Genomic DNA, 144,179 nt, shown 5'->3' on the forward strand with positions numbered 1-144,179 from the left:
GCCTATTGTTTGTTATTTTAGGCCTTTGATAGCCTGTCTGCGGTCCCTACTTTAAATACTCCTCCACTCACCACCAAGCTGCCTGTGTATCCATGTAACCGCTGTAAAACTGCCATGAGCCTATTGTTTGTTATTTTAGGCCTTTGATAGCCTGTCTGCGGTCCCTACTTTAAATACTCCTCCACTCATCACCAGCTGCCTGCCCGTGTATCCATGTAACCGCTGTAAAACTGCCATGAGCCTATTGTTTGTTATTTTAGGCCTTTGATAGCCTGTCTGCGGTCCCTACTTTAAATACTCCTCCACTCACCACCAAGCTGCCTGTGTATCCATGTAACCGCTGTAAAACTGCCATGAGCCTATTGTTTGTTATTTTAGGCCTTTGATAGCCTGTCTGCGGTCCCTACTTTAAATACTCCTCTGTCATGATCTCTGCAGGCAGAGATCATAGCAAGCCTATAGAGGGACAAGCTCTCGGAAGATGGAACTATACTGACCATGAACTAAGCCTGCCGCGCAACTAGAAATAGCCAGGTAGCATTTCCTATTTATCGCTAGATGCCCAGCTCTGGCCTAAGACCTAAATAGCTAGCAGAGGGAAATATAAGACCTGGCTCACCTCTAGAGAAATATTCCAAAGAAGACAGTAGCCCCCCACATATAATGACGGTGAGTTCAGATGAAACAACAAACGCAGCAGGAAAATAGTCTTAGCAAATTTGAGGTCCGCTTACTAGACAGCAGAAGACAGATAGTATACTTTCATGGTCAGCAGAAAAACACTAACAAAACACCACCCAGAGATTACCTTAAACTCTGGCATTAACTCATAACGCCAGAGTAGCAATCCCTGATCAACGAGAGCTTTCCAGACACAGTAACAAAACTTCAGCTGTGAACTGGAACAAATAGGCAAAACAAAACATGGACAAAAGTCCAACTTATCTAGTAGTAGTCTAGAAGCAGGAACAAGCACTGAGAGGCATCAGATAACATTGTTGACCGGCAAGAAACCACCAGAGAAATGAGCTTAAATAGCGACACCCACTACTGATGGAACCAGGTGAAACAGGAAAGAGGATGACAAGTCCAATTCCACAAGCGGCCACCGGGGGAGCCCAGAATCCAAATTCACAACAGTACCCCCCCCTCAAGGAGGGGGCACCGAACCCTCACCAGATCCACCAGGGCGACCAGGATGAGCCCTATGGAAGGCACGAACAAGATTAGAAGCATGAACATCAGATGCATTGACCCAAGAATTATCCTCCTGGCCGTAACCCTTCCAGTTGACCAGATACTGGAGTCTCCGTCTGGAAACACGAGAGTCCAAAATTTTCTCCACAACGTACTCCAACTCACCCTCAACCAACACCGGAGCAGGAGGCTCAACTGAAGGTACCACAGGTAACTCATACCTGCGCAATAACGACCGATGAAAAACGTTATGAATGGAAAAGGACGCAGGGAGGTCCAAACGGAAAGAAACAGGATTAAGAATCTCCAATATTCTATAAGGGCCGATGAACCGAGGTTTAAACTTAGGAGAAGAGACCCTCATAGGGACAAAACGAGAAGACAACCACACCAAATCTCCAACACAAAGCCGAGAACCAACACGACGATGACGGTTGGCAAAACGCTGAGTCTTCTCCTGGGACAACTTCAAATTGTCCATAACCTGCCCCCAGATGTGATGCAATCTCTCCACCACCGCATCCACTCCAGGACAATCCGAGGATTCCACCTGACCGGAGGAAAATCGAGGGTGAAACCCCGAATTACAGAAAAACGGGGACACCAAGGTGGAAGAGCTGGCCCGATTATTGAGGGCGAACTCTGCCAATGGCAAAAAAGCAACCCAATCATCCTGGTCAGCAGAGACAAAACACCTCAGATATGTCTCCAGGGTCTGATTAGTCCGCTCGGTCTGGCCATTAGTCTGAGGGTGAAAAGCAGATGAAAAAGACAAATCTATGCCCATCCTAGCACAGAATGCCCGCCAAAATCTAGACACAAATTGGGTACCTCTGTCAGAAACAATATTCTCAGGAATACCGTGCAATCGGACAACATTCTGAAAAAACAGAGGAACCAACTCAGAGGAAGAAGGCAACTTGGGCAGAGGAACCAAATGGACCATTTTAGAGAAACGGTCACAGACCACCCAGATGACAGACATCTTCTGGGAAACAGGCAGATCTGAAATAAAATCCATCGAGATGTGTGTCCAAGGCCTCTTAGGAATAGGCAAGGGCAACAGCAGTCCGCTAGCCCGAGAACTACAAGACTTGGCCCGAGCACAAACGTCACATGACTGCACAAAGACTCGCACATCTCGTGACAGGGAAGGCCACCAGAAGGATCTTGCCACCAAATCCCTGGTACCAAAAATTCCGGGATGACCTGCCAATGCAGAAGAATGTACCTCAGAGATGACTCTGCTGGTCCAATCATCCGGAACAAACAGTCTATCAGGCGGACAACGATCCGGTCTATCCGCCTGAAACTCTTGCAAGGACCGCCGCAGATCAGGAGAAACGGCCGACAAAATTACTCCCTCCCTAAGGATACCTGTGGGTTCAGAATTACCAGGAGAGTCCGGGTCAAAACTCCTAGAAAGGGCATCTGCCTTAACATTCTTAGAACCCGGTAGGTATGACACCACAAAATTAAAGCGAGAAAAAAATAAAGACCAGCGCGCCTGTCTAGGATTCAGGCGTCTGGCAGTCTCAAGATAAATCAAATTTTTGTGGTCAGTCAATACCACCACCTGATGCCTAGCCCCCTCGAGCCAATGGCGCCACTCCTCAAACGCCCACTTCATGGCCAAAAGCTCCCGATTCCCAACATCATAATTCCGCTCTGCGGGCGAAAATTTGCGAGAAAAGAAGGCACAAGGCCTAATGACGGAGCAGTCGGAACCTTTCTGCGACAACACTGCCCCAGCTCCGATCTCCGAAGCGTCAACCTCAACCTGAAAAGGCAGATTCACATCAGGCTGACGCAACACAGGGGCAGAGGCAAAACGGCGCTTAAGCTCCTGAAAGGCCTCTACAGCATGAGGGGACCAATTAGCAACATCAGCGCCTTGTCTGGTCAAATCAGTCAGTGGTTTAACGACATCCGAAAAACCAGCAATAAATCGGCGGTAAAAGTTGGCAAAGCCCAAAAATCTCTGAAGACCCTTAAGAGAGGAGGGCTGAGTCCAGTCACAAATAGCTTGCACCTTGACGGGATCCATCTCAATGGAAGAGGGAGAAAAAATATACCCCAAAAAGGAAATTTTCTGGACCCCAAAAACGCACTTAGACCCCTTCACACATAAAGAATTAGACCGCAGAACCTGAAAAACTCTCCTGACCTGCTGGACATGAGAGTCCCAGTCATCAGAAAAAATCAGAATATCATCCAGATATATTATCATAAATTTATCCAGAAAATCGCGGAAAATATCATGCATAAAAGACTGGAAAACTGAAGGGGCATTAGAAAGACCGAAAGGCATGACCAAATACTCAAAGTGGCCCTCGGGCGTATTAAATGCGGTCTTCCACTCATCCCCCTGCCTGATCCGCACCAAATTATACGCCCCACGAAGATCAATTTTAGAGAACCACTTAGCACCCTCTATACGAGCAAACAAATCAGTAAGCAATGGCAATGGGTATTGATACTTAACAGTGATCTTATTCAGAAGCCGATAATCAATACATGGTCTCAAAGAGCCGTCTTTTTTTGAGACAAAGAAAAACCCAGCTCCCAAGGGAGAAGAAGATGGACGAATATGTCCCTTTTCCAAAGACTCCTTTATATATTCCCGCATAGCAGCATGTTCCGGCACAGACAGATTAAACAAACGACCCTTGGGATATTTACAACCCGGTATCAAATCTATGGCACAATCGCACTCACGGTGCGGAGGTAACGACCCAAGCTTGGGTTCGTCAAAGACATCTTGATAATCAGAGAGGAACTCAGGGACTTCAGAGGGAATGGACGACGAAATAGAAACCAAAGGTAAGTCCCCATGAATACCCTTACATCCCCAGCTCAACACAGACATTGCTCTCCAGTCCAAGACTGGGTTGTGAGACTGCAACCATGGCAATCCCAGTACCAAATCGTCATGTAAATTATACAGCACCAGGAAACGAATAATCTCCTGGTGATCCGGATTGATACGCATGGTTACTTGTGTCCAGTATTGTGGTTTATTATTAGCCAATGGGGTGGAGTCAATCCCCTTCAGAGGAATAAGAGTCTCCAAAGGCTCTAAATCAAAACCACAACGATTGGCAAAGGACCAATCCATAAGACTCAGAGCGGCGCCAGAGTCAACATAGGCGTCCGTGGCAATGGATGACAAAGAGCAAATCAGGGTTACAGACAAAATAAACTTAGACTGAATGGTGCCAATGGAAACAGACTTATCAAGCTTCTTTGTACGCCTAGAGCATGCTGATATAACATGAGTAGAATCCCCACAATAGAAACACAATCCATTCTTCCGTCTAAAATTCTGTCGCTCGCTCCTGGACAGAATTCTATCACACTGCATACTTTCTGGCGTCTTTTCCATAGACACCGCCAGATGGTGCACCGGTTTGCGCTCCCGCAGACGCCTATCAATCTGAATAGCCATTGTCATGGACTCATTCAGACCTGCAGGCACAGGGAACCCCACCATAACATCCTTAACGGCATCAGAGAGACCTTCTCTGAAAGTTGCCGCCAAGGCGCACTCATTCCACTGAGTAAGCACAGACCATTTACGGAATTTTTGGCAGAAAACTTCAGCTTCGTCTTGCCCCTGAGATAGTGCCATCAAAGTTTTTTCTGCCTGAAGTTCCAAATGAGGTTCCTCATAAAGCAAGCCCAAGGCCAGAAAAAACGCATCCACATCGCGTAACGCAGGATCCCCTGCTGGCAATGAGAAGGCCCAATCTTGAGGGTCACCCCTGAGCAAGGAAATCACAATCCTAACCTGCTGAGCAGGGTCTCCAGCTGAACGAGACTTCAGGGACAAATAAAGCTTACAATTATTTCGGAAATTCTGGAAGCTAGCTCTATTCCCTGTGAAGAACTCCGGCAAAGGAATTCTCGGCTCAGATACCGGAGCATGTACCACAAAATCTTGTAAATTTTGTACTTTCGTGATGAGATTATTCAAACCCGCAGTTACACTCTGGAGATCCATTATTGTCAGGTGCACACAGAGCCATACAGAGATTAGGAGGAGAGAGAGAAAAAAGACTGCAGCAAGGCAGACTGGAGGAAAAAAAAAAAAAAAAAAATTCCAGCAGACTTCTTATAACTCTCCTTTCTCAACCTGGGTCTTTAACACTTTATTGGCCGGTCAAACTGTCATGATCTCTGCAGGCAGAGATCATAGCAAGCCTATAGAGGGACAAGCTCTCGGAAGATGGAACTATACTGACCATGAACTAAGCCTGCCGCGCAACTAGAAATAGCCAGGTAGCATTTCCTATTTATCGCTAGATGCCCAGCTCTGGCCTAAGACCTAAATAGCTAGCAGAGGGAAATATAAGACCTGGCTCACCTCTAGAGAAATATTCCAAAGAAGACAGTAGCCCCCCACATATAATGACGGTGAGTTCAGATGAAACAACAAACGCAGCAGGAAAATAGTCTTAGCAAATTTGAGGTCCGCTTACTAGACAGCAGAAGACAGATAGTATACTTTCATGGTCAGCAGAAAAACACTAACAAAACACCACCCAGAGATTACCTTAAACTCTGGCATTAACTCATAACGCCAGAGTAGCAATCCCTGATCAACGAGAGCTTTCCAGACACAGTAACAAAACTTCAGCTGTGAACTGGAACAAATAGGCAAAACAAAACATGGACAAAAGTCCAACTTATCTAGTAGTAGTCTAGAAGCAGGAACAAGCACTGAGAGGCATCAGATAACATTGTTGACCGGCAAGAAACCACCAGAGAAATGAGCTTAAATAGCGACACCCACTACTGATGGAACCAGGTGAAACAGGAAAGAGGATGACAAGTCCAATTCCACAAGCGGCCACCGGGGGAGCCCAGAATCCAAATTCACAACACTCCTCCACTCATCACCAGCTGCCTGCCCGTGTATCCATGTAACCGCTGTAAAACTGCCATGAGCCTATTGTTTGTTATTTTAGGCCTTTGATAGCCTGTCTGCGGTCCCTACTTTAAATACTCCTCCACTCACCACCAAGCTGCCTGTGTATCCATGTAACCGCTGTAAAACTGCCATGAGCCTATTGTTTGTTATTTTAGGGCTTTGATAGCCTGTCTGCGGTCCCTACTTTAAATACTCCTCCACTCTTCACCAGCTGCCTGCCCGTGTATCCATGTAACCGCTGTAAAACTGCCATGAGCCTATTGTTTGTTATTTTAGGCCTTTGATAGCCTGTCTGCGGTCCCTACTTTAAATACTCCTCCACTCACCACCAAGCTGCCTGTGTATCCATGTAACCGCTGTAAAACTGCCATGAGCCTATTGTTTGTTATTTTAGGCCTTTGATAGCCTGTCTGCGGTCCCTACTTTAAATACTCCTCCACTCATCACCAGCTGCCTGCCCGTGTATCCATGTAACCGCTGTAAAACTGCCATGAGCCTATTGTTTGTTATTTTAGGCCTTTGATAGCCTGTCTGCGGTCCCTACTTTAAATACTCCTCCACTCACCACCAAGCTGCCTGTGTATCCATGTAACCGCTGTAAAACTGCCATGAGCCTATTGTTTGTTATTTTAGGCCTTTGATAGCCTGTCTGCGGTCCCTACTTTAAATACTCCTCCACTCATCACCAGCTGCCTGCCCGTGTATCCATGTAACCGCTGTAAAACTGCCATGAGCCTATTGTTTGTTATTTTAGGCCTTTGATAGCCTGTCTGCGGTCCCTACTTTAAATACTCCTCCACTCATCACCAGCTGCCTGCCCGTGTATCCATGTAACCGCTGTAAAACTGCCATGAGCCTATTGTTTGTTATTTTAGGCCTTTGATAGCCTGTCTGCGGTCCCTACTTTGAATACTCCTCCACTCATCACCAGCTGCCTGTGTATCCATGTAACCGCTGTAAAACTGCCATGAGCCTATTGTTTGTTATTTTAGGCCTTTGATAGCCTGTCTGCGGTCCCTACTTTAAATACTCCTCCACTCATCACCAGCTGCCTGCCCGTGTATCCATGTAACCGCTGTAAAACTGCCATGAGCCTATTGTTTGTTATTTTAGGCCTTTGATAGCCTGTCTGCGGTCCCTACTTTAAATACTCCTCCACTCATCACCAGCTGCCTGCCCGTGTATCCATGTAACCGCTGTAAAACTGCCATGAGCCTATTGTTTGTTTTTTTAGGCCTTTGATAGCCTGTCTGCGGTCCCTACTTTAAATACTCCTCCACTCATCACCAGCTGCCTGCCCGTGTATCCATGTAACCGCTGTAAAACTGCCATGAGCCTATTGTTTGTTATTTTAGGCCTTTGATAGCCTGTCTGCGGTCCCTACTTTAAATACTCCTCCACTCATCACCAGCTGCCTGCCCGTGTATCCATGTAACAGCTGTAAAACTGCCATGAGACTATTGTTTGTTATTTTAGGCCTTTGATAGCCTGTCTGCGGTCCCTACTTTAAATACTCCTCCACTCACCACCAAGCTGCCTGTGTATCCATGTAACCGCTGTAAAACTGCCATGAGCCTATTGTTTGTTATTTTAGGCCTTTGATAGCCTGTCTGCGGTCCCTACTTTAAATACTCCTCCACTCACCACCAAGCTGCCTGCCCGTTTATCCATGTAACCGCTGTAAAACTGCCATGAGCCTATTGTTTGTTATTTTAGGCCTTCGAAGCCTGTCTGCGGTCCCTCCTTCCACTAGGCCTCCACTGACCAGACCACTGCTGCCCGTGTACCCCTGGAACCAATTTTAAAGTGCCTACAGCCAGCCCATTTTATTGTGTTAGGCCTTCGAAGCCTGTCTGCGGTCCCTCCTTCCACTAGGCCTCCACTGACCAGACCAATGCTGCCCGTGTACCCCTGGAACCAATTTTAAAGTGCCTACAGCCAGCCCATTTTATTGTGTTAGGCCTTCGAAGCCTGTCTGCGGTCCCTCCTTCCAATAGGCCTACACTGACAAAGGTACACCTGACAACAGACACATGGACCTGTAGGCATGGCCACGGAAGGTTACGTGTCCTTTGTGGCTCAATGGGATAATGTATTGGATGCATGGTCCACACAGGGGACAGCCTGCTAAGTCTGTATGCAGTCCCTAATTCAAGTTGTCCTCAACTGAATAAAGCTGAGCTTCTACCTTCTGGCTCTCATTAAGTGTTTTTTAAAAAACAAAATGGTGGTTAGGGCCTACTAACGGCTTCTGCCCCTCCCTGGTGTTGCCCTCAACTGAATAAAGCTGAGCTTCAACCTTCTGGCTCTCATTAAGTGTTTTTTAAAAAACAAAATGGTGGTTAGGGCCTACTAACGGCTTCTGCCCCTCCCTGGTGTTGCCCTCAACTGAATAAAGCTGAGCTTCTACCTTCCGGCTCTGATTAACTGCTGTTTTTAAACACATTGCTGGTTCCGGCCTACTAACGGCTTCTGCCCCTCCCTGGTGTTGCCCTCAACTGAATAAAGCTGAGCTTCAACCTTCTGGCTCTCATTAAGTGTTTTTTAAAAAACAAAATGGTGGTTAGGGCCTACTAACGGCTTCTGCCCCTCCCTGGTGTTGCCCTCAACTGAATAAAGCTGAGCTTCTACCTTCCGGCTCTGATTAACTGCTGTTTTTAAACACATTGCTGGTTCCGGCCTACTAACGGTGTCTGCCCCTGCCTGGTGTTGCCCTCAACTGAATAAAGCTAAGCTTCAACCTTCTGGCTCTCATTAAGTGTTTTTTAAAAAACAAAATGGTGGTTAGGGCCTACTAACGGCTTCTGCCCCTCCCTGGTGTTGCCCTCAACTGAATAAAGCTGAGCTTCTACCTTCCGGCTCTGATTAACTGCTGTTTTTAAACACATTGCTGGTTCCGGCCTACTAACGGTGTCTGCCCCTGCCTGGTGTTGCCCTCAACTGAATAAAGCTGAGCTTCAACCTTCTGGCTCTCATTAAGTGTTTTTTAAAAAACAAAATGGTGGTTCCGGCCTACTAACGGTGTCTGCCCCTGCCTGGTGTTGCCCTCAACTGAATAAAGCTGAGCTTCAACCTTCTGGCTCTCATTAAGTGTTTTTTAAAAAACAAAATGGTGGTTAGGGCCTACTAACGGCTTCTGCCCCTCCCTGGTGTTGCCCTCAACAGAATAAAGCTGAGCTTCTACCTTCCGGCTCTGATTAACTGCTGTTTTTAAACACATTGCTGGTTCCGGCCTACTAACGGTGTCTGCCCCTGCCTGGTGTTGCCCTCAACTGAATAAAGCTGAGCTTCAACCTTCTGGCTCTCATTAAGTGTTTTTTAAAAAACAAAATGGTGGTTCCGGCCTACTAACGGTGTCTGCCCCTGCCTGGTGTTGCCCTCAACTGAATAAAGCTGAGCTTCAACCTTCTGGCTCTCATTAAGTGTTTTTTAAAAAACAAAATGGTGGTTCCGGCCTACTAACGGTGTCTGCCCCTGCCTGGTGTTGCCCTCAACTGAATAAAGCTGAGCTTCAACCTTCTGGCTCTCATTAAGTGTTTTTTAAAAAACAAAATGGTGGTTAGGGCCTACTAACGGTGTCTGCCCCTGCCTGGTGTTGCCCTCAACTGAATAAAGCTGAGCTTCAACCTTCTGGCTCTCATTAAGTGTTTTTTAAAAAACAAAATGGTGGTTCCGGCCTACTAACGGTGTCTGCCCCTGCCTGGTGTTGCCCTCAACTGAATAAAGCTGAGCTTCAACCTTCTGGCTCTCATTAAGTGTTTTTTAAAAAACAAAATGGTGGTTAGGGCCTACTAACGGCTTCTGCCCCTCCCTGGTGTTGCCCTCAACTGAATAAAGCTGAGCTTCTACCTTCCGGCTCTGATTAACTGCTGTTTTTAAACACATTGCTGGTTCCGGCCTACTAACGGTGTCTGCCCCTGCCTGGTGTTGCCCTCAACTGAATAAAGCTGAGCTTCAACCTTCTGGCTCTCATTAAGTGTTTTTTAAAAAACAAAATGGTGGTTAGGGCCTACTAACGGCTTCTGCCCCTCCCTGGTGTTGCCCTCAACTGAATAAAGCTGAGCTTCTACCTTCCGGCTCTGATTAACTGCTGTTTTTAAACAAAATGGTGGTTCCGGCCTACTAACGGTGTCTGCCCCTGCCTGGTGTTGCCCTCAACTGAATAAAGCTGAGCTTCAACCTTCTGGCTCTCATTAAGTGTTTTTTAAAAAACAAAATGGTGGTTCCGGCCTACTAACGGTGTCTGCCCCTGCCTGGTGTTGCCCTCAACTGAATAAAGCTGAGCTTCAACCTTCTGGCTCTCATTAAGTGTTTTTTAAAAAACAAAATGGTGGTTCCGGCCTACTAACGGTGTCTGCCCCTGCCTGGTGTTGCCCTCAACTGAATAAAGCTGAGCTTCAACCTTCTGGCTCTCATTAAGTGTTTTTTAAAAAACAAAATGGTGGTTAGGGCCTACTAACGGCTTCTGCCCCTCCCTGGTGTTGCCCTCAACTGAATAAAGCTGAGCTTCTACCTTCCGGCTCTGATTAACTGCTGTTTTTAAACACATTGCTGGTTCCGGCCTACTAACGGTGTCTGCCCCTGCCTGGTGTTGCCCTCAACTGAATAAAGCTGAGCTTCAACCTTCTGGCTCTCATTCAGTGTTTTTTAAAAAACAAAATGGTGGATAGGGCCTACTAACGGCTTCTGCCCCTCCCTGGTGTTGCCCTCAACTGAATAAAGCTGAGCTTCTACCTTACGGCTCTGATTAACTGCTGTTTTTAAACACGTTGCTGGTTCCGGCCTACTAACGGTGTCTGCCCCTGCCTGGTGTTGCCCTCAACTGAATAAAGCTGAGCTTCAACCTTCTGGCTCTCATTAAGTGTTTTTTAAAAAACAAAATGGTGGTTAGGGCCTACTAACGGCTTCTGCCCCTCCCTGGTGTTGCCCTCAACTGAATAAAGCTGAGCTTCTACCTTCCGGCTCTGATTAACTGCTGTTTTTAAACACATTGCTGGTTCCGGCCTACTAACGGTGTCTGCCCCTGCCTGGTGTTGCCCTCAACTGAATAAAGCTGAGCTTCAACCTTCTGGCTCTCATTAAGTGTTTTTTAAAAAACAAAATGGTGGTTAGGGCCTACTAACGGCTTCTGCCCCTCCCTGGTGTTGCCCTCAACTGAATAAAGCTGAGCTTCTACCTTCCGGCTCTGATTAACTGCTGTTTTTAAACAAAATGGTGGTTCCGGCCTACTAACGGTGTCTGCCCCTGCCTGGTGTTGCCCTCAACTGAATAAAGCTGAGCTTCAACCTTCTGGCTCTCATTAAGTGTTTTTTAAAAAACAAAATGGTGGTTCCGGCCTACTAATGGTGTCTGCCCCTGCCTGGTGTTGCCCTCAACTGAATAAAGCTGAGCTTCAACCTTCTGGCTCTCATTAAGTGTTTTTTAAAAAACAAAATGGTGGTTCCGGCCTACTAACGGTGTCTGCCCCTGCCTGGTGTTGCCCTCAACTGAATAAAGCTGAGCTTCAACCTTCTGGCTCTCATTAAGTGTTTTTTAAAAAACAAAATGGTGGTTAGGGCCTACTAACGGCTTCTGCCCCTCCCTGGTGTTGCCCTCAACTGAATAAAGCTGAGCTTCTACCTTCCGGCTCTGATTAACTGCTGTTTTTAAACACATTGCTGGTTCCGGCCTACTAACGGTGTCTGCCCCTGCCTGGTGTTGCCCTCAACTGAATAAAGCTGAGCTTCAACCTTCTGGCTCTCATTAAGTGTTTTTTAAAAAACAAAATGGTGGTTAGGGCCTACTAACGGCTTCTGCCCCTCCCTGGTGTTGCCCTCAACTGAATAAAGCTGAGCTTCTACCTTCCGGCTCTGATTAACTGCTGTTTTTAAACACATTGCTGGTTCCGGCCTACTAACGGTGTCTGCCCCTGCCTGGTGTTGCCCTCAACTGAATAAAGCTGAGCTTCAACCTTCTGGCTCTCATTAAGTGTTTTTTAAAAAACAAAATGGTGGTTAGGGCCTACTAACGGCTTCTGCCCCTCCCTGGTGTTGCCCTCAACTGAATAAAGCTGAGCTTCTACCTTCCGGCTCTGATTAACTGCTGTTTTTAAACACATTGCTGGTTCCGGCCTACTAACGGTGTCTGCCCCTGCCTGGTGTTGCCCTCAACTGAATAAAGCTGAGCTTCAACCTTCTGGCTCTCATTAAGTGTTTTTTAAAAAACAAAATGGTGGTTAGGGCCTACTAACGGCTTCTGCCCCTCCCTGGTGTTGCCCTCAACTGAATAAAGCTGAGCTTCTACCTTCCGGCTCTGATTAACTGCTGTTTTTAAACAAAATGGTGGTTCCGGCCTACTAACGGTGTCTGCCCCTGCCTGGTGTTGCCCTCAACTGAATAAAGCTGAGCTTCAACCTTCTGGCTCTCATTAAGTGTTTTTTAAAAAACAAAATGGTGGTTCCGGCCTACTAACGTTGTCTGCCCCTGCCTGGTGTTGCCCTCAACTGAATAAAGCTGAGCTTCAACCTTCTGGCTCTCATTAAGTGTTTTTTAAAAAACAAAATGGTGGTTAGGGCCTACTAACGGCTTCTGCCCCTCCCTGGTGTTGCCCTCAACTGAATAAAGCTGAGCTTCTACCTTCCGGCTCTGATTAACTGCTGTTTTTAAACACATTGCTGGTTCCGGCCTACTAACGTTGTCTGCCCCTGCCTGGTGTTGCCCTCAACTGAATAAAGCTGAGCTTCAACCTTCTGGCTCTCATTAAGTGTTTTTTAAAAAACAAAATGGTGGTTCCGGCCTACTAACGGTGTCTGCCCCTGCCTGGTGTTGCCCTCAACTGAATAAAGCTGAGCTTCAACCTTCTGGCTCTCATTAAGTGTTTTTTAAAAAACAAAATGGTGGTTAGGGCCTACTAACGGCTTCTGCCCCTCCCTGGTGTTGCCCTCAACTGAATAAAGCTGAGCTTCTACCTTCCGGCTCTGATTAACTGCTGTTTTTAAACACATTGCTGGTTCCGGCCTACTAACGGTGTCTGCCCCTGCCTGGTGTTGCCCTCAACTGAATAAAGCTGAGCTTCAACCTTCTGGCTCTCATTCAGTGTTTTTTAAAAAACAAAATGGTGGATAGGGCCTACTAACGGCTTCTGCCCCTCCCTGGTGTTGCCCTCAACTGAATAAAGCTGAGCTTCTACCTTACGGCTCTGATTAACTGCTGTTTTTAAACACGTTGCTGGTTCCGGCCTACTAACGGTGTCTGCCCCTGCCTGGTGTTGCCCTCAACTGAATAAAGCTGAGCTTCAACCTTCTGGCTCTCATTAAGTGTTTTTTAAAAAACAAAATGGTGGTTAGGGCCTACTAACGGCTTCTGCCCCTCCCTGGTGTTGCCCTCAACTGAATAAAGCTGAGCTTCTACCTTCCGGCTCTGATTAACTGCTGTTTTTAAACACATTGCTGGTTCCGGCCTACTAACGGTGTCTGCCCCTGCCTGGTGTTGCCCTCAACTGAATAAAGCTGAGCTTCAACCTTCTGGCTCTCATTAAGTGTTTTTTAAAAAACAAAATGGTGGTTAGGGCCTACTAACGGCTTCTGCCCCTCCCTGGTGTTGCCCTCAACTGAATAAAGCTGAGCTTCTACCTTCCGGCTCTGATTAACTGCTGTTTTTAAACAAAATGGTGGTTCCGGCCTACTAACGGTGTCTGCCCCTGCCTGGTGTTGCCCTCAACTGAATAAAGCTGAGCTTCAACCTTCTGGCTCTCATTAAGTGTTTTTTAAAAAACAAAATGGTGGTTCCGGCCTACTAATGGTGTCTGCCCCTGCCTGGTGTTGCCCTCAACTGAATAAAGCTGAGCTTCAACCTTCTGGCTCTCATTAAGTGTTTTTTAAAAAACAAAATGGTGGTTCCGGCCTACTAACGGTGTCTGCCCCTGCCTGGTGTTGCCCTCAACTGAATAAAGCTGAGCTTCAACCTTCTGGCTCTCATTAAGTGTTTTTTAAAAAACAAAATGGTGGTTAGGGCCTACTAACGGCTTCTGCCCCTCCCTGGTGTTGCCCTCAACTGAATAAAGCTGAGCTTCTACCTTCCGGCTCTGATTAACTGCTGTTTTTAAACACATTGCTGGTTCCGGCCTACTAACGGTGTCTGCCCCTGCCTGGTGTTGCCCTCAACTGAATAAAGCTGAGCTTCAACCTTCTGGCTCTCATTAAGTGTTTTTTAAAAAACAAAATGGTGGTTAGGGCCTACTAACGGCTTCTGCCCCTCCCTGGTGTTGCCCTCAACTGAATAAAGCTGAGCTTCTACCTTCCGGCTCTGATTAACTGCTGTTTTTAAACACATTGCTGGTTCCGGCCTACTAACGGTGTCTGCCCCTGCCTGGTGTTGCCCTCAACTGAATAAAGCTGAGCTTCAACCTTCTGGCTCTCATTAAGTGTTTTTTAAAAAACAAAATGGTGGTTAGGGCCTACTAACGGCTTCTGCCCCTCCCTGGTGTTGCCCTCAACTGAATAAAGCTGAGCTTCTACCTTCCGGCTCTGATTAACTGCTGTTTTTAAACACATTGCTGGTTCCGGCCTACTAACGGTGTCTGCCCCTGCCTGGTGTTGCCCTCAACTGAATAAAGCTGAGCTTCAACCTTCTGGCTCTCATTAAGTGTTTTTTAAAAAACAAAATGGTGGTTAGGGCCTACTAACGGCTTCTGCCCCTCCCTGGTGTTGCCCTCAACTGAATAAAGCTGAGCTTCTACCTTCCGGCTCTGATTAACTGCTGTTTTTAAACACATTGCTGGTTCCGGCCTACTAACGGTGTCTGCCCCTGCCTGGTGTTGCCCTCAACTGAATAAAGCTGAGCTTCAACCTTCTGGCTCTCATTAAGTGTTTTTTAAAAAACAAAATGGTGGTTAGGGCCTACTAACGGCTTCTGCCCCTCCCTGGTGTTGCCCTCAACTGAATAAAGCTGAGCTTCTACCTTCCGGCTCTGATTAACTGCTGTTTTTAAACACATTGCTGGTTCCGGCCTACTAACGGTGTCTGCCCCTGCCTGGTGTTGCCCTCAACTGAATAAAGCTGAGCTTCAACCTTCTGGCTCTCATTAAGTGTTTTTTAAAAAACAAAATGGTGGTTAGGGCCTACTAACGGCTTCTGCCCCTCCCTGGTGTTGCCCTCAACTGAATAAAGCTGAGCTTCTACCTTCCGGCTCTGATTAACTGCTGTTTTTAAACAAAATGGTGGTTCCGGCCTACTAACGGTGTCTGCCCCTGCCTGGTGTTGCCCTCAACTGAATAAAGCTGAGCTTCAACCTTCTGGCTCTCATTAAGTGTTTTTTAAAAAACAAAATGGTGGTTCCGGCCTACTAACGTTGTCTGCCCCTGCCTGGTGTTGCCCTCAACTGAATAAAGCTGAGCTTCAACCTTCTGGCTCTCATTAAGTGTTTTTTAAAAAACAAAATGGTGGTTAGGGCCTACTAACGGCTTCTGCCCCTCCCTGGTGTTGCCCTCAACTGAATAAAGCTGAGCTTCTACCTTCCGGCTCTGATTAACTGCTGTTTTTAAACACATTGCTGGTTCCGGCCTACTAACGTTGTCTGCCCCTGCCTGGTGTTGCCCTCAACTGAATAAAGCTGAGCTTCAACCTTCTGGCTCTCATTAAGTGTTTTTTAAAAAACAAAATGGTGGTTCCGGCCTACTAACGGTGTCTGCCCCTGCCTGGTGTTGCCCTCAACTGAATAAAGCTGAGCTTCAACCTTCTGGCTCTCATTAAGTGTTTTTTAAAAAACAAAATGGTGGTTAGGGCCTACTAACGGTGTCTGCCCTTCCCTGGTGTTGTCCTCAACTGAACAAAGCTGAGCTTCCACATTCTGGCTTTCGACCTATACTATCAGATGTTAAACTGCATTTGGCCTACTAGTGTGGTTAGGCCCTTGAAACAGTGTCTGCTGCTCTTGGGTTTGCTACTCCACTGAACAAAGCAATGCCGCCTGTTTAGTCCTGTTACCAATTTTGATCTGCATTTAGCCTACTTTATTCTTTGGCCCTATATCTGTTTCCTCATCATCCTGCCCATTGCCCAGCCACTGCTAGATGAGTCTGCTGGTACATTGACCTAGACCACTACATTCCCCTTGTACTCTACACAGCCAGAATCTGACCCTGCTGAAAGTAAGGTTCCCCTTCCCGCATATTATACCACCTTACACAGGGACAAAGTGGAAGGTGCAGATGAAAGTGCAGGTTCCTTCATCAGGTGGGGGGCATACTCGTTGGCGACGTCACTGGCACAGGGCCACTCAGAGTACGCAAAAGTGTCGCTGCTGGTGGGAGGCGCCCCCGCCATGCAAACACACCGCCGTACTTTGAGGGGCCCTGTGCCAGTGCCAATGCGAACGAGTGGGCCCCCCCTGCTTGCTCAGGATCACAGCACTTGCAACGTTGAAATACTTACCTCTCCCTGCTCCACCGCCATGACGTAGTCCATGTTTCCTGGGCCCACTAAAACCTTTAACCAGCCCTACCCCCACAACTTTTGCCAAATGACCCCCAATTTCCAGTGCCCAACTATTATTATAAAGTTAATTAAGATTGACAAGCTTCAGAAAACAAGAATGGATGTTTTTGGCAGTAAAATGTGCACTGTAGGTGTTTTCCTGGCCTCCACTCACTGCCGGCTATGCTTCCCCATTGACTTGCATTGGGTTTCGTGTTTCGGTCGATCCCCGACTTTTAGCGATAATCGGCCGACTTCACTCGACTCGACTCTGGACTAAATCGGGTTTCACAAAACCAGACTCGATCTTAAAAAAATGAAAGTCGCTCAACCCTAGTTGTTAGTCCTGTCACCATTGGTAATTTGCATCCTAAGTTTATTCTGTCTGTAACTTTGATTTGCTCACTGTCATCTTATCCTGTCATGGCGTTTGTAGATTCAGGTGCTGCCCTGAGTCTTATGGATCTCTCATTTGCTAAGCGCTGTGGTTTTATTCTTGAACCATTAGAAAATCCTATCCCTCTTAGGGGTATTGATGCTACGCCATTGGCAGAAAATAAGCCGCAGTATTGGACACAGGTTACCATGTGCATGACTCCTGAACACCGCGAGGTGATACGTTTTCTCGTTCTACATAAAATGCATGATTTGGTTGTTTTGGGGCTGCCATGGTTACAGACCCATAATCCAGTCCTTGACTGGAAGGCTATGTCAGTGTCTAGTTGGGGCTGTCGTGGTATTCATGAGGATTCCCTGCCTGTGTCTATTGCTTCTTCTACGCCTTCGGAAGTTCCGGAGTACTTGTCTGATTATCAGGATGTCTTTAGCGAGTCCAGGTCCAGTGCATTGCCTCCTCATAGGGAATGTGACTGTGCAATAGATTTGATTCCAGGCAGTAAATTTCCTAAGGGAAGACTGTTTAATCTGTCGATACCTGAACATACCGCTATGCGTTCATATATCAAGGAGTCTCTGGAGAAAGGACACATCCGTCCGTCTTCTTCCCCTCTTGGTGCGGGATTCTTTTTTGTGGCTAAAAAGGACGGATCTTTGAGGCCTTGTATTGACTATCGGCTTTTAAATAAGATCACTGTCAAATTTCAGTATCCTTTGCCGCTGTTGTCTGACTTGTTTGCCCGGATTAAAGGTGCCAAGTGGTTTACCAAGATAGACCTTCGTGGTGCGTACAACCTTGTGCGCATTAAGCAAGAGGATGAATGGAAAACCGCATTCAATACGCCCGAAGGTCATTTTGAGTACTTGGTGATGCCTTTTGGGCTCTCTAATGCCCCTTCAGTTTTTCAGTCCTTTATGCATGACATTTTCCGGAACTATCTGGATAAATTTCTGATCGTTTATCTGGATGATATTCTGTTTTTTTCTGATAATTGGGACTCGCATGTGGAGCAGGTCAGGATGGTCTTTAAAATTTTGCGTGAAAATTCTTTGTTTGTCAAGGGCTCAAAGTGTCTTTTTGGTGTACAGAAGGTTCCCTTTTTGGGGTTCATTTTTTCCCCTTCTGCTGTGGAGATGGACCCAGTCAAGGTCCGAGCTATTCTTGATTGGACTCAGCCCTCGTCAGTTAAGAGTCTTCAGAAGTTCTTGGGTTTCGCTAACTTCTACCGTCGTTTTATCGCTAACTTTTCTAGCATTGTGAAACCTTTGACGGATATGACCAAGAAGGGCTCCGATGTGGTTAATTGGGCTCCTGCTGCCGTGGAGGCTTTCCAGGAGTTGAAACGTCGGTTTACTTCGGCGCCTGTTTTGTGCCAGCCTGATGTCTCGCTTCCCTTTCAACTTGAGGTGGATGCTTCAGAGATTGGAGCAGGGGCCGTTTTGTCGCAGAGAGGCCCTGGTTGCTCTGTTATGAGACCTTGCGCCTTTTTCTCTAGGAAGTTTTCGCCTGCGGAGCGAAATTATGATGTGGGCAATCGGGAGTTGTTGGCCATGAAATGGGCATTTGAGGAGTGGCGTCATTGGCTCGAGGGTGCTAAGCATCGTGTGGTGGTCTTGACTGATCACAAAAATCTGATGTATCTCGAGTCTGCTAAACGCCTGAATCCTAGACAGGCCCGCTGGTCATTGTTTTTCTCCCGTTTTGACTTTGTTGTCTCGTATTTACCAGGTTCAAAGAATGTGAAGGCCGATGCTCTTTCCAGGAGCTTTGTGCCTGATGCTCCTGGAGTCGCTGAACCTGTTGATATTCTTAAGGATGGTATTATCTTGTCAGCTATTTCTCCAGATCTGCGACGTGTGTTGCAGAGATTTCAGGCTGATAGGCCTGATTCTTGTCCACCTGACAGACTGTTTGTGCCTGATAAGTGGACCAGCAGAGTCATTTCCGAGGTTCATTCCTCGGTGTTGGCAGGTCACCCAGGAATTTTTGGCACCAGAGATCTGGTGGCCAGATCCTTTTGGTGGCCTTCCTTGTCTAGGGATGTGCGGTCATTTGTACAGTCCTGTGGGACTTGTGCTCGAGCTAAGCCTTGCTGTTCTCGTGCCAGCGGGTTGCTCTTGCCCTTGCCTGTCCCTAAGAGACCTTGGACACATATCTCCATGGATTTCATTTCTGATCTTCCGGTGTCTCAGGGCATGTCTGTTATCTGGGTAATATGTGATCGCTTCTCCAAGATGGTCCATTTGGTTCCTTTGCCTAAACTGCCTTCCTCTTCCGATCTGGTTCCTGTGTTTTTCCAGAACGTGGTTCGTTTGCACGGCATCCCTGAGAATATTGTGTCAGACAGAGGATCCCAGTTCGTTTCCAGATTCTGGCGATCCTTTTGTAGTAGGATGGGCATTGACTTGTCGTTTTCGTCTGCTTTCCATCCTCAGACTAATGGACAGACGGAGCGAACTAATCAGACTTTGGAGGCTTATTTGAGGTGTTTTGTCTCTGCTGATCAGGAAGATTGGGTGACCTTCTTGCCGTTAGCTGAGTTTGCCCTTAATAATCGGGCTAGTTCCGCCACCTTGGTTTCGCCGTTTTTCTGCAACTCTGGTTTCCACCCTCGTTTTTCTTCGGGTCATGTGGAACCTTCTGACTGCCCTGGGGTGGATTCTGTGGTGGATAGGTTGCAGCGGATCTGGAATCTTGTGGTGGACAACTTGAAGTTGTCACAGGAGAGGGCTCAGCGCTTTGCCAACCGCCGCCGCGGTGTGGGTCCCCGACTACGTGTTGGGGATTTGGTGTGGCTTTCTTCCCGCTTTGTTCCTATGAAGGTTTCCTCTCCCAAATTTAAACCTCGTTTTATTGGTCCTTACAAGATATTGGAAATTCTTAATCCTGTATCCTTTCGCCTGGATCTTCCTGTGTCGTTTGCTATCCACAACGTGTTTCATAGGTCCTTGTTGCGGCGGTACGTTGTGCCTGTGGTTCCTTCTGCTGAGCCTCCTGCTCCGGTGTTGGTTGAGGGCGAGTTGGAGTACGTGGTGGAGAAGATCTTGGATTCTCGTCTCTCCAGGCGGAGGCTTCAGTACCTGGTCAAGTGGAAGGGCTATGGTCAGGAAGATAATTCCTGGGTGGTCGCCTCTGATGTTCATGCGGCCGATTTAGTTTGCGCCTTTCACGCCGCTCATCCTGATCGCCCTGGTGGTCGTGGTGAGGGTTCGGTGACCCCTCACTAAGGGGGGGGTACTGTTGTGATTTTGCTTTTTGCTCCCTCTAGTGGTCATTAGTGATTTGACTCTGGAGCGTCTGTCTTTTCCTATATCCTCACCTGGGCTGTTAGTTCAGGGGCGTTGCTATATAAGCTCCCTGGACCTTCAGTTCAATGTCTGGCATCGTTGAAATCAGAGCTAATCTGTTGTGCTCTTGTCCTCTGATCCTGGTTCCTGTTTTTCAAGCTAAGTCTGCTTCATTGCTTTTTGCTTTTGTTTTGTTTGGTATTTTTGTCCAGCTTGTTCCTATCTGTATCCTGTCCTTGCTGGAAGCTCTAGGGGGCTGGTGTTCTCCCCCCGGACCGTTAGATGGTTCGGGGGTTCTTGAATCTCCAGCGTGGATTTTTATAGGGTTTTTGTTGACCAGATAAGTTATCTTGCTATATTCTGCTATTAGTAAGCTGGCCTCTCTTTGCTGAACCTGGTTCATTTCTGTGTTTGTCATTTCCTCTTACCTCACCGTTATTATTTGTGGGGGGCTTGTATCTTGCTTTGGGGTCCCTTTCTCTGGAGGCAAGAGAGGTCTTTGTTTTCTTCTCCTAGGGGTAGTTAGATTCTCCGGCTGGCGCGAGTCATCTAGCGATCACCGTAGGCATGATCCCCGGCTACTTCTAGTGTTGGCGTTAGGAGTAGCTATTTGGTCAACCCAGTTACCATAGCCCTATGAGCTGGATTTTTGTATCTTGCAGACTTACACGTTCCTCTGAGACCCTGTCCACTGGGGTCATAACACCAGGGTGATGTGAAAGTCACACATTGATGTACTCTAATACCATCTGTATATAATATGTAATGTAAAGTTGAAACTGTTACCTCTTCTACAAATCTATTGCATTAGGTATTTGTCCCATGTATTATCATCTCTGCAATAATGCATATAGTCCACACGTACTTATCCACATGTGTCATGTGCACGATGCAAGCGTCTGTGCGCCTCCCCCTGGGGTCCTGCACTGTGTGTCCTCCTATATTCTCCATCTGGTGCCGGCTGACCCACGTGACTGAGCCAGACTTACGGGTGGATTTGCATTTGCAGGACCTTTCAGGTGCTGGTGCGCATGCGCAAAGTCTTGCATCGTGAATAGTTCAGACCAATCAGCTGATTGGAGGAACCGGTTATATGTAGAGAGACATTTAAAATGTAAAGCCATGCCCCCTGAGGAAGCTACTGCAAAGCAAAATGTGCATTGGGGATAGAGGGCCGGGGTGCTGCTCCAACTATACTAATGGGTAATAGCCGTACTTGACATATGCCCTTATATGTTTGCCGTCCTTTGCTAAAATTCTCAGTCTTTATAACTACATGTCAACCTCTTTCCTTAGTATGGGAGTTGAGTTGGATGTGCAATAATATCTAATTTAATGCTAACATTGGTACCAATATACACTTGCAGTCCACATAACGCCGCAATAAATACCTTACGATATATGCAATATAATCACCATGTGCATTTTCACCCTGACTGCTTATAGGATGGTTACTGTATGTATCATTTACTGATCACTTTGCTGGCATTTACCCAAGGTTTACTCTACATATGCAGTCCCCTTGCTCCATTTACTCTGGTTCTATTGTCATTGTTTCACCTCTAACCTTGCTAAAATTTGTCTGTGTTTGTATGTTTAAAAATTCACTTTTTTTTTAAATTGTTTCAATAAAATGTTAAATTTTTAGTGAATAGCATGGAGTCGAGCTTCTCTTTGTATAAAAAAAAGATTAATACCTATCTGGCTTGATGTGCAATCAACCTCTGGGTGGTCTGCAGGAAGATCAGACTTTTATGGTTAATGTACATTATTATCAGAGAGCTGGCACCCTAATTTAGATGGTGCCATCTTGATACCCTGAAGCTCACGATCCCCAATAATATAATTTCGCTCAGCTGGCGAAAACAGTTTGGGGAGAAAACTGCAAGAGACAGACTTCCCTGAAGAATTTCCTTGCAGGAGCACTGCCCCAGCACTAATAGATGTGGCATCCACCTCCAAGAGAAACTGCTTGTTGAGATCAGGGTGATGCAGCACAGGAGCAATCGCAGAGGCCTCTTTCAAATGCTGGATTGCCAACATGGCCAACTCAGATTAGTCTTTGGCATTGACCCTCTTCTTGGTTAAGGCTTGGATAGTGGCGAGAGGTGCGGGATAAATTGCCTGTAGAAGATTGCAAAACCCCTGAAGCTCTGGATGACACACTGACCTTGAGGATGAAGCCAGGAAAGTGGTCACAGGAAACAATAACTAACTATGGCGGACTAACAAGAATACAGGATGCTAACAAAATATGGATGGGGACCTGGCAACATCCATTTGTATTCACACCAACCACCTACTTGAACTACAGGTGTTGCTCAGGCCCCTCCCAATAGTGGAGGGTGTCTTTTATACAAGATGTCTCCCAGCTATTGACTGGGAGATATCTGGCAGGTGGACACACATTAGCTAAATGCCTCCCAGCAGTTGCTGGGAGCATGTACCATGTGCACGTGCTGCCCCTTTTAGAACAGTGGAACACACACATCCAAGGTATGCTGCTGGAACTCAGTGCAGCGTGCACAGAAGAGGCAGGAGGCAGGAACAGGAGCAAGCCTGGAACCGTGAGTAAGCTAGCAACACTGCATGGTGGGAGAATGAGATACCATGCAGGGGTGCCGGGCAATGCGCTATGCTTGATTAGGCAGTTGGAAGCTCAGTGTGGACCACAATGAAGTACCTGACCTCAGGACCAGTCATTAACTGGTGCAAGCAAATGCAGTCATGGAAGGCCTAGGAAAACAAAATTCATATATCTGAGTAGTACAAAGGAAATCTCAGTTTGCAGGACTCTAATCTACAGTGTGACTGACAGCTTGATGAATCGAACAGGTTCTGCCAGCAGTTGCCCATCAATGGAGATAAAAGTCAAGGGATGATCTAGCTATTGTGTAAGAAGTCAACCAACCAGATCTAGATGAATGAAGTTGCCATCGGGGTCAAACTCTATATGGGCAGCAGCAGAGAGGGGCCTCTCCTACCATGTCAAGGTAACTTCGGTCAGTAGCTTTGGAGATCAATGTCCCTCACCTAGGATCTTCTCTCCAGCCAACCCAAGGTGCTGGAGTTTCCTGTTTTGTCTCACATGGCACTGGAAAACAAAATGTTCCTTGCCTCCACAGTACATACAAACGTTCTCTCTGTACCTTCACCCTTGATTCTGTGCAGAAAGTTTGACTCCCTCAACCTGCATCAGCTCAGTGGTTGGTGGTGCGACTTGGTGGTAGCAAAAGGGAACTGGATGCTTGGAGCCAGTCTGTATGGTCTTCTGGCATGAGGAGAAGCTGAAGCTTGTTCCTGAGCTCGCTCATGTAAGCAGAGATTTATCCTAGTGGTCAGTTGTATAAGGGCATCCAGGATGGTAGGTCTCTGTCAGCCAAGTCATTCTTAATATGACCAGACAGGTCTTGCCAGAAGGTTGCCACCCGGGCTTCTTCATTCCAAGCCATCTGCTTCGTTGAGGTACGGAAGTGTAAGGCATACTGGGCCATGGTATCCGTGCTCTACCTTCAAGACAACAGATGAAGCAGTAGAGGAGGTGCATCCTGAATCCTTCAAAGCTGATTGCAAAATTTCCAGAAACCTCCCAACATCACGGATATCTGGAACTCCACCCTCCAAAATGGGGTTTGCAAAGGCCAAGCCTTGTCCAGACAGCAGGGAGACAATAAATGCTATTTTGGTCTGATTTGAAGGAAAGAGGTAAGCATGTAGCTTGAAAGGAATCTGCCACTGCATTTCTCCTTGCTGTCTTCATAATTGTGAGACCACCAGAAACTGAAGCTTTTGGTGGTTCCCTCAGAGGGACTGACTGCTATTCAAGGGTTGCAGCAGCTGAGCAGAGTGTCAGAGACATGGGTATGAGGTACAGGAAGGTGAGACAAAGGTGTAGTCAGACAGTCTGAGTTTGGGGCAGGAATCATGGCATTACAGTACAGAGCCAGGGTCAGGGATGGAGAAGGTAAACAGGCCGCGTCGATAATGGGAGACTGAATACAGAAATATGCATAAATAAGGTGTTATGAGGCTAGGAACCAAAGTTTGGGAAAATGGTGGTGGGAGGAGCTGCCTAATATAGACCCTATAGGCACCTATAGGCTAGGGAACCTAATCTCTGCAGGACACATCAGGGTAAAATTTCTGCAGACATCAGCTACGCCCCTAAAGCCAAATAGAAACAACGTGAAAATGCAGCAGTGCTGAAGACTGCTGCAAAAGGCATAAAGCCTGACACGAGGAGAAGCCATGCAGTCACCACAGTGAGTAGGGCGGCACCAAGGAAGCATGCAAGTTTCTACAGTGACAACCTGGCTGCAGTCATGAAGCCATGCTGGAATTCATGCTGCCCCAAATTTGAGAAACATAAAGCGCCTGACATTGCCTTCTAGGTGAGAAAAAGCTTTCAAAAAGTTAAGGCTTTTACAAAGTAGTGATCTACCTTTTTATTAAAATCTCATTTATCTGGATTGTAACCTTGAATTAGAGTAGCCACTGCATAGTTCACTTTATTACTTGTTTCTTAACCTCAAAAATCTATTTCCTTCCATTCTATTCTATAAAGGTTGCTTTCAATGTATGTTTTTATTTGCATTTCTTTATTTCCTTTATCTGATTTATGGAATTTACACTTGAAAACATATTTTGGAATTGTATGTATGAAATAAAATTGCTACACCTTTTAAGGAGTTTATGCTACCAATGAATACATTGCTGAGAAGTAGTGCAATGTATATAAGCAAGCAGTTTTTTGACTCCTTGTATGAAATCTACATGATGGTACTATATAATACCCTATCAGGTATTATGATGAGCTTCCTGTTTTCTTAATAGAAGTGGTCTGTGATACTTCTGACTTCTTGATATTGAGAAGTTGATGAAACATGCTTACTGCCATTATCTGCTGACATCAAAACGTCAGTAACAGGGGTGAATGGAATGAATGTAGCAGAAACAATCCAGGAAGTGTGTGGGAAGGAGTATGATAGAAATGTTTTCAGGCTATTTATATAATGCCTTCCAATTTCTTAGAAGTACAACATAAATGGATAAATATCCTCCATGCTGTTGTTCTAGTGACTCATCATTTGATTTAACTCAGCCAAACTTGGTTAACTTAAATGCTTTGTACTTAGTTCACCTGTCAGCTTTTTCATATTAAAAGGAATGGATCACCATAAAAAATGCAGTCCAATCTGCACTCACCATTTTATGAGTGAGGGAGCAAAGCAGATTGATATATTGTTTTGTGAGAAAAGATTCCAAATAACCTGAGTTTTAATCATTTAAACTTTTGCCGGGATTTTTGGCCCAGTGGGCAGTCCTATCAGTAACTGACAGGATGTATGTACACTTATACAAAGACAGCTGTCAGTCACTGATAGGACCACTCACTGGACTGAAAATCACAGAAAGTGCAGAGATTTAAAGGATTAAAGTACATGTTATACTGAATATTTTCACACAAAACTATGTATCAATCAATTCAGCTCATGGCCTGGACAAGGCGTGCCCAGGGTAAGCACCAACCTAGGGTGCTACCTCTTGTTTCCCCGAGAGGGAGTGCAGTTAAAAAATAAATGAAAACTGACATTGTTGAATGCCTGCATCCGCCTGGCACCTTCCACCAGCTGCAGGCATTCAGCATACTGACAGGCAAGGTGCAGGACATAGATAAGCAGTGGCAGAGAGTCACTGACACTGCCCACCAACTTCGTCCCTCCCATCATTACCTCCCCACATCCACTTGCATATACGTCTTTAAGTTGCACATACAATTGATGCCCCGATACAGGAGCAGTGAAGCTCTAATCAGCTACCTACTCTGTCGTTAACTCCATCAAGACAACAAGATTTCAGGCCTGTGTCCTGTTGGAAGCACACTGAGGATGTCAGGAAGCATGATGACATTACTGCATGACATTACTGCATCGCACTGTGCAGCTCTTACTGCTACTCAAGATAGAACTGGCAACTGTGGCCACAGTGTCAGCGATTACTTTTTAATTTTTATTTGCCAACTAAATGGGGGCTGACATCACATGAGAGCACATGAGTGACATCAAATGAGCGGCTGATGGAATATCAAATGAGGGGCTGTAGGGAACATCAAATAAAAGGCCCTTGAGGAAATCAAATGAGGGGCTGTGGGGAACATCATGTGGGGGACATCAAATGAGGCACTGTGAGGTAAATCTTGTGAAAGATTCTGGAAAACATAACGAGGGGCTGTGGGGGACATTATCGTATATGAGGGACTTTGGAGACATCATGCTGTATAGGGAACTGTGGGGACATCATACTTTTCATGGCTGAAAGGGACATTACACTGAAGGCCGTGGAGACATCATATTATTTCAGGAGCTGTTGAGGACCTTATATTGGGGACTATGGTGACTATGCTGTATACAGTGTTGTAGGGGACATTATATTGGGGGCTGTGAGAGCCATACAGGATAGGAGGCTGCGGTGGCTATAATATTGTTTGGGGTCATTATACTGTATAGGTGATGGGGGGGCATTGTACACTATAAGGGATGGTGGGGCCATTATACTGAATGGGGGACTGTGGGGGCCATCATACAATGTGACATAGAAAAAAAACAAAACAAATAAAGATGTACAGTTAAAGTGAGTAAACACTGGTAACAAAGGAGATCAACTTAAATTGAGTGCTCACCTTGAGAAGTATTGCCAAGAGAGAACAACTCCACTAATACTTAAAGGGAATCTGTCACCCCAAAAATCGGGGGTGAGGTAAGCCCACCGTCATCAGGGGCTTATCTACAGCATTCTGGAATGCTGTAGATAAGCCCCCGATGTATCCTAAAAGATGAGAAAAAGACATTTGATTATACTCACCCAGGGGCGGTTCCGCTGCTGGTCCGGGTCCGGCGCCTCCTATCTTCATCAGATGACATCCTCTTCTGGGCTTCACGCTGCGGCTCCTGCACAGGCGTACTTTGTCTGCCCTGTTGAGGGCAGAGCTAAGTACTGCAGTGCGCAGGCGTGGGCCTCTCTGACCTTTCCCGGCGCCAACGCACTGCAGTACTTTGCTCTGCCCTCAACAGGGCAGACAAAGTACACCTGCGCAGGAGCTGCAGCCTGAAGACCAGAAGAGGACGTCATCTGATGAAGATGGGAGGTGCCGGACCCGGACCAGCAGTGGGACCGCCCCTGGGTGAGTATAATCTAACGTCTTTTTCTCATCTTTTAGGATACATCGGGGGCTTATCTACAGCATTCCAGAATGCTGTAGATAAGCCCCTGATGATGGTAGGCTTACCTCACCCCCGATTTTGGGGGTTTCAGGTTCCCTTTAATGCACGATGCAGCCTCTGTCTTGCATCCATGACTGAGGTTACCAAAGAATAAAGTCAAGTGGTAACAATAATGTATCCAAGCATTTGTTGGATAATTTCCAACTAAACTTTAAAACAGCCTGGCACCCTATGATTAAAAACTTCTTTATTAATATCTCAGTGCACAATGCTTTTCTGGGCTCAAAGCCCACTTTTTCAAGTGACAAAGAAGCACTGAAGTTTTTAACCACCTCGTACCAGATCTGTTTTGGTGTTTAGTTAGTAATTACCCAACAAACGCTTGGATAAATAATACTGTATGAGATGCTGTGATGGAGATCATACTATATATTAGGGGGGCTGTTGTGGAAATCATGCTGCATGGGTAGCTTTTTTGACCAACATATTATGTAGGGGGTCAGAGTGAGGAGAAGGTACAGTTTGGGAGGGCAGTATAAAAGGCAGTATTAGTGCATAGAGTGAGGAGGGGGTAGAGAATAGATTTTGAGAGAGAATTGAGCGTGAAATGGGGGCACAATATGGAAAAAGGTTAAAATGGTGGGAGGACAGTGTAAAGGACAAAAAAGCCAGATGCTCTGCATTACCTGTGTGAATTATGCTGCATACGGATTGGAGATTTGTGGGTTGCAAACTTACGTATTGTGGCCATAATATTAACTAATACCATATATTGATATGTTTTTGTGCAATTTACCTATTTTTCAGGGTGCAGTTGCGCCCATGTGTCTCTGTTATTGTGGCCTCTGTTCACACATGATGCATTTGGGAGGCACTGGGCAGCCTGCCTGATCTAACAGTATGGGCATTGGTAATATGTTGTAAGCCAGATGCTCTGCATTACCTGTGTGAATTATGCCACATACAGATTGGAGATTTTTTGTGTGCACTAGTAAACTTAACAATCACCCCCTCCATGGCTTGGTAGGCTGAGCGTTATTGCTCTATTGGTATTTCTGCACCTGTGTTGTTGCTATAATTACTTGGGTTGCATCCTGATGGTGCATTTGTTTTGAGCCATAGGCAGGTAAGCATCTCTGCCTTTTTCGGTGATTTTTGAGGATATATACATATCAAGGAGGCTTATTTAGGACAGTACGAGCAGAGATTTTTATGCACAAGGCATTTTAATGACACTCTTATTTTTATGGGCACTGTGTCAGCATCTGCTGCAAAAGACAGAAGAAGAAGGAAGTCTTTAGAGACTAGCTGTGGCTGTGAAAAGTCATCATTACATCCAAAAAAGATAAAGATAAAAGGGAAGAAACAACTCCAATCAGAGAAGATGTCATCTATAAGGTACCTGGATGTAAATGTTTATTTGTGATCCCTACTATCAGTACTGTGGTTCCTAAATGGTCTGCAGTGTGATAATGACTGATATCAACAACTGCAAGCATCGCCTTACCAATGTTAAAGATATATTGGGAGTTGTAGTTTTATGCAATACAGTTGTACTCAAAAGTTTACATACCCTGGCAGAATTTTTGCTTTCTTGGCCTTTTTTCAGAGAATATAATTAACACCAAAACTTTTTCTCCACTCTTCGTTAGTGGTTGGGTGAAGCCATTTATTGTCAAACTACTTTTCTCCTTTTAAATCATAATGACAACCCAAAACATTCAAATGACCCTGATCAAAAGGTTGCATACCCTGGTGACTTTGGCCTGATAACATGCACAGAAGTTGACAGAAATGGGTTTGAATGGGTACTAAAGGAAACATCCTCACCTGTGACCTGTTTGCTTGTAATCAGTGTGTGTGCATAAAAGCTGAGTGAGTTTCCCTGATCCAGACAGACTCTTGCATCTTTCATCCAGCCACTGACATTTCTGGATTGTGAGTCATGGGGAAAGCAAAAGAATTGTCAACTGATCTAAGGGAAAAGGTAGTTGAACTGTATAACAGGAAAGTGATGCAAAAACATATCCAAGGAATTGATAATGCCAGTCAGCAGCATCCAAACTGTGATTAACAAATGGAAAATCAGGGGCTGTATAAAAACTAAACCACGGTCAGATAGACCAACAAAAATGTCATACACAACTGCCAAGAAAATTGTTCGGGATGCAAAGAAAAACCCACAAATAACATCAGCTGAAATATAGGACTCTCTGAAAACTAGCAGTGTGGCTGCTTCAAGATGCACAATAAAGAGGCACTTGAAGAAAAATGGGCTGCATGTGCGAGTCACCACAAGAAAGCCATAACTGTGCAAATGCCACAAAGTATCTCTCCTACAATACACAAAACAGCACAGAGAAAAGCCTCAAAACTTCTGCAACAAGGTAATTTGGAGTGATGAGACCAAAATTTAACTTTTTGGCTACAACCATAAACGATGCATTTGGAGAGAGGTCAACAAGGCCTATAATGGAAGGAACACCATTCCTACAGTAAAGCACAAAGGTGGATTGCTTATGTTTTGGGTATGTGTGAGCTACAAAGGCACAGGAAACTTGGTCAAAGTTGAAGTAAAGATGAATGCAGCGTGCTATCAGCAAATACTGGAGGCAAATTTGCACTCATCATCCCGGAAGCTGCGCCTGGGATGTAATTGAACGTTCCAAAATGACAACAATCCAAAACACAAGGCCAAGTCGACCTGTTATTGGCTACAGCAGAACAAAGTGAAGGTTCTGGAGTAACCATCTCAGTCTCCTGACCTCAATATTATTGATTCACTCTGGGGAGATCTCAATTGCGCTGTTCTTGCTAGACACCCCAGGAATTTACAGGAACTGGAGGCTTTTTTCCAAGAAGAGTGGGCAGCTTTACCATCTGAGAAAATAAAGAACCTCATCCACAACTACCACAAAAGACTTCAAGCTGTCATTGATGTTAGAGGGGGCAATGCATGGTGTTAAGAAATGGGGTATGTGAACTTTTGATCAGGGACATTTGGATGTTTTGGGTTGTCATTATGATTTAAAAACAGAATACAAAGTAATTTGACAATAAATGGTTTCATCCAACCACTAACCATGAGTGGAGAAACAGTTTTGGTTCTATCATTCATATTCTCTGAAAAAAGGCCAAGAAAAGCTGGTGCATGTAAACTTTTGAGCACAACTGTACAATTGTATAAAGGACTGACTTGATGCTACAATTGATTAGTTTTCCAATCTTGGTAATTGTATTCAAGTGCTTATAGTGGTTATGGTGATATATTCATTCACTTATGGTGGTTCTGGTGTTGCATTCATGTACTGATGGTGGGTCTGTTGATGTAATCATGTACAGATGATGGTTCTGGAAATGTTTTCATGTTATGATGGTGGGCCTGTTGAGGCAATCATGTACTGATAGTGGTTCTGGTGGTGTAGTCATGTACTGATGGTGGTTTTGGTGATGTATTTATGTACTGATGATGATTTTGTTTTCATATTCATGTACTGATGATGGTTATAGTGATGAATACATCACCAGAGTCAACAGAAATACATGAATACATCATCAAAACCACCATCAGTATATGAATAAGGCACCAGAACCACAATTCGTGCTTGAATACATTACCAAATCCACCATGGGATTTGTGAAAAGCTATATGTAACACATGATGGAAACAAAAACCTTCATAAGTATTCCTTTATCCAAATGGGGGTCTGTTTAGTTTCCATTAGGGTGTCTGCCAAATGCTGGAAACCTTGATTGAAACCAAACAACCACTATTATAGTTACTCTACATTAGTTTACATGACAATAGTTAAAACACAGTTATACCATTAATGTAGAAACCACAATAATATATATTCTCCTCAATATTTAAAATTCACCAATACTTGGTATACTGTGCACGTGAGTGACCACCGCCACCTAGTGGATTAGTTTACATGACTATCCTTAGCTTTAACATTTAATAAATAGGATGTCAAGGATGAATTGATTGCTATTTGCCCCTTGTAATGTGCAAATGTCTGCAAAGAATGAATGATTATATATCTAACTTTAATCTCTTTACCCCCGAAGGTGCTTTGCACGTTAATGACCGGGCCAATTTTTATAATTCTGACCACTGTCTCTTTATGAGATAATAACTCTGGAAATCTTCAATGGATCTTGGTGATTCTGAGATAAGTAAAATGTATTCGATATAACTTGCATTTATTTGTGGAAAAAGCGGAAATTTGACAAATTTGGAAAATTTAGCAATTTTCAAAATTTTAATTTTTATGGCCTTAAATCAGAGAATTAGGTCACACAAAATAGTTAATAAATAACATTTCCCACATGTCTACTTTGCATCAGCACAATTTTGGAATCATTTTTTTTTTTCGTTAGGAAGTTATAAGGGTTAAAAGTTGACCAGCGATTTCTAATTTTTACAACAAAATATACAAAACCATTTTTTTAGGGACCACCTCAAATTTGAAGTCACTTTGAGGGGTCTATATGGCAGAAAATACCCAAAAGTGACACTATTCTAAAAACTGCACCCCTCAAGCTGATAAAAACCACATTCAAGAAGTTTATTAACCCTTCAGGTGTTTCACAGGAGCAGAAGCAACTTAGAAAGAAAAAATGAACATTTAACTTTTTAGTCACAAAAATTATCTTTTAGCAACAATTTTTTTATTTTCACAAGGGTAAAAGGAGAAAATGAACAGATAAAGTTGTGCAATTTCTCCTGAGTATGCTGATACCCCATATGTGGGGGGGCACTGTTTGGGTGCATGACAGGGCTCGGAAGGGAAGAAGCGACATTTGACTTTTTCAAACCAAAATTGGCTGGAATTGAGATTGAACGCTATGTCGCGTTTGGAGAGCCCCTGATGTGCCTAAACAGTGGAAACCCCCCACAAGTGACCACATTTTGGAAACTAAACCCCCTAAGGAACTTATATAGATGTGTTGTGAGCACTTTGAACCTCCAAGTGTTTCACTAAAGTTTATAACGCCTGGGCGTGAAAATAAAAAATCATATTTTTTTCCCTCAAAAATTATCTTTTAGTCCCCAAGTTTTAATTTTCCCAAAGGTAACAGGAGAAATTGGACCCCAAAAGTTGTATTGTCCAATTTGTCCTGAGTACGCTGGTTCCCCATATGTGGGAGAAAACTACTGTTTGGGAACATGTCAGGGCTCGGAAGGGAAGTAGTGATGTTTTGGAATGCAGCTTTTGATGGAATGGTCTGCAGGTGTCCCGCTCCGCTTGCAGAGTCGGTGATTTGCCTAAACAGTAAAAAAAACCTGACAAGTGCCATCATTTTGGAAACTAGACCCCAAAGGAGCTTATCTAGATGTGCCCCCTTTTTGGAACTAATCTACTGTTTCCTGTAAATCTAAGTAAATTAGTAGTGCTTGGAGGTGTGGTAGAATTTGAAGCAATTTTTCTTACAGGCTAGGTTTTTGAGGGTGGGTGTTGCATTGATTAATGGTGACCTTGTGTATTCCTTTTTTGTAACACACTCGGCACCTTTTTTGCGCCTTAACTTTTTTCCAGTTTGCGGGACCTCCCCCGGGAAATGCTGATCTGGTACGATACGAGCACCTTCAGTTCCAGAAGTACTGGGATCCGCTCCTTCCTGAGTGCCAAATATCAGGGCCTTAACAACTACCTCCTGGAACTGAAGGTACGAAGTATCGGTGTGGCATGCACATTGTGACAGCAGGAAAGCGTTGAACATTGCCATTTGTACGATGTGCACTGCCAGCTTTTTGTACCACACCCTGGCCTTTTTCAAAGCACTGTACAGTTGGAGGAGTTGGTCGTAGAGATCAACGCCACCCATTTTTTTGTTATACCCCAGTACACAGTCCAGTTAGCAGACCTGAGTAGAGGTACCTCGTACAGTGCTGAGGGTGCTGCCATCACCATGTATGGTTGTGAAGAAAAGGACATCCATCTTGTCCTTGTACTTGACCACCAGCAGGTGGTCGCTACATTGGGCTCTGCTGTCACCCCTTCTGTGCAACTGCTCAAGTAGCATTTTCAGGAGGCATCTCTGATTTTTGCAGACAGTACTGCAGGCTGTGGTACCTCGCATAGAGAGGGATTTGAAGAGTGGGACACTGGTATAAAAGTTATCGGTGTAGAGGTGATAACCTTTATCCAGCAGTGGGTGCACCAAATCCCACACAATGTTCCCACTCACTCTCAGGACAGGAGGACATTCAAGGGGTTCAATCCTGGTGTCCTTTCCTTGTATACTCTAAACCTGTGGATGTACCCTGAGGTACTCTCACACAGCTTATAGAGTTTGATTCAGTACCTGGCCCTCTTGCTGGGCAGGTACTTATGGAACCTGAGCCTCCCCTTAAAAGGAGCTAAGGACTCATCCATGCAGATATCACATTCCGGCATGTACATTTCACCAAACTTTTTGTTGAAGTGTTTGACGACTGACTGAACTTTGAACAGACTGTCAAGGTTGGGGTCATCTTGTGGGGGACACTATGCATTATCGGTATAATAAAACAGGACAAAGGATTGCTCCCAGATAGCAGTGTACGTGTATTCCACAATGAAAACACCAATAGTGCTGTAGATGCAGTGCAATAAGCAAAAAGTGATGTACCTGTTAACTGTGTATATGAATCAAGTGAAAAACGGACAGTCAGAAGATTTACAAACAAGACCAACCGGAAAACCTGAAAATACCGACCACACGTCCCCAATGTCAAATATCAAATAATATAAAGTTTATTAATACATCAGGTAAATTATAACAGAAAAGTCAATGCACAAATATTATGAATTATAAATAGAATATTTCAATTAAAAACAAAAGAGCGCCACATACATCCAGTTATAGAAATAAATGTGAATATGCATTCACATATATCAATCCTTATGTTAACTATCTGAATAAATACAGAACAGACATGTAACACCAAAATTGCAATATAGTGAAACAGAAATAACGCAGGGTGTGCAATCAATATTATTTAACCATAGCATGTCAAGTGTAAATAAAAATTATATATAAAGTGCTAGTGCAAACATCCACCAGTTGGTGTCAATATATACATGTCATGTAAAAAAAGACCAAGGAAAAATGTGCAGAAAATGAAAAATTAAACCAAAGTTTGATATTACTTACTGAAGTGTAAGGTCACCTGGATGGCACCCTCCCCAACGCGCGTTTCGGCACGTTGCGTTCGCTGATGAAGGCAGCTTATCAAAGTTTGGTGGCTACTTCATGTGCGCATGGGGCTGGCGCAAGCGGGATGAAAAAGAAAAATGGAAAACAGCAGGCACGAGCTCTGATAAGTGAACTGTGTCACTTATCAAAGTTCGGTTGCTGCTTGATGTGCACACAAGGGTGGTGCAAAGGTAGGTGAAAAAGAAAAATGGAAAACAGCAGGCACGAGCTCTGATAAGTGAACTGCATCACTAATCAAAGTTTGGTGGCTGCTGGATGTACGCACGGGGCTGGTGAGAAAGAAAAGTGAGCACGTGTGTTGATAGGTCAACTATGTCACCAATCAACGCTTGGCGGCTGCTAAATGTGCACGGAAGTGGCGCAAAGGAGGTGGAGGGGGTAAAAAGAGGGGGAAAGGGGAGGGGGGATGAGGGGGATTGAGGTGGATGAAGAGAAATTGGGCAGTGTAGTCTTTCTTCTTTCTTCTGTCTTCTTTCTTCAGCAGGAATTGTAGTGTCACAGGCTTATGTGGCACCACAAGGCCCAGCACAGCAGGAGATCCAGCAGTGTGACCGCTCTGCAGGAATCCTCAGCTAGTGTGAGGATTCCTGCAGTGCAGTCACAGACAGGTTAGAGACAGGTCACAGAGCAGTCACACCGCTGCTGTGACCTATCATTGGTGGGATCGTTGATCACATCAATCCCACCAATCAGAGCTGGCCCTGGTGACACCAGTGCTGCTAGGCACCGGCCTATGATCGGAGCTCACAGCACCAGCAGGACACAGCGCGGTCACACTGCAGCTGTGCTTTGTGATTGGCGCGATTGATGATTACATCGATCACGCCAATCAGCAGCTGCAGGCCTTGCCTGGCCTTTCCTAGGTACCAGCCTAAGATTGGTGCTCTTACAACAGAGAACAGCACGGTAACACCACTGCTGTGCCCTGCGATTGATGCGATCGATGTGATCATCGATCCCGCCAATCTGAGTGGTTTTGGGTGATGCATGGCTTTGCCAGGCACCGGCCTAGGATCTGGTACATCAGTACTCGATCCTAGCCTGGGACCTCACGGTTTCAGCCAATCTGATTGGCTGAAACAATGAGAAAGGCTGCGATTGGCTGTTCAGAATTGAACAGTCAATCACAGCGATCGGGAGGCAGGGTGGGCGGGAACAGCCACCGGGTTGCCGATACTATCTTCCTACAGGTAAGATGGCATTGGAATTTTAATGCGATCACCATGACTTTAGTCGCAGTGTCGCATTAAATGACATGACGTACTATTCCATCCATTGGAATTAATGCCCAGGTCACATGGACGAAATAGTACGTCTGATGGCAGAAAGGGGTTAAAATTGCATTTCCAGGTAAGACTCATTCATAAAATGCACCAATTATTTTATTAACTATTGCTAGCATTTTGTGGTGAAAAATTTAGCAATTCTAGTGGAAGTGGTTGTCATAGCTTGTTACTTGACCCATTAGAGGGTGGTGCATTAGGGGTCTTGGTACCTTGTTATCTTACCCATTGCTTTCCTTTGGGTGTGAAAGCATCCTTAGCTTCATCTGCATAGGGCACCAAAATATCTTGTCCCAGCATATATTCAACCCTCCCTGCCCTATAACATGATGCCTGCAGATTGGATTGCATTTCCATGGTACAGATTCCCTTTAAATTAAGAATTTAAAAAACTAGCAAATATATTTTGTTTTTGCCATTTATATGTTTTAAGGGGCCAGCAGTTTAACCTCCAATGGAGGCAGACCATTCAGCTGCAAAGGGGCCCATGATTTGGGGGGGCCAAGTGCACATTAAACTCACCCCTATCTAGCATCAGCACAAGCTGTAAACTCGGTCCCGACTCCCAGGCCATGGCATCCTTTAAGGCTACAAATGTCAGAAAATTAAGATAGCCATTAAGCAGTGATAAGTGATAAGTCCTTCTGTGAGATTCTCTACTATTTGCTTGCGAAGACTTCTGACATTTCTATCCGGCTGTGACTGTGACTGATCCAGTGTGTCATGAACTCCTCTTACATTGCCAATGCTCCTGCCGATTGATCTATGTTTTTGTAGAAGCTGACTATTTTAGTTACAATAATTGAAACGAAGGGCAGTTAGACATTTATTATGAAGCCTCAAAATTATTATATACATTCTTGAAAGGATCTGAAAATATTATCTAATTTAATGTTGAGAAAAATGTTGAGAAAAAATCTAACAAGTCTGCTGTCAAGACACAGTACCTTGTCTGATATTGCAGCTCATCCTTGTTTATGTTAATGGGGCAGGACTGAAATAAGATGCATAGCCATTGGACAGATATGGCACTTTATACAGGAAAAAAAATGTCAGCTCCTAGACACTTTACAATTGATTTGCAACTTTTAATTTGCATGGCATGTTAGGTTTCCATCAAACATTGAGACACATGTTTTCGGGACTGGTAGACAGTGTTGCACATGTTTTGGACAACCGAGAGTGGAATTCAACTTCCTAACTTGATATCTATTTTAGGGTGAAAACTAGTGTTGAGCATTCCGATACTGCAAATATCGGGTATCGGCCGATATTCGCTGTATCAGAATTCCGATACCGAGTTCCGATATTTTTGCTTTATCAGAAATCGGAATCGGGATCCATATTCATGCAAAAAATAAAGAATAAAAATAAAAAATATGGATATACTCACCCACCGACGGCCCCTGGCTCTCAGCGGTGTAACCGGCAGCCTCCGTTCCTAAGAATGCAGTGAGTGTAGGACCTGCGATGACGTAGCGGTCTTGTGATTGGTCGCGTGACTGCTCATGTGACCGCTCACGTGACCGCGACGTCTTCGAAGGTCCTTCACTCTGCATTCTTAGGAACGGAGGCAGACGCTTGCAGCGCTGACAGCCAGGGGCCGTCCGAGGGTGAGTATATCCATATTTTTTATTTTTATTCTTTATTTTTTACATGAATATGGATCCCAGGGCCTGAAGGAGAGTTTCCTCTCCTTCAGACCCTGGGAACCATCCAGGATCGCTCCCTATTACGTTCCGATATTTGTGTCCCATTGACTTGTATTGGTATCGGGTATCGGTATCGGCGATATCCGATATTTTTTGGATATCGGCCGATCCAATCCGATACCGATACTTTCAAATATGGGAAGGTATCGCTCAACACTAGTGAAAACTATTTAAAAACTATTTTTTTCCATATATTTGATGCATGTTTAGGCAAAACCTAGAGTAAGAAGTTCTTTGTAAGTTTACAGAATCATTTTCATCTTGTTGTCTATTGACAAATTTACCAACCTGGGGACGCATATACAGAGAGGTTTTTTTTGCATGGTGAGTTTTATTGTTGGGGAAAGAGGCAACATACAATGTTTTTATTTTCCCGGTTGAGGCACCACCATTCATAAATAAATTTTGTTTTCTTTCAGTTTTTATTTGTCTCTGAAGATAAAAATGCAATAATCACTTCATTTGCCATAATTTACAGTGTTTATTATTTAGCCTTAGATATCTAATGAATCAACAAAACAATTATTTCACAGCATTCAGTATAAAAATATGCTCTGTTGAGTCTGGCAGGAAACCATAATTAGTTTCTTCCTTCATGATTACAGCATGCTGCTCAAGGCTAAAACAACGATTCTAGCACATTATGAATAACATAAAAAGAAAAAACAAGAACAAAATATAAATTGCAATTGAGCACCAAATTAAAGGACAATCTATATTGAAATGGGATGATTATTTAGTGATTATTGGAGTGAAAGGTGCAAAGTGTTTTACACAACATGAGGCATGAACACACGGTTGGAAATCGGAGTTTAATACTTACTGTATGTAGATGCAATATATCGGAGACACTAATGAGCTGAACAATCAATCTATTCTGTTATTCCCGATTTTCCATTGCAAAATTCAGTACTGCCCCCATTTTTGCAAAATGTCATCACTCTTTTGTGAAAGTCTAGGCAGAGCAAATTGTTTGAAAATATGGCACTGAAAATATTGCACTGAAAAATTACACGGCTCTTAAATAAAGTTGTTTTTTTTTCATTTAGCCACTACCTTAAAATGTACAACAAAAATATGTTTGCAAGCTAAATATATTTAAAGGACTTGTCACTAGTGTTGAGCATTCCGATACCGCAAGTATCGGGTATCGGCCGATATTTGCTGTATCGGAATTCCGATACCGAGATCCGATACTTTTGTGGTATCGGGTATCGGTATCGAAACAACATTAATGTGTAAAATACAACATTAATGTGTAAAATAAAGAATTAAAATAAAAAATATTGCTATACTCACCTCTCCGACGCAGCCTGGACCTCACCGAGGGAACCGGCAGCATTCTTTGCTTAAAATGCGCGCTTTTCCTTCCTTCCATGACGTCACGGCTTCTGATTGGTCGCGTGCCGCCCATGTGGCCGCGACGCGACCAATCACAGCAAGCCGTGACGTAATTTTCAGGTCCTTCTAGGCATTCAGTATTTTAAAATTGCGTTCCGGCTTTGTGATTGGTCGCGTCGCGGTCACATGGGCGACGCAACCAATCACAAGCCGTGACGTCACGGGAGGCAGGAAGCGCGCGCATTTTTAAAATTACGTCGCGGCTTGTGATTGGTTGCGTGCTGCCCGTGTGACCGCGACGCGACCAATCACAGCAAGCCGTGACGTAATTTCAGGTCCTGAATGCAGAAATAGGCATCAGGACCTGAAATTACGTCACGGCTTGCTGTGATTGGTCGCGTCGCGGTCACATGGGCGGCACGCAACCAATCACAAGCCGTGACATAATTTTAAAAATGCGCGCGTCTCCTGCCTCCCGTGACGTCACTGCTTGTGATTGGTCACGTCGCCCATGTGACCGCGACGCGACCAATCACAAAGCCGGAACGTAATTTTAAAATACTGAATGCCTAGAAGGACCTGAAAATTACGTCACGGCTTGCTGTGATTGGTCGCGTCGCGGCCACATGGGCGGCACGCGACCAATCAGAAGCCGTGACATCATGGAAGGAAGGAAAAGCGCGCATTTTAAGCAAAGAACGCTGCCGGTTCCCTCGGTGAGGTCCAGGCTGCGTCGGAGAGGTGAGTATAGCAATAATTTTTATTTTAATTCTTTATTTTACACATTAATATGGTTCCCAGGGCCTGAAGGAGAGTTTCCTCTCCTTCAGACCCTGGGAACCATCAGGAATACCGTCCGATACATGAGTCCCATTGACTTGTATTGGTATCGGGTATCGGTATCGGATTAGATCCGATACTTTGCCGGTATCGGCCGATACTTTCCGATACCGATACTTTCAAGTATCAGACAGTATCGCTCAACACTACTCGTCACCATAGACTATATTGTTAAGGTAATCCCTTGTCAAAGATATGTCAGATTTGTTGACTGCTGGAGACTACCAGAATTTTTTCTGTAAATCAACCTAGTCCATGTCCCTTTAGTGTCACCACAGTAGAAATTAAATACGTTAACCCATTCAATAAGTGGTTAGCACTGAAGCTTTACAGCGTTGGGGTCCCACCAAGGACAACATCTGCAATGAGTTTGTATGTTCTCTCCATGTTTGGGTTTCCTCTGGGTACTCCGGTTTCCTCCGTCACTCCAAAGACATATTGATAGGGAATCAAGATTGTAAGCCCCAATGGCGACACTGCAGATAATGTAAAGCGCTGCAGAAATAATGGTGCTATATAAGTGAATAACCCCTTTCTGCCATTGGATGTACTATTCCGTCCATGTGGGGTGGGCCCTAATTCCCAAGGACGGAATAGTACGTCCAGCGCTATCGGCCGCGCTCACGGGGGGAGTGTGGCCGATCGCGGCCGGGTGTCAGCTGCCTATCGCAGCTGACATCTGGCACTATGTGTTAGGAGCAGTCACGGACCACCCCCGGCACATTAACCCCCGGCACACTGTGATCAAACATGAACACGGTACAGGGAAGCATCGTGCAGGGAGGGGGGCTCCCTGCGGGCTTCCCTGAGTCCCCCGGAGCAACGCAATGTGATCGCGTTGCTGCGAGGGTCTCTTACCTCCTATCCCTGCAGGCTCCGGATCCAAAATGGCCACGGGGCTGCATCCGGGTCCTGCAGGGATTACTTCCGGGTGCAGACCAGGCTCTGGTAAGCCTGCAGCAATGTAAGTCAGATTGCTGATCTGACAGAGTGCTGTGCAAACTGTCAGATCAGCGATCTGTGATGTCCCCCCCAGGACAAAGTAAAAAAGTTTAAAAAAAATTTCCACATGTGTAAAAAAAAAAATAAAAAAAAAATTCCTAAATAAAGAAAAAAAAATATTATTCCCATAAATACATTTCTCTATCTAAATAAAAAAAAATCAAACAATAAAAGTACACATATTTAGTATCTCCGTGTCCGTAATGACCCCACCTATAAAACTATATCACTAGTTAACCCCTTCAGTGAACACTGTAAAAAAAAAAAACGAGGCAAAAAACAACGCTTTATTCTCATACCGCCAAACAAAAAGTGGAATAACACGTGATCAAAAAGACGATAGATATAAATAACTATGGCACCACTGAAAACGTCATCTTGTCCCGCAAAAAACGAGCTGCCATACAGCATCATCAGAGAAAAAATAAAAAAGTTATAGTCCTCAGAATAAAGTGATGCCAAAATAATTATTTTTTCTATAAAATAGTTTTTATCGTATAAAAGCGCCAAAACATTAAAAAAATGATATAAATGAGGTATCTCTGTAATCGTACTGACCCAAAGAATAAAACTGCTTTATCAATTTTACCAAATGCGGAATGGTATAAACGCCTCCCCCAAAAGAAATTCATGAATATCTGGTTTTTGGTCATTCTGCCTCACAAAAATCAGAATAAAAAGCGATCAAAAAATCTCCCATGCCCGAACATGTTACCAGTAAAAACATCAACTCGTCCCGCAAAAAACAAGACCATACTTGACTCTGTGGACTCAAATATGGAAAAATTATAGCTCTCAAAATGTGGTAACGCAAAAAATATTTTTTGCAATAAAATGTGTCTTTCAGTGTGTGACGGCTGCCAATCATAAAAATCCGCTAAAAAATCCGCTATAAAAGTAAGTCAAACCCCCCTTCATCACCCGCTTAGTTAGGGAAAAATTAAAAAATTTACAAAAAAAGGAATTTATTTCCATTTTCCCATTAGGGTTAGGGCTAGGGTTAGGGCTAGGGTTACGGTTAGGGCTAGGGTTAGGGCTAGGGTTAGGGTTAGGGTTAGGGCTAGGGTTAGGGTTAGGGCTAGGGTTAGGGATAGGGTTAGGGTTGGGGCTAGGGTTGGGGCTAGGGATAAGGCTACAGTTAGGGATTACATTTACGGTTGGGAATAGGGTTGGGATTAGGGTTAGGGGTGTGTGTGGGTTAGAGGTGTGGTTAGGGTTACCGTTGGGATTAGGGTTAGGGGTGTGTTTGGATTAGGGTTTCAGTTATAATTGGGGGGTTTCCACTGTTTAGGCACATCATGGGCTCTCCAAACACGACATGGCATCTGATCTCAATTCCAGCCAATTCTGCGTTGAAAAAGTAAAACAGCGCTCCTCCTTCTCTTCCGAGCTCACCCGTGCGCCCAAACAGGGGTTTACCCCAACATATGGGGAATCAGCGTACTCGGGACACATTGGAGAACAACTTTTGGGGTCCAATTTCTCCTGTTACCATTGGAAAAATACAAAACTGGGGGCTAAAAAATAATTTTTGTGGAAAAAAAAATATTTTTTATTTGCACGGCTCTGCGTTATAAACTGTAGTGAAACACTTGGGGGTTCAAAGCTCTCACAACACATCTAGATGAGTTCATTAGGGGTCTACTTTCCAAAATGGTGTCACTTGTGGGGGGTTTCTACTGTTTAGGTACATTAGGGGCTCTGCAAATGCAATGTGATGCCTGCAGATCATTCCATCTACATCTGCATTCCAAATGGCGCTCCTTCCCTTCCGAGCCCTCCCATGTGCTCAAACAGTGGTTCCCCCCCCACATATCAGTTATCAGCGTACTCAGGACAAATTGGATAACAATATTTAGGGTCCAATTTCTCCTGTTACCCTTGTAAAAATACAAAACTGGGGGCTAAAAAATAATTTTTGTGGAAAAAAATATATTTTTTATTTGCACAGCTCGGCATTGTAAACTGTAGTGAAACACTTGGGGGTTCAAAGCTCTCACAACACATCTATATGAGTTCCTTAGGGTATCTACTTTCCAAAATGGTGTCTCTTGTTGGTTTTTTTTACTGTTTAGGTACATTAGGGGCTCTGCAAATGAAATGTGACGCCTGCAGACCATTCCATCTAAGTCTGCATTCCAAATGGTGCTCCATCCTTTCCAAGCCCTCCTTTAACTGGGGGCTAAAAAATAATTTTTGTGGGAAAAAATTTTTGTTTTATTTTTACGGCTCTGCATTATAAACTTCTGTGAAGCACTTGGTGGGTCAAAGTGCTCACCACACCTCTAGATAAGTTCCTTACGGGGTCTACTTTCCAAAATGGTGTCACTTGTGGGGGGTTTCAATGTTTACGCACATCAGTGGCTCTCCAAATGCAACATGGCGTCCCATCTCAATTCCTGTCAATTTTGCATTGAAAAGTCAAACGGCGCTCCTTCCCTTCCGAGCTCTCCCATGCGCCCAAACAGTAGTTTACCCCCATACATGGGGTATCGGCGTACTCAGGACAAATGGTAAAACATCTTTAGGCATCCATTTTCTCCTGTTACCCTTGGAAAAATAAAACACATTGGAGCTGAAGTAAATTTTGTGTGAAAAAAAGTTAAATGTTCATTTTTATTTAAACATTCCAAAAATTCCTGTGAAACACCTGATGGGTTAATAAACTTCTTGAATGTGGTTTTGAGCACCTTGAGGGATGCAGTTTTTAGAATGGTGTCACACTTGGGTATTTTCTATCATATAGACCCCTCAAAATGACTTCAAATGAGATGTGGTCCCTAAAAAAAAATGGTGTTGTAAAAATGAGAAATTGCTGGTCAACTTTTAACCCTTATAACTCCCTAACAAAAAAAAATGTGGTTCCAAAATTGTGCTGATGTAAAGTAGACATGTGGGAAATGTTACTTATTAAGTATTTTGTGTGACATATCACTGTGATTTAATTGCATAAAAATTCAAAGTTTGAAAATTGCAAAATTTTCTAAATTTTCGCCAAATTTCCATTTTTTTCACAAATAAACGCAGGTAATATCAAAGAAATTTTACCACTATCATGAAGTACAATATGTCACGAGAAAACATTGTCAGAATCACCAGGATCCGTTGAAGCGTTCCAGAGTTATAACCTCATAAAAGGACAGTGGTCAGAATTGTAAAAATTGGCCTGGTCATTAACATGCAAACCACCCTTGGGGGTGAAAGGGTTAAAATGAATAAATTGGTCTGAACGACAAAAGCAATTGTTACTATCCACCTTTCGTGTCTTCCTTATTTCCTCATAGATTGTAAGCCTCCGAGCAGGGCCGTCATTCCTTTTGGTATCTGTTTGAAGTATTTCGTCCAGAAAATTATTGCAATTACACATGTTTTGTTATACACATGTTTACTTCCTTTGTGTGTATCAAAATATTACAAAAACACAATACCCCAAAAATGGGCCTGACAAAATTGTTGGCACCCCCAACTTAATATTTGGTTGCACACCCTTTGGAATAAATGGTGAAAAAGCAAATAGTGCTGTTTCTTTTTTCAATATTGAACAAATTTGGTCTTCAACACATTTTCATGCATCCACATACCTCATCATTATGTGGTATGCTTCATATTAAGGACTGATTCAGACTGCAGTCAACAGTTTGAAAAGACAGAAAAAATGTCACCACTTTTTGCCTTTGGAATAAATAACTGCAATCAATTAATTCCTATAACAATGAAGAAGCTTCTTACACCTCTATCTGGAAATTTGGACCACTCTTCTTTTGTAAAATGCTCAAAGTCTATCATATTTGAAGTGTGCCTTCTTCCAACAACAATTTTAAGATATTTCTACAGATGTTCAATGGAATTTAGATCCAGACTCATTGCTGGTTACTTCTGAACCCTCCAGTGTTATTTTTCCATCCATTTAAGGGTTCTTCTTGAAGCATGGTTGGTGTCATTGTCCTACTGGAAGACTCATGGCATAGGATGCAAGCCCAACTTTCTGACATACTGGGCCCTACATTGCAACCCAAAATCCATGGGTAATCTTCGGATTTTATGATGCCTTGCACACAGTCAAGGAACCCAGTGCCAGAGGCAGCAAAACAACTCCAAAACCCTTTGTTGGACTCCTTGCCATTTTTGGTAAGAAGTATAATGATGTGCTTTACCAAAAAGATCTGACTTGGTCTTCTCTGTCCACAAGACACTTTCCCAGAAAGATTTTTGCATACCTGCATACATTTTAGCAAGCTGCATGGTAGCTTTTTAATGTCTGTATTAGCAGTGGGGTCCTCCTTAGTTTCCTGCCATAACATTTCATTTCAATCAAATGTCACCGGATAGTTTGTGCTGACACTGATACACCCTGATCCTGCAGGACAGCTTGAATTTCTTTGGAACTTGATTAGCATTGCTTATCCACCACCCACAATATCCTGCATTGCAACCTTTCATGAATATTTCTCTGCAGTTTACGTCGATAGAGATTAGCTACAGTTACACGGGTTGTAAAATTCTTGATTACATTGTGCACCGTGTGGAACATCAAGCTCTCTGGAGATAATTTTTTAATCTTGAGATTGCTGATATTTTGGTTCTCAAGTCTTCAGATAGTTGACTTTTCCTACTGTTCTTCATGCTTAGTGTTGCGCACACACACAGGCAAACATTGCAAACATTGAGTCAACTTCTCCGCTTTTTATCTGGTTTCAGGTATGATTTTCATATTGCTCATGCCTATTATTCGCCAAAGGTGAGCTTGAATGAGCATCACATGCTTGAAACAAAGTTGTTTACCCATAATTTTGTGAAGGTGTCAGCAATTTTATCCTGCCCATTTTGGGACACTGTGTGAAATTATGTCCAATTTGCCTTTTCTTCCTCTGTTTTTGTGCTGTTCCAATAAACACAAAGGAAATAAACATGCGTTTAACAAATCATGTGTAATTGCAATAATTTATGGGAGAAATACTTTATCATATGGAATAATTTCAAGGATGCCAAAACTTTCGGCCATGACTGTATATTGCAGACACTATGTTGCATTTTCAGAAGTACAGTGGGGCCAAAATAGCAGAAATTCCCCACAAATAACTCCATTTTAGAAAAAAGATATCTTGCAAGGAATTCATCTTGGGGTGTGTTGAGCATTTTGAATCTACAGGTGAGTCACAGAACTTGAAAATAAAAATGATGTTTTTTTTCAATAAAATTTTAAGCTCCAAATTTGTCATTTTCACAATGATTAGTAGTAAGTTAAAATAAAGACCAAAATTTAATTAGCACTATTTTCCCAATATAATCATAATGCATATGTGAAAAAACAGCTAATTTTTGGGTGCACAGCAGTGCTTAGAAAGAAAAGAGTGCAATTTAATTTGGAACACAAGTTGCTAGATTTTAAATATTAATTATTCATTTTTGACTTATTCTCAATTCTGTACTGAGCACATTGTCTCTCGCTGACATGACATTATTTTACATTTGGTTTATGTATTTCACAAGTTTGTGTCAGAGAAATCCAAAAATGACCGTTTAAAAATAGTATCAGATGATACTAGTGTTGTTCCCAAGATTGACTGTAATGTGGAGAGTGAAAAAGATGTAAGGCATGTGTCTGTAATGGCCACTCAAGGTGACCTTGTGTCTCATGATGTAAAAAAAGATGGAGGAAACATTGGAGGAGACATGAGAACTGACGAAGATGACGTACAAGGAACAGCTGTACAAAGACCACTAAAAATAGAAGACGACTCAGGGGCCCAACTCCTCCAAACTAAAGTTAGGAAAAACTTGTTAAAATTATGCAAAATCATTCCTGCATATGATGACAAAATCCATGTGTGCAGAAATTCAGAGATATTTGAGAGTTTTGCTGATAAGTTTGCTTTGACTAAACAGCAGAACAATCAGTTGTTTAAAATGTGGCTTCCAGTAACTTTTCCAGGCGGTTATTATTGAAAATTCAGAAAGATGATGAGTGCCACAAAGAACTAACCGATATAGAAGATTAAGAATTCTGATATTCTGTGGATTAAAAGAAAATTATCCAGATATTGATATTCTTCTAAAATTAAGGAATGGCCGGAAAGAATGCACTCTTACATTCATGTCCATATTTGAAAGGTTGTTCAAAACTGTCATTACAAATTTTAATACACAATCAATGATAAATTGTTTTGTAAACAAATTTGGATTCCTAAATTCTGTATCTGGTGTTATTGCGTCACAAAAAGATTCTTTATTTGAATGTGCGCAATCACTTGATTTTTCTAGAATCTTGAAAGGAAAATAAATCATACAACATTTTTGAAATCAGACAGAATTAAATCTTATCAGAAGCAAAAATCAAAATCTCCAAAACTGAGTTATCCCCAAAATCAAATCTATGAAGTATGAAGAAAATTACATATTTGTTACAAGCCCTACCAAAAGTTCCAAGAGTCACTTGAAAAAGTTCCACTGAAAGAGTTAAAAACTACTGAAGGTTTGGACCTCTCTGTAAAGCGACAAATGGCAGAAATTGACAGACAGAAACAGAAGCAGGTGTCTTCACAAAGCCACATTATAGGAGTTAAGCTGAAGACTCCATTATCAGAGCTTTTCAAAGCTTTTCATAAGTTTAAAAATTACAATTTTAAATAGAGCTTTTTAAGACATTATCGACAGAGAGATAAGATTTGGTTTAGGAATTGGCCAAAAATGTAATTATATTATATATTGTGTAAATGTGTTATACAATGTATTATTTAGTAATTTGTAATTATTTAAACAGTATAATTCTGTAGTTCTATAGTTTTGAAGATACAGTTATATGAAAAAGTGTGGGCACCCCTATTGATCTTAAGCTTAATGTTTTATAAAAATAGTTTTTTTTGCAACAGCTATTTCAGTTTCATATATCTAATAACTGTTGGACACAGTAATGTTTCTGCCTTGAAATGAGGTTTATTGTACTAACAGAAAATGTGCAATCTGCATTCAAACAAAATTTGACAGGTGCATAAGTATGGGCACCCTTATCATTTTCTTGTTTTAAATACTCCTACCTACTTTTTACTGACTTACTAAAGCACTTTTTTTGGTTTTGTAACCTCATTGATCTTTGAACTTCATAGCCAGGTGTATGCAATCATGAGGAAAGCTACTTAAAGTGGCCACTTGCAAGTTGTTCTCCTGTTTGAATCTCCTCTGAAGAGTGGCATCATGGGCTCCTCAAAACAACTGTCAAATGATCTGAAAACAAAGATTATTCAACATAGTTGTTCAGGGGAAGGATACAAAAAGCTGTCTCAGAGATTTAACCTGTCAATTTCCACTGTGAGGAACATAGTAAGGAAATGGAAGAACACAGGTACAGTTCTTGTTAAGGCCAGAATTGGCAGGCCAAGAAAAACATCAGAAAGGCAGAGAAGAAGAATGGTGAGATCGGTCAAGGACAATCCTCAGACCACCTCCAGAGAGCTGCAGCATCAACTTGCTGCAGATGGTGTCACTGTGCATCGGTCAACTATACAATGCACTTTGCACAAGGAGAAGCTGTATGGGAGAGTGATGCGAAAGAAGCTGTTTCTGCAAGCACGCCACAAACAGAGTCGGCTGAGGTATGCAAAAGCACATTTGGAGAAGCCAATTTCTTTTTGGAAGAAGGTCCTGTGGACTGATGAAACCAAGATTGAGTTGTTAGGTCATACAAAAAGGCATTATGCATGGCGGCCAAAAAACACAGCATTCCAAGAAAAACACTTGCTACCCACAGTAAAATTTGGTGGAGGTTCCATCATGCTTTGGGGCTGTGTGGCCAATGCCGGCACTGGGAATCTTGTTAAAGTTGAGGGACGCATGGATTCCTCTCAGTATCAGCAGATTCTTGACAATAATGTTCATGAATCAGTGACAAAGTTGAAGTTACGCAGGGGATGGATCTTTCAGCAAGACAATGATCCAAAACACCGCTCCAAATCTACTCAGGCATTCATGCAGAGGAACAATTAGACTGTTCTGGAATGGCCATCCCAGTCCCCAGACCTGAATATCATTGAACATCTGTGGGATCATTTGAAGAGAGCTGTCCATGCTCGGCGACCATCAAACTTAACTGAACTGGAATTGTTTTGTAAAGAGGAATGGTCAAAAATGCCTTCATCCAGGATCCAGGAACTCATTAAAAGCTACAGGAAGCGACTAGAGGCTGTTATTTTTGCAAAAAGAGGATCTACTAAATATTAATGTCACTTTTCTGGTGAGGTGCCCATACTTATGCACCTGTCAAATTTTGTTTGAATGCAGATTGCACATTTTCTGTTAGTACAATAAACCTCATTTCAAGGCAGAAACATTACTGTTTCCAACAGTTATTAGATATATGAAACTGAAATAGCTGTTGCAAAAAAAAAACAATTTTTATAGAACATTAAGCTTAAGATTAATAGGGGTGCCCAAACTTTTTCATATAACTGTATATATTCATACAGTATACAGTAAAATGTGTATAAGTAGAGATTGTATAACTGTATTTTTATATGTATAGTGAAAAATTTACATTTACTCCAGTAATAACATTTAGAATTACATTAAATACATATATTAAATATATGCATATGTATAAGATATTTGAATTATTTTGTTTCTGAATGAATATGAAATTAGCCTTTATCTTTTATTTTTCCTTAGAATTTTCATTTCAAAGCAGGAATTGATCAAAAACCTCTTACATGAATTTATGTCTTTATTTGCACAAGAAGTTATAATAATTGCATGATTTTATATATTTAACACTTAAAAGAAATAATATAAGCTAATTTAGTTTTTGTGCCTTTGCATGGTAATAAATATATCTTTACTGCATGGCATGATATGTCACACAGGTGAGATCTGAACTGTGGGCTAATAATAAGGATACCATGCACCCCTGTTTCAGTTTAAAACTGGTAACCTCAGTAAGAAGAATTGAGAAGAGCTCAGCCTTTGCAAGTCAAATACATTTTTTTTAGATCTAAGTTTCAGGGTTCAGTTACAATTGTTTCTTATGGTTGTCTTTCTATCCATAAAATGGTTTACAAAGTGTTAGCTAATGTGTGTTTGGGGAATATTCAAAGAAATATTAAAATATTAAATGTAATAGTTTACAATGCACATTGATAATTAGGATACAATAATTTGGGTTAATACACATGTATTCATATCTTTTTGTATAAGGAATATGTACAGTAGTTTCAACTTATATATGTGTGTCACAGTTTGAGTGACAGATAACAGATGCTTGTATGAGCAGCTGCTAAGAGTGAATATAACGTTTGATGTATGAAAGAGGCCTCATGAGTCATGATATGCTAGAAAAAAGAAAAAGAAACTTGTGTTTATGGGAAATAATGCGATTCAGTTAAATATTAGAATATTAAGATATATTTAAATATTATCTACTCAACATAAACATTATTTCTATATTTCTTTAGTAATTATTATTTCTTGATTTAGTTAATAGTGCAATCACACATCAATATAGTTTATCAAGAAAATCTACATTTAGAACATTTTATAATAATTTATAATTTATAATTTTATAGTATTCAATGTTTTTTTAATAGTTACATAGATGGGTACACATCTTCAGACAAATATATGGTATAAAGCTTATATGACAGTTATAAAATAATTAATTATTTAAAATTTTGTTTTTTACAAATGATTTTTTTTCATAAAATAATATTTTTTGGTATTAAGGGAGAAATGTGTTTTTGATCCTGATTACATCATCACATTTCATCAATACCTCTTCTTCACACATTTTAATAAAGAAGAAATATTAATAAGGTAATATTGGGTATAATAGCATTAAGTATTATAAAATTCATTTTATACTCTAATGAAGGGTATTATATGCAAAGTTGCATATTTTCAATATTTTGGTAATCCAAGTTTATGACAAATATGAAAACATCTATATAATGGAAATATTAAAGGGAATGTGTTATTGAGACATAACCTCTGCATTTATCATCAATATATAAAGGCCTTATTTTTATTTTTATTCTAATATTTATTTTTAATTTTTATTCTTACTTCATTTTTATTCTTAATTTCTATTTTTTTTAATCTCAGGAAGAAAACATCAATATTTAATTAAGTAATGTCTAGTACAAGAATATTGCTTCATTAAATATAGTGATCATATGGTTTCATTATAAGAGAAATGTTTCAATTCTGAGTTAAATACAACAATTATTTCACTCATTCATTCATATATATTTTTAATTTGGTTCATGGCTATACATTCTTACATATTATTGGTCTAATAAATATAATTTATTAATAAAGGTTTAGTAATAAAGATGGGAACACTTGTTACATAAAAAAACACACTGACATCTATGGGTTCAAAAAGGTAATTACACCTATGACATAAGAATGTTCTATCACATGAAGAATATAGTTAATAATGTAGCATCATTTATTATTATTTTATTTTTCTAAATATTAATTCCATATTAATATTCTGGAAATAATTATATGAATATTATTGATTGCTATGGTACGCTGTGATATTATAGTTTAGGATAATTATCAGATTTGGTATAGAATTAGGGAATGAAGACTTCAATCAAGATACTGGAGTTATATTAATAAAGACTTTTCATATTTCTAAATTCATTTGATTCTTAAAAGTTGCAGGAAGAAAAAGTCGCTATTCAGAAGTTCCACAAGGTAACAAAGTTATGATTTCTGAGTAATAATAGACTGTGTCAATTACAATTCATGTCACCACTGGCAACCACAACTGCAGTATCCATCACTGACAACCATGATTGCAGTATATAAACTGACTACCACAATTGGAGAGGACAATGAACCTATGATGCTAAGATGAACTGTGTTATCATGTTTTTATCATGTTCCAGTGGTTTCCTATCACTTATAAAGCTTTGATGAAAGCTGGTGAACAATCAGGTAATTCTCAGGACGCTACAACCTTGACATGTGTTATGGTGCTATGTTTAGCAAGGAATAAAGGAGTCATTTTAACCCTTGCTGTGCTGACCAAAGATGTCACACCTGTTCCAAGACCAGTGCGGATGATATGGAGGATTCCAGATGATTTCCAAGGCGAGCCAATGTAAGTCCAGGTCTCTAAAGGTGACACTGCACAGATATTAAAGCTACATTTCATCTATGGACATTGTTTTCTTATCAACATTTGAATTTATGGACTTTGATTGACACATGACACACGGTTTCTGCAATATCTACATGCCATTACAAAAGAATTATAATAAAGATTGTTTTATAAGAACCAAGAAGAAGACATCAAGATGAAGACCAGATGACATCAGACCTGAGATGCTTCAATTATGTATAGGGAAGAATAATAATATATTTTATATGAATATAAATATAACATTATGTTATTGAGTAAGTATAACAATATTATTATTATTATTATAAGCATAATAACAGATGTGGATTCTTTACTGTAAGAGCAGTGAGACTATGGAACTCTCTGCCATATGATGTTGTAATGAGTGATTCATTACTTAAATTTAAGAGGGGACTGGATGCCTTTCTTGAAAATATAATGATACAGGGTATATATACTAGATTCTTTGTTAGGGTGTTGATCCAGGGAACTAGTCTGATTGCCATATGTGGAGTCGGGAAGGAATTTTTTTCCCCAATGTGGAGCTTACTCTTTGGCACATGGGTTTTTTTTTGCCTTCCTCTGGATCAACATGTTAGGGCATGTAGGTTAGGCTATGGGTTGAACTAGATGGACTTAAAGTCTTCCTTCAACCTTAATAACTATGTTACTATGTTACTATGTATGTAATATGGACATTAAGTTATTTTGCCAAAGAAGAAGAAAAGAATATCTTATTAATAATATATTTACTTTGAGGGTTCCAATCAATGTCTGTCACCCTCAAAAGGGAGAATTGTTAAATATTAATTATTCATTTTTTACTTATTCTTTGTTAGGGCTGGAGAAATGCACCAAGTAAATATAGAGATGTTATTTGGTGCGTTCGCAGCCCGGGGTCCACCGTGCAGGAAAAGAACCTGCTGCTGGCAAACGGCGGCACTATATGGCAGTAGAAGCGAACTCTGTTGCTTCACAGAGTCGATATAAAGAAAGGACTGTGTCCTGTTAAACTTCACAGGAATATACAGTAACTGCTGAGCAGATAGCAGCTTGTGGTCACGCAGTCAAGGAGGCAATCATACAATCTCCTCACCAGAAAAGCCGGTATTTTAAGTGGCTTATTTCAGCCGGGTCCCTGAATACACACAAGAGTGACCACATTGGTGCAAAACTCATGACATGAATTGATACTATAGAAAAAGACCGTGTGCACTACTGTATGGATGGTGCTAAGGTAGGCTCCCACACCTTAAGTCAGATAAAGAAAAAACCTAGCACTCAACTTGATGCGTGTGTGAATTTTTATTTGTAGTACCCAATAAACGTTTCGGTCCCACATACGGACCTTCATCAGTTACGTACCAGGGTGAGGCTTGGGCATAAGAGACAGAAGTGTCTCAGGGCACACATACATGCAGCGTCTTATCAAAGCGCTGAACTGATGTAAATGCTGATAGCGGCCAGACGTGATGTGCCGTGGTCAGACGCGGTATCCGCCGCTGGTCTCTGAGACCAGCGGCGGATACCGTGTCTGACCACGGCACATCACGTCTGGCCGCTATCAGCATTTACATCAGTTCAGCGCTTTGATAAGACGCTGCATGTATGTGTGCCCTGAGACACTTCTGTCTCTTATGCCCAAGCCTCACCCTGGTACGTAACTGATGAAGGTCCGTATGTGGGACCGAAACGTTTATTGGGTACTACAAATAAAAATTCACACACGCATCAAGTTGAGTGCTATGAATTGATACTAGCGCATGGCCGTATGGCCATGCAAACCTTTTATAGCTGCAGCAAGTACAGGGCCTTCCGAGAAGGACCAATGAGAGGCTGCCACAGAGCCTGAGCAACTTTAGGACCTTCCTGGAGAACCAATGGGTTTTGCTGCAGTATCTAAGCATGTGACCCTCGATCTCCAATGAGAGATCTTACCCTGGGCATGCTCAGAAGGGAAAAAGTAGGACTTAGTCCCAAAAGCATCTGCTCGCCCAGCACTGGCTTCAATGGCAGAAGCTGGAAAAGCAGTAGTAACCCTTTGCACCGAGTCAGACTGAGCGAGACGCTGGGACCGACGTCTCCGCTGGGCAGGCTCCACTGCGGCAGGAGAAGAAGGGGAGACCGCAGCAGAGATGGCCCGAGATTCCCCCTGTGCAGAGGTGGGAACTCGACCCCTAACATTACCCCCCTCCTAGGGCCCCCCTCCTTGGACCTCACTACGCTCGAAGGCAGCAATGAGCTGCGGAGCCTGAATGTGCTCAGCAGGCTCCCAGGACCTGTCCTCAGGACCATAACCCTTAGAGTCCACCAAATAAAATGTTTTGCCACGTACCACCTAGCACCCCAAAATAGTGTTCACCTCATAATCGTCTGTAGACGAACCCGATGTCCCAGCAGATGACTCGGAAAACAGGGACATGTATACGGGTTTCAAGAGGGACACATGAAAGGTGTTGGTGATACCCAGGTGTGGCAGAAGGGCTAAACGGTAGACCACGGGGTTAACCTGTTCAAGGACCTTGAAAGGGCCCAAGTAGCGAGGTGCAAACTTAGTGGACTCAACTCGCAGCCTGATGTTACGGGCAGAGAGCCACACCAAGTCGCCTGGAGCAAAGGTCGCGCATCGGCGGAGGATCTCATTCTCTCCTTGGAGGCCCGAATGACATCCTGATTGCGGTCCCAAATATCCCATGCCTCCACACCCCAGTCTGCCATGCTGGAGCCAGCGGAAGACACGGGCATAGGCACAGGTACCCACGGATGCTGACCATAATTAAGGAGGAATGGGGTTTGTCCAGTGGAGTCGGCTATGGCGTTGTTCAGTGCAAACTCCGCCCATGGTAGCAAGGATGCCCAGTCATCCTGCCTGGCTGAGACAGAATGTCGCAGATATGTGACCAAGGTCTGGTTAGCCCTCTCTACCAACCCATTCGTCTCGGGATGATATGCGGAAGAGAGATTCAACTCAATGCTGAGAAGATGACAAAGCTCTCTCCAGAACCGAGGCGCAAACTGGAGACCCCGGTCACTGTCCGGCATACCGTGTAGGTGGAAGATGTCTTTTATAAACAATGCTGCCAAGGCCCGTGCAGAAGGTAGCCGTGGAAGCGGCACTAAATGCACCATTTTAGAAAAATGATCGGTGATAACTCAAATGATGGTACAGGAATACACAGTAACTGCTGAGCAGATAGCAGCTTGTGGTCACGCAGTCAAGGAGGCAATCATACAATCTCCTCACCGGAGGAGCCGGTATTCTAAGTGGCTTATTTCAGCCTGGGCCCTGAAACCATACACACAATCTTCTCATCGGAGGTGCCGGTATTCTAAGTGGCTTATTTCAGCTGGGTCCCTGAATACACACAAGAGTGACCACATTGGCCCAAAACTCATGACATGAATTGATACTAGCGCTTAGCCATGTGGCCATGCTAACATTTTATAGCTGCAGCAAGTACAGGGCCTTCCTAGAAGGACCAATGAGAGGCTGCCACAGAGCCTGAGCAACTTCGGGACCTTCCTGGAGAACCAATGGGTTTTGCTGCAGTATCTAAGCATGTGACCCTCAATCTCCAACGAGAGATCTTACCCTGGGCATGCTCAGAAGGGAAAAAGCAGGACTTAGTCCCAAAAGCATCTGCTCGCCGCTGCCCAGCACTGGCTTCAATGGCAGAAGCTGGAAAAGCAGCAGTAACCCTTTGCACAGATTCAGACTGAGCAAGACGCTGGGACCAACGTCTCCGCTGAGCTGGCTCCACTGTGGCAGGAGAAGAATAGGAGACCACAACGGAGATGGCCCAAGATTCCCCCTGTGCAGAGGCAGGAACTCGACCCCTAACATTCTTATTCTCAATTCTGTACTGAGCACATTGTCTCTCGCTTACATTGCAAAAGCTATTTCTGTATACTTAGCTCAGAGTAAATTAACACCATAGAGAGAGAACACGTGTTCTATAAGATATATATAATCCACGGCTTTTACGAGGGTGGGGCGGTTATGTGGGTCACCTCCTGCCTTCTCTCGTTCATTCTCCATGGACTTCAGACTACTCACAGAAGGAATGAACTGCTGGTAGCCATGATGACTTCTACGCCATGAAAAAGACACCATTTACCATTCAGAATCTCAAATTGACAATCTCTTTGTGACTATTTCACCTATTTTATGTTTTGCTGCAATGTGTTTTTTTGTGGACAATCCACTAAACCACTACATTTTTTATGAAAATATCATGACATTTTTCTTTAAGAGTATTGCATTTGGTAAAGAGTCCTGATTAAATAAATGTGCGATATAAGCATATTTAACACTAGAATAGATTGTGAACGCCATGTTGCAGCAGAAACCCTCACAAACAATCCAACTTTGGAAACTAAACCCCTCAAGGTATTCATCTAAGGCTGCCGTCACACTAGCAGTATTTGGTCAGTATTTTACATCAGTATTTGTAAGCCAAAACCAGGAGTGGAACAAATAGAGGAAAAGTATAATAGAAACATATGCACCACTTCTGCATTTATCACCCACTCCTGGTTTTGGATTACAAATACTGATGTAAAATACTGACCAAATACTGCTAGTGTGACGGCAGCCTAAATGTGTATTCAGCATTTTTAGACTTCAGGTGCTTTACAGAATTTTATAAGAGTTGTGAAAGCAAAAAAATCCATTGTTTTGCTTGTCTGAAAATGTAAACCTAGGTCAAATTTTCAAACAAGGTAATAATGGAAAATAGATCACACAATTTGTTATGATAATTAGGGTTGAGCGACTTTCATTTTTTTAAGATCGAGTCGGGTTTTGCGAAACCCGACTTTGTCCAGAGTCGAGTCGAGTGCAGTCGGCCGATTATCGCTAAAAGTCGGGGATCGACCGAAACACGAAACCCAATGCAAGTCAATGGGGAAGCATAGTCGGCAGTGAGTGGAGGCCAGGAAAACACCTACAGTGCCCATTTTAATGGCAAAAACATCCATTCTTGTTTCTGAAGCTTGTCAATCTTAATTAACTTTATAATAATAGTTGGGCATTGGAAATTGGGGGTCATTTGGCAAAAGTTGTGGGCGGTAGGGCTGGTTCAAGGTTTTAGTGGGCCCAGGAAACGTGGACAACGTCACGGCGGTGGAGCAGTGAGAGCCGAGGTAAGTATGTCAAGTTTGCAAGTGCTGTGACCCTAAGCAAGCAGGGGGGGCCCACTCGTTGGCATTGGCACTGGCACAGGGCCCCTCAAAGTACAGCGGTGTGTTTGCACGGCGGGGGCACCTCCCACCAGCAGCGACACATTTGCGTACTCTGAGGGGCCCTGTGCCAGTGACATCGCCAACGAGTATGCCCCCCCACCTGATGAAGGAACCTGCACTTTCTTCTGCACCTTCCTCTTTGTCCCTGTGTAAGGTGGTATAACATGCGGGAAGGGGAACCTTACTTTCAGCAGGGTCAGATTCTGGATATGTAGAGTGCAAGGGGAATGTAGTGGTCTAGGTCAATGTACCAGCAGACTCATCTAGCAGTGGCTGGGCAATGGGCAGGATGAGGAGGAAACACAGATATAGGGCCAAAGAATAAAGTAGGCTAAATGCAGTTCAAAATTGGTAACAGGACTAAACAGGCGGCATTGCTTTGTTCAGTGGAGTAGCAAACCCAGGAGCAGCAGACACTGTTTTAAGGGCCCGACCACACTAGTAGGCCAAATGCAGTTTAATATCTGCTACTATAGGCCAAAAGCCTAAAGACTGAAGCTCAGCTTTATACAGTGGAGGACAACACCATGGAGCGGCAGACACCGTTAGTAGGCCCTAACCACCAATTTTTTGTTAAAAAAGCACTTAATGAGAGCCAGAAGGTTGAAGCTCAGACAAGGCAACCTGAAGGAGAACACCAAGGAGGAGGAGAACACTCAGGAGGAGGACAACACCAGGGAGCGGCAGACACCGTTAGTAGGCCCCGACCACCAATTTTTTTTTAAAAAGCACTTAATGAGAGCCAGAAGGTTGAAGCTCAGCTTTATACAGTTGAGTGTTATGGTTTCCAATGGCAAGGAAACATCAGAAGCATAGAATAAACGGACAAGCTCTCGGGTGATGGAAACTAGAGCTGACCGCGATGCTAAACCTACACACCACACTAGAAGTAGCCAGGGGGCATTCCTGCGTTGTCTCTAGATGCCGCGCGCCAGCCGGAGAACTAACTACCCCTGGTAGAAGAAAACACAGTCCTGGCTTGCCTCCAGAGAATGTCCCCACAGGAGATAGCAGCCCCCCACATATAATAACGGTGAGAGCAGATGAAAAGACACACGTAGTATGAAAGCAGATTTAGCACAGAGAGGCCCGCTAACTAAATAGCAGAAAGATACAACAGAGGACTTCGCGGTCAGCTGCAAAACCCTTCAAAACACCATCCTGAAATTACCTTGACTCATGTGACAACTCATGCCACTGGAGTGGTAATTTCAGCCCAACAAGAGCTTCCAGCTGCAGAGATTCACATAAGTGCAAACTGGACAAACATACAAAAATAGACTTAAGGACTAAAGTGTCCAACTTAGCTGAGCAGAAAACTGGGAGCAGGAACATGCAACAGAATCACTCTGGATACATTGATGGCCAGCATTAGAATGACTGAGGAGCAAGGTTAAATAGGATACTCCCACATCCTGATAGGAACAGGTGAACTGAAGGCAAAGCTTGCAGGACACCAGTACCACAAGAAACCACCGGGGGAGCCCACGAACCGAATCACAACAGTACCCCCCCCTTAAGGAGGGGGCACCGAACCCTCACAAGAACCACCAGGGCGATCTGGATGAGCCCTATGAAAGGCACGGACCAAATCAGAAGCATGAACATCAGAAGCTGTAACCCAAGAATTATCCTCTTGACCGTAGCCCTTCCATTTCACCAGATATTGAAGTCTCCGTCTGGAAACACGGGAGTCCAAGATTTTCTCCACCACATACTCCAATTCACCCTCAACCAGCACAGGAGCAGGAGGCTCAACAGAAGGCACAAGTGGTACCTCATACCTCCGCAATAATGACCGATGGAAGACATTATGGATAGCAAAGGATGCTGGGAGGTCCAAGCGAAAAGACACAGGGTTAAGAATTTCCAAAATCTTATAAGGACCGATGAACCGAGGCTTAAACTTAGGAGAAGAGACCCTCATAGGGACAAAACGGGAGGACAACCACACCAAGTCCCCAACACGAAGACGAGGACCAACACGACGATGGCGATTAGCAAAACGTTGAGTCTTCTCCTGGGACAACTCCAAATTGTCCACCACCTGCCCCCAAATACGATGCAACCTATCCACCATGGTATCCACTCCAGGACAATCCGAAGACTCCACCTGACCAGATGAAAAACGAGGATGGAACCCTGAATTGCAAAAGAAAGGGGAGACCAAAGTGGCAGAACTGGCCCGATTATTAAGGGCAAACTCAGCCAACGGCAAAAAGGAGACCCAGTCATCCTGATCAGCAGACACGAAACACCTCAAATAAGTCTCCAAGGTCTGATTAGTACGTTCCGTCTGGCCATTTGTCTGGGGATGAAATGCAGACGAAAAAGACAAATCAATGCCCATCCTGGCACAAAAAGCCCGCCAAAATCTGGACACAAACTGGGATCCCCTGTCGGAAACGATATTCTCCGGAATACCATGCAGCCGAACCACATTCTGAAAAAACAGGGGCACCAACTCAGATGAGGAAGGCAGCTTGGGCAAGGGCACCAAATGAACCATCTTAGAAAAGCGGTCACACACCACCCAAATGACGGACATCTTCTGAGAAACAGGGAGATCAGAAATAAAATCCATAGAGATGTGTGTCCAAGGCCTCTTAGGAACAGGCAAGGGCAACAACAACCCACTAGCCCGAGAACAACAAGGCTTGGCCCGAGCACAAACATCGCAAGACTGCACAAAAGTACGCACGTCCCGAGACAGGGAAGGCCACCAGAAGGACCTAGCCACCAAATCTCTGGTACCAAAAATTCCCGGATGACCTGCCAACGCAGAAGAATGAACCTCCGAGATGACTCTATTGGTCCACTCATCCGGCACAAACAATCTACCAGGCGGACAACGATCAGGCCGATCCGCCTGAAACTCTTGTAAAGCACGTCGCAGGTCTGGGAAGACAGCAGACAATATCACCCCATCCTTAAGTATACCCGTAGGTTTAGAATCACCAGGGAAATCAGGTTCAAAACTCCTAGAAAGGGCATCCGCCTTCACATTCTTAGTACCTGGCAGATACGAAACCACAAAATTAAACCGGGAGAAAAACAACGACCAGCGCGCCTGTCTAGGATTCAGACGTCTGGCCGACTCAAGATAAATCAAATTTTTGTGATCCGTCAAGACCACCACCTGATGTTTAGCACCCTCAAGCCAATGACGCCACTCCTCGAATGCCCACTTCAGAGGAAGGAAAAAAAAAAAAAAAAGGTTTCACACAGTTCCTTTTCTCTCCTGCTTCAGCCTATAGATTAAACATTCTGGCTGGCCATACTGTTATGGTTTCCAATGGCAAGGAAACATCAGAAGCATAGAATAAACGGACAAGCTCTCGGGTGATGGAAACTAGAGCTGACCGCGATGCTAAACCTACACACCACACTAGAAGTAGCCAGGGGGCATTCCTGCGTTGTCTCTAGATGCCGCGCGCCAGCCGGAGAACTAACTACCCCTGGTAGAAGAAAACACAGTCCTGGCTTGCCTCCAGAGAATGTCCCCACAGGAGATAGCAGCCCCCCACATATAATAACGGTGAGAGCAGATGAAAAGACACACGTAGTATGAAAGCAGATTTAGCACAGAGAGGCCCGCTAACTAAATAGCAGAAAGATACAACAGAGGACTTCGCGGTCAGCTGCAAAACCCTTCAAAACACTATCCTGAAATTACCTTGACTCATGTGACAACTCATGCCACTGGAGTGGTAATTTCAGCCCAACAAGAGCTTCCAGCTGCAGAGATTCACATAAGTGCAAACTGGACAAACATACAAAAATAGACTTAAGGACTAAAGTGTCCAACTTAGCTGAGCAGAAAACTGGGAGCAGGAACATGCAACAGAATCACTCTGGATACATTGATGGCCAGCATTAGAATGACTGAGGAGCAAGGTTAAATAGGATACTCCCACATCCTGATAGGAACAGGTGAACTGAAGGCAAAGCTTGCAGGACACCAGTACCACAATAAACCACCGGGGGAGCCCACGAACCGAATCACAACAGTTGAGGACAAACACCAGGGAGCGGCAGACACCGTTAGTAGGCCGTAACCAAAGTTGAAGGCCAAATGCAGTTTAATATCTGATACTATAGGCCGAAAGCCAGAAGGTTGAAGCTCAGCTTTATACAGTTGAGGACAAACACCAGGGAGCGGCAGACAGAGTTATTAGGCCCCAACCACCAATTTTTTTTAAAAAAGCTCTTAATGAGAGCCAGAAGGTTGAAGCTCAGATTTATTCAGTTGAGGACAAACACCAGGGAGGGGCAGACACTGTTAGTAGGCCCTAACCAAAGTTGAAGGCCAAATGCAGTTTAATATCTGATACTATAGGCCGAAAGCCAGAAGGTTGAAGCTCAGCTTTATACAGTTGAGGACAAACACCAAGGAGGGGCAGACACCGTTAGTAGGCCCTAACCACCAAATTTTTTAAAAAACAGCACTTAATGAGAGCCAGAAGGTTGAAGCTCAGATTTATTCAGTTGAGGAAAACACCAGGGAGTGTCAGACACCGTTAGTAGGCCGTAACCAAAGTTGAAGGCCAAATGCAGTTTAATATCTGATACTATAGGTCGAAAGCCAGAAGGTTGAAGCTCAGCTTTATTCAGTTGAGGACAGACACCAGGGAGGGGCAGACACCGTTAGTAGGCCCTAACCACCAAATTTTTTAAAAAACAGCACTTAATGAGAGCCAGAAGGTTGAAGCTCAGATTTATTCAGTTGAGGACAAACACCAGGGAGGGGCAGACACCGTTAGTAGGCCGTAACCAAAGTTGAAGGCCAAATGCAGTTTAATATCTGATAATATAGGCCGAAAGCCAGAAGGTTGAAGCTCAGCTTTATACAGTTGAGGACAAACACCAGGGAGCGGCAAACAGAGGTATTAGGCCACAAACACCAATTTTTTTTAAAAAAAAGCACTTAAGGAGAGCCAGAAGGTTGAAGCTCTGATTTAAACAGTGGGGGACAATTTGAATTAGGGACTGCAGACAGACTTATTAGGCTGTCCCCTGTGGACCATGCATCCACCACATTAACCCATTGCGCTGTAATGGACACGTAACCTTCCGTGGCCATGCCTACAGGTCCATGCGTCTGTTGTCAGGTGCACCTTTGTACTCACAGATTGCCAGAGTGCATGGACAATGCGGTCTTTTACATGCTGGTGGAGGGTTTGGATGGCTTTTCTCGCAAAAGAAGTGTCGACTGGTTAGCTTGTAGCGTGGTACAGCGTAGTCCATCATGGCTTTATTAATATTAAATAAAATATATAAATAGGCTCTATGAACTTTTAAATAAGTTCCAGGGGTACACCGGCAGCATTGGTGTGGTCAGCGGAGGAGGATTGCAAGGAGGGACCGCAGACAGGCTAACGAAGGCCTAAAATAACAAAAGATAGGCTCATGGCAGTATTAAATCGGTTACATGGATACACAGGCAGCATTGTGGTCAGTGGAGGAGTATTGCAAGGAGGGACCGCAGACAGGCTAACGAAGGCCTAAAATAACAAAAGATAGGCTCATGGCAGTTTTAAATCGGTTACATGGATACACAGGCAGCATTGTGGTCAGTGGAGGAGTATTGCAAGGAGGGACCGCAGACAGGCTAATGAAGGCCCGCAGACAGGCTAACGAAGGCCTAAAATAACAAAAGATAGGCTCATGGCAGTTTTAAATCGGTTACATGGATACACAGGCAGCATTGTGGTCAGTGGAGGAGTATTGCAAGGAGGGACCGCAGACAGGCTAATGAAGGCCCGCAGACAGGCTAACGAAGGCCTAAAATAACAAAAGATAGGCTCATGGCAGTTTTAAATCGGTTACATGGATACATAGGCAGCATTGTGGTCAGTGGAGGAGTATTGCAAGAAGGGACCGCAGACAGGCTAACAAAGGCCTAAAATAACAAAAAATATGCTCAAGGCAGTTTTAAATCGGTTACATGGATACACAGGCAGCATTGTGGTCAGTGGAGGAGTATTGCAAGGAGGGACCGCAGACAGGCTAACGAAGGCCTAAAATAACAAAAAATAGGCTCAAGGCAGTTTTAAATCGGTTACATGGATACACAGGCAGCATTGTGGTCAGTGGAGGAGTATTGCAAGGAGGGACCGCAGACAGGCTAACGAAGGCCTAAAATAACAAAAAATAGGCTCAAGGCAGTTTTAAATCGGTTACATGGATCCAGAGGCTCATTGTGGTCAGTGGAGGAGGATTGCAAGGAGTGTCTGACACAGTTAGTACTCACAAAAAATAAATAGACGTTAATGTCTCGCAAAACAACAAAAAAAAAAGTGTGGCATACTTAGGTACAGGGGTGGGCTCATCTGCTGAGTTTCTGACAAAGTAATTTGGCAGTAAGTATTTACTGGTGTCAATATAGGACACTGACCCAGACAACTTTAACTAGCATCATAGATGTCAACAAATTGGTATTGTCAGTGCCAGGCATTGAATGATGTCAGCGCATAAACTAAACATTGGTGGAGCTGTGCGAGATAATTTTGCACATGGTAGAGCACAGTTTGAGCTGGGGGGGGAACTCTCTTGTGGCCGGCGGTACCGTCCCAGGGCCCCTCATGTTACAACGGTGTGTCTGACGTTGGGTGCGCACCACCACCGCCAGAGACACTTCATTGTACTATGAGGGACCCAGTGGCAGTGCCGGTGACCAAAAGCGGGCACACCCACCTCTTCAGACAAACAGCACTGTAACGGGTGCTTGCGCCAAGTGGCGAGACCATGGCCCCGTGGGGGGAATTTTCCCATTGAGGGAGGTGTAAACATGTCGTATGCTGGACAAACAGCTGCTGCAAATTAAGAGATTGGAACACTCAGTAAGACCAGTCCACAAGCAAGACCTTTTTAGAGGAAAGCTAGGTGTCAGCCGGGAAAGGTGGGGCAAAATAATTTGAAATCCAGGAGTGGTTCATTTTAATGAAGGTGAGATCATCCACATTTTGGGTAGCCAGACGAGTCCTTTTTTCGGTTAATATTGAACCAGCAGCACTGAATACTCTTTCTGATAGCACACTAGCTGCTGGGCAAGCAAGCTCCTGCAATGCATATTCTGCCAATTCAGGCCAGATGTCTAATTTGGATGCCCAGTAATCAAATGGGAATGACGGTTGAGGGAGAACATCGATAAGGGATGAAAAATAGTTAGTAACCATACTGGACAAATGTTGTCTCCTGTCACTTTGAATAGATGCTGCAGTACCTGTCCTGTCTGCGGTCATTGCGAAATCACTCCACAACCTGGTCAGAAAACCCCTCTGTCCAACGCCACTTCTGATCTGTGCACCTCTAACACCTCTGCCCTGTAGCCCCCTGCAGCTCGTGTGAGAACCATCACCGGCGCTGTGTGCTGGGAATGCCTGAATCAAACGGTCTACAAGAGTTGCTTGTTTGGTTGCTAATATTTGTTCGAGGTTCTCATGTGGCATAATATTTTGCAATTTGCCTTTATAGCGAGGGTCAAGGATGCAGGCCAACCAGTAATCATCATCGGTCATCATTTTAATAATGCGTGGGTCCCTTTTGAGGATACGTATGGCATAATCCACCATGTGGGCCAAAGTTCCAGTTGTCAAATCTGCGGTTGTGCTGGTTTGAGGGGCAGTTACAGGCAAATCTACGTCACTTGTCTCCCTTAAAAAACCAGAGCCCGGCCTTGCAACGCCACTAATTTCTGTTGGCCCAGGAGAAGCTTCCTCATTAAAAAAGTACTCATCCCCATCATCCTCCTCATCCTCCTCCTCCTCTTCGCCCGCTACAGCGTCCTCTACACGGCCCTGACCAGACAATGGCTGACTGTCATCAAGGCTTTCCCCTTCCTCGGCTGCAGACGCCTGCTCCTTTATGTGCGTCAAACTTTGCATCAGCAAACGCATTAGGGGGATGCTCATGCTTATTATGGCGTTGTCTGCACTAACCAGCCGTGTGCATTCCTCAAAACACTGAAGGACTTGACACAGGTCTTGTAGCTTCGACCACTGCACACCTGACAACTCCATGTCTGCCATCCAACTGCCTGCCCGTGTATCCTCCCACAAATACATAACAGCACGCCTCTGTTCGCACACTCTCTGAAGCATGTGCAGTGTGGAGTTCCACCTTGTTGCAACGTCGATGATTAGGCGATGCTGAGGAAGGTTCAAAGAACGCTGATAGTTCTGCATACGGCTGGAGTGTACGGGCGAACGGCGGATATGCGAGCAAAGTCTGCGCACTTTGAGGAGCAGGTCGGGTAACCCCGGATAACTTTTCAGGAAGCACTGCACCACCAGGTTTAAGGTGTGAGCCAGGCAAGGAATGTGTTTCAGTTGGGAAAGGGCTATGGCAGCCATGAAATTCCTTCCGTTATCACTCACTACCTTGCCTGCCTCAAGATGTACAGTGCCCAGCCATGACTGAGTTTCTTTCTGCAAGAACTCGGACAGAACTTCCGCGGTGTGTCTGTTGTCGCCCAAACACTTCATTGCCAATACAGGATGCTGATGCTTGCCACTAGCTGTCCCATAATGGCACACCTGGTGTGCAACAGTGGCAGCTGTGGATGGAGTGGATGTGCGACTGCGGTCTGTGGACGAGCTCTCGCTTTTGCAGGAGGTGGAGGAAGAGGAGGAGGGGGGGTGAACGCCTAGAGCCAACTCTTTCCTTGACCGTGGGCTAGGCAGAACTGTCCCAATATTGCTGTCCCCTGTGGACCCTGCATCCACCACATTCACCCAGTGTGCCGTGATGGACACGTAACGTTCCTGGCCATGCCTACTGGTCCATGCATCTGTTGTCCGGTGCACCTTTGTAGTCACAGACTGCCTGAGTGCATGGACGATGCGGTCTTTAACATGCTGTTGGAGGGCTGGGATGGCTTTTCTAGAAAAGAAGTGTCGACTGGGTAGCTCGTAGCGTGGTACAGCTTAGTCCATCAGCGCTTTGAAAGCTTCGCTTTCAACTGACCGGTAGGGCATCATCTCTAATGAGATTAGTCTAGCAATGTGGGCGTTCAAACCCTGTGTACGCGGAAGCGAGGATGAGTACTTCCTTTTCCTAACAAGAGTCTCATGTAGGGTGAGCTGGACTGGAGAGCTGGAGATCGTGGAACTAGCGGTGGTGCCGGTGGACATGGGTGTCATGAATCCCAATGGCTAGGGATAGCACAGGACAAGCAAAGTACAAATATATTACGGACGAGCTCTAGGGTGATGGAACCTGGGCTGACCGCTGCCCTACGCCTGACAAACGCAACTAGAGATAGCCAGGGAGCGTGCCTACGTTGGTTCTAGACGCCACGCACCAGCCTAAGAGCTAACTAGCACTGCAGAGAAAATAAAGACCTCACTTGCCTCCAGCGGAATGAACCCCAAAAGATATAGTTGCCCCCCACATGTATTGACGGTGAAATGAGAGGAAGGCACACACATAGAGATGATATATATAGTTTTAGCAAATTGAGGCCCGCTGTAAACTAGAAAGCAGAACGATACAAAAGGGGACTGAGCGGTCAGCAAAAAACCCTAATCAAAAAAACCATCCTGAGATTACAAGAACCCATGTGCCAACTCATGGCACATGGGGAGAACCTCAGTCCACTAGAGCTACCAGCTAGCATAGAGACATAATAAGCAAGCTGGACAAAAAACCAAACAACTGAAAATCAGCACTTAGCTTATCCTGAAAGATCTGGGAGCAGGCAGGCAGGAACCAAACAGAGCACATCTGAATACATTGATAGCCGGCAAGGGAAATGACAGAAAGGCCAGGTAAAATAGGAAACACCCAGCCACTGATGGACAGGTGGAAACCAAAGGCCGCAACCCACCAAAGTCACCCAGTACCAGCAGTAACCACCAGAGGGAGCCCACAAACAGAATCCACAACAGTACCCCCCCCTTGAGGAGGGGTCACCGAACCCTCACGAGAACCCCCAGGGCGATCAGGGTGAGCTCTATGGAAGGCGCGGACCAAATCAGTCGCATGAACATCGGAGGCGACCACCCAGGAATTATCCTCCTGACCATAACCCTTCCACTTAACCAAATACTGGAGTTTGCATCTGGAAACACGAGAATCCAAGATCTTCTCAACAACATACTCCAATTCTCCCTCCACCAGCACCGGAGCAGGAGGCTCAACCGAAGGAACAACGGGCACCTCATACCTCCGCAACAACGACCGATGGAACACATTATGAATAGCAAACGATGCTGGGAGATCCAAACGAAAAGATACAGGGTTAAGAATCTCCGAGATCCTATAAGGACCGATGAACCGAGGCTTGAACTTAGGAGAAGAGACCTTCATAGGGACAAAACGAGAAGACAACCACACCAAATCCCCAACAAGAAGTCGGGGACCCACGCGGCGACGGCGATTAGCAAACTGCTGAGTCTTCTCCTGAGATAACTTCAAATTGTCCACCACCTGATTCCAAATCTGATGTAGCCTGTCCACCACCACGTCCACTCCAGGACAATCCGAAGGCTCCACCTGACCAGAGGAAAAATGAGGATGAAACCCCGAATTACAAAAAAAAGGAGAGACCAACGTGGCCGAACTAGCCCGATTATTAAGAGCAAATTCGGCCAGTGGCAAAAAAGCAACCCAGTCATCTTGATCAGCAGAAACAAAACACCTCAAATAAGTTTCCAAGGTCTGATTAGTTTGCTCCATCTGGCCATTCGTCTGAGGATGGAATGCAGACGAGAAAGACAAATCAATGCCCATCTTGGCACAAAACGTCCGCCAAAATCTAGACACAAACTGGGATCCCCTGTCAGAAACGATATTCTCCGGAATCCCATGCAAACGAACCACGTTCTGAAAAAATAAAGGGACCAACTCAGAGGAGGAAGGCAACTTAGGCAAGGGCACCAAATGAACCATCTTAGAAAAGCGGTCACACACAACCCAGATAACGGACATTTTCTGTGAAACCGGGAGATCAGAAATAAAATCCATGGAAATGTGCGTCCAAGGCCTCTTCGGGATGGGCAAGGATAACAACAACCCACTGGCCCGAGAACAGCAAGGCTTAGCTCGAGCACACACTTCACAAGACTGCACAAAGGTACGCACATCCCTAGACAAGGAAGGCCACCAAAAAGACCTGGCCACCAAGTCTCTAGTACCAAATATTCCAGGATGACCAGCCAACACAGAAGATTGGACCTCGGAGATGACTCTACTGGTCCAATCATCCGGAACAAACAGTCTTTCTGGTGGACAACGATCCGGTTTATCCACCTGAAACTCCTGCAATGCACGTCGCAAGTCTGGGGATACGGCGGACAATATTACCCCATCCCTAAGGATACCAGTAGGCCCAGAGTCTCCAGGAGAGTCAGGCACAAAACTCCTGGAAAGAGCATCTGCCTTCACATTCTTTGAACCTGGCAGGTATGAAACCACGAAATTGAAACGAGAAAAAAACAACGACCAACGAGCCTGTCTAGGATTCAAACGCCTGGCAGACTCAAGGTAAATGAGATTCTTGTGATCAGTCAAGACCACCACACGATGTTTAGCACCCTCAAGCCAATGACGCCACTCCTCAAATGCCCACTTCATGGCCAAAAGCTCCCGATTACCCACATCATAATTGCACTCGGCGGGCGAGAATTTTCTAGAGAAGAATGCACATGGCTTCATCACCGAGCCATTAGAACTTCTCTGTGACAAAACTGCCCCCGCTCCAATCTCGGAAGCATCAACCTCAACCTGAAAAGGAAGTGAAACATCTGGTTGACACAACACAGGAGCAGAAGAAAACCGGCGCTTAAGTTCCTGAAAGGCCTCCACGGCCGCAGGAGACCAATCAGCAACATCAGCACCCTTTTTAGTCAAATCAGTCAAAGGTTTAACAATACTGGAAAAATTAGCAATGAACCGACGATAAAAATTAGCAAACCCCAAGAACTTCTGAAGGCTCTTAACAGATGTAGGTTGTGTCCAGTCACAAATCGCCTGAATCTTGACGGGATCCATCTCAATAGTAGAAGGAGAAAAAATGTACCCCAAAAAAGAAATCTTCTGGACTCCGAAGAGACACTTTGAGCCCTTCACAAACAGAGAATTGGCCCGCAGAACCTGAAACACCTTCCTGACCTGTAGAACATGAGACTCCCAGTCATCAGAAAACACCAAAATATCATCCAAATACACAATCATAAACTTATCCAGATATTCACGGAAAATATTGTGCATAAAGGACTGAAAGACTGACGGAGCATTGGAGAGTCCAAAAGGCATTACTGTCATGATTCTCAATGGCGAGAGAACATAGCCCAGCATATATGAGAACTAGCTCTTGGAAGATGGAAACTATACTGACCATGAACTAAACCTGCCGCACAACTAAAAGTGGCCGGGTAGCATGCCTACGTTTTTTATCCCTAGATGCCCAGCGCCAGCCGGAGAACTACCTAATCCTAGCAGAGGAAAAGACAGTCCTGGCTCACCTCTAGAGAAATTTTCCCAAAAGGCAGACAGAGGCCCCCACATATATTGGCGGTGATTTTAGATGAAATGACAAACGTAGTATGAAAATAGGTTTAGCAAAATCGAGGTCCGCTTACTAGATAGCATGAAGACAGAAAGGGCACTTTCATGGTCAGCAGAAAACCCTATCAAAACACCATCCAGAAATTACTTTAAGACTCTAGCATTAACTCATAACACCAGAGTGGCAATTTCCGCTCACAAGAGCTTTCCAGACACAGTAACGAAACAGCAGCTGTGAACAGGAACAAAAGGCAAAAACACACAAGGACAAAAGTCCAACTTAGCTAGGAGTTGTCTAGTAGCAGGAACATGCACAGAAGGCTTCTGATTACATTGTTGACCGGCATGAAACTGACAGAGGAGCAAGGTTATATAGCGACTCCCACATCCTGATAGGAGCAGGTGAACAGAGGGGATGATGCACACAAGTACAATTCCACAAGTGGCCACCGGGGGAGCCCAGAATCCAATTTCACAACAGTACTCCCCCCTCAAGGAGGGGGCACCGAACCCTCACCAGAACCACCAGGGCGATCAGGATGAGCCCTATGAAAGGCACGGACAAGATCGGAGGCATGAACATCAGAGGCAGTGACCCAAGAATTATCCTCCTGACCGTATCCCTTCCATTTGACCAGATACTGGAGTTTCCGTCTGGAAACACGAGAGTCTAAGATCTTTTCCACAACGTACTCCAACTCACCCTCAACCAACACCGGAGCAGGAGGCTCAACGGAAGGCACAGCCGGTACCTCATACCTGCGCAACAATGACCGATGAAAAACATTATGAATCGAAAAGGATGCAGGGAGGTCCAAACGGAAGGACACAGGGTTAAGAATCTCCAATATCTTGTACGGGCCGATGAACCGAGGCTTAAACTTAGGAGAAGAAACCCTCATAGGGACAAAACGAGAAGACAACCACACCAAGTCCCCAACACAAAGCCGAGGACCAACACGACGACGGCGGTTGGCAAAAAGCTGAGTCTTCTCCTGGGACAACTTCAAATTGTCCACCACCTGCCCCCAAATCTGATGCAACCTCTCCACCACAGCATCCACTCCAGGACAATCCGAAGATTCCACTTGACCGGAGGAAAATCGAGGATGAAACCCCGAATTACAGAAAAACGGGGACACCAAGGTGGCAGAGCTGGCCCGATTATTGAGGGCGAACTCCGCCAAAGGCAAAAAAGCAACCCAATCATCCTGATCCGCAGACACAAAACCCCTCAAATATGTCTCCAAGGTCTGATTAGTCCGCTCGGTCTGGCCATTAGTCTGAGGATGGAAAGCAGACGAAAAAGACAAATCTATGCCCATCCTAGCACAGAATGCCCGCCAAAATCTAGACACGAATTGGGTCCCTCTGTCAGAAACGATATTCTCCGGAATACCATGCAAACAAACAACATTTTGAAAAAACAGAGGAACCAACTCGGAAGAAGAAGGCAACTTAGGCAAAGGAACCAGATGGACCATCTTAGAGAAACGGTCACACACCACCCAGATGACAGACATCTTCTGAGAAACAGGCAGATCCGAAATAAAATCCATCGAGATGTGCGTCCAAGGCCTCTTCGGGATAGGCAAGGGTAACAACAATCCACTAGCCCGAGAACAACAAGGCTTGGCCCGAGCACAAACGTCACAAGACTGCACAAAGCCTCGCACATCTCGTGACAGGGAAGGCCACCAGAAGGACCTTGCCAGCAAATCCCTGGTACCAAAGATTCCAGGATGACCTGCCAACGCAGAAGAATGAACCTCAGAGATGACTCTACTGGTCCAATCATCAGGAACAAACAGTCTACCAGGTGGGCAACGATCAGGTCTATCCGCCTGAAACTCCTGCAAGGCCCGCCGCAGGTCTGGAGAAACGGCAGACAATATCACTCCATCTTTAAGGATACCTGTGGGCTCAGAATTACCAGGGGAGTCAGGCTCAAAACTCCTAGAAAGGGCATCCGCCTTAACATTCTTAGAACCCGGTAGGTAAGACACCACAAAATTAAACCGAGAGAAAAACAACGACCAGCGCGCCTGTCTAGGATTCAGGCGCCTGGCAGACTCAAGGTAAATTAAATTTTTGTGGTCAGTCAATACCACCACCTGATGTCTGGCCCCCTCAAGCCAGTGACGCCACTCCTCAAAAGCCCACTTCATGGCCAAAAGCTCCCGATTCCCAATATCATAATTCTGCTCGGCGGGCGAAAATTTACGGGAAAAAAAGGCACAAGGTCTCATCACGGAGCAGTCGGAACTTCTCTGCGACAACACCGCCCCAGCTCCGATTTCAGAAGCGTCGACCTCAACCTGAAAAGGAAGAGCAACATCAGGCTGACGCAACACTGGGGCGGAAGAAAAGCGGCGCTTGAGCTCCCGAAAGGCCTCCACAGCATCAGGGGACCAATCAGCAACATCAGCACCCTTCTTAGTCAAATCAGTCAATGGTTTTACAACATCAGAAAAACCAGCAATAAATCGACGATAAAAGTTAGCAAAGCCCAAAAATTTCTGAAGACTCTTAAGAGAAGAGGGTTGCGTCCAATCACCAATAGCCTGAACCTTGACAGGATCCATCTCGATGGAAGAGGGGGAAAAAATGTATCCCAAGAAGGAAATCTTTTGAACCCCAAAAACACACTTAGAACCCTTCACACACAAGGAATTAGACCGCAAAACCTGAAAAACCCTCCTGACCTGCTGGACATGAGAGTCCCAGTCATCCGAAAAAATCAGAATATCATCCAGATACACAATCATAAATTTATCCAAATAATCGCGGAAAATGTCATGCATAAAGGACTGGAAGACTGAAGGGGCATTTGAAAGACCAAAAGGCATCACCAAATACTCAAAATGGCCCTCGGGCGTATTAAATGCGGTTTTCCACTCATCCCCCTGCTTGATTCGCACCAAATTATACGCCCCACGGAGATCAATCTTAGAGAACCACTTGGCCCCCTTTATACGAGCAAACAAATCAGTAAGCAGTGGTAACGGATATTGATATTTAACCGTGATTTTATTCAAAAGTCGATAATCAATACACGGCCTCAAAGAGCCGTCTTTCTTAGACACAAAGAAAAAACCGGCTCCTAAGGGAGATGACGAAGGACGAATATGTCCCTTTTCCAAGGACTCCTTTATATATTCTCGCATAGCCGCGTGTTCAGGCACAGACAGATTAAATAAACGACCCTTAGGGTATTTACTACCCGGGATCAAGTCTATGGCACAATCGCACTCCCGGTGCGGAGGTAGTGAACCAACCTTGGGTTCTTCAAAAACGTCACGAAAGTCAGACAAGAATTCAGGAATCTCAGAGGGAATAGATGATGAAATGGAAACCAAAGGTACGTCCCCATGAGTTCCTTTACATCCCCAGCTTAACACAGACATAGCTCTCCAGTCGAGGACTGGGTTATGAGATTGCAGCCATGGCAATCCCAGCACCAAAACATCATGTAGATTATACAGCACCAGAAAGCGAATAACCTCCTGGTGATCCGGATTAACACGCATAGTCACTTGTGTCCAGTATTGTGGTTTATTACTAGCCAATGGGGTGGAGTCAATCCCTTTCAGAGGTATCGGAGCCTCCAATGGCTCCAAATCATACCCACAGCGTTTGGCAAAGGACCAATCCATAAGACTCAAAGCAGCGCCAGAGTCGACATAGGCGTCCGCGGTAATAGATGACAAAGAACAAATCAGGGTCACAGATAGAATAAATTTAGACTGTAAAGTGCTAATTGAAACAGACTTGTCAGGCTTCTTAGTACGCTTAAAGCATGCTGATATAACATGAGTTGAATCACCACAATAGAAGCACAACCCATTTTTTCGTCTAAAATTCTGCCGCTCGCTTCTGGACAGAATTCTATCACATTGCATATTTTCTGGCGTTTTCTCAGTAGACACCGCCAAATGGTGCACAGGTTTGCGCTCCCACAGACGCCTATCGATCTGAATAGCCATCGTCATGGACTCATTCAGACTCGCAGGCACAGGGAACCCCACCATAACATCCTTAATGGCATCAGAGAGACCTTCTCTGAAAATCGCCGCCAGGGCGCACTCATTCCACTGAGTAAGCACAGACCATTTGCGGAATTTTTGGCAGTATATTTCAGCTTCATCTTGCCCCTGAGACAAGGACATCAAGGCCTTTTCCGCCTGAAGTTCTAAATGAGGTTCCTCATAAAGCAACCCCAAGGCCAGAAAAAACGCATCCACATTGAGCAACGCAGGATCCCCTGGTGCCAATGCAAAAGCCCAGTCCTGAGGGTCACCCTGGAGCAAGGAAATTACAATCCTGACCTGCTGTGCAGGGTCTCCGGCAGAGCGAGACTTCAGGGACAAAAACAATTTGCAATTATTTTTAAAATTTTGAAAGTGAGATCTATTCCCCGAGAAGAATTCAGGCAAAGGAATTCTAGGCTCAGACATAGGTGCATGAACAACAAAATCTTGCAAATTTTGTACCTTTGTGGCGAGATTATTCAAACCTGTAGCTACACTCTGAAGATCCATTTGAAACAGGTGAACACAGAGCCATTCAAGGATTAGAAGGAGAGAAAGAGAGGAAGGCTGCAGTATAGGCAGACTAGCAAGTGATTCAATTAAGAGCACACTCAGAACTAGAGGGAAAAAAAAAAAAAAAAAAAAATTGTAGCAGACTTCTTTTTTCTCTCCTTTCTCAGCCAGTAATTTAACCCTTTTTTGGGCCGGTCAAACTGTCATGATTCTCAATGGCGAGAGAACATAGCCCAGCATATATGAGAACTAGCTCTTGGAAGATGGAAACTATACTGACCATGAACTAAACCTGCCGCACAACTAGAAGTGGCCGGGTAGCATGCCTACGTTTTTTATCCCTAGATGCCCAGCGCCAGCCGGAGAACTACCTAATCCTAGCAGAGGAAAAGACAGTCCTGGCTCACCTCTAGAGAAATTTTCCCAAAAGGCAGACAGAGGCCCCCACATATATTGGCGGTGATTTTAGATGAAATGACAAACGTAGTATGAAAATAGGTTTAGCAAAATCGAGGTCCGCTTACTAGATAGCATGAAGACAGAAAGGGCACTTTCATGGTCAGCAGAAAACCCTATCAAAACACCATCCAGAAATTACTTTAAGACTCTAGCATTAACTCATAACACCAGAGTGGCAATTTCCGCTCACAAGAGCTTTCCAGACACAGTAACGAAACAGCAGCTGTGAACAGGAACAAAAGGCAAAAACACACAAGGACAAAAGTCCAACTTAGCTAGGAGTTGTCTAGTAGCAGGAACATGCACAGAAGGCTTCTGATTACATTGTTGACCGGCATGAAACTGACAGAGGAGCAAGGTTATATAGCGACTCCCACATCCTGATAGGAGCAGGTGAACAGAGGGGATGATGCACACAAGTACAATTCCACAAGTGGCCACCGGGGGAGCCCAGAATCCAATTTCACAACACATTACCAAATACTCAAAATGGCCCTCAGGCGTATTAAATGCGGTTTTCCACTCATCACCCTGTTTTATCCGCACCAGATTATACGCACCGCGAAGATCTATCTTAGTGAACCACCTAGCCCCCTTAATGCGAGCAAACAAATCAGTCAATAATGGCAATGGATACTGATACTTGACTGTAATCTTATTCAGAAGGCGATAATCTATACAAGGCCTCAGGGAACCATCTTTTTTTGCCACAAAAAAAAAACCTGCTCCCAGAGGGGACGAAGATGGACGAATATGTCCCTTTTCCAAGGACTCCTTAATATAATTCCGCATAGCAGTATGCTCTGGCAGTGACAGATTAAATAAACGACCCTTAGGGAACTTACTGCCAGGAATCAATTCTATAGCACAGTCACAATCTCTATGCGGAGGGAGCGAATTGAGCTTAGGCTCCTCAAAAACATCCCTATAGTCAGACAAAAACGCAGGGATCTCAGAAGGAGTAGATGAAGCGATAGAAATCGGAGGTGCATCATCATGAACCCCCTGACATCCCCAGCTTAACACAGACATTGTTTTCCAGTCCAGGACAGGATTATGAGTTTGTAACCATGGCAGACCAAGCACTAGTACATCATGTAAATTATAAAGTACAAGGAAGCGAATCACCTCCTGATGAACGGGAGTCATGCGCATGGTCACTTGTGTCCAATACTGCGGTTTATTCATAGCCAATGGTGTAGAGTCAATTCCCTTCAGAGGAATAGGAACTTCCAGTGGTTCCAGACTAAAACCGCAGCGTTTAGCAAATGACCAATCCATAAGACTCAGGGCAGCGCCCGAATCCACATAGGCATCGACGGAAATGGAAGACAGTGAAAAAATCAGAGTCACAGACAAAATGAACTTAGGCTGCAGAGTACCAATGGCAAAAGATTTATCAACCCTCTTTGTGCGTTTAGAGCATGCTGATATAACATGAGCTGAATCACCACAATAGAAACACAATCCATTTTTCCGCCTATAATTTTGCCGTTCACTTCTGGACTGAATTCTATCACATTGCATAGTCTCAGGTGCCTGTTCAGAAGACACCGCCAACTGGTGCACGGGTTTGCGCTCCCGTAAACACCGATCAATCTGAATGGCCATAGCCATAGACTCATTCAGACCTGTAGGCGTAGGGAACCCCACCATAATATCCTTAATGGCCTCAGAAAGACCATTTCTGAAGTTTGCAGCCAGGGCGCACTCATTCCACTGAGTAAGCACCGACCATTTCCGAAACTTCTGACAATGTATCTCCGCTTCATCATGCCCCTGAGAGAGGGCTAATAAAGCCTTTTCAGCCTGAATCTCCAGGTTAGGTTCCTCATAGAGCAATCCCAATGCCAGAAAAAACGCATCCACACTGAGCAATGCAGGATCCCCTGGTGCCAATGCAAATGCCCAATTCTGAGGGTCGCCCCGCAGGAAAGATATTACAATCTTGACCTGTTGAGCAGGGTCTCCAGAGGAGCGAGATTTTAAAGAAAGAAACAATTTACAATTGTTCCTGAAATTCAGAAAGGTAGATCTATCTCCAGAAAAGAACTCTGGAATAGGAATTCTAGGTTCAGACATGGGAGTGTGAACAACAAAATCCTGTATGTTTTGAACTTTTGCCGCGAGATTACTCAGGCTGGAAGCCAAACTCTGGACATCCTTGTTAAACAGCTAAGATCAGAGCCATTCAAGGGTTAAGAGGAGGTAAGAAGCAGCTAGACAGCAATTAAGGGCTAGGCAGCAAAACTCTGAAGGGAAAAAAAAAATAAAAAAAAAAATTTCCTTTAAACACTTCTCTTTCTCCTGCTTCAGCCCAAACAATTAACACTTTGTGGGCCGGCTATACTGTCATAAATCCCAATGGCTAGGGATAGCACAGGACAAGCAAAGTACAAATATATTACGGACGAGCTCTAGGGTGATGGAACCTGGGCTGACCGCTGCCCTACGCCTGACAAACGCAACTAGAGATAGCCAGGGAGCGTGCCTACGTTGGTTCTAGACGCCACGCACCAGCCTAAGAGCTAACTAGCACCGCAGAGAAAATAAAGACCTCACTTGCCTCCAGCGGAATGAACCCCAAAAGATATAGTTGCCCCCCACATGTATTGACGGTGAAATGAGAGGAAGGCACACACATAGAGATGATATATATAGTTTTAGCAAATTGAGGCCCGCTGTAAACTAGAAAGCAGAACGATACAAAAGGTGACTGAGCGGTCAGCAAAAAACCCTAATCAAAAAAACCATCCTGTGATTACAAGAACCCATGTGCCAACTCATGGCACATGGGGAGAACCTCAGTCCACTAGAGCTACCAGCTAGCATAGAGACATAATAAGCAAGCTGGACAAAAAACCAAACAACTGAAAATCAGCACTTAGCTTATCCTGAAAGATCTGGGAGCAGGCAGGCAGGAACCAAACAGAGCACATCTGAATACATTGATAGCCAGCAAGGGAAATGACAGAAAGGCCAGGTAAAATAGGAAACACCCAGCCACTGATGGACAGGTGGAAACCAAAGGCCGCAACCCACCAAAGTCACCCAGTACCAGCAGTAACCACCAGAGGGAGCCCACAAACAGAATCCACAACACATGGGTGACTGAGAGAGGGTTGGAGATGGTATTCTTGCCGGTGCCCTACATGCAGTGTTTCCTACTGCAAACCTGGTGATTCCCTGACTGCTTTGGCCTGGCGACGAAAGCTGCACAGATACTGCAGGTGGTGCGGGAAATGGTGGGTTTACAGTGAGGGAAGGGATGTAGTGTTGCTGACTAGCTTCATTGGCCGAGGGTGCTGCAACCTTTAGGGACGTTTGGTAGTTAGTCCAGGCTTGCAAATGCATGGTGGATAAGTGTCTATGCATGCAACTTGTATTTAGACTTTTAAGATTCTGACCTCTGCTTAAGGTAGTTGAACATTTTTGACAGATGACTTTGCGCTGATCATTTCGATATTGTTTAAAAAAATGCCAGACTGCACTCTTTCTACTATCGGATACCTTTTCAGGCATTGCAGACTGAGCTTCTTTAACCGGATGGCCACGCTGTCCTCCAACTGGTTTTGGTTTTGCCACGCGTTTTTGGCCAGATACGGGCCCGGCAGATGGAACCTGTTGTGATGTTGATGCCTGCTGTGGCTCCTCCTCCTCCGCTTGAGAACGACTGCCGCCTGCACCCTGTTCCCCCAATGGCTGCCAATCGGGGTCAACAACTGGGTCATCTATGACCTCCTCTTCTATGTCATGTGCAACTTCGTCTGTGTCACCGTGTAAGCCGGTGGTATTGCGTTCGTGACGGGGCACCATAGTCTCCGCTGGGTTTGATTCTGCCTCAGTACACTGCGAGGGCAATGTTCTGGTCTGAGTCAAAGGAACAGCATAGTAATCTGGCTGTGGCTGTGCATCTGTGCACTCCATGTCCGATTCAACTTCGAATGGGCATGGCCTGTTAACTGTTTCACTGTCTAACCCAGGAATGGTATGTGTAAAGAGCTCCATGGAGTAACCTGTTCTGTCGACTGACGCATCCTTCACTGTTGTTCTGGGTGAAGGACACAAGGAAGCGACTTGCTCCTGACTGGGAGCATCCACTGACGATGCACTGCTCTGACATTTGGCACTTTCCTAGGAGGAGGCGAAAGAGCTAGAGGCAGAGTCAGCAATGAAAGCCAATACTTGTTCCTCCTGCTCCGGCTTCAAAAGTGGTTTTCCTACTCCCAGAAAAGAGAGCGTTCGAGGCCCTGTGTAGCCAGACAACGAACCTGGCTCAACAACTCGAGACTTAGGTGCTGTACTGCTTTTACCACGACCACCTGATGCTCCACCACCACTACCATCATTACCAGCTGACAATGACCGCCCACGGCCACGACCTCTTCCACTAGACTTCCTCGTTGTTTGCAAAACGTAACCAATGTAACGGTATTTGTTACTGTAAAACAACTTATAAGGTGAACTCAAACTTCTGTTGGATTTATATATACCTTTATAGGTGCCTGACACTGAAAGGAAAATCAGGCCCAATGTTACACACTAGGTTTTCTGTGCCCCAATAATTTGAGACAGATGGCACACACAGGACCAGCACTCAAGCAGAAATGCCAATCTTAATCTCCCACTATTTTTTTTTATGGGAGAATTTAAAAAAAAACAAAAAACAATATTACACACTAGGTTTTCGGTGGCACACAATGAGAGACAGATGCCACACACATGACTGGCACAGAGGCAGACTTGCCAATCTTTATCTCCCACTAATTATTTTTTTTTACAGGGAGAATTAAAAAAAAATATATATTACACACTAGGTTTTCTGTGGCACACAATGAGAGACAGATGCCACACACAGGACTGGCACAGAGGCAGACTTGCCAATCTTTATCTCCCACTAATATTTTTTTTTTTACAGGGAGAATTTACCCCCCCCCAAAAAAAAATGGCCCACTATTACACAGTGGTTTTCGGTGGCACACAATGAGAGACAGATGCCACACACAGCAATGGCACAGAGGCAGACTTGCCAATCTTTATCTCCCACTAATTATTTCTTTTTTTACAGGGAGAATTTAAAAAAATAAATAAATAAATAAAATATTACACACTAGGTTTTCTGTGGCACACAATGAGAGGCAGATGCCACACACAGGACTGGCACAGCGGCAGACTTGCCAATCTTTATCTCCCTGCAGTAATCTCAGGAAAGTATGGCAGGCAGCTATAAAAAGGACTGCTGCACACAAAAGTGGGGACAAACACACAAGATAGCTGTGCAGAAAGGAAGGAACAACAGGATTTGTGCTTTGAAAAAAGCAGTTGGTTTGCACAGCGGCGTACACACAAAGCAACGCAGCTATCAGGGAGCCTTCTAGGGCAGCCCAATGAGCTACAGCGCTGAGGAAAAAAAATGTAGCTTCCACTGTCCCTGCAAACAAAAGGTGGTGTTGGACAGTGGAAATCGCTACAGCACAAGCGGTTTGTGGCTTTATGTACCCTGCCTAACGCTCTCTCTGCTTCTGAAGAAGCGGCAGCAACCTCTCCCTACGCTCAGATCAGCAGCAGTAAGATGGCGGTCGGCGGGAACGCCCCTTTATAGCCCCTGTGACGCGGCAGAAAGCAAGCCAATCACTGCAATGCCCTTCTCTAAGATGGTGGGGACTGAGATCTATGTCATCACGCTGCCCACACTCTGCGTCCACCTTCATTGGCTGAGAAATGGCGCTTTTAGCGTCATTGAAACGCGACTTTGGCGCAAAAGTCGCGTACCGCATGGCAGACCCCACACAGGGATCGGCTCGGTTTAATGAGACGCCGACTTTGCCAAAAGTCGGCGACTTATGAAAATGAACGATCCGTTTCGCTCAACCCTAATGATAATCTTAAATGAACACAGCAACACATCATATGTGGTTGTTCACTACTGAAAACCCTCAAAGTTTGTTTTGCAATATATGTTATTTACTGTGATACCCCATATGTTGTTGGAAACTACTCTTTGGTGAAAAGGCTCGAAAGAAGGGAGCGTTATTTGATTTTTAGACTTTTCAACTGCTGGCTTTGATGGAATATTTGGGGGGCACATTTGCAGAGCACCTAATGTGTGAGAACAACAGAAAACTTAAAAAAGAGACCCCATTTTGGATATTAGAAAAAAAATCTACATTTGCTGTAACAATTTTATGTGTTTTCCCTCTTGATTTGGGAGCTCAGATTTCAATGTACTTTATATAGAGTGGTGAAGCAAAGTTGGTTTTCCAGACCCTTTGTGCAACCGATAACTTGGAAACTACTATTTTTTCTTTGACAAATGAAGGTCCTGATTGAGAATTTGCTTTTTACAGTATATGTATATATTTTTTTACTCTTTTTAAAGTTAGTTTCACATATATCTTATTTTCTATACTGAGCACTTATGATAGAATTTTTATCTAAATCCCAAAATTAAATTCTCCAAAAGAACAGCTCAATATAATGTGGCAGATGAAGTTACTTTGGACTCCATCTGGCCTCTGTTCTGGCAACATATCATCTTCTTAACCATGCACACATCTGTGGTAGCAAACATTTGTTTGCTAAAAAGATGCCTAAAGCGATGCCTAAAATGAAGGGCATTGCCAGAACAGACATCAGATGGAGCCAAAAGTGACTCCATCTGCCTCATCAAAATAAATGGGTTCATGGAAGGTTTGATTTGAACCATGTTTTTAGAGATGCACACCACAAGGTAACTGCTAAAGCACAGGATAAACATAAACCAAACCTTATACTAATCTTGGGAAAGCAGTACGAACAAATAAATAATATATTTTGTGCAATGTGCCATGCACTATGCGGTGTAAATAATGAATACATTTTAATCAACTAGTCTGTAAGAATAAAGTGATACCAGATTTTTTAGTTTTGCTACTTTTGCAAACCAAAAGCAATATTTTATCAAATACATTTTGGGTTTTTTCCCATTGCTATATTCAGAGAAATATAACTTTTTTACTTTTCTGCCCACCACGCCATATAGATATTGTATCAACATTCCTGACTTGGTAATACCAATTATGCATACTTTTTTTTTTATTACGGGGGGCACTATTTACTAAATCCTCAGTACTGCAGCATTGAGGATTAAGACCCTTTAATGAATGCCATAAAAAAAAAAACTTGTGAAGAAAAAGGAAATCGAGCTTCATCCAATAAAGTCAAAGAAAACTTTATTTGTGTTCCATATTTAAAAAAAAAAAAAGCTGCTAGGACATATTGAACTAGTTCAAGAAAAAGTGGTGGTAACTACTGAACGCGTTTCCAACACAGCGCGTCTTCTTAAACTCAGTTTAGTATGAACAAACAGCAGTGGAAATATAAAGGTAGAGACTAGGTGAAAGTTAATGAAGTAATTATCGTATATACTTGAGTATAAGCCGACCTGAGTAAAAACCGAGGCTCCTAATTTTTCTACAAAAAAATGGGAAAAACTTATTGACTAGAGTATAAGCGTAGGATGGGAAATGCAGCAGCTACTGGTAAATTTCAAAAATAAAAACATACCAATAAAAGTAAATTAATTGAGACATCAGTGAGTTAAATGTTTTTGAATATCCATATTGAATTAGGAGTCCCATATAATGCTCCATACAAAATAAACCCCATATAATGCTCCATAAATTTTATGATGGGCCCCATAAGATGCTCCATACAAAAAATATGCCCCATATTGCACAAAGGTTAATAATGGCCCTATAAGATGCTCTATATTAAAATATGCCCCATGTAATGCTCCATAAAGGTTAATGATGGCCCCATAAGATGCTCCATATTAAAATATGACCCGTATAATGCTGCATAAAAGGTTAATGATGGCTCCAAAAGATGCTCCATAGAATAATATGCCCCATATAATGCTCCATAAAGGTTGATGGGCCAATAAGATGCTCCATAGAATAATATCACCATATAATACTCCATAAAGGTTGATGGCCCCATAAGATGATCCATAGAATAATATGCCCCATATGCTGCTGTGATTAAAAAGAAAAAAATGACATACTCACCTCTTTTCGCTGGGGGGCCAGGTGCTGGTGTCTTGAGCAGGTGGGGACACCGACGCGCTATAGGGGCCAGGTGCCAGTGTCACCGCTGGTTCAGGCACCCCAGCACTTGCGATATTTACCTGTCCCTGTTCCACCACCATGTACCGCTGTGTCTTCTGTCTTTCTGCAGTCACTGTTCAGGCAGAGGGCGAGCACTAACCAGGTCATTGTGCCCTATGAACTGAACATCACAGCCAGAGGACACGGAAGACACAGCGCGGCGGTGGAACGGGGACAGGTGAATATCACATGGCTCACCCTCCCGCATCATACTGAACCTTCTGGCACGGTCTCTGCACTCCCTGCTTCTCCATTGCCCCGAGGTGGCAGCTCCTTCCAGTGCTGAGCGGTCACATGGTACCACTTATTAAAGTAATGAATATGCGCTCCTCGCCTATGGGAGTGGAGTCACGTGCATATTCATTACTTTAATCAGCGGTACCACATGACCCCTGAATACAGGAAGAGCTGCCGGCGCTGGAGACCATCTGGGAAGCAAAGAAGTGCAGAGACCACGCCAGGAAGGGGTGAGTATGATGTGACAGCCACCGAATCCTGTCGCTCCCCCTCCCCCACCACCCCCCGGGACAATGACTTGAGTATAAGCCGAGAGTGGCACTTTCAGCCTAAAAGAATGGGCTGAAAATATCGGCTTATACCCAAGTATATATGGTAACTGCAAATGGCACATATGTGAATTAAATTAATGGCAGATAAGTTGATGACATCTAATGAGATGATTTGTTGTAACCCTGGAGATGGCTCCTGAAGTAAGTTGAGGTGTTTGTGGTGCTTCCTTCTGCCTTTCCTATTGATTAAATAATAAAGTAATAAACAGCAAATTATATTAAGTAATGTAACAGTATATGTCAATACACATTGATGAGCAAAGTTCTGTTGAAAGATGAATTTACCCAAGAAGCATGCAAATTATTAGATTGTCTATTGGCTATTACCATTATCTACCTTGGTTGATAAGAATAAATGCCAATAAACATTAATTGTATCAATATTTGTATATACTTATGTAGTTTTTATTTCTAGGATGAAATTATATTTAACAAAATCAGACTGCAAAGTTTGTAACAATGAGGGTACATAAATGTACTTGTAAAGGTATGCATAAAATACTGTAACATTTTTAATTTGAGTAATGAAAGAAAATTAGTTTTAGTATAATAGTCATAAATAATGTCATTACATAGCCAAATACAGAGGTATATTACGTCATTAGCAATTGGATCATGTAAAATATTTTTGTCAGGTCTCCAGCGCATTAAGATATGCCCCAGAGAAGATCTGTAGTTAAACAATTGAAACTTACTTCCAATGTTGTCATATACTATGTAGTGTCATGGTATAAAGCTAATATTAAGACGAAAAAAAGGCAAAAGGTTATTTTATGTATCTTTCATCTAATATCAACGCTAGCTGAAAAAGAACGCTAGAGATGAAAACCAATTTTCATTCTTTTTTTAGCTAACAATCTAAAGTCACAAAAGATAAGAATTCCTTGCAAGTTAGCGAGATCCTGCCCTCAAGAGCTTAGAAGTTCACCTAGGATTCTAAGGTACACAGAGGTTATTATTATTTATTCAAGAAGAAACTTGTCTGTCACTTGATCTTTAATGCCGGTTTGAGTCTTTATATCTTACAAGTGTCTCACCTGGCTGCTCTTTTTATTCTTCTTGTTCATTGAGAGTGTACAGAAGAATTAGCTTCTTAAGTGAGATTGCTCAGATGAAAGCTGCTTCTAACATGTGAGCACATGTGTATTTGAACAGTCTGAAATTACAGTGGATATACTTCCCTGAAGAAAAATATAACCGGAATCTTAATCAATAATAATTGTAAGACTTTTCCATAAAAAATTGCAGCTCCTTTTCCTGGAGGATATTTTAATCAAATATGATGGTTGAGAACCTGTAATTCCGTCAAAACTACACTGACAAAAAAATTTGAGTACATTTGAAAATCTTTTTAATAAACTTATTAATAGATAAATAATGTGAGCTTGATAAAATGCATAAAAATATAAGAGGAAGGCTAACTCCATTAATTAGAGCCAAAGTATGTTGTGGTTGGTCTGGGGGAGTGGAGGGGGAGGCATGGGTCAAAGAATCTACAGGACGGAGGACAAATTGTTCTTTAAATTTTGCTTATATTTGATCCCAGTTAAATGCAAGAAGCCTGTTCTTGTAAGACATTATCTTTTTATGTCTTTTGTACTATGCATATGGCTTGTGCAGTTAGCTTTATTGCAGCTCTGTCAATTAATACATGTTTAAAAAGCTAAAACAGTTTAAATGTTTATGGCAATGGCTTATAAATACCAGAAGACAAATTTCCACAAAAATTCAAAGTGATTTTTCATTTATTTGCCTCTTCAGATAGGAAGAGGACTTGAACTCTATAGCGCCACCTTTTGGAAGCAGCAATCCTACAATTCACTGTCAACCATTTAATGGGCCTTAAAATGTGACTTAGAATAAAATCCAATTCAGAATCCCAATTTGCAGAAAAGTTATAGAAAAAGAAAACAGCAGCACTCTATATAAGCCAAAATATATGCAAACACTGAAAACAGTGAATCTATACTGTGTTATTACTCAGATGTACTTACAAATTGGCCAATTCATGTGTGCCCATCAAAACGGCAACGTGACCTCCCTCTGATGGGTCTCTGTTCTACCTCTCTCATTTAACTTGGGTTCATGGTGGACAGTAATGTTGATACCAACTTACAAGATGATATTCATTTGTTGCTAAGCCTTACTGATCCTCAGGTGACAGAGAGTAAGCCTATAATTTCTGTGATTGCACCTTTTACAGGGGGAGTGAAATCAACCTACGTACCCCCAGTTGCTCCTGGTAATCTCATTGATGTCTTTGAAAAACAAGTCATCAATGATGTAGAAGCCCTGATTTATCATAAATTACCACGTAATGTGACTGTGGCAGAAAAACGTGCTTTGTCAGACATCAGAAGTTGATCTGACACCGTGGTTCGTGCCGCTGTTAAAGGGGGAACACCGTCCTCTTATCAAAAGATTATTACATGAAGGAGGCGTACAGACAGTTATCTAGAACTGAAACCTATTTAAAATTAAAGTCCGACCCTACGACCAAACATAAAAGCGAATTGCGTTCCTTTTTAAGGTCTTATGTAGAAGTGGGCACCTTGTCTCAAAAACAAGCGGATAAATTGTTTCCAGATTTCCCTAAAAAAACTTATTGGTACCACATCCCTAAAATCCATAAGTCATTAACTGAACCACTGGGCCGCCCCATAGTTTCGGGGGTGGGTTCACTCACGGAACCATTGTCGCATTCTTTAGATTTGCTGTTGCATCCGTTGCTCACCGACATTCCTTCATATGTACGGGACATAAACATTTTTTTGCAGGTTCTTAAGGGTTTCACGTGGCAAGAAAGTTTTTCTTTGGCCTCTATTGATATAGAAAGCCTGTATAACCGTATCCCTAAGAGTATGGGTGTAGAAGCAGTCAAGGAAATTTAGATTCATACAAATACGGATAGTAATACAATAGGTTTCATTTGTGATGTATTACGTTTTATTTTGAAGCATAATACTTTCAGATTCACCTCCTCATGGTACTTACAGAGAGAAGGGACTGCCATGAGCACACCCGTCGCTTGTACCCTGGCAAATTTTTGGCAGTTTTTGAAGAACAATACATTTATGCGGACAGTAACCCCTTTTTGAAACAGCTAAAATTCTATGTCAGATTCGTGGACGATGTGTTTATAGTATGAGATGGGGATCAGGATACATTTCAGCTTTTTGTGGCACATCTAGGGTGGGTTTACGCAATGAATATGAAATTTACATCATATGTGATATGATATGAGTTTGGAATTTCTAGATGTTAAACTGTGGGTACAAGATGGCTTCATTCAAACTGAGGTGTTTCGCAAACCGTCGGCCACTATCTCGTTGTTACACTATAAAAGTGCTCACCCCAGTACACCAAAAAATATCTCCCTTTTAGTCAATTTTTAAGAGTCAAAAGAATCAACAGTAGCCAAAATGGTTTCAACAGACAATCTCAGGAGCTTTATAATAGATTTGTTGATTGGGGATATCCGCGCACTTTACTGGATGATGCCCTAGCTAGAGTTACATCATTCAATGATGGGTATCAGGAGAAAACAGGGGCTAAAGATAAAACAACTTCAGAAAAGCGGTTTACATTTTGTTTAGACTATGGTCCCATGGATAGCTTTATTAGATCAGCAATCAGGAAAAGCTGGCATATTGTGGAAAAGGATCCCGATTTGTTGGAATTAAGCAGCAGGGGTCCGTTATTTGCATGCAGTCACGGTAATAACCTAAAAGACTTACTAGTACGCAACAATGTTTGTGTTGCACAGGAAAATTGGTTAAAGGCAGGTATCCTGAAAGGCAACTTTAGATGTGCTCACTGCAATTTTTGCACTTACCATATAACTAATAAATCTATCAAGATTGGCCCTATCCATCATGTAGTGGGAGAATTTATATCATGTAGGACCACATGTGTGGTATATGTACTATTTTGTCCTTGCAATTTTTACTACATTGGTAAAACCATCCGACCCCTTTTTGTAAAGTTTAGGGAACACTTCAATTCCATTGGTTCAGGCAAAGGGGTTCCTCGACTTGTTAATCACATGCAGTTATGCCATGGAGGTAATGCGACATTACTGCGGTTTGCCGGCTTAGAGCAAGTTGCCTTGTCAGAACAAGGGAGTGATCACAATAGACTCCTGCTGAGAAGAGAAGGCAGGTGGATTCTACGTATGAACGCTTCGGAACCAACAGGTCTAAATGAGAGGACAGATATGTCTGTATTCTTGTGATTACCCTCCGCTCTATTAGTGCTAGGTTTTGTGTTTTCTCTTTTTTCTTTTCTCTAGATCCACATGTAACTTTTAATATGAATTGTTTTTAAAGTTTTTATCTGATTAGTAGGTATATCTTACTGATAACATTAGAGGATGGGCGGTATGATTACGTTGGTTCCCTATTTAGGGTTTCTCCCTTCCTCTTTCACCATCAAGACCAGTGGAAGCGCGGTAGCGCAAAACGGCCGTCATCTTTGGATACACACGTTCTCCCCAATTTTGTCCTGCTGTTGACTAGATGTCATAATAAAGATTGGATGTTTTAACGTATGGTGAGTGCTCTTCCTCCTCTGCTTTTTTCGTTTATTGGATTACACTTTTTTTGTGAATGAGCACCCAGATTCTATCAATGCTAACTTTAACAGATTCCTTGCTGTACAGCATCATGTATGCTAGTGGTTGAAACATGCAGTTGGTGCATACTTTCATTTTTCTTTTGAATTCATTTACCTGTAGGTTGATAGCTCCAGAGAGTTATGTACAGTAGAACAAGGACACATCAGAGGGAGGTCACCTTGCCCTGGTTGATGTTGTTAGGCGCCGGGATTCTCCCACTGCATGGGGTATATCCCAAGCCTTGCCTGCCTCTGCGGTCTCCCATTCTACTTCTGTCGCAGTGGGAGCTGCTCAGCAAAGACGTCGGTCTCAGCGACTTGCCCAGACTCGTGCTGTTCGCTGGTTACTGCTGGCTCTCCAGTCAAAGCTATAGTAACTAGCAATAGGCAGCGGCGAACAGGCGTTCCAGAGGCTAAGGCCAGAAATCACCCTACTGAGCATGCTCATGAGGTGGCGACCTCTCATTGGTGGTCGGTCGTCAGCTGCTCGACGCATGAAAGCTGTGATTAAAAATCATGGTTATTCCACAAAATATTGATTTCTGAACTCTTCCAGAGTTAAAACATTAGTGTTGTTGTTTCTAAATGATTATGAACTTGTTTCTTTGCATTATTTGAGGTCTGAAAGCACTGGGTTTTATTTTTATTTTGACCATTTTTCTTTGTCAGAATAAAAATACTTAATTTATTGCTTGGAAATTCAGAGACATGTTGTCAAAAGTTTATAGACTAAAAGAACAAATTACATTTTACTCAAAAATCAGACAAACTGAACATTTTGCAGTGGTGTCTTAATTTTTGCCAGAGCTGTATACCTTATGAGTGTGTGGAATATAATTGTAGTGTGGACTTGTCTGCGTGTGCACAGGGCAGGTGTATAGCCTTTAGAATTCTGGCACCTCCATAGAGGAGTTTGTTTGCATGCACACGCTGTGATTGTGTCCACTACCTGTTCCCTTGCACCTGTGAAGGTTATATTCTCCTGTAAGGTTAACAGGGATTGTGCTTAGTGCCATACTTGCTCTGTTGCTCTGTGCACCTGACACAGCTCTACTGCAGAGCATCTTTTCCGTTACTATGTGAGTGACACAGCTCTACTGCAGAGAGAGTGCGAGTTACACAGCTTCATGTGCTATACACAGAGTGACGTTTAACTCAGTGCGAGCTAGCTATCGCTCGCTATCTTCCGCCATTTTTCACATTAGCTGCTGTTTTCCATCTCTGCACGGTGGACCCTGGGTTGCGATCGCACTTCATCATAATTTATATTTAGTGCGATTCGCCAATCCTAACAGTACCTTGCCCCAGGGTCTTGCTAGTACAGGCAGATGAGCTGCAGCTCCCATTTAATATCCAGCAGCTGGAGGACAGGGTGTCCGCTTTAGAGTAGGCAGCTTCAGCTGTGGATCTGTCCGCAGTAGTGGCACAGGCAGCCAGTGAATCCGCTACTAGGGTTTCAGCTGTGACTCCTGTTCTGTTTTTTCCACACTTCCCGCTCCCCAATAACTCTTCTGGGGATAGCAAAGCTTTCAGGGTATTTGTGAGTCAGTGCCCAATCCAGCTACAGAGTTCACGTTTCTCGTCTGAATGGGCCAAAGTGGGATTTGTGGCATCCCTTTTGACGGACAGGGCGTTAGAGTGGGCTACGCCATTGTGGAAACGTAAGGACCTGGTGGTTCCGAGCACCTCTCATTTTTTGAGCGCCCTGAAACAGGTTTTTCTTGGACCCCAGGTTACCCATGATGCCACATTTCAACTCCTGGTGTTGACTCAGGGCTCTTCTCCAACCAAACAGTTCGCTATCTGGTTCCAGACAATAGCTTCAGAGCTGGAGTGGCCAGATAAGGTTTTGGTCCCTGTGTTCTGGAGGGCTTTTGCAGACCATGTTAAGGGTGCTTTGGCCACCCGGGAGATCCCAACTACATAGGAGGATTTAATATCCATGTATCGATCTTCGGTATGCTGAACGAAGGTTGGAGTGAGCACAGTGTAGACAAAGGATTCGGTTAGCACCAAATTTTTCCAACCCCTTGGGGTCTCCGACTCCGACAAACGAACTGGTGAAGCCCATGGTGGGTTATTGGGTAGAGGCTAAATCCTGCTCTGTACACTCTCCACCAACTTGTTTTCTTTGTGGGCAGGCGGGTCATTATGCCAATAGGTGTCCCAGGTGTCAGAGAAAACGGTCGCCCCTTGTGGCCGCTGGAGCTGGCTTCCTAGATTCGTCAGACGTGTCCTCCAAACTAACCTTTAAGGTGACACTCTCCTATGGATTGATCACACACACTACTGAGGCTTGTGTGGATTCTGGGGCTGAGGGTAATTTTATGTCTTCTGCATTTGCTCAGCAGCATGCAATACCTTTAGTGATGCTCTCCAAGCTGATCATCATCCAGGTGGTAAATGGGTCCGCAGTATCCTCTCAGATCACACATCAGACCATCCCACTTTCTCTTGAAATTTCTCCAAGACATCAAGAGATAGTTTCCCTGCTGACCATTCCTGAGGGTATTGACAAAGTATTGTTAGGCATACCATCGTTACACCACCATTCACCTCATATTGACTGGGCTACTGAGAGCATACTGGAATGGATTAGGTCATGTGAGGAAAGGTGTCTGAGGGCTCAAGTTCAGGTTGGATCATCTGAGGTCACCACAGATATAACTCCCCTTCCCACACATTATTGACAATATGCAGATGTGTTTTCCAAAAAAGCCATGGAGACTCTTCCTCCACATCACTCCTATGACTGTCCTATAGACCTCATTCTGGGTTCTGAGCCTCCCCGTGGGCGTGTCTACCTTCTGTCTCTCTCGGAGACTGAGGCTAAGTCCCAATATATCAAGGAGAACTTGGCTATTGGGTTTATTAGGAAGTCAGTGTCTCCTGCTGTGGCTGGGTTCTTCTTTGCACAGAAGAAGAACAGGGAACTTTGTCAGATTGCTAGAGGTTAGGGTATTTTCCAGGCTAGATCTGCGTGGGGGTAACAATTTAATACGTATTCGCGAAGGGGAAGAATGGAAGACCGCATTTAACACTTGAGACGGTCATTATGAGTAGTGTTGAGCGATACCTTCCGATATCCAGAAGTATCGGTATCGGATTGGATCGGCCGATATCCAAAAAATAACGGATATTGCCGATACCAATACCAGATACCAATGCAAATCAATGGGACACAAATATCGGAATGTAAATAAGCCCTTTCTGTCCTTCTACATCCTGTTTCGGAGGGGGGAAGAGTGTGGGCGGACACTGTGCGTGTCTGTGTGTGTGTAGGTGGGGTCTGTGCGGGCCTGCCGGGGATCTGTACTAGCCTCTTGGGGCCCTGTGCAAGCTGCCGGGGCTCTGTGCGGGCTGCCAGGGCTCTGTGCGGGCTGCCAGGGGCTCTGTGCAGGCTGCCGGGGCTCTGTGCGGGCTGCCGGGCTCTGTGTGGGCTGCTGGGGGCTCTGTGTGTGCCTGCCGGGGGCTCTGTGCGGGCTGCCTGGGGCTCTGTGTGGGCTGCCGGGGGCTCTGTGTGGGCTGCCGGGGCTCTGTGCAGGCTGCCGAGGCTCTGTGCGGGCTGCCGGGGGTCTGTGTGGGCTGCCGGGGCTCTGTGCGGGCTGCTGGGGCTCTGTGCAAGCTGCCAGGGGTCTGTGTTGGCTGCCGGGGGCTATGTGTGGGCTGCCGGGGCTCTGTATGGGCTGCTGGGGGCTCTGTGCAGGCTCCTGGGGGCTCTGTGCGAGCCTGCCGGAGCGCTGTGTGGTCTGCCAGGGGCTCTGTGCGGGCTGCCGAGGGCTCTGTGCGGGCTGCCGAGGGCTCTGTGCAGGCTGCCGAGGGCTCTGTGCGGGGTGCTGGGGGCTCTGTGCGGGCTGCCGAGGGCTCTGGGCGTGTGTGCAGGCATCGTCCAATGGGACTACAAGTCCCATCGGATGATGCCTGCTACAGTGACAGTGATTGACACATTAGCCAATGATGGGACAGTAGTAGTCCCATCATCCTGCTAATGTGTTGAATGTAAAAAAAAATACTACATACATGCTACATACATAATACATATATGCTACATACATACAACATACGTACTACATATACTACATGCTACATGCATGCTACATACATACTACATACATACTACATACTACATTCATGCTACATACATACTACATACATTCTACATACATACTACATACTACATTCATACTACATACAGTTATATGAAAAAGTTTGGGCACCCCTATTAATCTTAAGCTTAATGTTTTATAAAAATTGTTTTTTTTGCAACAGCTATTTCAGTTTTCTTATATCTAATAACTGTTGGACACAGTAATGTTTCTGCCTTGAAATGAGGTTTAATGTACTAACAGAAAATGTGCAATCTGCATTCAAACAAAATTTGACAGGTGCATAAGTATGGGCACCCTTATCATTTTCTTGTTTTACTGACTTACTAAAGCACTTTTTTTGGTTTTGTAACCTCATTGAGCCTTGAACTTCATAGCCAGGTGTATGCAATCATGAGAAAAGCTACTTAAAGTGGCCACTTGCAAGTTGTTGTCCTGTTTGAATCTCCTCTGAAGAGTGGCATCATGAGCTCCTCAAAACAACAGTCAAATGATCTGAAAACAAAGATTATTCAACATAGCTGTTCAGGGGAAGGATACAAAAAGCTGTCTCAGAGATTTAACCTGTCAATTTCCACTGTGAGGAACATAGTAAGGAAATGGAAGAACACAGGTACAGTTCTTGTTAAGGCCAGAAGTGGCAGGCCAAGAAAAACATCAGAAAGGCAGAGAAGAAGAATGGTGAGATCAGTCAAGGACAATCCTCAGACCACCTCCAGAGAGCTGCAGCATAAACTTGCTGCAGATGGTGTCACTGTGCATCGGTCAACTATACAACGCACTGTGTTTTTTTGCCACCATGCATAATGCCTTTTTGTATGACGAAACAACTCAATCTTGGTTTCATCAGTCCACAGGACCTTCTTCCAAAAATAAATTGGCTTCTCCAAATGTGCTTTTGCATACCTCAGCCGACTCTGTTTGTGGCGTGCTTGCAGAAATGGCTTCTTTCGCATCACTCTCCCATACAGCGTATCCTTGTTCAAAGTGCGTTGTATAGTTGGCCAATGCACAGTGACACCATCTGCAGCAAGTTGATGCTGCAGCTCTCTGGAGGTGGTCTGAGGATTGTCCTTGACTGATCTCACCATTCTTCTTCTCTGCCTTTCTGATGTTTTTCTTGGCCTGCCACTTCTGGCCTTAACAAGAACTGTACCTGTGTTCTTCCATTTCCTTACTATGTTGCTCACAGTGGAAATTGACAGGTTAAATCTCTGAGACAGCTTTTTGTATCCTTCCCCTGAACAACTATGTTGAATAATCTTTGTTTTCAGATCATTTGACAGTTGTTTTGAGGAGCCCATGATGCCACTCATCAGAGGAGATTCAAACAGGAGAACAACTTGCAAGTGGCCACTTTAAGTAGCTTTTCTCATGATTGCATACACCTGGCTGTGAAGTTCAAAGCTCAATGAGGATACAAAACCAAAAAACGTGCTTTAGTAAGTCAGTAAAAAGTAGGTAGGAGTACTTAAAACAAGAAAATGATAAGGGTGCCCATACTTATGCACCTGTCAAATTTTGTTTTAATGCAGATTGCACATTTTCTGTTAGTACAATAAACCTCATTTCAAGGCAGAAACATTACTGTGTCCAACAGTTATTAGATATATGAAATTGAAATAGCTGTTGCAAAAAAAACAATTTTTATAAAACATTAAGCTTAAGATTAATAGGGGTGCCCAAACTTTTTCATATAACTGTACATACTACATACATACAACATGCTACATACATACAATACATACATACAGACATACAGTATATTAAACATAGAATTCATACTCTCCTTTACTTGTCATTTTGATCCCCGAAGCCAGTGTCACCTGTAAAAAAGATTAAAATAACAAACAACCAATAAAGTCCCTGTCCGCAAAAATCCACGATTGTCCCACGACGATCTCCCGTGGAGAACAGCAGCATCAGCTGATGCGACCGCTCTCCAGGGGCTCCAGGAACACAATGACGGGAGGAAGGTATCCTTCCGCCACTGTATTCCTCCGCCGCTGTAAAAAAAATAGTCCCTAGTCTCACTTTTGGCATTGCTGTGTGAGAAATTTTCCCACGCAGCAATTGCCATAAAGTGAGACTTTGAACTATAGTAACCTCAGTGATGCACTGCAGGAGCCATTGTCTCCTGTCAGTGTGTCACTGAGGGTCCTATAGAGCAGTGACATCACCCAATGTCACTGTTCTATAGGGGAGATCGTCGTAGGACACTCATTATTAATTGGACTCCAGCGGACAGGTAGTGTACGGTTTATTATTTTACGTTTTTTGCAGGCGCTGAAGTATGGTAAGTATGGTTAAATGAAGAATATTAAAATACTTTTTCCTAATGTGTGTGTGTTTTATTAACCCTTTATTACTATTAGATTAATAACGGATAAGCATCTTATTGATGCCTCTCCGTTATTAGCCTGGCTTAATCTCACCTTACAATAGCAAGGTGACATTAACCCCTTATTACCCCATATCCCACCGCTACATGGGAGTGGGAAGAGAGGGGCTCAGTGCCGGAATTGGTGCATCTTACAGCTGTGCCATTTCCAGGGCGGCTGCGGATAGGTATTTGTAGCCGGGGGGAGGCCAATATCCATGGCCCCTCTCGAGGCTATGAATATCAGCCCGCAGCTGTCTGCGTAGCCTTTCTGGCTATAAAATATAGGGGGACCCCACGTAATTTTTTTGGGGTCCCCCTATTTTAATAACCAGTAAAGGCTACGCAGATAGCTGCGGGCTGATATTCATAGGAGGCTACAAATATTGGCCCCTGGCCGTCGGCTTTCCCCCTCTGGCACAGAAAATTACGCAGGAGCCAACGCCGTTTTTTTCTGTTTTTTTTTAATTAAATGCTCATTAAGGCCTCTTTCATACTTGCGTCGGTACGGGTCCGTCGCTATGCGTCGGGCCGATGTACCGACGCACGTTGTGAAATTTGTGCACGACGTGGGCAGCGGATGCAGTTTTTCAACACATCCGCTGCCCATTCTGAAGTCCGGGGAGGAGGGGGCGGAGTTTCAGCCACGCATGCGTGGTAGAAAATGGCGGATGCGACGGACAAAAAAACATTCACTTGAACGTTTTTTCGTGCTGAAGGTCCACCAAAACACGACAGATCCGTTGATCGACGGACGCGACGTGTGGCCATCCATCTCGATCCGTCGCTAATACAAGTCTATGGGTAAAAAACGCATCCTGCGAGCACATTTGCAGGATCCGTTTTTTCCATTGGATCCGTTTTTTTTCTCATAGAGTTGTATTATCGCTGGATTGCGCCTGATGGCCACATGTTTCATCTGTTTTTTGCAGGATCCATCAAAAAAGCTGTTTCCGCCGAAACGGAAAACACATACAGAGGAACGTTTTTTCGGTCTGGTGAAAAAATGCACAGCAACGGATCTGGCAAAAAACGGATGAAACTGAAATGTGAAATGATGAATCCGGCCTCCGAATCCATTTTTCATGCATGTTTCCATTCAAATTATGCACATTTTCCATTTTCTGTATGTAGTATGTATATATTTAGTATGTAAGTAGTATGTTGTATGTAGTATGTATGAATGTATGTAGTATTAATGTAGTATGTATGTATGTAGTATATATGTGGTATGTTGTATGTAGTATGTATGTATGTAGTATGCATGTAGTTTGTAGTATGTATGTAGTATGTATGTATGTATGTAGTATGTATGTATGTAGTATGTATGTGGTATGTATGTAGTATGTTGTATGTAGTGTGTATGTATGTATTATGTATGTATGTAGTAGGTATGTATGTATGTAGTATGTATGTAGTATGTTGTATGTAGTATTTATGTATGTAGTATGTATGTAGTATGTAGTAAGTATGTAGGTAGTATGTATGTAGTATGTAGTATGTAAGTAGTATGTATGTATGTAGTATGTATGTAGTATGTATGTATGTAGTATGTACTATGTATGTAGTATGTATGTAGTATGTATGTATGTAGTATGTATGTAGTATGTATGTATGTATGTAGTATGTATGTAGTATGTATGTAGTATGTTGTATGTAGTATGTAGTATGTATGTAGTATGTAGCATGTATTTAGCATGTATGTAGCATGTATGTAGCATGTATGTAGCATTATTTTTTTTACATTTAACACATTAGCCGGATGATGGGACTACTACTCTCCCATCATTGGCTAATGTGTCAATCACTGTCACTGTAGCAAGCATCGTCCGATGGGACTTGTAGTCCCATAGGACGATGCCTGCACACACGCACAGACCCCCTGCAGCCCACACAGACCCTAGGCAGCCCACACAGAGCCCCGGCAGGCCCGCACAGAGCCCCGGCAGGCCCGCACAGAGCCCCGGCAGGCCCGCACAGACCCCCGGCAGGCACGCTCAGACCCTCGGCAGCCCGTACAGACCCCTGGCAGGCCCATACAGACCCCTGGCAGCCCACACAGACCCCCAGCAGGCACGCACAGACACCCGGCAGCCCGCACAGACCCCCAAGAGGCCCGTACAGATCCCCAGCAGGCCCGTACAGATCCCCAGCAGGCCCGTACAGACCCCGCCTGCACACACAGACACGCACAGTGTCCGCCCACACACCACCTACACTCTCCCCCCCTCCGGAACAGGATGTAGAAGGACAGAGAGGGCTTATTTACATTCCAATATTTGTGTCCCATTGACTTGCATTGGTATCGGTTATCCAATATTTTTTGGATATCGGCCGATCCAATCCGATACTGATACTTCTGGATATCGGAAGGTATCGCTCAACACTAGTGATGAGTGCCTAGTAAGAGGGCTTCTTAAAGAAAAGCTAACAGGTCTGTTAGAACCAGAATTCTTGCTATTTGGTAGGTGATCACATACTTATTTCATGCAATAAAATGGAATTAATTTAATTAAATATAATACTTTGATATTTTTCTGTTTTTTTATTTATATTTTTTATCTCTCACAGTTAAAGTGTACCTATGTTAAAAATTAGCAGACCTCTCAATTCTTTGTAGGTGGCAAAACTTGCAAAGTTGGCAATGTTTCAAGTACTTATTTTCCCCACTGTAGATACATGCATACATAGAGAAACCAATGAGCTAAAGCAATAAAACACCAAAAAAATTAGTATAGGTCCCTCTTCTACCATAACATTTTGACTAGTAGAGGCATGGACTCCAGAAGACTTAAAGATAAAAGAGAGTAATCTCCTCTATATCTTCTTTTGGATCAAGTGATATGTGAATCAATGATTTGTTCATAATTTGACTCCAATGTCAGTTTAACCCTCTAGACCTCTTGGTGGTTTCCATCACATAGTAGAAACAAATGTGACCCAACTAGCACAGCTACCGATATTTTTTTTAACATATAGGTACAGTAAATGGTCTTAGGACTAGTGACATAAAAGGTGCATTCCATCATGTGATCTGCACTGCATAGATCGTTTACAGTTTCCAAGCCACAGTTTCACACAGAGGCAAGATAGTCAAAGGTCCTTTATTATTCCTCCTGGAAATGTATAAATAAATTGACAACTGGGTGTGAACATTATGTCACAGAATATTATCGTATACTAAGTAATTTTTTTAGACATGCTTGTGCACAAGCAATACTTTTTTTCACTAAATTTCTTCTATTGAACACTTCTAGTCAGTACATGCAGAGAAAAAAAGAATAAAGCTAATACTTGCCTTAATATAGGATTGTTTATAATGTGAAAATGGCTGGAGCCTGTGTGCCTTGACTTAATTATGAGATTAAAAAGTACAGGCTTCTTTTTTAACCTATTCACAACCTTAGACATTCATACATCTAGGTTGGTAACGACTTCCCAACCTTGGATGTAATGATTATGGGTTTAGTAATGGGAGCATCTTATAGACGCCTCTCTATTACTAACCCCTGGGCTTGCTGTCAGCAGCCATAAAACAGATGACATCAACCCCAACCCTATTACCCCACTTGCCACCACACCAGGTCAAGTGGGAAGAGCAAGGATAAGCGCAAGATTTGGTGCATCTTATGGATGCACCCTTTCTGGAGCGGCTGAGGGCTGATGTTCTAAGCCCGGGAAGGGGGCCAATATCCCTGGCCCCTTGCCAGGCTAATAATAACAGTCCACAGCTGTCCGTTTAGCCCATGCTGTTTAGAAATTATAGCTATGAGCTGTAATTAATAGCTTGGGAATATTTTGGGATATTATCCCCTTTCTCAGATTAACATCAACCCCCAATTGTCAGCTTTCCCTCTGCTGGTTCTGAAAATTATGCAGGACCCATGTATTTTTTTTTCATTATTTATTTTACACACGATGCACTCAGTGGGTGCTAAATACAGCACACATCATTTTCACTTGGTCGCGCTGATCTCAGGGAGACCAGGAGACAATGATGAGCGCTTCCTTCAGCATCTGGCAACTGGGAATAGCACAAACTGCACCACTTTTTCCCAGCCACTGGTACTTGTCCCACTGATGGCACACAGATATCATCTGTGTGTCATCAGTATGCATGTGTGTGGGACATTTGCGGCCCGTGATACTGATAAGAAATGGGCATGTCAGTGTGTTTTGCCCAACACACACTGACGTGTGCAGACCAATTTATTTGAATGGATCTAAGTGCGTAAATGTCTCCGGTACGTGTGAAAACTACAAAAAACATGTACCAAAGACTATGACATGTGAAGGAGACCTTATGGGGAGTTTCTAAGACCCTATCTAATCTAAGAACAGATTTGTTCAAAGAAGAAAAATGTAAAGGTTAAAACATAAAGGATATAAAAAACTGAGATCGATTATTTATTTGAACAAGTAAAAAGAGTATTTAAGCAACACTCTAGTGGTTTAAGGGGAAACGTGTAAATGTTTTGGAGTGGCCTATTCAAAGCCCAAATGTTAATACAATTGATATTTTGTCGTCAGACTTGAAGATTGCTCTTCACCAGAGGAAACCACCTAACTTGAAGGAGCTGGAGCAGTTTTGTCTTGAGGAATGGACAAAAATTCCTGTGGCAAGATGTGGAAAGCTCATAGAGACTTATCAAAAGAGACTTGTAGATGTAAGTGCTGCAAAAGGAGGCTCTGCAAAGTACTGACTTTAGGTGGTGAATAGTTATGCACACTGACGTTTTCAGTTATTTTGTCCTATTTGCTGTTTGCTTCACAATAAAAATAAAAACAAATGTTCACAGTTGTAGGTATGTTCTTTTCATGAACTGATGCAGACTCTCAAAAAAAAAGTGAATTTCCAGAAAGCAAAACTCAAAAACTGTAAAGGCGGTTAATGCAAGCCACTGTAACATGAAAGAAGAGCAGATTGATGGGTCGCACTGTAATTGTTACTTTACCTCTGCAGCTTATCAACAAAAACAGAGCAGCAGCACCGGACCGGGTGAAGGTGAGTATAACTGAGTTATTTTATCATCTGCAACCCTATCAATGGAAAAAATATCAAAAATAATCAGATGCCGTAAGATGTTATTACATTGCTGCTGTTTCAAATTTCAACTGAAGACAGTTGCACTGATTAAAAGCAATTCTTTGTGACAATTTGCAAATTATTATTGTACCTATCAAGCCTATTTCCTTTGTGTGAATATACACTGGACTACAGTTATTTATGTTTACACTATATAAAAGCATAACTAAAAGAAAAGTAGTATTATTAGCTGCACTGCAACCTTTTATCTCCCTTTTCATAATATTTTGAAAACCATATCACATTTCTCCACACATTTCTTGAGACCAAGACATTCTGCATTCAACCTGTGGAAGGTGCAGAGCATATCAATTATTAACAGCTCACAGGCCAAGTGTAAAGAAGCGCTTCACTGGACTTGTCAGAACAGACACTGCTGCTTATTCCCTACAGGGAACCAGTAAGACTCACTTCTATAAAGAAAAATAAATCCATCAGAGACATGCTCACAATAAGTGAACAAGCAAACCTATTTTCGGTAAACACCTCCACATTTTAGACACGTCTATAGTATTTTATAATATAAATTATCACCCAAAAAGTTACTGTAAATTGTCACGGTGTCATCCAACACAATAAATTTGTTGAAAAACAAGTGTACACACCAAAGGAAATGCAACACACCGGTGGCGCCTACTTAAAAAAAAATGTTAATAAATAACAATATCAATGTTATTAGTGTAACAAAAATAAATGTCCTGTGCATAAGTAGACATTGTGCCCTTATGCCTGATGTTCCAACCACCTTAAAGGAGTTATCTGGTCTAAATCGATAAGTCTGAAGCCACTCTGTGTGACTTGTGACACCCCCACCGCATGCAATGAGGGCTGCGAGGATTTGCCATTTTCTGAGCTGGGACCAGCAGGTACCTATATGTTATACATACTCCCAGGCAGAGCCCATCTAGTGGGCACGGCTTTTCTCCATACACTTGTATTGAGTCCAGCTTCCTGTGTACTGCGTCACTAGATGCTGCATGGCCTTGCTCCATACAAATGAATGCCCATTAGACTGGCTCTGCCCGGGAATTTGCAAAACGCATACATACCTGCCGGTCTCGGCACAAAAACTGGCTAATTGTAGCAGCATAGAATGCATGCGCTGGGAGGATTCCTAAGTCTGCAGTTATACATATGTAAGGGCAAAGATGATTGGCCTCGGGGAGACCAAAACATCCAACACCGCGGAGACACCATCACGTGTTTCTCAACGCAGTGATCCAGAACACTGCCCCCATCCCTTATGGGAAATATGCAAATGCATGTAGGATAGCTGCGGAGACACCATCACGTGTTTCTCAACGCAAGCAGTGAATAGCCAGGCCTTTCCCCGGGAAGGAACAACCACGGGAAGGGCAGCATCCAATAAAGGAAAACATCCAATACAGGAAAACCACCTATGCCAAGCATGGTATCCATCCACAGACAGCTGTTTCGGGGTGTTTGCCCCTCATCAGTGTGGAGTAGGAATCTGGCTATTAGGAGCAGTGCCTAGTAAAAGGCTGTAAGGGCAAAGATGATTGGCCTCGGGGAGACCAAAACATCCAACCTGCAGTTATACATAGACCCAGATGCCTAGAGGCACACTGAATTTGCAGAGTAGGCAAAACAAAAATTGTAACACGACCCTCAGTTTACACAAAACATTATGTTCAATGATGAGGCAAACTTTTTTGGGTGGGCCATTTATATGGATACACCTAAATCAAATGGGAATGGTGACAGTTTTCTTGCGTAGGGTGTCTTGCATTGAAATCTGCTGCAATGACCCAGATACTGCATTCACCAGATATCAACACAATTTCTATCCGCTCCTCACGTGTTATCCTCTGTGACATGTCAATGGATGTAAACAAAGAGAAACTTGTAAATAACGCACGGAAGAATAAAGTTACATTAAAACCAAGCACACCAATCTTTTTCTTGTGAAATTCTCAATAAATCTGATGTGTCACATGACCCTCTTCCCATTGGAAAAAATAAAGTTGGATCCAAAATGGTTGACTTCAAAATGGCCCCCATGGTCACCACCCATCTTGAAAAGTCTTCCCCCTCCCATATACTAATGTGCTACAAACAGGAAGTTGATATCACCAACCATTCCCATTTTATTTAGATGTATCCATATACATGGCCCACCCTGTAGATAGTTGATATATAAATAAATAGAGAGGTTCTCATCTATTCTCATGAACTTCCAATTTCATATATTCAATATTTATACATTATAGCATTTCAGAGTGAAGCTGTAATTTGTTAGTTTTACAGAGTGGCTTTCTAACCTTGCACCTGTTTATACTTGTCTTTTTCTGCTTGTTAGTGCTGGTCAATTTTTTGACATTTGTAGTATACACCTTCTGACTGAGTACTCCTTCCATCACCCTAAGGCATTTTTAAATAGAACTTAATCCTACCTGCCCATATAATTGTAGGCTTTTAATCCAGGAGAGGCATCATGTTAGGTTTAGGGTCCCAAGAAAGGGGTATACCTTGTCACTGGCTGTGGGGCCAATTTGTGCTATAAGTACCTTAATTTTTTATCCTGTTTTCTACAACAGTAATGCAGTTCCAATTTCAAATATTAAATCTTTACATATCATAGTATTTCAGAGTGAAGTTGTCATCATGCAAGAATATTGCTTTAGAATATAGGTATGGTCATTTAATTAAAGAAAACTAACTACCAAAAGTTTTGCATGTACTATTTATTGATCACAACTAGTGTTGAGCATTCCGATGCTGCAAGTATCGGGTATCGGCCGATACTTGCTGTATCGGAATTCCGATACCGGGATTCCGATACTCTTGTGGTATCGGGTATCAGGTATCGCAACAACATTAATGTTAAAATGTGTAAAAGAGAGAATTAAAATAAAAAATATCGCTATACTCACCTGTCCGACGCAGCCGGGACTTCAGCGAGGGAACCGGCAGCGTTGTTTGTTTAAAATTCGCGCTATTACTTGGTTACGTGAATTCCCGGCTTGTGATTGGTCAGGTCGGCCACGTTGCCGGGACGCGGACCAATCACAGCAAGCCGTGACGAAATTACGTCATGGCTTGCTGTGATTGGTCCGCGTCCCGGCAATATGGCCGCCCTGACCAATCACAAGCCGTGACGTCACGGGAGGCTGGACACGCGCCCATTTTAAAATGAGCGCGTCCAGCCTCCCGGCTTGTGATTGGTTGACCGCGGCGCAACCAATCACAAGCCGTGACGTCACGGGAGGCTGGACACGCGCCCATTTTAAAATGAGCGCGTCCAGCCTCCCGGCTTGTGATTGGTTGACCGCGGCGCAACCAATCACAAGCCGTGACGTCACGGGAGGCTGGACACGCGCCCATTTTAAAATGAGCGCGTCCAGCCTCCCGGCTTGTGATTGGTTGACCGCGGCGCAACCAATCACAAGCCGTGACGTCACGGGAGGCTGGACACGCGCCCATTTTAAAATGAGCGCGTGTCCAGCCTCCCGTGACGTCACGGCTTGTGATTGGTCAGGGCGGCCATATTGCCGGGACGCGGACCAATCACAGCAAGCCGTGACGTAATTTCGTCACGGCTTGCTGTGATTGGTCCGCGTCCCGGCAACATGGCCGACCTGACCAATCACAAGCCGGGAATTCACGTAACCAAGTAATAGCGCGAATTTTAAACAAACAACGCTGCCGGTTCCCTCGCTGAAGTCCCGGCTGCGTCGGAGAGGTGAGTATAGCGATATTTTTTATTTTAATTCTTTCTTTTACACATTTATATGGTTCCCAGGGCCTGAAGGAGAGTTTCCTCTCCTTCAGACCCTGGGAACCATCAGGAATACCGTCCGATACATGAGTCCCATTGACTTGTATTGGTATCGGGTATCGGTATCGGATTGGATCCGATATTTTGCCGGTATCGGCCGATACTTTCCGATACCGATACTTTCAAGTATCGGACGGTATCGCTCAACACTAATCACAACATAAAGAGAAATGCATTGTTTACAAATCCATAACTTAATATTATGTAGCATAACCTCTTGCTTTAACCCCTTAACATCTTGTCCATCATTACGTCTTTTAACGGTGACAGTTAAGTGTATAGCGCCCCCAGCGTCAGAAAATCTCTGTAGCCGAGACTCCAGAGAACATGATTTGGGTCGTCTTTCACCATCCCCGGTCTTGTGATTGTAGTTATTCAAAGAATAATGGCAACTGCAAAAAAAGTCTGATTTTCAATTCATTTCTCTCTCCTCTGATATGATCTAGAATACCAGAGGAGTGAGAAATGAGGTCTCCTGAGCCCCCCTGGTACCTCTATTATCCCTGGACCCTCCGTTTCCATCCCCTGGCCCCACGCAACATCTTCCCAGAAGATAATGATCTATCGAGATCTGCAGGCTGGTACCCAGCAACAATAGGAGATTTTTCCTATTGGTTCATTTTGATCAATGTGATAGACCCTATCACAGTGATAAAAATAAAAAAATAGTAAATCAAACCCCCATTTATCACCCCCTTAGTTAGGTAAAAATCATAAAATAAAAAAATGTATTTTTTTCCACTCTTTACAGTTAGGGTTAGGATTGGGGTTAGGGTTACGGTTGGGGTTAGAGCTAGGGTTTGGGTTGAGCTAGGGTTGGGACTAGGGTTGGCATTAGGGTTGGTGTAAAAGCTAGTGTTAGAGTTGGGACAGGGTTAGGGTTAAGGCTTTGCTTGGGGCTAGGGTTAGGATTGGGGTTAGGGTTAAGTTTGGGGCTACGTTTAGGGTTGGGGCTAGAGTTAAGGCTAGGGTTAGGGTTGGGGCTAGGGTTAGGGTTTTGTTGAAGTTAGGGTTGTGTTGGGGTTAGGGTTGTGCTGGGGTTACAGTTGTGTTGGAGTTACGGTTGGGGTTACAGTTGTGGCGTTGGGGTTAGGGTGGTTTTAGAATTAGGGTTGTGTTACGGTTATGGTTGTGCATAGGGTTGGGATTAGGGTTAGGGGTGTGTTGGGGTTAGCATTGGGGTTAGGGCTGTGTTAGGGTTGGAGTTAGAATCGGGGGGTTTCCACTGTTTTGGCACATCAGGGCATCTCCAAATGCAACATGGCGCCCACCATTGAGTCCAGCCAATTTTGTGCTCAAAAAATTAAATGGTGCTCCCTCCCTTCTAAGCCCTGCCATGTACCCAAACAGTGGCTTTCCCCCACATGCGGGGTATTGATATACTCAGGAAAAATTGCACAACAAATTTTATGGTTCAATTTCTCCTTATACCCTTGTGAAAATTAAAAAGTTTGCGTACAAATTAAATTTTTGGTGAAAAAAATAAAATGTTCATTTTTCCTTCGACATTGCTTTATTTCTTGTGAAGCACCTGAAGGGTTAATAAACTTCTTGAGTGTTATTTTGCACACCTTGAGTGGTGCAGTTTTTAGAATAGTGTCACTTTTGGGTATTTACTGTGATATTGTAAATTTTGCTGAAAAATCATAAATCGCTGGTCAATTTTTAACCCTTATAACATCCTAACCAAAAAAAGGATATTTCCAAAATTGTGTTGATGTAAAGTTGACATATGGGAAATTTTATTAATTAACTATTTTGTGTGACACGACTCTCTGATTTAAGGGCACAAAAATTAAAGTTTGAAAGTTGCTAAATTTCAAAAATTTTTGCAAAATTTCCATTTTTTTCATAAAAAAACACAAGTCATGTCGAAGAAATTTTACTGCTAACATGAAGTACAATATGTCACAAAAAATATTCTGATAAACAGTGGAATCCGTTTAAGTGTTCCAGAGTTATGACCTCATAAAGTGACAGGTGTCAGAATGGTAAAAATTGGCTTCGTCGTTAAGGTCAGAATTGGCTCAGTCACTAAGGAGTTAATTGCTGCATCACACCAATGGGACATTGAAGCCACTAGGGTATTTAAGACATCCTGAGGGATCTTGCTCTGTTCCATTTGCAAATCTGCAAACAATTTATCTTTATTATGGGTTTATAGGTTTAGGCCCCAACCTGTCGCCCTAAGTTCTCCCAAAGCTGCTCTTTAGGGCTTAAATTAGGTTGGCCATTGCAACAGGTGAACATTTTTCTTTGCTAACCAATTTTAGACTAAATTGGATGTGTGCTTAGGATCATTGTCTTGCTGGAATGTCTATCCCCTGTCTACTTTGGTTTTAACAGTATATCCTTGTGCATGGTAGCATTCATATTTCCATCAATTTTATACAGAGGGCCAATGACAGATGCAGAAAAGCAACCCCAAACTATGGCATTTCCAACATCTTGTTCAACTGTAGTTGTTTGGTACCTTACATCATTACGTTTTCCAACTGGGCTGTATATATAGTAATTGCGGTCTCTACCAAACAGATTGAACTTGGATTTATCTGACCACTACACCTTAGACCAATCTGTGTCTTTGGCAAACTCAAGTCAGACCTTTCGGTTCTTTGCAGAGATGAAAGGCTTCTTTACTGGAACTCGTGCATTCAGTCCTACAGCCTTTAGCCATCCCATCACAGTTTAGCGACTCACTTTTACCCCATATTCTTCATTAATTTCCTGCAAAATCTGTAAAGCACTTTTATAGACATCAAATACTGACTTTTTCTTAATAATGTGTTCAACTTTGGAGGAAGTTTTCCATAGTCGTTCACTTCTAAGTTTGTCAGCTTTCTTTTTCCTCAATTGATTCTCTACCTTTTTTGGCTTTTGCCTGACTTCACTCTCAAAATAATAAGCTTCATCACATCTGGTGATAAAATGGGCTTTGTCTTTGCCATGTTTTAACCAAAAAACACACAAGCAGAAAAAATAAAAAAAATGTAGGTAAAATTTGTCTACGCATGACAAAATATGCAAAACATTTGACAGATCAAATGTTGAAAACTAACACATAAAGGAATAAATTAATGTCAAACACAATTTTCAGCCTTATAACTCAACCATTTCCTTCCAGTTTACTAAAATCACAAGGAAAATGGCATCAAAATGGCATCACAACAACCAGACAGAAGTAATCACACTTTAAAAAAAACGCAAAACTTTTAGTGGCTACTGTAAAGGCCCTGCCTAACAGTCCTTGTGCTATATTACACACATACACTGATCTTTCGAAAAAAGTATTTCTATAGTTTGTTTATTATGTAAATGAGGGTTTTGACTAGTCAAGGGGCCCACTTAGCATGGCCCACTTAGTCGGTCCACTTAGCATGTTATCACACCCTTGTGGGCATGATAACATGACTTACAAGTGCCAACTGTTATGGAACTGCAACACAGAACTAGGATAGAAGGGGGAGAACTGACCCTGCACTGAGACTAGGCTGATTCCCTATGATGGAGTGGGCGACCCATTCCTAGCAAATAGACCCACCGACGATCCTATGCTAAACTCAAGCGAACACCTATAGATAGGGGAAAGGAGGTCCCTGAAAGATCTAAAGACTGGGTATAAAAACAGGTCACCTCCTAATAGAAAACACAGAGATGGCTGCTGAAACCAACTGAAAACAGAAACTAAGGATAGCAGAACCAGAGATCCCAGAACTGCACAATATCAAACACAGAAAGCTATCAAAGCACCTAACCAGAACTCTAGTGGATTAACACTGTTGTCCAGCAAGGACTGGGAGGCAGGTGCGGGGTAATAAAGGGAGATACAATCACCTGACCTAAGACAACCCAGCACCAGGGGAAAAAGATCAGCAGCCAGAAAACCACAACAAGATGGCGAATGGTCAAAAACAAGACAGATTCTAACACCAGCATCATCACTAGTGCTACACATACCTCACACATGCAAATGGCTTCTTCTCCTTTCATTCATTGATCATCTGACACCGTGTGTAAGTGTGCTGGCTTCAGAGAAGCATGCTGAGCATAATTGAAAGTCTCTGCCCTTGGATATTCTGTGTGGTATCCAATTTTTTTCTGTATCCTTAGGCTTGAATGGGTGAGTCTCATCCAACACTCGGAAGAGAACATTGCCTTATACTATATTTTTTCTCATGGACAGTCGGACCAAGAGAAAAATTCTTTATCTGAACAGCACTATTGTATAACATGGGTCATTGTGCTGTCCATGTGCTATCTGATCAAAAATTGGACAGCACAAGTCTAATTTGTATGGTCGTCTGCATAAGTCCTGATACCTAGTAAGTGCACAAAATCAGGTCTCCAACACATCTGTTAAAATAAAAATAAAGTGATCAACCCCTTTAAACTATGTTTATATACTTCAGCAAAATGTTTCATCCAGCAGAAAAACCACAATTTTGTTATTAAAAATGTTCATGCAATTAGAAAGAATCATAAATAACTGCCTATTATTTACTGCTGAGTAGAGATGAGCCACCTCCCTAGTGTTCGGGTTCGGTTCAGTTCGTCGAACAGGGTTCGCCGAACTGTTCGACGAACTGTTCGACGAACTGTTCGACGAACACCGTCGAACCTCATTGAAACCAATGGCATGCAAACACAAACACAAACAAACACATGGAAAACACATAGAAAACACCTTAAAAGGTGTCCAAAAGCTGACAAACTGCTCAGAAGACACAACAATCACATGGAAAAGTCACAACTACACATAGTCATGCGAAAAGAAAAGAGGTGGATTAGTAAAAGGAGGAGGAGACACAGATATAGGCAAGTCATGCCCTGCTAAAGTTAAGAAAGGCTGGAGTAAAAATCTAAACTCACTCTACCAACACCCAGACGTCTTGACAAAAAAAAAAAAGAAATATCTTTAGGTAGAATGGCGGCGGGTCCATTCAAAACAATTTCCTTAGAAGACGTAGTGGTACCCCCGTTGGGAGTTGTGCCAAAAAATGAATCCAATACATTCAGACTAATCCACCATTTGTCATATCCAAGGGGCAGGTCAGTAAACGACAACATCGACGCGGAACCAAGTACAGTACTATGTACTGTACCTCCTTTGACAAGGCAATCAGGTGGGTCAAGAAGTTGGGAAGGGGCACCCTACTGGCCAAAACAGACATTGAGGGGGCGTTCCGGTTACTACCTGTGCCTCTGAATAGTGTCCTCCCATTGGGCTGCTTCTGTGAAGGAGCATACTACATAGATCGCTGTTTGCCCATGGGGTGCTCCATATCCTGCTCACTATTTGAGGCATTTAGTTGCTTCCTCGAATGTGTCGTCATGGACGTTTGTAAGGCGGCACATATTATCCATTACCTCGACGACTTCTTATGCCTGGGTCCAAAATATTTGCCACAGTGTGAAAACACGCGGTAGTCCACCTGTGAGAAGGAGAGAGCTGGAGGGAGAGTGGACACCCCAGAGCTGAGGGGTTAGATTGAGAAAGAAAGAAGGCGGTGTAGCTTGCTTCATGGGTGGGGTACTCTGCTGAGTAGCAGAAATTGCTACTAGGCCCAAAAGGATTTCCTTGGCCAAATGCCATTAAAAAATAGTAGTTAGGTAAACAGGCGGTGTAGCTTGCTTCATAGGTGGGGTACTCTGCTGAGTAGCACAAAATGCTATTAGGTACAAAACGATTTCCTGGGCTAGATCAGTTAAAAATTAGTAATTAGATCAACAGGCGATGTAGCTTGCTTCATGGGTGGGGTACGCTGCGAATTTTTGGCGATGCTTGTAGCAATGGTCGTAAGAAAGGGATCATAGCAGATTGTCCACGAAAAGAAGTAGACATCTTACTTTGGCTGGAAGATGGTCTTTCTTCTGCAGATGTTACTGTTGCTTTACCACCTACCCCACGGACACAACCTTTTTTTCCCTTTCCAACACGCCTATTCCCCTTTCCACCAGCAGCAGGCCTTTTGCCACTCATTTTAGTGTTTAATTGGCAACTCTGTATCTGAAGTTGTTGGCACAACAACCGATGGATGAAAACCGAGCAGAACTGAATGGCCAAACTGTGGTACTAGGCCCAAAACTATCAACTGGATTAGATGCAGGGAAATAGAGATACACAGGCAGTATAGTTTGTTTCACAGGCGGGCTACTCTGCTGACGTGCAGACAATGCTACTAGGCCCAAAACTATCAACTGGATTAGATGCAGTGAAAATAGAGATACACAGGCGGTATAGTTCGTTTCACAGGTGGGCTACTCTGCTGACGTGCAATGCTACTAGGCCCAAAACCCCAAAACGATTTACTGGTTAGATGCAGTTAAAATTGAGATACACAGGCGGTGTAGCTAACTTCACAGGCGGGCTACTCTGCTGACGTGCAGACACTGCTACTAAGCCCAAAACCCCAAAATGATTTACTGGGTTAGATGCAGTAAAAATTAAGATACACAGGTGGTGTAGCTAGCTTCACAGGCGAGCTACTCTGCTGACGTGCAGACAATGCTACTAGGCCCAAAACTATCAACTGGATTAGATGCAGTGAAAATAGAGATACACAGGCGGTATAGTTTGTTTCACAGGTGGGCTACTCTGCTGACGTGAAGACAATGCTACAAGGCCCATATCTATCAACTGGATTAGATGTAGTGAAAATAGAGATACACAGGTGGTATAGTTTGTTTCACAGGCGGGCTACTCTGCTGACGTGCAGACACTGATACTAAGCCCAAAACCCCAAAATGATTTACTGGGTTAGATGCAGTAAAAATTGAGATACACAGGCGGTGTAGCTAGCTTCACAGGCGGGCTACTCTGCTGACCTGCAGACAATGCTACTAGGCCCAAAACTATCAACTGGATTAGATGCAGTGAAAATAGAGATACACAGGCGGTATAGTTTGTTTCACAGGCGGGCTACTCTGCTGACGTGCAGACACTGCTACTAAGCCCAAAACCCAAAAACGATTTACTGGGTTAGATGCAGTAAAAATTGAGATACACAGGCGGTGTAGCTAGCTTCACAGGCCGGCTACTCTGCTGACTTGCAGACACTGCTACTAAGCCCAAAACCCCAAAATGATTTACTGGGTTAGATGCAGTAAAAATTGAGATACACAGGCGGTGTAGCTAGCTTCACATGCGGGCTACTCTGCTGACATGCAGACACTGCTTCTAAGCCCAAAACCCCAAAACGATTTACTGGGTTAGATGCAGTAAAAAGTGAGATACACAGGCGGTGTAGCTAGCTTCACAGGCGGGCTACTCTGCTGACGTGCAGACACTGCTACTAATCCCAAAACCCCAAAACGATTTACTGGGTTAGATGCAGTAAAAATTGAGATACACAGGCGGTGTAGCTAGCTTCACAGGCGGGCTACTCTGCTGATGTACAGACACTGCTACTAAGCCCAAAACCCCAAAACAATTTACTGGGTTAGATGCCATAAAAATTGAGATACACAGGTGGTGTAGCTAGCTTCACAGGCGGGCTACTCAGATGACTATTAGACAATGCTACTAGACCAAAAAGATTGGCTGAGCTAGATTACACCAAATGCTGTGACTAACACTTGCACAGCACTGGCTCAGACCTGCCTGGCAATCAGTGCTATGAACTGCTGTAACCTACCCTGAAAAGGGCTGATATTACAACTAGTCCCAACTCCCGACTCCCTCAACCTATCTCTCAGAAAATTCGCTGGCAAAAAATGACTCTTTGACTGTAAAGCGCCCACAGCAGCAGCGGTGCCATCTAACACTGAGCTGCAGCAGTGACGAAATGGTGACGACGGGGCAAATGGCTGGTTCTCATTGGGCAAGGAGTGACATGTGACATACACAGCCAATGACACATGCCCTTGCTTGTCTGCATCACATGCACAGTGCTGTGTGTGTGCGTACTGCTGATAGGCTGAGAGACTGCACCACCCCTCTGTAAATGCAGGAAAGAAAAACAAAAATGGAGATCGGCATTATTTCAGCACAGATCTATCCCCCGCCCCTCCCCCCCCCGCCCACTATACACTGAAACAGTCCATTAACAATGATAAACAATTTTAATGTGCAAATCAAGCTAGGCTTTTGGTGAACGAACAGTTATTGAACAGAAACTCGAACAGACGAATTTTAAGCAAATTGTTTGGGTTCGCCGAACGACTCGAACACCGCCCAAAGCAGCCCAAAACGAATTTGAAATTGGCGAACAGTTCGACTTGAACACCGCTCATCTCTACTGCTGAGATCACCCAAATCACATACTGTATTATTCTGATTATAAAACATGCTTTTTTTCCTCCAAATGTGAGAGGAAAATCAGGGTGCGTCTTAAAGCCCGAAGTGTGATTACCTAGGGCTTGAGGAAATTAAGCAGGGCCACTGGATCGCTGCTTCAGGAGGTCATCAGAGACAGGTACTGGGTTATGCTGTGGTGCTTGAGATCTCAGAAGGTGTCAGCGCTGGTGAGCGGAGTCCATTTTTCTTATGACGTCCTTGCAGTGATCTTCAGGAAAATAGTATTCACAGTATCAAATAGGATAAATTTGTAAGAGTGGAAATAGACTAGCTCACCAAAAAAATGTGATACTTTACTGTGAATACTTTTTGAAAAAGTACCCATTTATTACAGGTTTCCTTGCTGGTCCGGGTAATAGGGAGACATGGGTCCTGGATGCCAGGAATGTATTTAATGAATGAACCACTAAAAGTGGTTGTTAGGGCTGGCGGAACGCACCAAATAATTATAAGGATGGTATAAGGTGCGTTCGCAGCCTGGGGTCCACAGTGCAGAGATGGAACCTGCTGCTGAGCAATGGCGGAAGGACGCTTGCTCACATGTGGGTTAGACCTCACCCAGTATGAATGGAAGCGAACTCTGTTGTTTCACAGAGTTGCCAAATAAATGCTGCACCCTGTTAGCAGTCACAGGGTGCAGCTGAAAGACACTGGTGGGATCCCTATGAATCACCCCCACTAGACTGGTGATTGGACTCGTTCTGACCCTCGTTGACTTTTGAGCCCGTGCCTGAGGATGCCCTGAGTCAGATGCAGAGTCCAAGTGGGAATTCCCACCCTACACTGACCGATTGTCAGGACAGAACAAAGAATTTACTGCACAAGAGTGTGTGCAGACGGTGCTCTGGCGGACACCACTAACCACCCAAACTTGGGCCAGGAAAGCGCTCTCTTAGCACACGGTGCCGCACTGGCGGTCACTGCTAACAGACATAGTATCGTGTGCTAGATGTGCGGGATAGCACTGTCAGGCACTAGGTAGCTTCCACCATTCGCAAACAGTCAAAAACACTATGGATGGGAATGATTCGGAGCTTCATCCATTGACAGGCATACATCCACACACACATTAGCAAGTTCATACTAGCGCATGGCTGTGTGGCCATGCGAACCTTTTATAGTGGAAGTTCTCCAGGACCTTCCTAATGGTCCAATAGGAGCTGCTACAGAACCTGAGCATGTGACCTCCGACCTCCAATGAGAGGTCGTCCCTTGGGCATGCTCAGTAGAAGAAAAGCAGATTGCCGCTGATCAGTACTGGTTACGATGGATGAGCCTAGAAGGACAGCAGTATCCAACCGCACAGTATCAGCTTGAGCCCGACGTTGGGACTTCACTGCAGGCTTCACTGCAGCTGGAGGAGAATAGGAGACCGCAGAGGAGATGGTTCGAGATCCCCCGTGCAGCGGCGGGAACTCGACATCTAACAGTGGTTCCTCTAAATCACCAGATCTGAGAAAATTATTTAATGAGTTGACTGGTTGCTATAGGGATAATATCAAATCGTGGTAGGAGGTGCAGTCCCTTAAAAATTATATAAAAAACAAAATCATCCCTAGGGGACTACGTATTAGTATTGTACCAGCACATTGTACCAGCACAAAGAAGTAGGACCTCTACTCATTCAGCTGTGGCGCAAAGAACTTATAGACAGCGCTGTCAGATTTATGCAAATTCTCTAAATGGAAGAAAAATTCACTTTGGAGAGAACAGGAAAAAAACTAACTGTATTGAGAACATCACAATACTTAAAAGTGACCCTGATTTTAATAGGAGAGAATTGATCCTACAATCTAATGTCGAACGCTTTTAGGCGGATATAAAAGAAAGAAAGCAAAAACAATTTAATCAGAACAACCTTGATTTTAAGAACAACAAGGTCTTTAACCTTCTGGCTGAGGACACTGGTACATGATCAACGGTCAGCAATGATATATCTTCCTCTGATATTGAGATATCGGATAGTGAAAGAGGTGAACCCATCAGAAAGTTGGAGAGAGAGAACTTGAATATAGACACCAGACTATGAAGAGAGGGGTGGGGAAGACCAGGCAAAAGATTTGGTTCAGGGAGGGGTGGTTCCAACTACCACACATCAAATACCACTCTCTCTGGTGCTTCCTCATCCCCCTCTTCCTCAGGCCATTTTTAAGAGAGAAGAAATTTCGGGGCCCCATACCATTTAAGGGAGCGAGTTGTAAATCTGCGATATTGATTAAAAAGCGGCATAGTAACAGAATAATCAATTTGTCATCGCACACTCTTACTGACTGGGAGAGATCTGTTCTAATGAAGGGTCTATTCTTCATACCTACAAACAAATATGACAACTGTGACTGGATAAAGGATATCAGCCTTTTTTCTAGAAAGTTGAGATGGAGAAGATTCTCTAAGTTAAACGACCAGGCTGAATGTACTGCCTTGGGCATTGATGTAGATGATCTATCAGATGTGAGGATCTTGGCTGGTTTGTTAGAGGAAGGGTCAAGACCGGAAGGATAGGGACCATTCATGGACCTTAAACATAGTAGCACCAGAATGCCCCCTTTGTTGGATAACAGTCACATTGGCATCTTTGCCAAACTTGTAACAGCAGATTTGAAAAAGCTCGGGACAACAAGACAAACCAAAAGATCTAATTTCTCTCCTATGGAGAGGAAAGCTTTGGACGATCTGTCCTTGAATAGAAAACTGTTTTTTAAGTCTTCTGACAAGGGGGGCAATATAGAGGTGATGGACCACACTACCTATAGAGATATGTGCCTTAAGATCCCCATGAATAGGTCAACACTTGGCACACTGTGGAAGAACCCCACTGTTGACTTTATAGTCAAGTCAATACTTACCTCAGCCCTGGACTCATGTATCATTTCAAAAAAATGTGAAGGATTTCATGTTGCAAAAAATGCCCACTGTACCAGTATTTTATGCTCTACCCAAGGTGCATAAGGGCTTGCCCCCTCTCAAGGGATGCCTGATTGTCTCTGTCAATGATTCCATATTACAAAATTGTGCAGTGTATATAGACAGGGTTTTGAGGCAATTCGTTACGGCCCTTCCATCCTATATAAGGGATACCTCGGACTTACTGTTGAAAATAGAGGACATCGCCCTGGGCAAGAACACCTTGCTGGCCGGCATTGATGTTGAGGCATTATACAGCAGCATCCCCTATCATATACTTTTTTTATGGTGTCCGCTACAACCAGCTCAGGGTCACCCACCTAAGCCAACTTGCTCCTGGGCTGGTGGGAGGACACCTTCGTCTTTGGAGATGGCCTGTCAACATGGTAGTACCCCCAGATTACTTTCTGGGGCCGCTACGTTGATGACATCCTGATTTTTTGAACTGGAGATGTCCTCTCTTTCAACAGATTTGTCCGAGAGCTAAATTACAATGTTATTGGCTTCAGGTTTACCACAGAGCCTGACTTGAACTCCATCAATTTTTCTAGATATCAATATTCAGAATGACAGTGATGGCCATTTGGAAATGTGGGTCTGCTTGGTTGGGGCAGCCACCATCCCCTCAGCCTTCATAACGGCATTCCCAAGGGGCAATATTTAAAAATTAAAAGAAATTGTTCCAAAACACCTGTCTTTTATACACAGGGTAGGGAACTGAGGGATAGATTCCTGGACAGGGCTATCCTAAAAGAGTCATTCAGGAGGCCTTTCAGCAAGTCGAAACCCGCACAAGATCTAGTCTCCTGCACCCCCAGGAAAAGAGTGATGACAACTGTCTGTGGATAATAGGTAATTTCAACAGTTGTTCCTGGGAGGTTAGAGAGATTATCAATAAATATTGGAACATACTAAAAGCTGATAATGAGATATGTCAATTCTTACCCGACCTACTCGCTATCACTTTTAGGAGAGGCAGATCAATTGGGGACCATCTTGTCCATAGTAATTACACTCCGCCACCCAAAAAAGGTTCTTGGTTGGATAGGAGGTGAGTTGGTACTTTCAAATGTGGTGGCTGTTCTTTCTGCAGTTTTGTGGAGGTTGGAAAGCAATTCCGCAGTGAGTCCACAGGTAGGTCTTACCAAAGTAGACACTTTGCTAATTGCAAAACTGTCGGTGTGATCTATCTTTTCAAATCCACCTGCTCCCTAAACTACATGGGAAAAACAAAGAGAGAGTTTAGGTGATGCATTGGTGACCACTTGGGGGACATCAGGCATGCCATGGACACACCAATATCAAGACATGTCCTGGATGTGCACCAGGTTGATTTGGGATCCTTTTCTTTCAACGTTATTGAGGTGATCACCCCGTCAATTAGATGAGGTGATTGGAATAAAAAAATACTACAGAAGGAATTGAGGTGGATCCACAGGCTGGACTCTGTCTTTCCGAGAGGTTTAAATAAACAGATGCAATTTGGTTGCTATCTTTGAAACTCTGACCCTGTTCTCCCATTCCTTTGGATCTTTAACTATATGTAACCTAATTACCTTCATCGGCCCTAATGGACCTTGGTGATCTCATTTGAGTCTCCTTACGTAAGGGGAATTATATTGGAAATATTTATTTCATTTGCAGTTCTCACTTGGGTGTTGTTTATTTATTTGTATATTTTTCTCACATTACATATTGAAATATATTCTGTATTATAAAACAATATGAGACTTACTATTGCATGCATTCAGTATTTGCTTCTGCAGAGTAGCCCTCCTATTGTGCATGGACTTTGGGTGCCACATTGTGGCATACGGGGAATCTTCCCTTTGCGAATATCTGTACCAGTGTACCAACCCATTACTCTCACTATGCAGAATCGGCAGCTGTCATCTCCGCTCCATAATTGGTTGCTGGGACAAGGTGGTACGCATCCATTTCTGGCTTGTGGTGGAAAGCACAGACTTCACACTGCATTTCCAGTGCAACGTAAGAGTGCCTTTGGGACAACTGGGAATATGTACTGGACAGGTATGATGAACCCTGCATCATATGACATCCAGTTCCTTTCTTTGTAATGCAGGATTGACACACATGCCGATTGGGGGCATCATTCTTTTTACAACACCTGTAAGTTACTCTATAATTAGTTGGGGCTGCCACTCTAACATCAAGCATCTCATTAGGGGGAACTAACCCTAGATGTCCCATACCATCTGGCCATTAAACCATCTCAGAACATGGACAACTTTCAGCTAAGTACTCCTTGATCAACAGCATACTCCTGATGAACCTCGGAAGAGGGGAATCTTCTGAAAAATGGCCACCGAAGGTGGTGTATGCACAGATTGATATCTCAAGAGATGATCCCAGTTACCGCAGCGTTGCCCCAGTCCTAACGCCACTGGACTCCTAAAGCAGTGACCCTGCCTCCTGTGACCCTGCTCCACCACAGCCATCCCCCAGGTAGGCTTTTGTTAAATATAAGATGCACCACCATTTTAGTTAAACCTTTTGTTTTCCTATTTTGCATCTCAAAATTTGAGGTGCATCTTATAATCGGCAAAATATAGTAAAGTAGCACCTTAAAGATTCATTCAAAACATAATCAAATGTTTGCATAATGAATTATGCCCATTAAAAGCATTAAAATATTGTATACTCTTTATGTAAATACATAAAATGCATTCACAGACATATGGATGATTTATTAACATGTTGTTCTTACGAAGTTAATTGTCTGCACAAAACCAAGTGTTGAGTTATTACTAGCAAGGTTGCGATAAGTGATATTGGAATTCGGCAATTGTTAACCTGAATTACTGCAATACTTCAATGTGAAATTCAAGAGTTTTAGTTAATTCAGGTATAAGTTCTACAAATAATGCCAATCTTGACTGACAATATAGAACGAAAGAAGAGGGAGGCTACCTGTAAACATGTGCACACTCTGGGTATCAAAACAATATATGTTTATTGGACACACAAACAACTACAGAAGCAGCGATACGCGTGGGGTTGGTTCCCAGCTCCACACCTAAGTTCCCTGGCAATTTTTGCTCTTCTTTCGGCGATTCCACCTCTTGATGTAGGTATATTCTATGAGGGTTCGCAAGAGCAAATTGAGAGCTTTGCTCTTCGGACTATTATAATAATCTTGATTCTGACTGTGTCTTTAGTTATATTGACGTTGTTTTTGGCATTGTTTTCTCTCAGATTGTGCAGGCCTCCTCACAAATTTTGGTGAGTGAGTGCAGTTCCTTCACACTCATTTTCTGTCATGGACAACACCTTTAGATTCTTGTCCACTTAACCCATTTATGTTCTTGAGGTTACATTTGCTCTTTTTATCAGGAATGTGTACAGGTGTGGTTTCTGTGATCTTACATTTTGGCAACATATGTTCATGTTATGAATAATTTTATCATGTATTGTACATTATCATGGTTTACATTATTCTGTTTACAGAATTAATCACTGCATTCTTTGGGGTGTTTTGTGGCCTGGGAACTCCTGTAGTATTATTTTAATTGTTTTTAATCATTCTTGCTTGTAATTGTTTTTGTGTCCAATAAACATATATTTATTTGCTACCCAGAGTGTGCACGTTTACAGGTAGCTTCCCTCTTCTTTCATTCTTCATTGTTTTTTCTACCTGATGTTGCACCTCAGCGCACTCTATTATTACTTTACCTAATTGTTCATGCATTGTGGTGTGCCTTGAATCACATATATTCAAACTTGACTGACAATATAACTTTTTTATAGGACAAATGAAACTTAACTCTCTAGTTATATATTAGTAGATTCATAAATTGTATTATTATTATTATTATTATTATTATTATTGAGAAACATGTAATATGAAGTCAAAGCTATATAAGTGCTGCTTGTGGCAATTACACATGCCAAATAAAAAGTACTTCTACAATAATTGCAAATTAGGAAAGGTAAAATAAAGAAGCTAATTTTAAGTACACTGTATAGCTAAATATTTGGACACTTGGTCATCACACCTAAGTGTACTTCATTTTGTCCTTTTGTGGACGGTTTAGGACATGACCACATATCAAACTTAAACATCAGAATAATGTCAATTTGAGGCTAAATACTCTATCTGAGAACTGACTTTGATATCTCACTTTGATACCTCACTTTGAGAAGTGACTTTGATATCTAACTCCGACATCTGACTTTTGTGAGTGCTAAACTAATGGTACTAAGGAGTGGACCCACTGGACTGTGACAACGATCCTCCCACGGGCGAGCTGACCAGATGGACCACCCCTATACAGGAAGCGTTAGGGGCAGACCCGCGGGAGACTATCGCCACGGCAGCGGGAGGCAAGGATGGCCAAGAAGGAAGAACTCACGGAAACATGGACTGGACGGAGAAAGAAAACTGACAGGCGGGAGACAGGCACGCGGAATGAGCAGAGCACACGGACTGGCAGGCAGGACTCAAATTGAACAGAAAGGACGGGGAACTTGGACTAGAGGGAGTCTCGGACTGGATGGATGGTGAGAACTGACAGGCTGGAGACTGGAACAAGGACTGGACAAGGGACGCGGACAGCCAGGATACTGAGGGAACAAACAGCACAGAGAACATGGACTGGATCTAAGGAGAGAATAAGTAGAAGAACAAAGTTAGGTAACAGGGAACGCTGAACAGGCAAGCAGCCAGAATCACTTGTAAGATACAAATGAGCATAAGGCACGGCAAGAAGGAAGGGGCAGGGTAATAAGGCCGGCATAGCGCAGCACTTCCGGATAGGAGTCCCCCAAGGAGATAGAGAGGACAGGAAGGAGAAGCCAGAACGGACTCAGAAATGTGCGCGCACAGCGCTGAACCTAGCATGCCGGAACGCCGAGGACACATGAGTATGGCAGGGCGTGGGGAGCAGCAGTGGCAGCGATGTGACAACTTTGACTGGACTCTGTCATCTTACTTTGATATCTGACATATAACTTGTTTCCTTATTACATATCATAAACCTAAATATCTAATCAAATAAATAATGAACCTATAGTTTAATGGGAACCTGTCAGCAAGATTGAGCTGAGTAACCTACAGACACTGTCAAGTTGGCGCCGTTATGCTGATTAAAATGATACCTTGGTCAATGAAATCCATCTTGTGGTTGTTGTTTAATCTTTATTTTCAGTTTTGAGTTAATGATATGCTTGTGCTCCGTGGTGTCCTGTGGGTGGGGTGGGCTTCAAGTGGTCTGCTATTTATCCTACAAGCAAGCATTTAAGCATATTCATTACTAATTTTATTGTTTGATATTTTGCACAGTTCATTTTAATAAACTTCAATGTTTTGCTCAGTGTGTAATCTTTCTGTTACTACCATCGTGCAGTAAGGGACATCTCACTTTCAAATTGTTTGTAGCATCTAGTCTGTTATAGAGGCCTAATCCACAGGTCTCAAAAAATTATTCTATTACTAACATCGTATAGTGGGGGACATCTCACTTTCAAATTGTTTATAGCATCTTGTCTGTTATAGAGGCCTAATCCACAGGCAGACCAAAAATTGATTGTGTTACTAACGTTATACAGTAGGGGAGATCTAATTTTAAAATAGTTCGGAGCATATCTTCTTTGTCATGCAGGCCTCATCCACACTCAAAGAATTCTTTCTTCTATGACTAATGCGATTCAGCACGCCATATTTAACCTTGTCATTTACTGCTGCTGAAATTCAGCTGTTGGAAGAGCTGGTGCAGAGTTTAAAATCTACTTTTGTGTTGATAATACTGTGCTCCTTCCACATTATCTGAGCAACTTGATTGGGAAAAAGCGAGGCTGTGGTGGAAGGGGATTATGCTTGGTGTTCAAGGTGTAAGTGGGGCAGATGGCAATTTTTCTGAAAGTACTAGTCACGTCCTATGCAAAGACAACTGACAACTTCTGCTACTGGACAGGCTACACCTGCAGAGGTGATGGGCGAGCAACAGTCAGGTGATGAAGAGGATAATCATCTCTCTGTTGTTCATGGTTGGCAGGAAGGGACGGATAAAGCAAGCATCATTGTTATCCAGCCACCATCCCAGCATTGGCTTGGACCTCATGGTAGAGCCTGAATTATGAATGCCTTATTACTGTACTATCTGCCACATGATCCCTGTATAGTTATGATTTGAAATAGTGCTGACTACTGGGTTGCCACTCTGTTAGATCCATTATATAAAAACAAATTGTGCCAGATGCTTCCCGCCATGGAAAGGGACCTGCAAATACTGGAGTATTGAAACAGACTTTAACACAACCTTTAGGGCTCATACTCCTTTGTTCGAAACTCGGATGAGTCTTGCATGGCAATACCCGGCACTGCACCTGGCACAGAGGAGCGAAGCGTGCGGCTGCATGTATTCCTATGTGGTCGCAACTCGCAAGCTCCGATCTGAGTGCCGGCAGCAGCACCAGGTATTAACATGCGAGACTCATCCGAGTTTCGCGCAAGTGAATATGAGCTCTAAGAGAGGTTTCCCCCAGACAGCAGTGAAACACACTGTGCGCATCGCAGCTCTAGACTTTCAATGTCCAGCATGTCAGTTCATCAATGCCAAAGCATTAGCAGCAGCAGCAGTAGTGTAAGTGGAAGAAGCAATATAAGTGAGTCCTTTGACACTTTTTTAGACCAGCTTGTACACCAGTACAACAGAGTCCAAGTCTTACACGTGGTGAGAGAATGGAGAGGATGGTGCAGGAGTATCTAGAACTGAATATCAATATGATCAGGTAGGGTTTGTACTCTTCCACATTTTGGTCTTCCAAAATGGATTAGTGGTTTGAGCTCGCCTCACGTGCCTTGGAGGTTTTATCCTGCTTGGCAGCCAGTGTTCTCTCAGAACGTGTCTTCAGCGCTGCTTGTGGTATTCTGATGGATAAGCACAGCAGGCTGTCCCCTGAAAGTGTAGACCACCTAACTTTCATCAAGATGAACAAGTCATGGATCTCCAAGGACTTTTGCACCCCAATCGCAGACTGCACAGGCTAAGCGATATTGCTGCATTAATGTTGCGTAACTGCAATCTGTGGTATATTTAGTGTGGCTTCTGTGTCTGCTGTTGCTGCTACTGCTGATGTTAATACAAATTTAGGGAAATGTGAACAGTCATGGTTGGTCTACATCTTCTGTGCTGCCTGTAGTGGAAGACATGTCGGTCCCTATTGCACTCTTTCTGCTGTCGTCAAATTTATGCCACTTTGATGGTGTCAGGCTCTCAATTTTTAAATTTGAAAACTCATGGTTGGGTGTCCATCTGCTGTTTTGGGTGTAGTGGAGGACCTGTCGTTCCCTATTATACTATTTGTACTGTATTGAAATTAACGCCACTTTGGTGGTGTCAGCCAATAATTTTTGGAAATGTGACCACTCCTGGTTGGGTGTCCATCTGCGACTGGGTGTAGTGGAAGACTTGTCAGTCCCTATCAAACCATTTATACTGTGGTGAAATTAATGTTATTTTGGTGGAATCTGTCATGCCTTTATACAGATGCATATAATCGGTTTATAAAGCTTTGTAATATTGAATTATAGTATATTGGTAAGATTAAATCCCTGTATTGTGATAACTTATCCAACAGCACCATCTGTTGACAATGTTCTCATTACAGCTTTACTTCCTGTTTCATTACTTACTGTGGAATTTAATCTTTGGTTATCAAGGCTTCCATAGTTTCCCATCAGCCTCTGCATTAGCCTTGCGCCATTCTTCTCCAGCAGCCATTTTGACCTTATGGATGCTGACATGCTGATCATCTCTCTCTGATTTTCAGCCCATCGGGTTGCTTACCTCCACATAGCACAGTCGGTGAGTTATTATGTCCCCCTTGTTAGAGCTCACCACATTGTATGATGTAGCTACTTTGTTCTACATGTTTTATATCAAAGTTGTCTTCTGCCATTATAGTTATTTACACTATTTGCCATGTTGTGTAATTGTGTGTCCTGTACCATGCATAATGCTATGTACTTTAGATATGTTGTATACCTTGTAATGAGTTCTTTCATTTTTCTTGTAGTTTTACACTGATCCTATCAATAAAAGTTGTAAAGGACCCCTGTGTCTACCTCGATGCATCAATAGGAAAGAGTTTAGCTATATGTCAACTGAGGGTGCTGAGGGTGCCAGAACAATGTCTGCCACAAGTTTTTGGAAATGTGAACATTCCTGGTTGGGTGTCCATCTGCTGGGTTGGATGTAGTGGAAGACCTGTCAGTCCCCATTATACTATTTATACCATGGTAAAATTGATGCCACTTTGGTGGTGTCTGCCAATAATTTTTAGAAATGTAAACACTTCTGGTTGGGCGTCCATCTGCTGGGTTGGGTGTAGTGGATGACCTGTTGGTTCCTATTAAGGTACCTTCACACTAAGCGATGCTGCAGCGATATCGACAACGATGCCGATCGCTGCTGTTTGGTCGCTGGAGAGCTGTCACACAGACAGCTCTCCAGCGACCAACGATGCCGAAGTCCCCGGGTAACCAGGGTAAACATCGGGTGGCTAAGCACAGGGCCGCGCTTAGTAACCCGATGTTTACCCTGGTTACCAGTGTCAAATGTAAAAAAACAAACACTACATACTTACATTCGCGTCCCCCGGCGTCCGCTTCCCTGCACTGTGTGAGCGCCGGCCCTAACAGCAGAGCGGTGACATCACACTCAGTGCAGGAAGCTCTGAGCAGCAGCGCGGACGCCGGGGGACGTGACAGACATCAGAGGGTGAGTATGTACTGTTTTTTTTTTTTACTTTTTCAATGGTAACCAGGGTAAATATCGGGTTACTAAGCGCGGCCCTGCGCTTAGTAACCCGATATTTACCCTGGTTACCATTGTAAAACATCGCTGGCATCGTTGCTTTTGCTGTCAAACAAAACGATACACGCTGATCTGACGACCAAATAAAGTTCTGAACTTTCAGCAACGACCAGCGATATCACAGCAGGATCCAGATCGCTGCTGCGTTTCAAACACAATGATATCGCTATCCAGGACGCTGCAACGTCATGGATCGCTATCGTTATCGTTGTAAAGTCGCCTAGTGTGAAGTATTTATACTGTGGCGAAATTGATGCCACTTTTGTAGTGTCTGCCAATAATTTTTGGAAATGTTATCACTCCTGGTTGGGTGTCTATCTGCTGGGTTAGGTGTATTGGAAGACCTGTCAGTCCCTATTATACTATTGATACATTGATACTGTGGTAAAATTGCTGCTACTTTGGTGGTGTCTGTCTCTAATTATTGGGAATGTGAACATTCCTTGTTGGGTGTCCATCTCATGGGTTGGGTTTAATGGAAGACCTGTCAGTCCCTATTATACTATTTCTACTCTCGTGAAATTTATGCCACTTAGGTGGTGTCTACCAATAATTGTTAATGTGAACACTCCTGATTGGGTGTCCATCTGCTGGGTTGGGTGTAGTGGAAGACCTGTCTGATCATATTATACTATTTATACTGAGGTGAAATGGATGCCACTTTGTTGATGTCTCTCACAATTTTTTTTAAATGTAAACACTCCTAGTTGGGTGTCCATCTGCTGGGTTGGGAATAGTGGAAGGCCTATCAGTCCCTATTATACTATTTCTACTGTGGTGAAAGTGATGGCACTTTGTTGGTGTCTGCCACTAATTTTGGTAAATGTGTAGACTCCTTTGTGGGTTGCGTTCTTGTGTGTTTTCTGTAGAAGAAGGCCTCCAAAACAGTCAGACTTCCACTTCATTGGAGTAAACTACCCGTGCTACTACTATTCTTAGATTTTTTTGACAGTGGTAGTCTACAAAACTGATATTTATGCCACCTGACTGTGACTCAGCATGAAAGCAGGTTGCGCTGTTGCATGTGGTATCAGGGCTCCCAGCACAACAGGCCTACATCGAACCCTCACCCACCTCGTCTTACTTTGACATTCAGTTGATAGCTGTAAATGCTGGTCCAGACTACTGTTGTCTGTCCTTCATTTGATATGTTTTAGAAGCTTTTGGGACTGTTAGAAAGTGTTGTGCATGTGTTTGTTTTTGCCTCCCGTTGACTTGAATGGCATTTGGCTATGTTCAGCGAATATTTGACAAATAAATGGTTAAATATTGCAAATTCGGCAATAATAATCCGTACCAAAAATTGAAATATTTGCTCATCTCTAATCATCACTATTGGAGACATGTCCGTTTCTTGCCAGATGCAAGGACAATACAAAGATGACAAGGACAATACAAGTCTATGGGTCTGTGAAAAACACGTATAACACATGAATGTTGTGCTTATGTCATGCTTGTGCTGTTCTTGTTTAAAATTGCAGAGTTCTGGAGATACTTTGCAATTTCTTTATTTCTTTCTCCATCCATGAAAAACACTTAAGACTGATAGTAAAAAGGACACTTGACATATGGACCACATTTATACACAACACTTATGACACCGGTACCATTTTTTTCACTTATGTATTTAATCACTGATATGTGAATGAGGCCTAAAAGAGATACTAAAAGTTTTTCAACTCATATGTAAACCAAAATGCCACCATTAAATTACAGTTCATTTTGTGAAAATCCCCCATATGGCTATGTAAAATGGTTGAAACACAGTAACAGAAACATGAAAACAACTACTGCGTCATTTTAGTCACAAATACCAGTGTCTATAAGGGGCTAACGTCTAAAACACATGGGGTATCAGGAAGTTAAATGGTTAGACCAGTGAACACAAGTTATCGTCTATCCAATGGATAGATAACAATTTACTGCTCGGTGTGTGTACGAAGTCTGGAAACCGCACAAATCATCAGAACAAGGAATGTCTGATTGCTGATCCATTCATCCTTAAGGCTGCCAGAAAAAGCTGACCACATGGCAACTTTATTTTCATGTGGATAAAAGTTCCTTGTTCTGAAGATTAGTGTGGGTCCCATTGGTCAGAACACCACTGATTAATTACATATCACCTATCCTGTGATGAGAATTGTTTTCACCATTCAACTCCATTAAGTGAATATTTTGACTTAAAATTAAATTGCTTATCCTGCATCAGTCATTGTTGCAACAGGAGATGGCATGATCTGATGATGTCCCATGATGATGTGGGACGCATGATTGAAAGGTAACAGTCACATGTCTTATTAGACAGGCTATGAATTAGTGGTTGTACAGGTAATATAATTACTTGATTGCAGATTTTCAGGCCTCAGTTTTTAACAGCCATGAGGAATAAGAGTATAATGCCACCCAGCAGCTGCAATTCCTGCAGAATTCATCTGTATATGATAGCTGACAGCCTGCAGTATCGACTTTGACTGGATTTGCGACATATTGGTTGCCAATTAACTTTAAATACTGCCGTAAATCATTACAGCACAATTTAAGTTGATACAAGAAAGTCACAAGACCCCCTTAGTAACCATCAGACCCCCGCGATGAGAATTGGGGGTCCCATTGGTTTCCATGGTAACCTGAGGTCATGTGATGACCAGTACTCACTGATTGGTCTCATTCACTGCTGTTAATGAGTACTGTAGTGTATTAAACCAGTGATACAAAATTAATAATATACATGTCCCACAGTGGTACTAAATCATAAAGTAAAAAAAAGTCAAATAAAATTTGTTAAAAAGTTTAAAAAAAGCACAAAAAAGTGCACACAAATCACAAAAATCTGTTTGGCCATTAAAAAAACAGCACTTAAGATAAAAAAAAATATATAAAAAAACAGGACACATAATTGGAATCGCCATGTCTGTAATGACCCACTCCATAAAACTGGCATGTTATTTATTCCGTATGGCAAAAGCTGTAAAAAATAAATGAAACATCACCAAAAATGTCACTTTTGCATTATAGTCATTCACAAAAAAGTGAAAAAAGCGATGAAAAAGTTTTACGTAAAAAAATTGGTGTAAATGAAAACGCCATATTGTCCGGCAAAAAACAAGCCAAAATATGGCTCATTCTAGAAAAAAATTTTAAAAAGTCACAGCTCTCATAACATGATGATTCAAAAACAAATCCACGTTGCTAAAATATTGTTTTAGTTTGTAAAAATAGAAAAGCATTAAAGGGAACCTGTCACCCCGTTTTTTCCGTATGAGATAAAAATACTGTTAAATAGGGCCTGAGCTGTGCATTACAATAGTGTATTTTGTGGACCCCGATTCCCCCCGATTCCGATCTGCGCTATTCCCCTGGTGATCGGTGGGGGCGGCCATCTTCCTGTGGCCGCGCGTGCACAGATGGAGCACTCTGCTGCCCGGGGCTTCAGGAAAATGGCCGCGGGATGCCGCACGTGCGCAGATGGAGATTGCGGCGGCCATTTTCCTGAAGCAGAGATGCGAACTCTGCTTCAGGAAAATGGCCACCGCGATCTCCATCTGCGCACGCGCGGCATCCCGCGGCCATTTTCCTGAAGCCCCGGGCAGCAGAGCGCTCCATCTGCGCACGCGCGGCCACAGGAAGATGGCTGCCCCCACCAATCACCAGGGGAATAGCGCAGATCACGCTCTTTTCCCTCCCCTGTGCAGTGGATTCTGGACTTGGGCATGCGCAAACCACTACGCCACCAACGGAAAAGTAAGCAATATCTGGGGGAAGACACCACGCCCATCTGACCAGACCAGCCTGATTGACAGGCGAAAACGACTACTTTGGTAACGTATTTCGGCAGCATAGATGGGGAATCGGGGTCCACAAAATACACTATTGTAATGCACAGCTCAGGCCCTATTTAACAGTATTTTTATCTCATACGGAAAAAACGGGGTGACAGGTTCCCTTTAAAAAATATAAATTTGGTATCGCTGTAACCATACCAACCCAAAGAACAAATTGGTCTTATCACAATAAATATAAAGTAAAAACAATAACTGAATTGCTGAGTTTTGTTCAACCTGAATAAAAAGCGATCAAAAATGTTATGAGCCACAAATCGTGCTAAAAAAATCTGGAACTCGTTCTGCAAAAAGTAAGCTTTCATACAGCTCTGGTCACCAAAAAATAAAAAGTTACAGCTCTCAGAATATAGTGACAAAAAACACTTTTTATTAAAAAAAAAAGCATTTTTACTTTGTGATAGTATGAAAACCTAAAAAAAACAATATAAATCTGGTATTACTGCAATCGCACTGACCTGAAGAATAAATTCGCCTTATCACTTATACTGCAAGGTGATCAGCACAAAAATAAAAAAATAGGAACTATTTTTTACTGCTGTCTATTTGTTCATTCTACCTCCCAAAAATCAGTATCGGGCTTGGTTCACATTTATCCTGCACTTTCCACTGATCACTTACATTGGGTTTACCGTGTAAATTCCTACAAACTGCAATTCAGACAAACCCCACTACAGAACGACTCATTCATGAGGCAGATGGAGTCATATTGTACTGGTCTCTGTTCCGGCGGTGTCCCTTCATTTTCAGCATTTTTTTAGTGCAAAAGTGTGGACGACTACAGATCGATAAAAAGATGGATACTGCTGGAACAGATGCTAAATGGAGTATGAAATAACTCCATCTGCCTCATTATGATGAGTGTTTCTGTTGGGAGCTTTGTCTGAACCGCATTTTTGTGGGATTTACACGGAATCCCCAACATAAGTTTTCAGAGTAGAACTCAAGATTGTGATCCTAGACTTTTACTGGAAGCGATCAATAAATATTATGTACCCCAAATGTTACCTTACCAATAAAAACCCTAATTTATCCCACACAAAATCAGCCCCCACTCAGGTCTGTCATCTGCCACTGGAACTATAGGGGGTTCCCACGTTACTGGTATAACAAAGTGACAATGCTTCCGCCCCGTCAGATAAAATCCAGTGAATTCTGTGCTCCTAAATCCAAATGTCCCCCCTGTTTTAGAGCACCAATGTGCCTAAATCACACTAAGGCTGCAGTCACACTATAAGTATTTGGTCAGTATTTTACATCAGTATTTGGAAGCCAAAACCAGGTGAGGAACAATCAGAGGAAAAGTATCATAGAAACATGTCACCACTTCTGGATTTATCACCCACTCCTGGTTTTGGCTTACAAATACTGATGAGAAATACTGACCAAATACTGAAAGTGTGACTGCAGCTTAAGGGGCTTTTATGATTGACATTGTTGTAGTAAGGAGAGGGGAGAAAGCACTTAACAATTGACAGGGTGCAGGGTGTGTGTTGCCAGAAGCACAAGCTGGGCACAATGTATTTGGCTGCTAAAATATATAGGGGTTATATACTGTATGGGGGTCCAGTGTATGGGTACTAGACTGGTAGATTTTCCAGAAAAAAATTCTCAAGAAAAAGTGTGGATATTGCAAAATAGGCGCTGCAGTCATAGATGAATTCATTGAGAGGTGCAATTTCTACAATGGGGTAACTGTTTCTGCTTTTCTTGCACCTTTGGGGCACCACAAAAGTCGCCCGCAAACTATTTTAGCAAAATCTGTGCTCCAAAAGCCAAATAGCACTCCTTCATTCTCAGGCATGATGTTTGGCCTAGCAGGTAGAAATTGTGCTTTAAATTGTGGTAACTAGTTTCACCTATTAGCCCTTATGTACCTGACAGATTAGCAGCCAATACAAAAATTACATTTTTACCAATAAAATCTCATATTTCTACATCTCAGTGTTATAAAATTCTGTGAGGCACCGATGGGTTCAGGCTGCTCACTGAATTCCTTGAGGGATCTAGTATCTAAAATGAGAATACTTGTGGGAGGTTTCTGCTACTTTCACATGTCAGGAGCTCTTCAAATGGGACATGGTATTCACAATCTATCCCAGGCAAATAGAGCGCTTTCATTTCTGAGCCCTGCCATGTGCCCAAAAGGAAGTTTCTGATCAAATATGGGGTATCATCACATTTGAAACAAATTGCACAGCAAATTATTATATACTTTTTTTCTTATTATCCATTGTGAAAAGTGTAAATTTGGGGCTAAAACAACATTTTCATGAAAAAAATGAAAACTTTTAATATGATGACCTAATGAAAATGCTCACTATACCCCAGGATAAAATTCTTGAAAGAGTAGTTTCCTAAATGTAGTCATTTGTGGGGGCTATTCATTGTTTAGGCACATCATGGGCACTCCAAACACGACATGACACTTGCAGATCATTCCATCAAATTCTGCATTCCAAAACATCACTCCCTGCCGTGTGCCCAAACAGTAGATTTCCTCCACATATGGGGTATCGACGTACTCAGGAGAAATTTCACAACAAATTTTGTGGTACAATTTTTCTTTCTGAATATGTCTAAGAATCACAGATATTAAATGATGTGCGTATGTGCTCTAATTCATGCCTGTCAGCAGGTTACATAAACCTCGGTGGACTCTGATACAATGGTGTAATCCACTGACTTATCAGGAATGAATGATACTAAGTATGATGGTACCAGGGTGTATCAGTACCCACTCCCCTCATATCAACCAAAGATCAGTATGCTGCGTGCAAGAAAGATGTCAGCTTGAATCAATTGATTAACTCACTGAAGTTATAAGCTTTTATTTATATAACATGGATAAGCGACATAACTTCTGTCAGGGAGTGTACAACCCCTGGCAAAAATTACGTAATCACTGGCCTTGGAGGATGTTCATTCAGTTGTTTAATTTTGTAGAAAAAAAAGCAGATCATAGACATGGCACAAAACTAAAGTCATTTCAAATGGCAACTTTCTGGCTTTAAGAAACACTGAAAGAAATCAAGAACAAAAAATGTGGTAGCCTGTAATGATTACTTTTTTTAACCAAGCATAGGGTAAAAATTATGGAGTCACCCAATTATGAGGGAAAGAATTATGGAATCACCCTGTAAATTTTCATTCACAAAACTAACACCTGCATCAAAATAGATCTGATTGTTAGTCTGCATCTAAAAAGGAGTGATCACACCTTGGAGAGCTGTTACACCAAGTGGACTGACATAAATCATGGCTCAAACATGAGAGATGTCAATTGAAACAAAGGATAGGATTATCAAACTCTTAAAAGAGGGTAAATCATCACGCAATGTTGCAAAAAATGTTGGTTGTTCACAGTCAGCTGTGTCTAAAATCTGGACCAAATACAAACAACATGGGAAGGTTGTTAAAGGCAAACATACTGGTAGACCAAGGAAGACATCAAAGCATCAAGACCGGAAACTTAAAGCAATATGTCTCCAAAACAAGAAATGCACAACAACAAAAAAATGAGGAACGAATGGGTGGAAACTGGAGTCACCGTCTCTGACCGAACTGTAAGAAACCGCCTAAAGGAAATGGGATTTACATACAGAAAAGCTAAACGAAAGCCATCATTAACACCTAAGCAGAAAAAAACAAGCTTACAATGGGCTAAGGAAAAGCAATATTGGACTGTGCATGACTGGATGAAAGTGATATTCAGTGATGAATCACGAATCTGCATTGGGCAAGGTGATGATGCTGGAACTTTTGCTTGGTGCCGTTCCAATGAGATTTATAAAGATGACTGTCTGAAGAGAACATGCAAATTTCCACAGTCATTGATGATATGGGGCTGCATGTTAGGTAAAGGCACGGGGGAGATGGCTGTCATTACATCTTCGATAAATCCACAAGTTTATGTTGATATTTTGGACACTTTTCTTTTCCCATCAATGGAAAGGATGGTTGGGATGATGAAATCATTTTTCAAGATGATAATGCATCCGACCATAGAGCAAAAACTGTGAAAATATTCCTTGAACAAAGACACATAAGGTCAATGTCATGGCCTGCAAATTGTCCGGATTTCAATCCAATTGAAAATCTTTGGTGGAAGTTGAAGAAAATGGTCTATGACAAGGCTCCAACCTGCAAAGCTGATCTGGCAACAGCAATCAGGGAAAGTTGGAGCCAGATTGATGAAGAGTACTGTTTGACACTCATTAAGTCCATGCCTCAGAGACTGCAAGCGGTTATAAAAGCCAGAGGTGGTGCAACAAAATACTAGTGATGTGTTGGAGTGTTTTTTTGTTTGTTTTTCATCATTTCATAATTTTTTTCCTCATAATTGAGTGACTCCATAATTTTTACCCTATGCTTTGTTAAAAAAGTAACCATTACTGACTACCACATTTTTTGTTCTTGATTTATTTTAGTGAAACCAGAAAGTTACCATTTGAAATAACTTTAGTTTTGTGCTATGTCTGTGATCTGCTTTTTTTCTACAAAATTAAACAACTGAATGAACATCCTCCAAGGCCAGTGATAACATAATTTTTGCCAGGGGTTGTACTCTACTGTATACAATCTTCCTGTTATGTTGAACACTATTCTACATGTAGATAGATAAAATTAAAATATTTTGGTCTAGTATTTTAAGTTTAAATACTGAAAGATTCAGGTTTAAACAGGGTAACAATTTTGGAAAGTTAAGATCCAAAATGCTGGTACACTGGAGAGCATCAATAGATGTCTTTATGATATTCAAAGTTTCTTTGTGGATAGTAACATAGACAAAAAAAGCGGTTATGTCTTGTTATTTTCCAGGTACATATGGTATAAATATAACAGCTGTGAAATACCTTGGGAGCCTGTAGATGAAGACATCTAATAGAATTAATTATATAGCCTGAGGAAATTAGTTCTATAAATTGGTACAGTTTGTATAATTTCATGCAAGACCAGTTTTAGTATTATTTTTAAATCAAAATATATAGCTATAACACTGAAATTATTTTCCTTGTAAACATTTTATTTATGGCTAAGCTCCTGATGATGGAAAAATAAAAGATAGACAAACAGACAGACAGGCAGTCCGACAGACCGACTGACAGACAGATAGATTGAGAAACACAACTACTCAAGCCAAAGGCCACATAGACAAGGATTATGATGGTATGGTAATTATGCATTTGTTCTTTTTCAAGGAAATACTTGTCAGTCACTGGCTCTCCTTTAATCAGTGTTACCAGAAGCACTTTAAGTATATGGCATGAAATATGTGTATATAATTATAATGGGCCACTTCTTTTGATAAATTTGTAAGTAATACCTTTATAATAAATATTTGCTTTAGAATAAAACATTACTTCCCTGTGTAGTAGTGGTGTTACTAGCATTGGGCAGCTAGGGAACAAGTTGCAGTATTTGGCTCCTGTGTCCCAAATCTAGTACCTTGAGGCATAATTAGTGTAATAATACTTTGTGTGGGGCACAAAGAGTAACCAGGACATGTGTTGTTGAGAACAATGCCTATTTTGAGAACAGTCTATGCACACCAAACTCTCTGCTGTGTTGCTGATTTTTCTGTGCACAAAGAAAAAGTGGTCTAAACAGGTTATAAAGCAGTAAACTAGTAGCTGATCGGGTGCTATAAACCCTTCTCTATTATTTAATTTGTTCTAAACATTGGGACTAGAGTTGAGCGACTTTTACTTTTTTCAGATTGAGTCGGGTTTCGCGAAACCCGACTTTGTCAGAATTCGGGTTGGGTGAAATCGGCCGATTATTACGAAAAGTCGGGGGCCGACTGAAACACGAAACCCAATGCAAGTCAATGGGGAATCCTTGAATGCATGGCTCCATCCCTATCCTTGTATGTATGGCTCCATCACTATCCTTGTATGCATGGACCCATCTCTATCCATATATGCATGGTCCCATCCCTATCTTTGTTTGCATGAACCCATCCTTACCTTGTACGCATGGCTCCAACCCTATCCATATATGCTTGACCCCGACTTTATCCTGGTATTATTGGCCCCCATCAAAAACATTTAAAAAATAAACCATTACAGTTACCTTCCTGCACTTCCTCGCAGCGTCTTGTTCTGGTGCCAGCAGCTGCTTTATGCTGGTAAGCAGCGCATAGTAGAGATGTCATGTGCTGCTCACAATACTAATATAGTATTAAGTAGCGCACACAGTGTCAGCTGTCAGGCATTTACATGTGCCGCTACTTAAGAGTAATGAATATTGACCTCTCTCCATGCCCATGGATGTGGAGAGAGGTGAAAATTCATTTATCATAAATAGCGGCACACGTGACCACCTGGAAGCAGCAGGAGCTATTACAGAGAAATGAATATTCATTGCCAGTGCAGTGAATATTCATTTCTCTTTAGCAATGGGCACAGGAGCTAGCCGCAGCAGCTGGCTCTTGCCTCCTGTGATCCGCTGCTCCGCCGCTACCCGCCTTCTCCATGTTCTGGACACCTCACTGGAGTAAAAGCTGAAGGGGTATTTTCAGCACAAAAAAAATGTGCTGAAAAACTCGGCTTATGCTCTAGTATATACAGTAATGCTTTTAGACAGATACAGAGATAAAGAAACGTGTTGTTCAGGTGGTGCTTTGAGGTTGACCATATCTATAATATAACGCTGGGAGCGTCACGCTGTCCGAAGCCTTTATAGACTGCGCAAGCGCAAGCGCCGGCGCAGTCTGGACCCCACAGAGTGATGCTCCCAGGAGATCGCGGTATGCGTAAGCACTGAACGCACACCGCGATCTCCAACGGAGAAGCAGGGACGAGCCAGGAGGGTGAGTATATGCTATATTTACCTGTCCCCGTTCCAGTGATGCGCGCTGCTCCATCCTCCGCCTGCGACTGTTCAGTCAGAGGGCAGCATGCATTAACGCGTCATCGCGCCCTCTGAACTGAACGGTTCAGAGGGCGCAATGATGTGCTTAATGCGCGCCGCCCTCTGACTGAACAGTCACAGGCAGAGGACCCGGAAGATGGAGCGGAGCGCAGCAGTGGAACGGGGGACAGGTAAATATAGCAAGAGCCTAGGGCCTGAGGTAGCAGCGACTCTGGCACCTGACCCCCCCAGCGCGCCGGTGTCCCCGCCTGCTCAGGCCGCCAGCACTCGGCGCCCAGCACAGCCGCCCGCACTCACCACCGCCACGCACAGCCACCCGCTGTTATGAACCCAATGGCAGAGGGTCTCAGAAATAATTACTAAGTCTGCAAACACAAAAAACCAGCTCATAGGGAAGTGGTAACTGAGCTGACCATATATCTAATCCTAGCACCACAAATAGCAGCAGCCGGACGTCTAGACGTCTCGCGCCAGCCGGAGAACTAACTAACCCTAGAAGGGAAAAGAAAGACCTTTCTTGCCTCCAGAGAAAAGACCCCAAAAGTTGGATACAAGCCCCCAACAAATAATAACGGTGAGGTAAGAGGAAAAGACAAACGAAAGAATGAGCTAGGTATTTAGCAAAGAGAGGCCCACTAGCTAATAGCAGAATATAGTAAGATGACTTATATGGTCAGCAAAAACCCTATCAAAATATCCACGCTGGATATTCAAGAACCCCCCAACCGTCTAACGGCCCGGGGGGAGAACACCAGCCCCCTAGAGCTTCCAGCAAGGTCAGGAATCACATTTAGTACAAGCTGGACAAAAAATGAAAGCAAGCAAATAACCAAAAAACAAAGAAGCGGAACTTAGCTTAATTTTGCACGAACCAGGACCAGCAGACAGGAGCAAACAGAAAGGATCTGATTACAACGATGCCAGGCACTGGACTAAGGATCCAGGAAGTTTATATAGCAACACCCCTGGACTAACGACCCAGGTGGGTGCCAAACTGAGGAAAGACAATCCCAGAGTCATATCACTAGTAACCACAAGAGGGAACCAAAAAGTCTAATTCACAACAGTACCCCCCCCTTAAGGAGGGGTCACCGAACCCTCACCAAGACCACCAGGGCAATCAGGATGAGCAGCGTGAAAGGCACGAACTAAATCGGCCGCATGCACATCAGAGGCAACCACCCAGGAATTATCCTCCTGACCATAGCCCTTCCACTTGACCAGATACTGAAGCCTCCGTCTGGAGAGACGAGAATCCAAGATCTTTTCCACCACGTACTCCAACTCGCCCTCAACCAACACCGGAGCAGGAGGCTCAACAGAAGGAACCACAGGTACAACGTACCGCCGCAACAAAGACCTATGGAACACGTTGTGAATGGCAAACGACACCGGAAGATCCAAGCGAAAGGACACAGGATTAAGGATTTCCAATATCTTGTAAGGACCGATGAAGCGAGGCTTAAATTTAGGAGAGGAGACCTTCATAGGAACAAATCGAGAAGACAGCCACACCAAATCCCCAACACGAAGTCGGGGACCCACACCGCGGCGGCGGTTGGCAAAACGCCGAGCCTTCTCCTGTGACAGCTTTAAGTTGCCCACCACATGATTCCAGATCTGCTGCAACCTATCCACCACAGAATCTACCCCAGGACAGTCAGAAGGCTCCACATGTCCCGAGGAAAAACGAGGGTGGAAACCAGAGTTGCAGAAAAATGGCGAAACCAAAGTAGCGGAACTAGCCCGATTATTAAGGGCAAACTCAGCCAATGGCAAGAAGGTCACCCAATCATCCTGATCTGCCGAAACAAAACACCTCAAATAAGCCTCCAGAGTCTGATTAGTTCGCTCCGTTTGTCCATTAGTCTGAGGATGAAAGGCAGACGAAAACGACAAATCAATGCCCATCCTAGCACAAAAGGATCGCCAGAACCTGGAAACAAACTGGGATCCTCTGTCAGACACAATATTCTCAGGAATGCCGTGTAAACGAACCACATTCTGAAAGAACACAGGAACCAGATCGGAAGAGGAAGGCAGCTTAGGTAAAGGAACCAGATGGACCATCTTGGAGAAACGATCACATATCACCCAGATGACAGACATGCCTTTAGACACCGGGAGATCTGAAATGAAATCCATGGAAATGTGTGTCCAAGGCCTCTTCGGGACAGGCAAGGGCAAGAGCAACCCGCTGGCACGAGAACAGCAAGGCTTAGCTCGAGCACAAGTCCCACAGGACTGCACAAATGACCGCACATCCTGTGACAAGGAAGGCCACCAAAAGGACCTAGCCACCAGATCTCTGGTGCCAAAAATTCCCGGATGCCCTGCCAACACCGAGGAATGAACCTCGGAAATGACTCTGCTGGTCCACTTATCAGGAACAAACAGTCTGTCAGGTGGACAAGAGTCAGGTCTACCAGCCTGAAATCTCTGCAACACACGTCGCAAATCAGGAGAAATGGCTGACAAGATAACTCCCTCTTTAAGAATACCAACTGGTTCTGCGACTCCAGGAGAGTCAGGCACAAAGCTCCTTGAAAGAGCATCAGCCTTCACATTCTTTGAACCTGGTAAATACGAGACCACAAAGTCAAAACGGGAGAAAAACAATGACCAGCGGGCCTGTCTAGGATTCAGGCGTTTAGCAGACTCGAGATACATCAAATTTTTGTGATCAGTCAAGACCACCACACGATGCTTAGCACCCTCGAGCCAATGACGCCACTCCTCAAATGCCCACTTCATGGCCAGCAACTCCCGATTGCCAACATCATAATTCCGCTCAGCAGGCGAAAACTTCCTAGAGAAGAAAGCACATGGTCTCATCACCGAGCAACCAGGGCCTCTCTGCGACAAAACGGCCCCTGCCCCAATCTCAGAAGCATCCACTTCGACCTGAAAGGGAAGTGAGACATCAGGCTGGCACAAAACAGGCGCCGAAGTAAACCGGCGCTTCAACTCTTGGAACGCCTCCACGGCTGCAGGAGCCCAGTTAGCAACATCAGAACCTTTCTTGGTCATATCCATGAAAGGTTTAACAACGCTAGAAAAATTAGCGATAAAACGACGGTAGAAGTTAGCAAAACCCAAGAACTTCTGAAGACTCTTAACTGACGAGGGTTGAGTCCAATCATGAATAGCTCGGACCTTGACTGGGTCCATCTCCACAGCAGAAGGGGAAAAAATAAACCCCAAAAAGGGAACCTTCTGTACTCCAAAGAGACACTTTGAGCCCTTAACAAACAAAGCATTCTCACGCAAAACCTGAAACACCATCCTGACCTGCTCCACATGTGAGTTCCAATCCTCAGAGAAAACCAGAATATCATCCAGATAAACAATCATAAATTTATCCAGATACTTCCGGAAAATATCATGCATAAAGGACTGAAACACTGAGGGAGCATTAGAGAGCCCAAAAGGCATCACCAAGTACTCAAAATGACCTTCGGGTGTATTAAATGCAGTCTTCCATTCATCTCCTTGCTTAATGCGCACAAGGTTGTACGCACCACGAAGATCTATCTTGGTGAACCACTTGGCACCTTTAATCCGGGCAAACAAGTCCGACAACAGAGGCAAAAGATACTGAAATTTAACAGTGATTTTATTCAGAAGCCGATAGTCAATACAAGGTCTCAAAGATCCGTCCTTCTTGGCCACAAAAAAGAATCCCGCACCAAGAGGGGAAGAGGATGGACGGATATGCCCCTTCTCCAGAGACTCCTTGATATACGAACGCATTGCGGCATGCTCAGGTACAGACAGATTAAATAGTCTTCCCTTAGGAAATTTACTACCTGGAATCAAATCTATGGCGCAGTCACAGTCCCTATGAGGAGGCAGAGCACTGGACCTGGACTCGCTGAATACATCCTGATAATCAGACAAATACTCAGGAACTTCCGAAGGAGTAGAGGAAGCAATAGACACCGGCGGAGAATAAGCATGAATTCCCTGACAGCCCCAACTTGACACAGACATTGCCTTCCAATCCAAGACTGGATTGTGGGTCTGTAACCATGGCAGACCCAAAACGACCAAATCATGCATTTTACGCAGAACAAGAAAACGAATCACCTCCCGATGTTCAGGAGTCATGCACATGGTTACCTGCGTCCAAAACTGCGGTTTATTTTCCGCCAATGGCGTAGCATCAATACCTCTAAGAGGAATAGGATTTACCAACGGTTCAAGAACAAAACCACAGCGCTTGGCAAATGACAGATCCATAAGACTCAGGGCAGTGCCTGAATCCACAAACGCCATAACAGGGTAAGAAGACAATGAGCAAATTAAAGTCACAGACAAAATAAATTTAGGTTGCAAATTACCAATGGCGACAGGACTAACAACCCTTGTTAGGCGTTTAGAGCATGCTGATATAACATGTGTAGAATCACCACAGTAAAAACACAACCCATTCTGACGTCTATGATTTTTCCGCTCATTTCTAGTCTGAATTCTATCACATTGCATTAAATCAGGTGTTTGTTCAGACAACACCACCAGAGGATTAGCGGTTTTGCGCTCCCGCACACGCCGGTCAATTTGAATAGCCAGCGCCATGGAATCGTTCAGACTTGTAGGAATGGGGAAACCCACCATCACATTCTTAATGGCTTCAGAAAGGCCATTTCTGAAATTTGCGGCCAGAGCACACTCATTCCACTGAGTAAGCACGGACCATTTCCGAAATTTTTGGCAACACACCAGCTTCATCCTGGCCCTGAGAAATAGCCAGCAAGGCTTTTTCTGCCTGAACTTCAAGATTGGGTTCCTCGTAAAGCAATCCGAGCGCCAGAAAAAATGCATCAATATTTGCCAATGCCGGATCTCCTGGCGCTAGCGAGAAAGCCCAATCCTGAGGGTCGCCCCGTAAAAAAGAGATAACAATTTTAACTTGCTGAGCTGAATCTACAGATGAACGGGGTCTCAGAGATAGAAACAATTTACAATTATTCCTGAAATTCCTAAACTTAAATCGGTCTCCAGAAAACAGTTCAGGAATAGGTATTTTAGGTTCAGACATTGGACTACTGGTAACAAAATCTTGTATGCCCTGCACACGAGCAGTAAGCTGGTCTACACTTGTAATCAAGGTCTGGACATTCATGTCTGCAGCAAGCACAAGCCACTCAGAGGTAAAGGGGAGGAAGAGAGGAAAAAAAAAAAAAAAACTCAGAATTTCCTTTCTTATTATCCCACTTCTGCAATGCATTAAACATTCAATGTCGGCCTGGCATACTGTTATGACCCCAATGGCAGAGGGTCTCAGAAATAATTACTAAGTCTGCAAACACAAAAAAACAGCTCATAGGGCAGTGGTAACTGAGCTGACCATATATCTAATCCTAGCACCACAAATAGCAGCAGCCGGGGAACGTGCCTACGTTGGTTCTAGACGTCTCGCGCTAGCCGGAGAAGTAACTAACCCTAGAAGGGAAAAGAAAGACCTTTCTTGCCTCCAGAGAAAAGACCCCAAAAGTTGGATACAAGCCCCCAACAAATAATAACGGTGAGGTAAGAGGAAAAGACAAACGAAAGAATGAGCTAGGTATTTAGCAAAGAGAGGCCCACTAGCTAATAGCAGAATATAGTAAGATGACTTATATGGTCAGCAAAAACCCTATCAAAATATCCACGCTGGATATTCAAGAACCCCCCAACCGTCTAACGGCCAGGGGGGAGAACACCAGCCCCCTAGAGCTTCCAGCAAGGTCAGGAATCACATTTAGTACAAGCTGGACAAAAAATGAAAGCAAGCAAATAACCAAAAAACAAAGAAGCGGAACTTAGCTTAATTTTGCACGAACCAGGACCAGCAGACAGGAGCAAACAGAAAGGATCTGATTACAACGATGCCAGGCACTGGACTAAGGATCCAGGAAGTTTATATAGCAACACCCCTGGACTAACGACCCAGGTGGGTGCCAAACTGAGGAAAGACAATCCCAGAGTCATATCACTAGTAACCACAAGAGGGAGCCAAAAAGTCTAATTCACAACACCCGCACTCACCACCGCCACGCACAGCCGCCCGCACTCACCACTGCCACGCACAGCCGCCCACACTCACCACCGCCACGCACAGCCGCCTGTTGTGAATTCTGTTCTCGAATTCCCTCCAGTGGTTATGAATGGAACTTCGGCGAGTTCTGTCCATGGACTCCCTCTGGTGGCTGTGAGTGGAGCTGCTGGTTCTGAGGTTCTGTCCTCAGCTGACCTCGTTTAGTCCTAGGCTGGCTGCTCTATTTAACTCCACTTAGATCGTTACTTGATGCCAGCTGTCAATGTCCTAGTACTGGTTCAGTTTGCTCTTGGATCTTTCAGATGACCTGTCTACTCCAGCAAAAGCTAAGTCCCTGCTAGCTTATTTGTTTACCATTGTTTCTTTGTCCAGCTTGCTATCATGATTCTGCTTGGCTAGCTGGAAGCTCTGGGATGCAGAGTGGCACCTCCACGCCGTGAGTTGGTGTGGGGTCTCTTTTGCACACTCTGCGTGGTTTTTGGTAGTTTTTTTATGCTGACCGCAAAGATACCTTTTCTATCCTCAAGTCTGTTTAGTTAAGTCTGGCCTCCTTTGCTGAAACCTATTTCATTCCTGTGTTTGTGACTTCCATCTTAACTCACAGTCAATACGTGTGGGGGGCTGCCTATTTCTTTGGGGAATTTCTCTGAGGCAAGTTAGGCGTTATTTTATATCTTTAGGGGTAGTTAGATCTTAGGCTGTGAAGAGGCGTCTAGGCAGAGTCAGGTACGCTCCACGGCTATTTCTAATTGTTGTGATAGGTTTAGAGGTTGCGGTCAGCAAAGCTCCCACTTCCCAGAGCTTGTCCTGTATTACTAGTTTGCTCATCATGACATTCTTAGTGCTCCTAACCACCAGGTCATCATAACAGCCGCCCGCACTCACCACCGCCACGCACAGCCGCCCACACTCACCACCGCTCCGCACAGCCGCCCGCACTCACCACCGCCACACACAGCCGCCCGCACTCACCACCGCCACGCACAGCCGCCCGCACTCACCACCGCCACGCACAGCCGCCCGCACTCACCACCGCCACGCACAGCCGCCCGCACGCACAGCCGCCCACACTCACCACTGCCACGCACAGCTGCCCGCACTCACCACCGTCATGCTCAGCCGCCCGCACTCACCACAGCCACACACAGCCGCCCGCACTCACCACCTTCATGCTCAGCCGCCCGCACTCACCACAGCCGCCCGCACTCGGCACCGCCAAGCACAGCACCGCCACGCACAGCCGCCCGCACTCAGCACTGCCAAGCACAGCAGCCCGCACTCAGCACCGCCACGCACAGCTGCCCGCACTCACCACCGCCACGCACAGCCGCCCGCACTCACCACCACCACGCACAGCCGCCCGCACTCACCACTGCCACGCACAGCCGCCCACACTCAGCACCGCCAAGCACAGCACCGCCACGCACAGCCGCCCGCACTCAGCACCGTCAAGCACAGCACCGCCACGCACAGCCGCCCGCACTCAGCACCGCCACGCACAGCCGCCCGCACTCACCACCGCCACGCACAGCCGCCCGCACTCACCACCGCCACGCACAGCCGCCCGCATGCACAGCCGCCCACACTCACCACTGCCACGCACAGCTGCCCGCACTCACCACCGTCATGCTCAGCTGCCCGCACTCACCACAGCCACGCACAGCCGCCCGCACTCACCACCTTCATGCTCAGCCGCCTGCACTCACCACAGCCGCCCGCACTCGGCACCGCCAAGCACAGCACCGCCACGCACAGCCGCCCGCACTCAGCACTGCCAAGCACAGCAGCCCACACTCAGCACCACCACGCACAGCCGCCCACACTAACCACCGCCACGCACAGCCGCCCGCACTCACCACCGCCACGCACAGCCGCCCGCACTCACCACCGCCATGCACAGCCGCCCACACTCAGCACCGCCAAGCACAGCACCGCCACGCACAGCCGCCCGCACTCAGCACCGTCAAGCACAGCACCGCCACGCACAGCCACCCGCACTCAGCACCGCCACGCTCAGCTGCCCGCACTCAGCACTGCCACGCACAGCTGCCCGCACTCAGCACTGCCACGCACAGCTGCCCGCACTCACCACCACCACGCACAGCCGCCCGCACTCACCACCGCCACGCACAGCCGCCCGCACTCGGCACCGCCAAGCACAGCACCGCAACGCACAGCCGCCCGCACTCAGCACCGCCAAGCAAAGCACCGCCATGCACAGCCGCCTGCACTCAGCACCGCCATGCGCAGCTACCCGCACTCAGCACCGCCACGCGCAGCCGCCCGCACTCAGCACCGCCACGCGCAGCCGCCTGCACTCAGCACAGCCACGTGCAGCCGCCTGCACTCACCACAGCCACAGCCACGCACCACAGCCACGCACAGCCGCCCGCACTCGGCACCGCCAATCACAGCACCGCCACGCACAGCCGCCTGCACTCAGCACCACCAAGCACAGCACCGCCACGCACAGCCACCCACACTCAGCACCGTCATGCACAGCTGCCCGCACTCAGCACCGCCACGCACAGCCGCCCGCACGCACAGCCGCCCACACTCACCACTGCCACGCACAGCTGCCCGCACTCACCACCGTCATGCTCAGCCGCCCGCACTCACCACAGCCACGCACAGCCGCCCGCACTCACCACCTTCATGCTCAGCCGCCTGCACTCACCACAGCACCGCCACGCACAGCCGCCCGCACTCAGCACTGCCAAGCACAGCAGCCCACACTCAGCACCACCACGCACAGCCACCCACACTCACCACCGCCACGCACAGCCGCCCACACTCACCACCGCCACGCACAGCCGCCCGCACTCACCACCGCCACGCACAGCCGCCCACACTCAGCACCGACAAGCACAGCACCGCCACGCACAGCCGCCCGCACTCAGCACCGTCAAGCACAGCACCGCCACGCACAGCCACCCGCACTCAGCACCGTCAAGCACAGCACCGCCACGCACAGCCACCCGCACTCAGCACCGCCACGCTCAGCTGCCCGCACTCAGCACTGCCACGCACAGCTGCCTGCACTCAGCACCGCCACGCACAGCTGCCCGCACTCACCACCACCACGCACAGCCGCCCGCACTCACCACCGCCACGCACAGCCGCCCGCACTCAGCACCGCCAAGCACAGCACCGCAACGCACAGCCGCCCGCACTCAGCACCGCCAAGCAAAGCACCGCCATGCACAGCCGCCTGCACTCAGCACCGCCATGCGCAGCTACCCGCACTCAGCACCACCACGCGCAGCCGCCCGCACTCAGCACCGCCACGCGCAGCCGCCCGCACTCAGCACAGCCACGTGCAGCCGCCTGCACTCACCACAGCCACGCACCACAGCCACGCACAGCCGCCCGCACTCGGCACCGCCAATCACAGCACCGCCACGCACAGCCGCCTGCACTCAGCACCACCAAGCACAGCACCGCCACGCACAGCCACCCACACTCAGCACCGTCATGCACAGCTGCCCGCACTCAGCACCGCCACGCGCAGCCACCCGCACTCAGCACCGCCACGCGCAGCCGCCCGCACTCAGCACCGCCACACGCAGCCGCCCGCACTCAGCATCGCCACGCGCAGCCGCCCGCACTCAGCATCGCCACGCGCAGCCGCCCGCACTCACCACAACCATGCGCAGCCGCCCGCACTCAGCACCAGCACCAGCACGCACAGCCGCCCGCACTCAGCACCGCCACGCACAGCCACCCGCACTCAGCACCGCCACGCACAGCCACGCACAGCCGCCCGCACTCAGCACCGCCACGCACAGCCGCCCGCACTCAGCACCGCCACACACAGCCGCCCGCACTCAGCACAGCCGCCCGCACTCAGCAGAGCCGCCCGCACTCAGCACAGCCGCCCACACTCAGCACAGCTGCCCGCATTCAGCACAGCCGCCCGCACTCAGCACAGCCACGCACAGC

This window comes from Ranitomeya variabilis, chromosome 3 (genome assembly GCF_051348905.1).
Source record: "Ranitomeya variabilis isolate aRanVar5 chromosome 3, aRanVar5.hap1, whole genome shotgun sequence".
NCBI classification, from domain to species: domain Eukaryota; kingdom Metazoa; phylum Chordata; class Amphibia; order Anura; family Dendrobatidae; genus Ranitomeya; species Ranitomeya variabilis.